We start from the raw sequence: 144,179 nt of genomic DNA, 5'->3' as shown, positions 1-144,179 counted from the left end.
CTATAAGTGATTTACATATAGTGACAATGGTGTTTCTTGTTATATTTCACATCAACAATAATAGAATTTGCCTCCAAAGAGCATAGCAAGAGTGGTAATGGCAAAATTTGCTTTTTTTTTTTGCAAGAGTGGTAATGGCAGTTTTTTTTTGAACATGCCCACTTGTAATATAAAGGTTGTTCAAACAAAAAAAGAGACCAGATTACAAATTCATTTTTGGTCAACTCAATAGAGCGGCAGACTGCTGCCCATGGCCTAAGCTCCACTCATTAAATTTATTTGTGGCCAACTCACTAGAGGGGCAGACTGCCCATGACCTAAGCTCCACTCATCAGGTAAAAAGGGACCTCATTTTGGGGCCCTGTAAGAAATCACTATTTTCTCATTTTTATTTGCTCTAAAATTTGCAAAAATGAATTGGCATTAAATGCTCCTATCATATTCTCTCTTTAAAGCGGGGTTTGCCTAGTCCTTGCCGACAGTAGATTTTCGTGTCAAAATCCCATAATTAATGTTTAAGAATTTTTCTATTTCAAATTTTAAAACCTCTGCATGAAAGATAAACATGGACTTATCACGGTAAATATGGACTTATGATTGTTGACTTATGTAGGCCACAAGATTCTGTGGTCAGAAGCTCATAACCAACCTTTAAGAATCTTTGTTTTTAAAATTTTTAAACATCCCCGTGAAAGATTAACATGGATTTATCATGCTAAGTCCATTGCTAACACATTGTTTTATAAAAAAAGATGAGGGTGTGAAGCAATGGAACAATGTTGCTTAAAAGAATGACAACATGCAACCACACGAGTGAAGAACAATCTAGCAAGAAGAGACTTTATGACCTCCATATTGATTTAGAAGAAGAGTATGCACCTGTGCAAAAACAACAGAAGGGTCCACAAGTAGGTGCAATGCAAAAGAGAGAACATGAGGATAGAAGGCTTACATCATATCGATTTATGGTGTGATGGAAGCATTTACCCAAAACGTCCAATTAGAAACTTTACTCCTCCATTTTCCAATCCGACAACTCTACTGAAGTTTGTGGGTGATGACAATAAGGGCCTACTTGGATATGTCAAAGCTCAATCTACAGCCATGGAAATGGACAAAGGCTTGTACCAACAAGAGATGGGAATGAAAGTGCAACAGATAGTAGAAAGCTCTAAATTGAAAGAGCAGCTATAGAAAAAGAAACTGAAGAACACATGATTACAAAGAAGATGTTGCAGAAAGCCAGAAGAAAAGCCACACCCTTAGGAGATAGAAATATAAAAATTCATAACCTTGTGAATTTGAAAGTTAATAGTGGAGGATGCAAGCGCAAAGTTCACAGGAAGCAAGGTAAGTCTTCTTTTGCTTTTGCGATTTTGAATGCAACACAAAGATAATGATTACTCGATGATAATAGCAATTGAGCTTAGAGCAACTCTTTTGTTTATGCTTGCTTGTAGGAAAATTTTTAAACCTCAAAAAGAAAATGTTGATCCTAATGCCCCTCCAGTAAAACAGATGAAAGGTTCACTGTTAACTACAATTGCAAAAAGTATGCTAGAGGAGAAAAAATTTAAAATGCCAATCAAAAGAAATGTTGTCCAATAGTTCGTAGACACAAACAAAGTTGTTGTGAACAAAATCCAAGGGGCATTCAACGAGAGAGGAGTGAGCAGGAAAGGTTACACTTCCATTTTCAATGCAATATCAACAACCTTGAAAGATTAAGGACCAAAGCCTGCGGAAGTGTGGAAGTTAAGAGGCCTACTCAACCAACAAGTAGATGATTATATTGGAAATAGTAGAGTGTACGAAAGTGACAAGGGGCCACTGTATATAACTTTTAACATTTTTGTCGATCTTCAACACGTGCAAAGAAGAATGCTTGAGTTTATGGTATGGCACTTGAAGAGTGCCAAGGGCTTCTGAAAAATATGAAATTATCAAGGAGAAAAATATTGAATGAGTGATTATCACTCTAATGTGAACAAAGCTCTTGATCCCTCAATTACAACAGCAGACTCAAAACACTGTTAAAAACTCACAATTGGTCCTATGCCATGGAAGAAAATAATCACATAGCACAAGCTCATTGTGCATATATACATGCTCAACTAGTATTTCCTTAATACCTTTCTTACCATCTATTATTTTGGAATCTTTGACCTTGCCTTTCCAAGAGGCCATAAATATATTATTCGACCATGTTTTTTTCCTTATTGTTGGTTGCATTAGCACCCAACTACCTTTCAACACAACCATCTTTTGCGAGCAACCATTTGCATTCACCCCATTGGCAAACTCTATAGATGATATGCATGTTGTAGGTCACCAAGAAATAACTCTCACCTCTATGTCAAGGTCTTTTGCATTCTGAGTTACATACCACTTCACATTGGGATGCCTTGGGTTTCCTGTTGCCATGGATGAATTGTGAAAGAGAACCAAACTTGCAAATGGGTGAAATGCAAGTGAGAGAACTAGGAGGACAAGTAGGAACACAAGAAACAAAGCCTACCGTTTAGGCTAGAAAGATTCCCTTGGGTTCCTATTGCCATGGATGGAAAATGCAAGGACTGACTAGGGGGAAAATCAGGCCCAATCCTAGACTCGAGAAAGCACATTTGAATCTTTGATCCATACAAGTAGAAAAACTAGTTTACGAGGGAAATCACATTTGAGTCTATGATCTTTTTTGAAAATGATTCCTTGTTAAGTTTATACAGTTGTACATCCATAAAGTTTTGTTTCTTTCTCTTATTATTTTGTATTTTCTCTATTTTCCCATCGTTACATTGGCCCTCTTGTGATTGATGGAGAGGGATTCGGTTGCGAGACTGAATCTAGCCAATGCAGGACAACAGATAGTACCAACTACGGATGAGATTCTCGCGTGGACAAAAAGAAATGCAGATACGCTGTGTTCTATTGTCTGCAGTGTAAGTGATTCTGTCATGGCGTTAATTCAACATGTCACCACAGCGGAGGCGGCATGGAGGGTCTTGAAAAATCAGTACAAGACCACGAATTAGACACGGATTTAGAATCTAGAGACTCAACTCGCGAATGAGAAACTGTCTGAGTCTGAAACAGCAAAGAAGTTCATCACCTAGGTGAAGAATCTGTGCGATCAGATGACTGCGATTGGCATCACCATCACCAGCGAGAATGTAGCACGAAGGTGCATACGAATTCTCCCACCAAAGTACAACGGTCTTGTTATGGCGCTGAATACACAGAACAAAAATCCACCCCTCAACTTTGAGGATTTTAAAGCAATGCTTCTGGAGGACGAGATGCATCAAAAGATGAGGACTGGAGAAGATTTGGCTTTCTCGGCTGGATCAAAGAGGTAAGGGTAAGGACTCTAGTAACCCATCTTCTTCTGATGATAAAAAGAGAAAGAAGAAGATCAAGTGCTTCTATTGCAATAAGGCAGGGCACAAGCATAATGAGTGCCGGAAGAAGATTGCAGATGAGAAGAACGGAGTAAAGAAAGAGTCCAGTAATAGCGCGTAGGCAGTACCAGTAGAGCTGTTCGTAGCAATTGAAGAGATTTGCATGGAGATAGTTCATGTACCTGGGGATTATTGACAATGGTGCATCGCACCACATGACCAGTTGGAAGGATTGGTATACATCTCTACATCCAATAGGGAATGACATCCTGGTAGTAGTCAGCAATGATGCAAAATGTCCAGCAAAAGGAAAAGGTACGATTGCTCTCAAGTCAGATGGAGTTGTAAAACAGTTGTCCAAGGTACGATTGCTCTCAAGTCAGATGGAGTTGTAAAACAGTTGTCCGATGTTCTTTATGTGCCAGATATCAAGAGGAACTTGTTGTCCATTTGTGCGATCACGGATCGAGACCTCAAAGTTCACTTTGATAAGAATGGTGCACAGATTTTGGATCTTCAAGGGAAGGTCATTGGTAAAGGTACATGGCGCAACAACATCTATGAATTCTCAGCTTTCAGTGCTCGAGCCGATGTGAGCAACACTAAGCTGTGGCATGAGAGGTTTGGTCATCTAAACCTTAGTTCTTTAAAGGAGATGCATAAAAGTGGAATGATTGTAGACCTACCATAAATTATAGATCTGCTCGATGTATGTGAAGCTTGCATGATGGGCAAGCAACATTGGCAACCCTTTCCTAAAGAGGCCAGTAGGGCAAATGCTCCTCTAGAGCTCGTTCACATGGACCTCTGTGGAAAGATGGAGACGGAAGCTTTGGGTGGTTCCTACTAATTCATGACACTGATCGACGACTACAGTAATATGGATATACTTCCTGAAGACTAAAGATGAGGCTTTTAGTAAGTTCAAAGAATGGCATGTAATGGTCGAGAAAGAAACAAGGCGGAAGGTGAAGAAGTTGAGATCAGACAGAGGTGGTGAGTGAATTTGAAAGTTACTGCAAAAGTCATGGGATCAAGAGGCAGAAACCCCCGCCACATACATCACAGCAAAATGGAGTAGCAGAGTACAAGATGCGCGTCATCTGCGAAATGGGCAGGAGCATGATGAAAGGGAAAGATTTGCCAAAGTCTTTCTAGGCTGAAGCATGTAACACGACAGTTTACATTCTGAATTGTAGCTACACGAAAGTTGTGAATGGGGTGACTCCACTATAGGCCTTTTCTCGTAAGAAACCTTCAGCTGCACATTTCAGAGTTTTGGATGTGACCGTTTTTTGCATGTCCCTGATGCTAACAGGACCAAATGGAAACCGAAGAGCGGGAAGTGTATTTTCTTGGGTTACAGTGAAGAGGTGAAGGGTTACCGTCTCTATAATCTTGTTACCAAGAAGACAATCGTAAGTCGTGATGTGGTCTTCTCAAAACAGCCGCATCAATTGGAGGAGGATGCTTCCTTCCCAGACAACCAGGACTAGGATATCCATCCAGTACAACCACCAACAGCAGACCAAACTCCCCCAACGGTGCTTGGGAGGATTCAAGCTAAAGAAGAGGAAGAAGAGCCTACAGAACCACAACGGCAATGGCCATTCTTGAAGTGGGTAAAGCAACTTTTAGACGGTAGAGAACCTCTAGCCATTGAGGAGGAACCATCCGAACACCGCCGGTCCAAGAGATTAGAGGAGCAAAGAAGGGCGCAGGAACACTTGGTCAACTAGGCTTTGTTGACAGAGGTGATCTGTGCTGAAGAACCCAAGTGTCTTGAAAAAGCACAGGGTGATGATAGGTGGATGGAGGCTATGTAGTCGAACTATGGCTCCATAATGAAGAACAACATGTGGGACCTTGTGGATCGACCACCAAAACGCAAGGTCATCGGCACCAAGTGGGTGTACAAGACTAAGTACAAGTTTGACGGCACGTTGGATAAGTACAAGGCTTGGCTCATGGAAAAAGGATTCACACAAGTACATGGTTTTGATTACCAGGATACTTTTTCTCCCACAGTTCGACTAACCACAATTCGTAGTGTTTTGGCTTTAGTAGCACAGGAAAGTTGGCCGATGTTTCAGATGGATGTAAAATCTGCCTTTCTGAATGGAGATCTCAAGGAGGAGGTATACGTGGAACAACCACCAAGTTTTGTGATCCTCGGTTTAGAAGGTAAAGTCTGTAAACTGAAGAAGGCACTTTACGGGCTAAAACAGGCCCCACGAGCATGGTACCAGCGGATTGATGCCTACTTTCTGCAAAACGGGTTCAGGAGGAGCCCATCTGATGCAAATTTGTATATCTATAGAGAAGGAGGCAGGTGTATGATCATGATCCCTTATGTGGATGACCTTGTCATAACAGGGAACCATGAAGAAAAGATCTTGCAGACAAAGCAGTTGCTAGGAAGAGAGTTTGAAATGATAGTGCATTTCTGTTTGGGGATTGAAGTTTGGCAAGAGCCAAAACAGATCTTCATTTCATAGCTGAAGTATGCTGGAGAGATACTGAAGGCATTTGGCATGGTTGAGTGCAAGACAGTTGGCACCCCTATGGAGGTTGACATGAAGCTCTCAAACGAGGATTCATCACCACTGGTGGACAAGCGAAGTACAGAAGGCTTGTGGGCAGTTTGATTTACTTGTGCAACACACGACCGAACATCAGTTTTGCGACTGGTGTACTAAGCAGGTTTTCCAATAAGCCCCGGGAGAACCATTGGAGGGCAAGGATGCGGGTGCTAAAATACATCAAAGGCACACTTTGATTATGGCATCACCTATACCAAGGGCAACACCTTGACCGGATTCTGTGACTCAGATTGGGCAGGAGACGTGGACAGCAGGAGATCAGTGACAGGTTACTGTTTCTCACTTGGATCTGGAGCTGTGTCATAGGTCAGCAAGAAGCAACCCACAGTTGCTCTTTCTTCTACCGAGGCTGAGTACAAATCAGTATGTTTTACCTCTTGTGAGGCAGTGTGGTTGAGGAGGATTTTAGGGGACATGGGTGTAGTGCAGAACAAGCCTACGTAGTTATTATGTGACAATCAGAGTTGCATGGCAATTGCAAAGAACCCTGTGTTCCACGCTCGCACAAAACACATTGAGATTCAATATCACTTTGTACGCAAGCTCATCATAAATGGAGAGGTCGACTTGGTGTACTGTCCAACTACAGAGAGAATGCTGCAAACATCTTCATGAAGGCTCTTGGAAGAGACTTGCTGGAGAGGCATCTTCATCGACTTGGCATTGGGCCAAAAAAGTAAGTTCGGGTGGACATTGAGGGGGAGTGTTAGATATCAATGCTCGACTCTCATGTAACTACGCGAGAACAAGCTAAATCTACTTGTAAGCCCCCCATATGAGGAGAAGGCATTTGAGTAGCTCGGTTATCTGGTAGGTCCTATTTGGACACCAAATGGGGCCCATGTGTGGCCTGATGGCTGGACGGCTTTAGATAGAGTTGGCACACTGCTAACTAGGCTACATGCAAGTGCGGGAAGGCATCTCATGACTTACCGCACTCAGGGTAGATGGAGCATTTCTCAGGGTAGCCCACTCTCGGGTTGCGGGGCCCGTTTGGAGCCCCAAATGATCCCGGATGCCGAACAGCCACCATAGGTGAGTTGCTCTATTTTGCACCACGGTTCTATCGTGTGGTTGGTGGCCTATTTCGAGACCAAGGCCATTTTGGGCAGATTGGGTCAGTATCCCAATTGGGTCTAACTAACTACAACTGGTGGCTATATAAGAGCAAGCCCATGAAGCCCATCATCATCACTGGCTACAGCAACCCTGATTCCTTAGCATCCAGCGTCCATCCTCTACTGTTTCCAGTATGCCATCGAAGCTTCTTACATAGGAGCATATGGCTAGGAGGCAGCGCCATCTATTGTATCAGCTTCACAGTAATCAAATTTTTGATTCTCCATACTATCTGCTTTTCTCTCTTGCATACGAGATCCTATTATCTGTTGAGCACAGACGTTGTATTGTTTTCTTACAGAACATTCAATGCAACTACTGTCATAAGTTTAGACATTATTAAAGAGAATGCTGCAAGAAGTAGCATGACCAAGGAGGTCAATCGAGTAGTAATAGAGGGAATTTCTGTGGAAGAGGAAATTATTGTGGTGGACATCCACAATGTATCTTGCAATTGAGGATATGCAAAAGACTGACATGGTGTACATTGACATTGATTGTTAATCCAAGGGGGAATACAGCTATCAAGTTGACCATACTAATCAGGATCCTTGGTACATAGATAGTGAAGCATCATCTCATATGACAAAGCATTAGGAGTGGTTTGCAAAAATGAAACCATTAGAAGGACTGAAGAATGTTATCTATATTATAGATAACACACCAAATCCAACTCAAGGGAACTATGAACAATTTCACTAGTATAAAAGGATTGGTGAAAGATGTACTCTATGTTCCAAAGCTCAGTAAGAACCTTTTTTCAGTTGGACAAATGATGGAACGTAAATATTGAGTCATCTTTGATGGAGATGAATGCACAATTAAGTAGTAAATCCAAAGGTATCATCTCATGGGAAAATCAGTCAAGGAAGGATGCTTGTTCAGGATGCTAGCTTCAGTACCAGACTTGCATGCCATGTTAGCTCAACAACATCCGATGCCACTTTCTATAATATGGCACAAGAGATATGCTCATGTCAATTTCAAAATCTTGATGCAGTTAAGAAATCAAAATATGCCACTTGGTATCCAAAACTTCAGTTTCTTGGAAAAGTTTGTGAACCATGTTGTTTTGGAAACGAAAGAGAACCAATTTTGGGAGAAGCACCTCTTGAGCAAGAGCTATCCATGATTTGATACATACAGTTATGCACAGACCCGTAGCTCAATGGTTTACTATTTACTACTTGACTTTCATCAATGACTATAGCAAGTGTGTTGGGTCTATTTTCTTAAAGAGAAATCTGAAGTCTTTTCCAAATTTCAAGAATTCAAAGCCATGGTAGAGAATCAAAAAAGAAAAAAGATCAACGTCATGAGATCAAAGACAGGATGTGAATGCATGTCTTCAATATTCATGAACTTTTGCAAAAGTAATGGCATTCGAAGGTAATTCATAAGTGGAAATACTCCTTAGTAGAATGTAATAGTTGAAAGGAAGGTTGGGTCTTTAGCAGACAGTGCTAGAGCAATCCTTAGTGAAAGAATCTTCCAAATCAGTATTGGATAGAAGCAATTCACACTACAAACTACTTGCTTAATCAGCTTTCGACCAAGCCAATTCAGGCTATGACATCTTATGAGGCATTCACTAGATATAAGCCATGCATTGGGGCATCTTTGCATATTTGGTTGCATAGCATATGCTCACATATATGATGATCATTGCAAAAATATGGATGTCAAGTCATGCAAAAGCATCATGATTGGCTATAGTGAAGAGGGTAAATCATAGAAGTTGTATCATCCCATCAATTGAAAGATCATCATCTCCAGAGATTTAATTTTTTATGAAGAATCAGAATGGAAATCATAGGAGATGGTCACACTGATTACTCAGTCATCTATACAGAAGGTTGATGAAGAAGAGCAAGAATTACAAGAGAATCTTGTAGAAGAGCAGCAACTTAGACGGTCTACCAGAGAAAGCCAACCACCAGCCAGGTTGACATATGCTCAAGATAGGAAAGCAATATAGATTGAAACCACCAGTTATGCTCTTATGACTACCATCATGGATACAGAAGAGCCAATGTACTTTAAGGATGCAATTGACAAGCCAAAATGGCAAAATGCCATGAATGAAGAGGTGGAAGGTTTGTACAAAAACAACACTAGGATTTATGCGACCTTCCACTAGGAAAGAAGGCTATTGAGAACAAATGGGTTTACAAAGTAAAGTACAATCAAGGTGGAAGCATTGAAAGATACAAAGCTAGACTAGTTGCAAAAGGTTTTGCACATTAATATGGTCAGGTTTATGATGAGAATCGATGCAATATTACACATGGTTTTTTGCAAATAGGTAAAGGTTCTAAGTTTGTAATGGAATTTTCCATTGCAATGTCTTTATGTTGCATGCTATAAGTAGAATGTAGCATATCTTTTATGATATGTAGGATATTGCAATGATAGTTTAATACATTTTCTTTGCATAGGAATGTCACTTTTGAAGTGATCTTTATTATAAGATTCTTATGATGCATTAAAAGGTGTACAGTTAGTGACAAAGATAATATAATGTTAGATAAACAACATTAGCTTACCTTAAGACATAACAAACTTAGGATCTACTAATATGAAAATTTTCATCAATCACAAGTAATTTGCATAATAGTAGCAGAATTGTGTAAGGCATGTGGTGATATATATGATATACCAATCTTCCTAGGCATTTATCAATTGCCAGTGAAGTGTCCTCTTAGTAACCTACCCTCAATTTTTGAAGAACTAACTACCAACCCTCTAGGAACAAGGATATCATTTCAACATTTGCATATGGATAGTATATGAATTATGATTTTCATGGAAAGGTTGATGCAGCTATGGTTTTGTTATAAAGGAAGGTACAAGAAAACATACAATTGGAAAATTGACACCATGTAGGAGAAAATTCTACAATGACAACTTTATGTTATTATAGAGTGATTTTCATAACATTGGGAGTCGATAGGACATGATATTTGGAGAGAGAGAGAGAGAGAGAGAGAGAGAGGCTATCATCAATTGTTGTAGATATGAAAGAAGGTGAGAAATGCAAGATAGGGCTTTATAATGGGGTTAGACGGTTGATCTTCACTAATACAAGGCACTTGACATTTGGAAGAATATAAAAGTAGAAAAATTTTGTCGATTATCATATGATTCATATTGTCAGTTGTTATTCTTAGTAATGATTATTAAAATCATGTTGGTGATGTGGTGCATTATAACTTCAATATATACTAAGTAGTCTTTAGTCCTTTAAAAAATCATAACTCATTGTTAATGCAATAGTTTGGAAAGTGATCTACTCCAATAGATATTAAAAATTTTATAGAAATTTGGGTACAATAAAATGTGAAATTGAAATTTTGCACTCATCGTTCATGCTATGAAGGAGGGAAGAGAGAGAGAGAGAGAGAGAGAGAGAGAGAGAGAGAGAGAGAGAAGGGGCGGGGGAAGGGTGTGGGGGTAGTAGTATGATGATGTTAAGGCCGATGCATTTACTATTTACTAGTTTAATACGTGTTACATTTTAAAAAGCAAACCTCCTCTCTCAAATGGGGGGTAGCGCCAATGCATTTAGTATCTACTAGTTTAAGAGGTGTAACAATTTAAAAAGCAAACCTCCTCTCTCAAATGTCCCTCATATGTCTCCCTTACTCAACATAAAGAGATTATCCCGTGTGGAATGTTCATTACTTCCCATTTCCAAAGTTTGGTATGGAAGGCGAAATGCGTACATGACTTTCAGTTAACTTAAAAATGACAACACGTCACATGCCATAGTTCTCAAGACTTTTTCTTTTCTTATTTTCCTCGGTGCTTTCGACCGGCTTCATTATAGATAGATGGCGTGGCATTGTCCATGCTAGATGGACGATCCCACTACGATAATAAGATTCCAAAGGAAAGTCATCACTCGGATAAGAGCTTGGCTAAGGCCGGCGGACAAGGACTCGTACCAGGATAGTGGAAAGTAGCTGATTCGTGAAGTGCCGGGCACGTAAATCGCAGCACACGCCAAATGCATACCTCTAATAATGTTAGCGGGCATCTCATGGGAGCTGATTGCATGGTAGCTGACATAATAAGGTTATGAACTGCGGGTCACTCGAGAAGCTTCTGGACGAGGTGATGGTCGAGGAAGGATTTTCAGGGGAATAAAAGAGTGTAGAGCTCGCCCGGCACCTTCGTCCAAAGATGAGCTTGTGCGGCCCGGCCCCTGGCGGAATCGTCGATGATCTTTTTGGCAACTTGTGTCGAGGCGACATATGTGATATTGTTTATTTGGCGCTCCTTTGCGACTTTCTGGTTCGTTCTACGGCTGTCACTCGTGACTCGTCTCTGGAGAACTGTGAAACATTGTCAATACGCCAACTTGAAAGATTCAAGCGCGTGGGATTCTTATATGGCATCTTCTTCAATCCGTGCCCATTCAAAAAGCGTGGCTGTTTCATGAGAGTTGATAATCTCAGCTTTGATTCCCCAATTCAAAGGCTGGAACATGCCGGCTTTCCAAATTGTCAAAAAGTCTCTCTAGGACAAATATCTCTTTCCAAAACAAAAAAAAAAGACAAAAATATCCAATGGGACAAGGAATCAAACCTTGTGATCTACCGTTTCAATATGACAATATGAAACAACAAATCTGAAATAAAATAAGGCTTGGAAAGTGACCACAAGATGGAACTAAATTCCTAAACGAAAGTACTTGAAGAGACATGAGGAATAGACATGGGTGATGAGACATGAGCGAATATTAAAAATAAATGAAACATACTATACAATTTCGATGGGGGGAGAAGAGAGAGAGAGAGAGAGAGAGAGAGAGAGAGAGAGATGCATGCAACTCTCCTAGGGTCATCATGGAAGCTCCTACATGTTTTGAGAAGGGAATCATAGCATCTATGGCACAAAGCTTAGTAGAGATTCAACTTGGCTTGCTTGCTCCAACCTAATAATTAAATAGGCAATGTTAGGGAGATTCTTTCTCATTAATATAGGACCCCCCCCCACGTTTTGGACATTACAAAATCCTTCTACACATACAGAGCACTCTTCAAAAAATCCATGCATGCATACAATCTTAGTATGATGTGCTAGATTATTGACAAAGATGTTTGGTGAAAGTAAAAGAAAATGGAATTGTAGATAGATTAGGCAAACAAAGCTTCAAATGACAAAAGACAAACCAATTAGGCCATCAGACCCCCTAATACATCTAATGCTGCGTATGCCTCAACAATCCCCACCTCATAGGTTGAACATTTTATGATGGGCCATAGGGGGGCCACAATGGTAACGTCAAAGCTTAGTGATCATGCCACCAATACTTAGTTGGCTAACATTGGCTATTAGAAATACTCAACATGCCATATCAATGAAAACAAGCAGGGTTGTCACTACTTGTCGAGCTTGGTTGGAGGTTAGTGAACTGAACTTCGGTGCATGCTTGCCAAACGCCATCCAAAATGGAGAGGGTGGTTTGAAATGACGATGAAGAAATGTTGCATGTTCTTCGAGAATATGAGCATCGAGAGTGGAAACTATGTAAGGTCCTCGAAAGGGGAGGAGAATGATGCAGTGCAGGTCCCCAAGAAGGAAGGTGATACGAGGGAGGCGACTGAAGCACTAGCCAAAAAGCTGTAGGGAGGCTTTCCCCCTCTACCTGATGACGAAGCGAAACGTATTGTGCGAGCGAAGGTTTCCAGGAAGTCCAGGGATGTTGCTAATAAGCCATGCCTAATTCAAGTCATAGGCACTCCTCAGTATGTGAGCTCCAAGTGGAGAATGTTAAAAAAAGGCTCCTCAAAGTATCATGAAGCCCTAGCCAAAAAGCTATAGGGAGGCTTTCCCCCTCCACTTAATGACGAAGTGAAACGTGTGTGAGCAAAGGTTTCCATGAAGTCCAAGGACGTTGGTAATAAGCCATCCCTGATTCAGGTCATAGGCACTCCTCAATATGTGAGCTCCAGGTGGAGAATGTTAAAAAAGGCTCCCTAAAGGTGGTCTATACCTATTTTTCACTAGTAGAATCTCAATGATGGAGGAACTGAATGTTCAATTTATGGCATATGAGGGGGACCTTCTGGCAAATAGCTAGTTGACACACTTCATTGACAAATGCTTCTAGAATCCTAGTGCCATGGATCTCTAAAGTAGTCCAAAATGAGCTGGTGGGTAGATCTTTTCTTGGGTGCATCAATACTGGTGGTTCCCTGGAGTCTTGTGTCTAGCATGGATGAATTCCTCTACCCCATTGTCCTATCTAGATTGAATTTTCGGACATGCCATCATGGCTTACTAAAAAGGTCAAGAGGTTGGCTTCAACATTGAGTAAGGTCCTTCTTATTCTGCAATCTACTCGCCCTTCTCCCATGCAAAAATGCACCTAGATCATTTGGGATTGAAGCAGGTTGTGCTAGATTTTATCAAAGCCAGGTTCTCAAATGGATTGTCCATCATGTAATAGGTCAAGAGTTTGGACCCTTCCCAGATGCTTTGCATGCAAAAAGGTGGGTCATTTTGTAAGGAAATATCCCCAAAAAGCTGTCAATACAAAGCGCACCCTGGGAGAGAAATTGAATGATTTGGGTGATCATTCAATATCGGCTCCAAATGTGGCACACAAGAAGTATCTACTCTGAAGACTGTTTTCGATGATTTATCTCTTGATAAGGCCTCAGACACTCAAGAGCCTGAGCAATTGTGAATGGTGGGCAAAGAAAGGCCAAGTGGTGTCTTGCAAGCATGATGATCAAAGGTCTCTCGGTCAAGTTGTCACTCTTGCTCAAGGACCTTTTCTCTCCCATGATGATCTTACGGCAACACTTCACATATCCCAGACGAAAGGTGTTAACCCACCAGTGGACCTGCTCGACGAGGAACAACCAAGTGCCAACCACCGAAAGTGGCAACTTGAAGTCAAGAAGAGGACCAATGGAGGCTACCAATAAGGTGGTCAACGCACCAAACCACCGCAACTTCTCTGAAAGGCTCAAAGATGTTGCGAGGGGTGCGAGTTCAGGTAAGGAAAACAGACTAGATTTCTTTAAGTATGCGTAGAAAGTCTTGTTTGAGTGAGAACAGTCCGAGTCGCAGATAAGGGGAGATTCAGTTGCTGATGCCTCTATGTTCTCATGGAACATTCATGGGTGTTGTAATAAATCTAAGTAAAGAGAGTGCTCATAAGAAGATCACATCCAACAGTGGTCTTAGTAAGATGTGTTTGTCAATCGTTCCCATAGAGGTCAAGGGGGTTTTGTGGTTCTAGTACTCAAGTACTCAAGTCTTTAAAGTCTTTGAAGTATTGTGGCTGGCTATGTTAGTGTTAGTTCCAAGGTCTTGAGGTGAGGTGCGTGAGTTTTCCACCTGATGTGGATGCATCCTTGGAGCCTTTAGATACGCTCCCTAGAGAGTGTGATGCTAGGAATAGTTCAAGCATACAGCCTCTGTTAAATACCAGAAGGGGGGGTGAGAGTGCTTCCTATTAGTCTACACTACTGTAACAATGCAAGTTATCCTCAAGTTGCTCTATGTTTCCAATCCATACAAAGGTATGGTGAGCATGCTTATGAAATATGGAATCAAGGCGAAGGTGCAAGTATAGATCCAAAGAAAGTTCTCTCATACCAATGTAAGGAAGAGGGTATATTTGGAGAATGGGTATAGTAGGAGGAGGGAAAAAGGATGGAGAGGGAGTGAGAGAAAGGGAAAAGAAGAGAGATAGGATAGAGTGCATGATTGCATGATTGCATGATTGAAGAGGAAGCAAGAGAGATGACTGTAGAAATTAGGATTGTAGGAGTCACATCAAAAAGTGAGTACAAAAGATGGGCAGTGGGATTATAGAGTCACATGAAAATGTGAGTACAAAAGATGGACGGTGGGATTATATAATCCCTAGCACATATATTTTTTAGCCTTATCTAACCTTGATAACTCCTAGCTAATTTAGCCATAACCTAACTAGCTTGGCACAATTTCCTTCTTAATTCTAACAACCCCTTGCATGTAAAGAAAGGGTTTTCTTATCATATACAATGGGGGTTTATTTTCAAGAATACCTATATGCATGCTATACTAAAAGGGTATACTTTTGAAATGGGAACCTCATATACAAGCAAGTTTTGTTGATGTCCAAACACACGTGATAGGGATACCTACGCTACAAGTGAATCCCTTGAGATGCATTTTATTATTTTTCTCGTCCGGCCTTAATAATCGAACAATTGGTGAATTTCCATATCTCTTGCAAAATAGAAAGTGGTTCCATTTTGTGTTTCTATGTGGCATGATTGGCATTGTCTAGGTTAGCTAGTGCTCCCATATTAGTGTTGTTTGACGATGACATGATTATTTTATCAATTGATCTATTGAATAGCTTAGTTAAACTTCCATATCAATCGTATTTAATGATGTTAGCATTATTTTATCAATTGATCTCCTGACTAGATTAGATCATATAGACATGATACTTTGAGTTGTCGATTGATCTCTTGACTAGCTCAGCTAAGCTTTCATATTAACATTGTCTAAAGTTTCCATGATTAGTTTATCAATTGATCTCTTGACTATGCTAGAGGGTGAAAACATGAGGCTTTGAGTAATATTTTTAAAGAAAGTTCCCAATGTCTTTACAAAAGTTGGTTTTATATATTATGGACCTCGTTGATCGAGACTGCACTAGGAACTTATGACAAATAGCCAAAATGTTTGAAATTGTATTGAAATTTGATAAGGCCAAGGGCAAAACTTGTTCAATATGAGATCCTAATATTTTTGGGTTCACATTTTTTAAGTCCTAACATAGATTAACTTGAGTAATATTTTTCGGAAATGTTAATGTTGTCTAAAAATGACTCTTGAAAGTTGGTCCAGATTTGATCAAAAATCTTTTTTTTTTCATGCATTGTATAGCATGCACTATGTTGTGTTGTACACAACAAGCTGCACTAACATGTGGATTTTGTATATGCAGATATTGTATGTGATTTGCAAACGTTTCCATAGTTTTCACTATGAGATGGAAGGTTATGCTGGCTCTTGGCACAACACTGTTGAGTTAACAAAGCCACAATGCAAGCTAGTTAACCAAGTGCTTTGAGAGCAATTGCTAGAGTAGATAAATTGCATTCATGAGAGAGAGATAAATTGCATTCATGATAGAGATGGAGGCAAAATTAGAGAGCATAGATCAGTTGCACAATTTGAACACCAAGGTTATAGAGAGCACAAAGAGGTTGTTAGATGTAGAAGCCTAAACTCGTGGGCTTGTCAACATTGTGAAATGAGAGTTTGATGGATTGCTTTCTGTTCAATCCTTGACTGGCAATGTCTACACACAGTTTGGGGATAGTGTGCTGCAAGATTGGAATTTTCCAAATTATGTACATGCATTGCAGATGGAATGATGAGGTGCAATATGGGCTTTACATAAGACTAAAGTCCTATGATTTGACAAGACAACCCTCTTGATTGCCAAGTTGGGAGAATAAGTTAGCATTAATGATTGTTAGGTAAAGGAGCATATTAAGCTTTAGGGAATGTACAATGTTGCACTAGAATTGCATGCTCACATTTGAGGGCATGCTCCACAACTTTTCCTAGTTTTTTTTGTAACTAGAAAGATTTGAAAATTTGGACTCACAATTATGGACCTACTACATGGTGATACTTTAAGCATTGATCGTTGGTGATATCTGTAGCTTGATTCACCCTATAGTAGATGTAGTAGAAATTATGCAATTAGTACATGTGCAATACTCTTTGAATAAACCTACCATTATTTGTCATTTTGCATCGCTTCCTTTCCCATGCACATAGGACATATCATAAAAGTCAGAAAATTTTCATAATCCAAAGCATCAAACTTGCTAGAGTGCCATTTTCCCCCTTTGATTTTTTCTAATATTTTAGGCTTCATACTAATTGTTTGGGGCTCACCAAGAAGACTAATTTGGTGACATGTAGGGCCAAAGGACAAAAATGATGACTATTGGTTTTATCAAAAACTTCATATCTCCCATGTTGGCTTTCAAAATTTCACATCTCTTGCCAAATATTTTATCAACCATGTCACTTCTTTTTTAAAGTCCTTCTTTCCTTCATTCTTCTGGTCTCTAGGCTTGTGCCACTTTCGCCTCTTGGCATGGACTTCAATTTGTTACTACTTTCCCCTTCATGCTCACGTGATTTGTCCTTCCCCATCCTAGTGTGCAATTTAATTTGGTATCCCTTCCTTCTTTGTGCTCCTATGACCTCTCCTTCACCTTCTCTGTAGTTCTATTGCTTCCCTCCCTAGCATGCATGATGATTTTGATTTGGTTTAGCCACAATTGAAGATCCAAGGAGGAGGTCAATAGGTAAGGAAAAGGAAGGAAATAGATGGTGCAATATCCAAATAGTAATGACACATTTGCAAAGTTTTTTAGTTGCATGAAACTAGTTTTGAATGAAATTACTTATTAGTATTTTAGTTTTCTAGTTGCAATTCCATTAGATCAAAGAACACAAGTTATGGTCCCAAAACTAGTGGGAGCATTCCATGCAATAACATCAAGTTGTTAAGTGACTAATAGGATAATGTCTTTCAAAATTTTACCCTACAACCAAGGATTCATTGAGTTACAACTCTATCAGCTTCTCCAAAGTTGCACACACAAGATACTATACCCTCTACTTGAAGCCTCTACTTGAAAGATATCCTAAGAAATGTGAAAGGGGTGGCATAGCTTAGATTAGCTACCTGCAAAAGCTATTTTTTTTCTCTAAATCAAACACAAAGTGGCTTGGGCACACAATGTTGAAGTTTAGTTAGAACTCCTAAATTTTATATTTACGTTGTGCCTAAAGGAAAGAGGAGGAACATGGTCTTTATAGCATAGGTAGACACTCACAAGAATGACTTGAGTATTTAGAAGCACAATAGCACCTAAGGTATCCTAAGATCTAGAAAGTCCAAGTGCTCTTAAAGTACAGGAGTAGATCATGAGGAGAGTTTGAGAGACTAAAAGGGCACATGTACAGTTATAGTATAAAATGTAGTGGAACTCCCGAGATGTAATTAACATAAGGCAAGCACTCTAGCAAGAATAGCATAAGTATTTGAGAGGTCCATGAAGGAGAAGAAAGCATATCAAAGTAAATGCATTACTCAGAGTCAACCAAACGGTGCTTACCTATTGCAAATATGTAAAATCAAGATGTATAAGTAGGTACAGTGCCTACTTATTACAAATAATTAAAATCAAGAGGCATATCCAAGCACACTATGGATTAAGGTCTTTAATCACTTAAATTGCCTAAATGTGGTCTCCCTAAAATCGTCAAACATGGTAGGAGGACTACCACAAGTATGATACACATGACCTTTTTTGACCCTTATGGTTAAGAACTACTAACTTCTTCAAATTGTTCAATTAAAGATTTAGGGATATGGTTCAAATAATTCAATCAAAGATTTAGGGACGTGCTTCGGCAAAATAAAAATGGATCATCCATACTCCATCAAGTTTATTTTTGAGTTTTCTAAAAAATCATGGATTTGGTTCTTGAAGGAGTGATGAGATGCATTAGACACAGTGAAAAGATGTGATTGATTAAAAGAAAACTAGTGGTACATCAAAATCTTCACATATGACAAGGGAGGACATAAGCCAATGAATTCAATTTGTGAATATCTTGGTGCTAAAATGCAATTCAATTATAAATATACACACCACAACAAAAAGGTATTGCAAAAATATATAATAGAGCTAATGAAAAAGCAACCAAGCACATGTTAGATGAGAAAATCCCCTATGCCCGACAAAGCATGTGCAGTCATAGTAAGGCTTAATGAGAGAAATGCCAATAACTATCTTTTAAAAAAACGATGAGAGCAAGAGATACATCAATAACTATCTTTTAAAAAAAGATGAGAGCAAGATATACATACATTATGAAGATAATATTTCCATAAAAAGCTTGATATGGCTTCTAGAGAAGCATTCTTGTATGGGAGGCTACAATTCAACAACTATCATGTAGAATAGAACAACAAAAAAGTATTCACATGTGTGAAGAAGCCAAGAGTTAGTCATCTAGGAGGATTTGGATGAGTAGCTTAGTGCTCATATGAGTCCAAGTTGTACCACCTATGGACCTCATCAAAAAAAGAATTCTTACTTTTAAGGATGTAGTTATATATGAAATAGCTTCACATTCTTTGAAACTCATAGTAGAATCAATTATAGTACCATCTTAATTAGAGAGTGTTTAGTCCACATTGACAACTAAATACAAAGGAAAATAGAAAAATATAGAAATTTGTGCACAACAACTGCTGTATAGATTAGCACAACAAAAGAATACATTGTGTTAATAGTTGCTTTACACGCTTCAATGGTCAATTTATTACAAAATTCAAAGTCCAATGCACATAAGGCATTGACATGATAAACATGGGAGTACTCATAGTTTCCAATCCAAAGAAATAATGTTAAAGAGACATGGGATTTATGGTTGCACTATGACAAGTCAATAGCTCAAGGTTTATGTGGATACATAAAATAGAATCATTTAGATTCATATTGGAAACCAACCCTAAACTGATGTTTGCAAGTTAAAACATTTCCTTTGTGAAAAGGGAGAAGGGAGAAAATGAAAGTTTGTCTTATATTGAATGTCAATTGTTTGGATGGAGGCAAAGAAGGGTCTTTACAAATCCAAATTTGAATTCTTTCATTTTTTAAAAGCATCACCAACTTATTGAATTGTTTGGTATAAAGTCTTACATGACTAGCAAGTGAGCATGCTTTTAATAGTGAGAAATGGCCTTTGATAATAGCTTCTACTTACGTAAAGTTGAGAATTCCATGTTTTGGTAAAACAAACTAGGTTGGAAAGGTTTGCAAAGATTAGGAGGGCACAAAGAGGAAAATGTGAATGTCTTAGAATTACCATTGCCAAAAACTTGCTAGAAGCAATAAAAGTGCCACCACAACTCAATAGAGGCAATAGAAGTCCCACCAAAGAAACTTGTTGTATGTTTATGACGGGTGTCTCTTTAATTTTGGCACATGTGACATTTGTTTTAAAGTAGTTGTACTTTTAAAGTTTTTTTACTTGCCCTTGAGTGTTTATTTGGCTAGCATTAGAGCGTTTTATGAAACTGTAAAATCCTACGAAGCCATGTGGCACATTCTAAGCCGATAGATAACTGACCTATTTTTGGCTATTTACAATAGCCCAGGTACTTAGGCTTCTAGCTCTAGTTTCTAGGAAAGACAAAAGCAAGGAAAAAACATTCTCTCTCTTAAAAGATAGGAGTTTTGACAATACGTTCTCTACTAACCTGGCACGTAATGAACAATGAATATAAAAGTCAATGAATTTAAAAGGGCATTTCCAAAATTTATCTCGGGACAATGGATGACGTAGAGCAAGGATTTGTCGGACGATTTTTTGAGACATGAAGGTACGTACTACCACCCAAGGCATGTCGTCTCCAACTCTTGATTGCGTTATTACCAATGCCCACTTCAAACTCAAGCGAGGCAAGCCGGATGTGCAGACCCAGCAACGTGGCGTAGCAGTACTTGCGCTTTCGTATCAATCACACTTTCCTTGCCGAACCCTCATGATTTCAGTGTGAAGCTGACTAGAGACCCGCGTCCGGACTCTGGAGTCCGTCGATTGTAATGACAACTGTTCCGTAGACGCTGCCTTCCGTTTGGGGACCCAGAATGCCTTTAAGAAAAGGCGTAGTGGGCAGGCTACCAGACTGGCCCAGATACTGTAGACGGCCGTCTAGGCGGGACTGTGGAGACGGGTACTACTACTACCTCTGATTTCAGGAGATAGCGAAAGAGAAGGACGAGGCCGGCAAGGCGCATGCGATTGAATGGGTACGAGAAACAGACAGGCTGGAGAAACCATCTGCAATCGTGTCGCCATCTGCAATCGTGTCGTTGAGTCGTGACAGGCAAACATCTCCAATTGATACAGCCTCTTACGTGGGGAACCGGTTCTCTCTCAAATTCTCAAAGGGAAGGTCCCATGGGATTGGGAATGCTTCGTTCGCCGCGGCTCGTCGGCTTACGTGGCCGTGGGAAACAAAAGCCGTGCTAAAAACTAGGGCTCTGGAAACCGGTGGCGGCTAAATTTGGCGCGGGATCTAGCTAAAGAAGGTGTACAGCGAGGCGACACGTGGAGGGTATAATAAATCGGTGTGAGAGGCATGCAAGGGGTGGTGAGCTGGCGCGAGCGAGTTTCGGGAAGCGGTGAAAAAGCAGGCCATGAAAGGAGGCGGTGCAAGTAATAATACGTGGATGGCACGCAACGAAGCTGCGGGCCGGCGTGGCGCCGACGTGGCGGAATTTGGTACAGCGGCCAAAAATATTTTTTTTGGGGGGGCGGGTTTTCGATAATTATGGGACAGGTCTACCTACCGACGTGCGGACGTGTCGCGTGGGAGGAGGGGGGGCCCACAAAGGATTGACAGGGAGAGGATCCGTATCGCCTAAACTTATAATGATTTCTACAAAAAGCTTTTTAATAAAAAAATCAAAGCTGGGGTGTCCATCATCGACCAAATCCAGCACTTTGGTCCAATCAGCAACGTCTCAACTTCCTGCGTCGCCTTGCATGTCTGCATCTGCCTTTGCCTTCCATACTTATATCCCCCCTTCCCCACCTGCTCTCTACCGGCTTTCCTCCACCTTCTTCCCTCTCATCGTTTTGCTTCTCAGCTTCTTCCCCATACTCGTTTTGCTTCACAGCTTCCTCCCCCTCTTCCTTTATGGGTTCCAGAAAACGCTCCCTTGACTCCCCCTCCCCCCCTCGTTCCCGCCCCTTCCTCCCCTCTTCTTCCCCTCACCTCTCCTTTCTTGAGGAGTTTTGTGACCTCGATACCCCCCTTGACTCCCCCCCCTTCGACCCTTCCACCCAGGAAGCGCTCGTCTCTGAGATGATGAAAAGCCTCCAGAAGGCTATCGGAGCCATCGATGACTCCCCCCCCTCGCCTCTTCCCTCCCCCAGCGGTACCTCCTCTCTCTTGCTTCGCTCTTCTCAGAGCGAGCTCACAGATGGGCAGGGTCTACCCTCCGCTTCGCCTAGCTGGGATGCCCGAGATTTTGGTCTCGAGAATGGGCTGGCCTCCACTAGCGGGTCAGACCTGGATGAGGCGAGCTACTTGCAGGCCGAGATTAGGCAGTTGCTTGATGTTTCGGATGATGAATTGGGGATTTCTGCAAGCCCAGAAGCTAAAGCAGAATCGTCGACGCTGGGTACTGGTGACGATTGGTCATTGGAAGATGGGCGATACACGGACCTGATGTCTAGTTTGGAATCGTCTCCCAGTTCGGTAGGTCTGTTCCAGCATGCTCTGCATGGTTGGCTAGACTGCAGTGTTGACCAGCCTGAAGATGCAATTTCCGACTTTATCCTAAGGGATCACTCTGAAATTATCAGTTTGAACCCTTATCTATGAGTGGCTTGTGTGATGTCACCGATTAGGTGGCGTCATTTTGTGAAACTTTGTGAATATGTTCCATCTCGGGGTAATCAGTGAAGAGCCCCTGAACTGAGCTGTATATTGCACATCTATACAAACCAGCAAAGTTTTGTTCAATGGCATAGTATACAGTGCAGTCTTTTAAAGTTCTCACTCGTCTCAATGTAACCTTGGTATTGACTTCAGGAATGTGCATGCGAATAACCAATCAATTAAAAAAAAAGTGTAACTTTTGTGAATTAACCTCACTTCGTCGGAAGGCAACAGACTCCATAGCACTTGCAAATTCAAATTATAAGTGAAAGGAGGGGCAAAGATTTTTCAGAGAAATTGCTTAAACGCCTTTTGGTTGCTCACGGAGGACTGCCTTTGGATGTGAGACAAATGGGCTCACTAATGTCGCCCGCGGGCAAGCGTAAGGATGGGCTGACTAATGTCGCCCGCGGGCAAGTGTAAGGAAAGCAGTAATAAATGCGTGAGATAGTTTGTGTCGATAAATTGTTTTAACCTCAGAAGCATTCTTGAATTATTCATTGTTTTAACCTCGGAAATATTCTTGAATCATTCTTACGTTGAGCTTTTGATTGCATATTGATGCAAAAGCTACTCTTGTGAAGAAAAAAAGCATTCTTTTGGAGAATTATTCAATATTCCAACGTTCAGCGTAAAATAACTTACAACCCGTTTTAATTAAAATCGCCTTGCATCCCTTTTGTTATAAAAGAATCTGCATGTTTACTTTTTTTTGGGGGATTTACTTAGGATAATAGGAATGTTATCTCCTATACTAAAGGTTAATTAGTATAGAAGAAAAAAGGGTTCAATCATACGTGTTTACACTCTACTCCTAATTTTGTTTAACGAACATGTTATTTACTTGTATCCCTTTTCTTATAAAGAAACTCCATGTACTTTTTTTGGGGATAGAAGGAAAAAGGGTTCAATCATAAGAAAAAAGGGTTCAATCATAAGTGTTGACACTCCACTCCTAATTTTGTTTAACGAACGTGTTATTTACTTGTATCCCTTTTCTTCTAAACGTATCCCTTTTCTTCTAAAAGTAATGCATGTACTTTTTTTTTTGGAGATTTTACTTAAGGATAATAAGAATGTTCAAAACAAACATCTCCTATACTAAAGGTTAATTAGTATAGAAGAAAAAAGGATTCAATCATAAGTGTTTGCACTCTACTCCTAATTTTGTTTAAAGAACGTGTCATTTACTAAAGGTTAATAATTAGTATAGAAGAAAAAAGGGTTCATTACACCCCACTCCTAATTTTGTTTAACGAACGAATGTTAACTAAATGCGTTTTGTTTCTTGAAACTTAAATCATTTATTTTTTAGGGTTAACTTGAGACTAGGTTTATATTTTAGAGGGTGAAGATTAAACTAAATTGAAACTATACTTGTTTCGAAGCCATCACAATCTTTTGGAAAACAAGATTCAAAACTTTTTGCGAAGACCATTTTATGCATAGCATAATTGGTATCCACGGAAATAGAAATTGATGTAATTGAAATAGTTCCATGCCCATTTTATGCATAGCATAATTGGTATCCATGGAAATAGAATTGATGTAATTTAAATAGTTCCATGCCGATGGTGGGAAAAAGGATGGTGGGAAAAAGCAAAGGATGGTGGGAAAAAGGACGTGAATCTACTTATCTCCAAAGGACGTGAATTGACTTAGCTCCATGGTTGGAAAAAGGGATTAGAAAAGGGAATCAATGATTCATGGAAACATTAGACTTAATAATGTAAAAGATCGATTGGAGGAAACATTAGACTTCATAATGTAAAAGATCGCATGGAGGAGAATTGGTTTATAGATGTTGAATATGAGGGGTTGTCATCTTTTGGTGGGAGTTTTCCATATGATTAATCATTTTGTAAATTGGTTGAGATCTCACTTTTGTTATCCTCCAACCTTTAGTTTCAAAGTTAATCATTTTGTAAAGTGGTTGAGATCTTACTTTTGTTATCCTCCAACCTTTAGTTTCAAAGTTAAATGTATGTAACTATGCATGCTAAAAGTATGTGGAGCATATGCGCGCATGTAGTTCTCGCCACTTGGCCTCATCTTCCATGGAAATATCTCTTTCATCTACCACATGAGCATGTTATATTGGGCCACTTGGCCTTAACCTTTTTCATTGGCTTAAAAATATGTTACATGGACATACTAAAGGCCCATCTACTAAAAGTATTTGCAAAAAGGAGAGGCAAGGAGACAACTTGAGGCAAGGACAATGAGTGTTAACTTTGCTAATGTATTTTGTTTTAACAAATGAGTATCACTAAATCCTATTTCGCTTACTAATGTATTTTGTTTAACAAATGAGTATATCACTTCATTTTATTTTGCCTATGCACCTACAAACCTACTAATTAATTAGATGGGACATGCCTAATTGTAGATTAACCTAAGCTACTAACTAATTAACCTATCTAGTCTACTCGAAATTAACCTATCTAATCTCTCCCTCCCCGCTCCCTCCACTTTCGCCTCCTGTTGCCTTCGCTTTTTGCTTCTGCCTTCCTCCCTCCCCTCCTCTTTTGCCTCCTCCACTTTTGCCTCTCGCTCCCTCCTTTCCTCCTCTTCCTTCCTCCCTCCTTTCCTCTTGCCTCCCGCTCCTTGCTTCCCTCCTATTCCTCCCGTTCCCTCCTTCCCCGCTCTTCTTCCTCCCAGCTCTTGCTTCACTGCTTCCCTCCTCTTCCTCCTGCTCTCTCCCTCCTTCCTTGCCTCTCCTTCTCCCTCCCTCCCTTCCCCTCTCTCCCTCTTCTTCTATTCCCCAGCTCTTCCTCCTTTTGTTGGAGAGGCCTCACAACCCCCCCTATCTCAACTGCTCCCCCTCTCCTCACTATATACCCAACTCATGAAGCTTATGGAGTCCGAGGCTTCTTGAAGAAGCCACGAAGCTTTTGAGTCCGAGGATTCTTGAAGAAGCCACTGCCAAGAAAGCTTACATACCTTAATCGCCTCTTCCCATCAGACATTTTTGCCCCCACCTCGTATCTAACATACCTTAATCGCCTACAGATTTCGCCCCACACAAATTAATTAATAGGGGTCCAAATTCAATTTGGGGGTCCTTAGCACTTAACTAATCCTTTACTAATGTATTTTGTTTAACAAATGAGTGTTACTTAACTAATCCTTTACTAATGTATTTTGTTTAACAAATGAGTGTTACTCAACTAATCCTTTATTTATTATTGAGTGTTACTTAACTAATCCTTTACTCATGTATTTTGTTTAACAAATGAGTGTTACTTAACTAATCCTTTATTTATTATTGACCCTCTACATTTTTATTTTGGAGGGTGAGGACTAAATTGAAACAATACTTGAAACTATACGATATGGATACTTCTTTGAAAGCCCTAGAAACACATGATCTTTTGAAAGACCACCTAATGCATAATGGATATCCATGGAAATAGAATTGTGTTAACTTTAATGTAATTGAAGTAGTTTCATGTAAGTAGGTGGGAAAATGACGGGTATTGACTTGAGATGCATGGTTGGAAAAAGGCATCAGACAAGCGAATTACAATATTTTTTTATTCATGGAAAGATTAGACTTGTTGCATAAATATAAAGATCAAATGGAGGAGAATTGGTTTGATAGATGGTGGATCTAAGGGATTGTCATCTTTCATTAGGAGTTTTCCATTTGGATAATCATTTTTTTTTAATTGTGCATATGAGGGGTTGTCATCTTTTATTAGGAGTTTTCCATATGGATAATCGTTTTGTATAGTGGGTGAGATATCACTTTTTTTATCCTCCAACCTTTAGTTTCAAAGTCAACGTATATAACTATGCATGCTAAAAGTATGTGTAGCATATGAGCATATAATTTTGGGCCACTTAGCCTCATCTTTTTCCTTGGAAATATCTTCCATCTACCACATGAGCATGTGATATTAGGTCATTTTGCCTTACCTTTTTTGTTGGCTTGAAACATGTTCCATTTACTAAAAGTCCCATCTACTAAAAGCAAGGAAAAAAAGGACATAGAGGCAAGGATACAACTGAGGCAAGAACACAACTTATGACTTACGTCACCTCAACCATAGCATGAGAGGTAGAATTATACAAAAAAATGCAATGAGCAATGTTAAAAGACTGAAAGAAACAAGCTACCCAAGACCAACACCATATAGGGGGGCAAAGAAGATTGAAAAGGACTATTGACTCTACTTCACCCTTATCTACACCTCTTGAGTATATAACCTCGACATTGAAAAAGGGAAAATTCCTATTTATTAGCTGTGGAGAAAAGAAGAGGGGTGAAAAGGAAGAGGACAAGCCCATGATTAAACTAAGGGGATAAAGGGGGAGGGAAGGAGTTTCAATTAAAAAATAATGGAGGGTAGGGGGCATTAAAGACGGAGAAATCTAAGATTGGAGAGCGCGGGAGAGACCACTTATGAAGGGGACATTAAAGAGGAAGGGACGTGCGAAAGGGGTAGGACCATTTATAATATTATGGTTATCATTAGAGACGTTTTAATATTCTATAACTTAGTGGTAGAGCTCACGTGTGGGAAATACAAGATTATAGGTTCTAACCTTTCTTGAACCTTTTGGGAAGAGCTATCTAGCCTCTCTTGAATTTGAAGTATAATGTGCACCCCTCTTAGAAAAAGGCTTAAAAGGTTAACCTATGCATAAAATAAATTGACCCATCGAGAAACATAGTTAATTAGCATCCATGGACCAAAACAAATAGAAGGAATAAAGTTGAGCCTTGACATTGAAAGTTGAGCGAGTCAGTAGCATCAAAGCACAAGAAAGCAAGGTCAAAATGTTTTTGGAAGGTAGTTTACCTTGGCCAACCACTTCTGGCATAAAACATGTTTACCCGTGCCCACTTCCTGCTTTTTAATAAAGAACCCTTGCAAACTCCTCTTTAGCACAAACAGACAAATCAATCTCCTTTCTAGAAAGAAAATCCAAGAAAACTTTAGGCTGATTTTCCCCCTTTCCCCTTAAAATCGAGAGAGGTTTGCTTCTAGAAGATTTGGGTCTCATTTACACTAGTGTACACTACTTGTAAATTTTTAAAATTGTAATGTCTAAGATAGCCATGCCTTTTTTTGGGCATAGGCTCCATGAGTAGTTGTGAGTGAGACTAATTGCAAGTTACCAAAGCAACATATAATTTTGGGCAATAAGCCCGATTGTAGATGCATAGGGATAGAAGTGTGTGAGGGCCATAGGCCTTATTTGAGTGCGAGGGCTATAGGCTTGTCACCTATACACTATTATGAAGCCCTTATATCTTAGGCCTATGGGATACTTTACATATCCTATAAGAGTTCTACATATGTTGGTTTTAAAAGTGTACCATTGTAAGCTCCATGAAAGCTACTCTCATTTTTGGGCCCTAGGCCTTAGAAGTACTATTCCTCTTATAGTCCTTTTTTAGGCCCTTTCATTTGCACATATGAGAAATTAAGGCTACCACTGGCAACAACGTCAAAAAACAGTCCTTTAACTAGCTAAAACATGGATTAAAAATCTTAACAAATCTATCAACGCTAAGAAAATTCCCTCCCTACTTTTGTTAGTTGAGAAAGAGTGCATGAAGAGTACCCATTGAGTAGAATTTCCCTTAAATAGAAGCTTCACCATCTATTCTTCTAGTCTCTTTCTTAAGGAAGAGTTACCATGTGGTGGGAGGAGTTGGAGTGGAGGGGGAACTAGGAGATGTGCCACATGGCAAGCCAAGAAAACCCTTTCTTGCACGCTCAAGTACTCCACGTGGTGCCTCTACTTGCATTACCTTGCCAAACAAGCAACAGCAAAGTTTCCTGCCTAATGCTTTTTTAAAAAGCCACCCACTCTCTCCATACCTTTTCTTTGTCTTGTAGTGCTCTCTTTGTTTTCGTGGCTTTCCTACTATTCGCCACAATCATAGCGGTTCTCCATAGCCACCTTCCTTCTCTGCCTTTTTCCTCATGCCCCCCCAATCTAAACCAATCCCCCCCACCCCGCCCCACCTACCCAACCCTCCCCTCCCTTTGTACAGAGAGCATAGCTCACATTCTGTGTTTTTTGTAATTCTAGAGAAATGTTGTAAATGCTGATGAACAAAATCTAAAAGAAGAGATGTTTGACAGATTTAAGAAGTTGATTTTCCAATTGTGGTGAACAATTTAAAAGAGGCTAGTGTAACAAATCAGAACGATTCGATGCTTTCTCTTGATAGTTGCATGGATGCAAGAGTGACAGTAGCTGATCTGTTGAATTGATGCTCCTATGTTGTTTGGCTAGCCGTTTGAATAGCCTTTGGTTCTTGGAGAAACCCCAATACTATATCTCCAATTAACCTTGTAAACTCCAACTCTATTGAGGCTACTTCCAATTCAATCTAGGAACTCACTCGTTTTGCAGCTTCAATAATAGCACTTCGGTCAATAGCACCCCTTTGCCCTTTGCTAAAACGAGTAGCTTGACCTGTCTACGACGAGTTAGAGACTTGCTTCGCTAGGTCTCAAGGTTGGGATCCTAGGGTTTTTTTAATTTCAAGGAATAAATGATTTTAAAGGGATTTTGAAATTGGGTACATTGCATCACTTTTATTTGGAGAAAATGTTTTCGATAGCATTGCATCTCTCTCTCTCTCTCTCTCTCTCTCTCTCTCTCCATGTGAAAGTTTACAAATCTCAACAAAGTTTTGGATCAAGTCCAATGAGGCTGTAATGATACCTTTGTTTGGAAAAAAGATATTTTATACCAATACTACCTCTCTCTCTCTCTATGTGTGTGTGTGTGTGTGTGTGTGTGGAAACCACCTACTATATGCATATGTATTCATGTTTATATGCACATATGCATTTGCATATCACACATGTGTACATGCTCAAGCGCATGTACATGTATGCTCATGTACATGTGTATGCCTATATGTCACATGCATATGTGTGTCTGCCTATGTGTGCACATAGGTCATGCTGTGTCTACACACTGTACATGTGTGTTGATTCTTTGGGCATGTTTGAGTGTGTACATCTCTATCTACGTGCCATAGGACACACATTCACAATATATGTGCGAAATGGTAGGAATGCACTTTGCAAAACCTTACTGAATGGGTGTCTTTGCAGTTTGCACATCTAGGTTGTATGGATGGCAAATTAAAAAAAATCAAGACATTTATCAAGCAAGCCTTATGTATTCAAGCTTCTTAAGGTTTGATATTTTATGGACTTCATAGTCAAGAAAGCTCACATATAAAAAGTGTAATATAATAGTACAAAGTGTAAAGCAAATGCAATGCTCCACAAATCGTATAGTGGTGCTACTTAGAAAATGGCATCATAAGACTTTTCTCTCCCCTAATTCTTCCTTTGGTGGGGCAATCACAAGCCTCACTCCTCCCTTCACCATGGAGTCTGACCCCTATGCTTATTAATTCCTCTCTACAGCCTCTCCTTGGCACCTCATCATCATGATCAATGGCCTCACTGGTAGATCTGTTCCCTCCCCCAATCTCTCCATTGCCTAGCCTTCTAAGTTCCCAAATTAACATGAGTATCAAAATTTTGAAGTAAATCTTTATTTATTAATAATGGAAAGGTTGGAATAGAAATGATCCATGACAATCTTTTCACAAAAGAAACCTAACTACTCTCCAAGGGTTCTTTCATCCATAGTAGCTAGATTGCTTCCCATTGTTAGATCCCAAAATGGATTGATGTTTCCTTGCCATCATCTGCTTCAAATTCTTCCCCTCCTCCCATATAAGGATAGTAATAGACTACTTGCTGTTGCATCGAACCTTGGCATAAAGGAATGGCCACCATTGCTCCTATGCCCCTTGCCCAAGCCTGCCTTAGAAGAAAAAGTCTTGAGTGCTACGACTAAGGCATGCAGAGAGGTGTCACATTTGCAATTTGTGTGTGTGCATGTGTCTTTTCACAATATTAGAACATCAATTATAAGAAGAAAAATAGTGTATGTCATGGATCCCCCTCATCCCCCCTTGCCACCCAGCCCCTCCCTCCAACAGTGTGAGTGTACCCCCTTCCCCCCTTTCGCACGATCTCTATTCCGACTCCTATAGTGGGAGTGTCTATGTGTCTTTTCTGTCTCGTATATTTGCGTGTGTGGACTCCTCTCTTTGCGTATACATCCCTCTTAGATCCCCCCACCAAAAGTAAACCTCTCTTCCCCTCAAGTAGTATGTGCATGTGCCCCCCCTCCCCCCTTTTCGCGCCCCCTCTTGTAGTTGGAGTGTGTTTGTCTTCCCTCTCTCTTATATACCCCCCCTCGTGTGTATTTGTGTGTGTGGGCCCCTGTCTATTCCTACACATGTGCTTCCCCCCCTAGATCCCCTAACTCTCATCTTTGTTTTATCTCTCTCTCTCTCCTCCCCCTACATAGAAAATAAAACACTAAATATTAAAATATAGAAAATATCAATCTTTGCTCTCTAAATATGAAATATTAAAATATATAATATAATGTATATATAACATATTATATTATATTGTGTGTGTGTGTGTTTTAGAGACCACTATGGATTGTACCTGGATGATAGCTGGAGTTGGCAGCTCCCCCAAGGTTACCTCATCCGGATCCCTGGGGAAGAGGATCGAGCTAGACCTTGCGAACAGCCTGATGGACTATCTCTCTTCAACTCCCTGAGCACGATGTGGCAAAAGGAACTAGAATCCATGGACCGACCCCATCGCCCCCACCATATGAAATGAAATATATACTATAGTGTGTATATAATATCAACTATATTATATTGTGTGTGTGTGTGTGTGTTATAGTATATGAAATTAAATATATACTATAATGTGTATATATAATATAACATATAATATATATTGTATAAATATCTTATATATGATCTCTCTCTCTCTCTCTCTCTCTCTCTCTCTCTCTCTCTCTCTCCGCATTGACTCTCTCTATCTGCATTTATGCTCTCTCTCACTGTGTTTGCACTCTACAGCTCTACGCATTTACTCTGGACTCTGCAGCTCTATCTCTGTAGCAACACGTGGTGCGATACGTATGCGATGCGCCAGTCAAACTAGCCACCCAGTGCCCTCGATCTGCCCCTCAACACAGTGCGTGGCATGTGTCAAAACTTGCTATGCAATTTCTAACCTTCAGCAATGTTAGCACTACGCCATGCCTCATTGTCACTATGCCTGCACTCACACTGCACCATGCCACATAAAGCCTTTATGTGAGCAGTCTCTATCCCCTATGCAAATCGCCACGTGTCTATCCCCTGTCGCTGTGTGGTTTGCTCTACGTCTCTTGCCCTCTATACCACAAATAGCACTGTGACATTTGTCTTGCGTTGGTGCCAAAGGTTTGGAAGGTCCACCGGCTCCACCGCCTACCCATTTAACCCACCGGCTACGTTTCAGACCGGCCTTTGATGCTTCTTGAAGCCACCGGCCCGCACCTGTGCTTTGCTTTTGCTAATAATAGTACGAGTGTGCTGTGCCCTCTGCTCCTGCGCCCTCTATAGATGCCTCTTCCTGAGCCACATGGCATAGCTCCGCACCCACCTTCCAATCCAATGTGGAGCTTCTCCTTGAGCCTCCCCGAACCTCCCGCGAATTTCCCTCCCTACTCTCTCCAAACCTCAAGAGGGCTCCACATGGTTCCTTTCCTTAAAGAATAGTATAGAAAATGAGACTATCAAGGCTTGCAATCTCAGATTCCAACTTTGCAAGAGAATATTTCAAGCCCACAGAGGTGAGATAAGCTTCAAGGCAACATGATCATCATTGAGATCGAGCTTCCTTTTGAATCAGCTGAGCAGCTCAGTCCCACTCGAGCTGGAATGCTAACTAATCTCCAAGAGTACCGGTAAATCCTACCAGTGCTACAACCATGTAGGACATCATGTGCAGAAAGGTTCAATGAACCTTTACCAATTATGTAGAAAGGAGCTCTCTCTCTCTCTCTCTCTCTCTCTCTCTCTCTCTCTCTCTCTCTCTCTCTCTCTCTCTCTCTTTCTCTCGTCTAGCATCTTGGGCCTTCACATCTCGCTCTCAACTCATCTTCCCCTTTTTTCTCACCTAAGTTATGGTCGTATCTTTTATTTTTCATTATCAGTGCTAGTTTGTGCGATCCATGTCTTTGATTGCTCTTTCTCAAATGCATTTGCAAAGGTATTGAGTATTTATGATCACAGCTATATAGAAATATCAATTGTGTAGTCTTCAATAGCAAGGATACCACAATGCATTTGCAAAGATATTAGACATTTAGGATGATGACTATATGGAAATAGAGGTGTGTAGTGCCTACATGAGTAGGACAACCTACAAAATAGTTTCATAGCAGCAAGGCTACCACAAGGCACAATAGCTAAAACAATAGAAACAGTAATGAATAGGACCATTTAGGCTAATATAAGCCTGTGGCAAAGGTAAAAAATAAAGGACAGATCAAAGGGAAACTAATCATGGTAGTTTGTTGAATTGTGTGAACCCACTAACATTTAGTAGTGGAGAAACAAAAAACAAAGCAAAATGTGACGAAAAACCATAGGTTGTACCACCTCACTTGATTCCTATACTATAAGTTGCCAAGATTACCTAAAGTTTGAAGCCCAAACATTTCCCTCACTTGCAGCTTTCAAGTACATAAGTAACTGGTAACAATTACTCCATAGAGCTGAAAAAAACCAACACAAGGAAGGACCCACGGAGTAGCAAAAAAGTAAAGCAAAAGGACTAGGAAGCATGCAAGACCGAGACAGATGCAAGGTATGTGGTGGCAAGAAGGCAATGTAGCAAGCAACAAGAATGTGCATGCCTAGATGTCAGTTTGAGGATGACATCTTTGGAGGCTAAATCATCAATGAGGTGGAGGCAAGCAATGAGGTCAACGTCATGGAACGCTCAAAGGATTCATCACTAAAAAGAGTAAGCACGTAGGGAAGATGCTCAAGGATGTGGCAAGGCTACCCAAACAAAATCCTCTACAAGCTATGGAAGTGGCAAAAAGAGGGGGACTCTGGTCTATGGTTTCTCTTGGTATGGGTCAAGGATGACATATTGGAGGCCAAACCGTTGATGAAGTTGAGGCAAGCAAGGAGGTCGAGTTGCTTTATTGGTATCCTTGGTACCATTGGGACTAGCCTGATGCAATAGTTTGTGGAGTTGCACGAAGGTCTTTAGACTCTTCCATCGAGTATGTATAGTGTGATGTCTTGAATAAAGCCAACTTCCAAGTTCGATTTAAGGATTCCACCCATGTTTTGTGGATAGTTTGGGTGAGTCGTAGTAGTGAAAATAGAATTGTTTGGATAACATCAACATGCTCCTACTGGATGCATCTAATACTTTTGAGTTTTGACAATTGCTTGCACACTAGTGGGAAACATTACATTGGTCCATCCAACGTAGTAGGGAAGGTACTACTTCTTAAGCACCCTTTTTGTGAGGACATGCCTCTCTTTCCATTCCCTGATTTCTACTACACATTGGATGAATCTTTTTCAATATGATGAAGGAAAAAGAGGATTTGACTTGGTCGATACATCAAACAATTTGGTTTCTTGCTTGAAGTTTAATGAATATTTTGGGTACTTTAGCATTATATCAACGATTTGTAAAGATGAGGGCACCATAAAAATCAAGTTGCGTGGAAATAACTAGGAGATGTATCTAATGTAGAGTTGATAGTTCTTTAAGAAATTTGTGCTTCAATTGATCCCACTGGCAACAATCAGGCCCTCAATCTTATTGATGGAGACATTTTCTATTTTAAGCAAGTATGGACTCTTTTTGTAGAGAAGCTTGGGTTGGAAGTTGCTCCTTATGATGGCCATAACAAATTAGTTTAAGCAACTAGATGAAGGGCAAGGAGCCTGTATGGGATGAGATTGTGGTAGAATCTCCACACAAAATTGCAAGAGGTAGGGGTCTGGTGATTTGTTGATGCAATGTTGAACTTACCAATTGTACCAGTATTTAGAATGATCAATATTAAGAAATTAGGGCTTTTAGGGTTTTGTAATACAGATGCAATTGTGTTGCAACAAATTGACAAGATGAGAGGGAAAAGCTAATCCTGTGTTTTTTTGAGGTCTTAAATGGAAAATGTAGTCCTTATCGACAACGATTGACACGAGTAACAAAAATATAGAACTTATACTCATTATGGATTTTTACAAGTGCCAATGGCCCTTACATCCAATAGGCTTCTATATATATTTCTATTCTATTTCTTAAGGAAGAGTTGTCATGTGGCACCCAATGGATGTGAGTGGAAAGCCTCTTGGAGAGTGAACTAAGCTGAGCCACATGGTAGTGCTTTGTTGGCTCCGAAGAGTGATTGCAGAGCGACGTTAAGGATGGAGCGTGAAGTAGGAGAGTTTCAGAGCTAGCGAATGGAGTGGTTTTGGAAGTTGGTGTCTTTTGTGAGAGCTCCTCTTGAGTGAAAGGGAAGGTTGTGCAATGTGACACCCTCTCCTTGCCCCTTATCTTGCTCCTCCCACATTCTCCCTCCTTGCATGCCTTGCCCAACAAGATTTCCCCCCACCCACTCAATCCATCCACATCCACATCCCCAACCCCTCCCCTTCTCTCTCTCTCTCTCTCTCTCTCTCTCTCTCTCTCTCTCTCTCCCCCTCTCCCTCTCCCTCTCCCTCTCCCTCTCCATCTATCTCTCTCTCTCTCTCTCTCTCTCTCTCTCTCTCTCTCTCTCTCTCTCTCTCTCTCTCTGTGTCTCTCTCTCTCCAATAGTGAAAGAGAGTTGGTCAAATATTTTGCATGTGTATACATGCGTAGAGGTATGGGTATGTGTGTGCATTCACAAACACATTTGTATGCATATAAAACATGTCTAATTCACATAATTTCATAAATTTTAATTATTTATATATTCAAACTAATACATGCCATAAACCAAGATTGACTTTGTTTCCATCTAGCACTACATTGGCACTGAATATACAAAACACATTAGGCACATAGTCTTGCATAAAACCACCAAAGCCATGTAGGATATCTAGGAGGTGGTTTTAGGAAAGCTAAGAGGTCCAATGGACAGACTATTTGTAAGAAACCAAAAAGGCTTTAGAAAACTTAGGCCTTCCAAGGAGATGTGACCTCCAAATATGAGAATTTTCAGCCAAGCATGTACAAGCACACACATGCGCATGCGTGAACACAAATATGCATGTGCATCAAACACACTGTTTTATAGCCATATTTCCCAGGGGGAATATAAGTTTGTTGGGTGTGATCTTGTTATGTTAGAATGTATGCAAAAATACAATACTTTCTATACTCAAATGACCCAAAGAAAGTATTCAGCTTTTTGAAAACTAGGGTTTGGATTGTTGGAATGTGCATGTATTGTTGGAATGTGCATATGGCAACTAGGGGGAAAACTAACACTTGGTTGAGTTAAATGGAGCCCATTGTGCCCTAAAGAAGTATAAATTTTAGAAACATTGCCAAGGAGTAGATCATCATTTAGTGGCTTGAGTCAATACTTGCCCTAAGTGGGTTTGGCTTTTCACTTGAAGGCATTACAACAAATCAGCCACAATACCAATGGAGGCTTTCAACTTAGAATTGCCCTTTTCTAAGGAGTAAGCCAACATTGATAGGCTAGGATAAATAACAAATGGTAAGGGAGTAAAAATACAAGATCCAAATAAAATTTATGGAAACACAGTATGTGAGATGATGAAGGCACATGCAATTGAGAAATGTACATTGCATGTGCAAGTGTGTGTGTGTGTGTGTGTGTGTGTGTGTGTGTGTGTGTGTGTGTTTTGGGGGTGGGTGGGGGGGAGTCTTCACCTTCTCCTCTTGGTGTAGTAATTGGGTGATAGTAGAGTGTGTATATATCTGTATCATCTTGGAGGACTATGTCCTCATGAAATTAGGCCATTGCTATTAGGGGATGTGCCTAATGCTTAGTGTGATGGAGTGTTTCTACATCATGTGTGGTGAGTGGATGATCAAATTGGTGTCATGGTGTAGTGTGGTGGCAAAGATGGTTAGGAAAAAATATTTGAAAGTGTCTTCAACTATCCACATGGTGAAACAAAGTGTGAAGGCACAAGTTGATGCTTCCAACAACTACTCATAGAGGTTTCCATGCTCCTGTTGTGGTGGAGTGGATGCCCTTGCTACTTGTAGAGCTGCCTATAGAGTCACTATATGATGTTGCCTTTACTGGATAACTACATGTAGCCATTCAATCAATTGCACCTATTGTGGTGGACCGGATGCCCTTGGTGCCTGCAGATCTTTCTATGGAGTCACTATATGATGTTGCCTTTATTGGATAACTGCATGTAGCCATTCAATCAACTATGCTTGTTGGGCCACTCTTGCCTCTAGGGCTTGCTTTTTTGCTTGTGTCCTGGCATAGTGCTCTTGGTCCATTGTGTCCTGGTGCTATAGAGCTTCATAGTTGGCTTAGAGGGTATCATTAAATGAGCGCTCTGTGTCCAAGGCTTCCTCGGTTTGTTAAAGCTCCATTTAGATTTTTTCACCAATTTCCATGGCCTTTAAACCCCTGGCCTTGATTATGAGTCTTCTTTCATTCTTCCTTTGTAAGGTTGCTTCTATAACCTGGAGCGTGTTGTTGGATCTAGCAGCTACCAAGTTTTGCTTGTGACAAAGGATGCCTGCCTCCTTGCTAGGACTTGTCTTATAGCTACTGTCATGGCCGTAATGGATTCCATAAATGCAAGCTCCTTTTGTGTGGCCTGACTATCTTTGTACTTTTTTTCTTTTGGGCAAAGAAATAGTTGATTATATTATAATTATATGATTTGTACAATGATGTCAAAAGTTGACAGAATATTCTCCTCTAGAGAGAAATTTCTATCTTGCATACAAGAAAACCACTGACTAAGAGTGAGAAATAGAAGATCTAGTAGCCAAAGAGGAGAGGAGCCTAAGCTTAGATTCATTGTTCTAATCAGTAAAGCTTTATCAAGTGTTGCTCTGTTTGTTGAAGGATGATTGTATCTTATATCCTGAAACTAGGATGCCTTCTTATCCATCCAAAAAAAGCAAGATCTGCTATAGTTGACCTTAGGCCCAAAAAACATACAGTTGGTTGATCTGAAAATAAAATTTGCTGCTATTGTCCTGCAAACCACCAAGGCTACAGGTAGTCCTAGTAGCAAAACTTGCTACAGTGGACCTATGAGCAGAGGAATAGTGTAGTAGAAAATGTAAGTGCCAGAGAAGGCTCTCTAGACAATGGGTTCTACTTTGACAGGGAATAGAGACAGAAGGAGTTGTGCTTGCATGTCAACCCCTAAATGGGAACATCTCCCTGCATCCTGGATGTGTTCTTCAAGCTCTGCCTGCAGTTGTGATACTTGATCATTATAATTATGAAATTCTTCGTCCAACAAGAACTTGGCCTGGACCACAACAAATAGTGATCAGTTAGTAGGAGAATAGGTTTCATACCAATTAAAAAAGATCTGATCAGCATGCATGACCTCTTCATTGAATTGAAAAGCATTTCTAGAAATCCAAATAAACCATAATGCATGTGCCCTGATGTGTACCCATGTAGCATATTGCTCTGGGGCAAGCTATAAACAAATGGAAGATGTTCTCCTTAATACCCACACAGTGTTTGCATGTACTACCATCTCCCTTACAAATTCTGAGGCTTTTGCAGTTAGTCTAAACAACCTTGTGTAGGATTAACCATAACAATGTGGACATTTTCTCTGGGATTCTTCTGTCCCAAATCATCTCAAATTTGAGACTCCATTTCCTTTCATTATCAGAACTGTAACATCTAGTATTAAGTTTAGTCACAATCTCTTCTATACCTTCAGATGGAGTGGGAATGGGTAAGAGGGTTGAGCTGCCTACCCAACCAAACTCTCTAGGGAAGTTGAGGATTTTGCCCCCTTTCCAAATGATGTCTCTCTCTCACAGCTGTATTCTGCTCATAATCAACTCTTAATCTGCATTGCTGAGTTTGAATTCTCTTCTTATCTCCAGCCATGTCTTCCACCTGAAATCGATCTTGTCCTGTACATCTCCCCAATAGGATAACCCTTTCTTTACCAATTGCCATGCCCTCAAGAAGTCATCATCACTTAGCTATTGTTTAGTGAATAAGATAGAAATCCATAAAGCTCCCCTTTCGAGAGAGGATAATATGGCTTTTTATCTATTCAAAGGCCCCCCATAGATTTTTCCAAAGCTGGCTCCCTTTGGTAGTGCAAGGTTCAAGATTCCCTATGGCTGAGAGAAGGGGATAGTCCTTCCATCTAGGAGCTCTGTGAGGCCTAACATACCTAAAGTTTCTGAGGAGGAGGTTAGCCCAATCACTTTTAGGAGTAGTGATGGCTTTTATTATCCAAGTTGTAGCTAATTTATAAGTTGCTAGCTATATATTTATAACACCCAAGCCTCCTTCCTTTCTAGGTTTGTTTCTATGATCTATTTTTGGACTTGGACAAGGAGGAAGGGTCAACTTTAAACCATGAATTTCCTTTCTTCCCACTCCCCAAATCAATACAAGCTTAAACAAGCTTGTGATCTGATAAGGTGAGAGAGGAAAAGGTTGATTGCTTGACTACTAGAGCCTAGTCAATCTGAGATTGGGCAATATACACTCTATCCAGTCTGGCTTCTCTCCTCAGATTGCCTACCTACCTATTGCTCCATGTGTAAATGCTGGGAAACCCAATGTCCACAACTTGCAAATTTTCCTTGAGATCTTCCCAGATTTGTTGTTCAGGACCCCTAATTATTCATCCCTTCTACATCCATCTGTCTTTAGAATTCTCGACCATATTGAAATACCCCATAATGACACAGTCGCTTCCCAAATTCAACATTGAATCCCATGTGGCTCTTCTTTCCATGGATCCTGTTGGGGCATATACTGACATAGCTGTGAAAGAAAACTTTTTCATTTTTCATTCTAGAGCAAGCCATCTATGATTTAAGTCCTGTATGCGGTTAATGACACAATTCTTGTAGTGTGAAGGTATCCCAATTGCAGTGCCTCCTCTACCTTCCTCATGATTTGTGAAGTACCATATTCTTCTATTGTCAACATTTTTTAGTCTATTTTCTAGAGTGTCATTAATTACTTTAACATCTTGTTAAATAAAGAAAGTAGGTGACAAAGAGCTATCCCTCATCCACTTGGCTAGTTCCTGACCCCTCCAAGGGTTAGTTAACCCACATACATTGAGTGTAAGAAAAGTGAATGGTTATTCACCATTCTTACTCTTCCCCTTTTTACCCTTGGGGGCTAGGCTTTTGGGTGGGGCACTCTAGCCCTTGACTTGAGAGATCCTTCTCTTGTTCAAAGTAGTGGCTTGAGGTTTGACAAGGGCTTTAGCAGTCTTATTCCGTTTTTGTGCCAGAGGGAATTCTTCCTCTTATTCTCCCACATCTGATTTTGTGCTAGAGGGAGTTCTTCCTCTGATTCTTCCACATCTAATTCACTCATGCTGGCATCTGCTTGATTAACATCCTCGTCAAACTCTCTGGACCAGCCAGGTTTGATTTTAGCTTCTTCCATTTGTGCATCCTGTATCCACTTCTCTATTTCCTAGTCAATGAGAGCCTCAAAAGCATTGTTGGTGGCTAGTGGAATTGTCAATCACTCCTTCTCTTGTTGAATATTAGGCTTCCTTTGATCATCTGCCTCCTTGATTGTACCCTTATCTACCCTTGTTTTGCATTTTTCCCCAAATCTTGGTTCTTTGGTCTACTTTTGACAGTCCACTTGGGCTTGGGAGGGAGACTGGCCTGTTGTTGGACTGGATCCTGAATTTGTTTGGAGCCATTCCTCTTTAGAGGGCAACTTTTAACTGTGTGAGATGATAACCCACACCGAAACATGAATTAGGAAGGTTTTTGTAAAGCAGAGGCTGCTCCATATAGACACTCCCATTTCTGTTGACTATCACAAGTGTCTCTGGATGCTCCTCAAACACATCTAGCCTAACACATACCTGGGGGTGACCTCTAAGATTGATGAATTGTTTCTTTTCTACATCTATAACTTGTCCTATGCTTCCGCATAGGTTAGGAGCTTGATTCACCAAAGAGAAGGGAAGGTCAGGGAGCTCTACCCAAACAGAGATAAAGGTGGATCTAGGCTTCTTAGAATTGAAGTCCTGAGACCAAAATTCTAAGTAGAGAGGTTGATGCCTTATGGTCCAGAGAGCATGGTGAAGAGCCTTCCAGGCCATATCCTTTGTCTCAAAAAGGAAAAAGAAGAACCTTTTTCTTAAGAATCTAACACTGGTGACCACCAGTCCTTTTCTTATCCAATTATTTCTAAGCCACCCCTCAAGAAAGGCAGCTGGAGTTCTAGGACCGGGAAGATAACCTATTAGAGCATGAGATTCCAACTAATCTATGGATTGCTCAATCCTATCCTCATCAACAAAAGTAGTCACTTTACCTTTAGGAGATGGCTTTTCCTCAGCTTTAGACTATTGATTCTCCAGTTGAATTTGTCGTGGGTTTTTTGATGCAAGACCTTCAGCTTCTCCTCTATAGTTTGGTGTCCTGATCCCTCTGCTTGTGTTTGTTGTTGTCTTGGGACCTTTGTTTGTGCAGTCATCGGATTGAGAATTGGGAGTGGAAATTCTGTTTCCTGCATCTCTGGCTGAGCTGTACCCATCTGTGAAACAGGGAGAGGGGCTCTTGGCTGGCGCCTGTACATCAGACGCCATCTACGACCTTGCAGGTTCCACCAGATTAACGAAGAACATGGCAATGATGCAGATAGTGAAAGGGAGAATGGCTAGTACCATGCCACATACAAAGCTTAGCCCGACGGGCCACGGCATATACAACATCGCTTCAAGGGAGCTGCCTCCAACAATAATTTCCACGAGTGGCAAAACGACATCATCAGCTCGCTTCAATCGAGCTCTTGATGTTCAACACCTCCAACGACTGACAGATGAGACTTTTGCACAAGAGCATTGACTTCTCCAACAAGCCAACCAACAAGCAACTCATCTACTTCAGCCCCAATGCCATTAGCTGCTGCAAGCTCTCCATCGGAGTCCCCGATGATAAGCTCCACGAATGCCTTCTTCTCCATACTCCGCCTACCTTCAATTCGACGGATCTGCAACCTCGCACGGCTTCAAATAACTAGTGAGATGCCATAGCCACAGCACGGTCGGTAGCTCAGCAGAACAGTGAAATGCTTATTATCTCTCCAATGCCAATGCTCATGACTCCTAACGATGGTCCACCTCAACTGCAAACGATGCGGCCGACTCAACTAGCTCCCATGCCCAGTGCTCCACAGCCCGCCAATGCTTCAACGAGAGGCTCCAATGACTGCCTCATCTGATTTCTCAAGAAACAACCGCCTCATCAGGCTCCAAGCTTCAACCCAACGTCTCCTACAAGAATAGCCAAAGCAACATCCACCTCCATAACGAACTGTCAACCCATGCAATAGCAGCGACACCCAGCAAAACGAGCGAGAGCTAGAGCCTACAGAGCCAGCTCCTCCAACGCACGCTCAACCTACTCAAAGCCCATGCCAACATCTTGCTTCCACAACACGTGACTCCAACTGGCACTTCAACCTTCGTCATCAACCGTCTCCTCCATAGTTGACCCATTCAAGCTCCTCTCTGCAATGATAACCAGAATGCCTAAGACTCCTCCTCATCCATGGTCTATAGGCCACTTCCTTCACGAGCACAACGAGGGCTCTGGATGACTCCAATAACCCGCCATCAACTGCAACAAGGAGCCTCATAGCTCCACGGCTCTCTCCAACAGCAGCCACCGTCATGACCCACGAGCAGACGATTGTACAAAGCAGCTCCATTGATCCCAGCTTCATCAAGGAACAGCTCCTACAACCTCATGGGACACGCAAGGAGACCCTTTAGTGAGGTGGCATGACTAGCAAAGCAGCTTCTATACGGCACATCCATCTAGCCTCTACGATCCCCACGCGGATGCTTCTCCACGATGAGAATCCAAAAGATTCTATCAAAATCTCGTATATTTTGACAAAACACGTGGCACCTTATCTCACAGCCAAGCTTGGTCAAGCATTTGACACGCGGTCACTCGTGTCTACCACATGGATCGCCTGCTACATTAGCAAGCTGGGCCCTCTGGCCATGTCACCTCAACTACTATGCCACATCAGCACGAACCCTAGGGATTGCCACATCATTTGGCTTATTTATCTCCCACATCACTCTACCATGTCATCATACATGTGGCAGTGCCATGTCATTGGCTACCTCAGCACTGACACACATCTTCATGTAGTGCCCAGTCAGCATCCACCTCAGCATGCCACATGTCATAACCTTTGCTAGGCACTATACCCTCTCCACAGGCACATAATGAATTTAGCATGTGACCTCAACCTACCACCTCACCACAGGCCACATCATCATTTTTAGGTCTTCTTGGGATCAAAGTTTGGTCTATTCTTTTGGGGGTCGTATCTTTTAATCTAGAAGGAACTTCGCAGCGCTCCAAAAAGAAAAATTGCTCGCCAGCTCACGCTCTACATAGCTGTCACCTCATATCTCACATCTAAGATTTCAACAAGTCAACATCATCAAAACCTCATCATCGGAACCACCTCCAAATCCATTGCAGTGTACCCAACACATAAAATGAATTCAAAATTATTTCATTGCATTTGGCACTTTAATCCATATTCTAACTCTAGACTAGCTTAGCTATGGAGGAGATCTAATTCTAGCAAGCCAAGGAAGCCATTGCCACATTACCCGATTAGTTCCCACTGGCGTCAAAATCCCATCAGTATACACACTCATACATCTGAGTAGCTCAGTCTTTTGGCATTCGGCAATTCATCACTCAATGTGACACTTGGTAGAGTTATCCCTCTATTTGATTCAGGACTGTTGCACATTTGCACACACATGCCACCCATGTATAATCGTTTTCATTGACTATTTTTGGCATTGGTCCCTGCACACATACATCGGCCTCGTACAACCTCTTGTTAACAGCCACAGCCATATAATGCATGGTAATGAGTGATTAGGCTTCATGATTTACTTTAACGATTGCATAGTCATGGAGCATAGTTATGGGCCGTATGGGTTTTGAGCCGTAAATGGCCCAAGATCGGACCTCACCATCTAGGTTTTGCTCCTCAAATGGCTTAGGACAAAGGCAGGTGCCAGAACCTTCCAAATTAGCGAGTTTAACACAAGCTCTATTTGGGAGCCTGGCAGGAGCACCACCTAATGCTAGGTTTATTCCAAACACCCTGGCAAGAGCACCTCCTAATACCAGGATTGTCCCAGATACTATTAATGGTTAACACAAGTGCTATTTTCAACACACGGAGAAGCATAAGAACAAGAGCTTTGTAGCCCCAATGCCAACACTGACAACTCAGTGAACCTTGCCACCAAGGCTAGGCTTGAGATCGTCCCTACGTCCCATTAGGCCCACAATGATGCCGACTTCAGTAGCTTCCCAAATGGTGCTATCAGATGAGGCGATGCGCATCTTGGTGAATGCACTAGGAAGGGGGGCAAGAGACAAAACTACAACTCCATCAGAGGTATCACACTCAGTAAGGTCTTCTAGTGTAGAGCCTACCAAGAAGGAGAACAACGAGCCCAAGGGCTTGGATATGAGCGAGTTGGTCTCAAACTAGCTAAATCATTTGGGCCAATAGTGGAAGTTGGGGACCTCCAAGGAGACATCGAGTAACCCCCATTTGTTTCCAAGGAGAGACAATGTGTGTGCGGGGTATGCAACGGCAATCATCCCTCCAATGAGTGCCTCCTACTTAGGGCAAGGCAAACACTCTAATGCGCACACTACTATAGATGGGGAAACCACGACACCTTGCAATGCCAATTCTCGAGGGTCCTTCCCCAACCTATTTATCAAGTGAGACCCCCATTAGCCTTGACGGACCCACCCAACCCTATGAATGCACAAGGTGCCCCTTTAGCCAATTCAAGATAGTATAGGGCACAATAGGCTCCCCTACTGCGCCATCCATACTGGGTCCATAACCTCCCCCACCTCATATAACCCAGTCAATCAAGTATTGGTGGAGGAACTACCCAATTATTGGGAGGAGCTGGAATAGGACCATAGTTACCCCGAATTTTACCCTTGCAAGGAGGGAAGTGGCACCATAAGTCACTACCTCCTACATGAGGATCAACATGTCCTAATGTTCCAGACAGCTCCTGTGGCCACACGGACAAGAGATATGAACTCCGTAATATGACATCCCCCGATCTAATGCTATACCTTCCAAGGTCCACACGTAAGGGCTCCGCAAACCCTCCAATGTCATGCTTTAAGTGCTAGGGGCCACTTTTTTTGAAGGACTACCCCTATAGGGATCTTACCTCGGCAGTTCCACCCTCACCAATTCCCACGCCCTTGTGTGCTGGTTGTAGAGTAGAGCACTTATTCAAGGATTTCCCCTTGAGAGGAACAGTAACTCTAGCCACCCCGCCCAAGAGCACTAGCATTAATTTGTTGAGTATTGAACAGGGTCAAGTATTGGTAGTACCCTTGAAGGTCATCATAGGGATGCAAGCCAGAGTGATAGGGAAGGAAATGAAGAAGCAGGTAAGGAATGACAAAGCACCCCTGCCACAAAACCCCGAGGGTGCCCCAACCCCTGCAGACTAGGTCCAAGAAGGCCACCTAGGTAGATGAAGGAGTGGACCAAAAGTGCTCATCCAAGACGATTTTGATGAGGAGACAGCCACCCTCGCCACCTCCTCTAGAGCCCTCTCCTAGGATGTCCTAAGTATGCCTCCATACCTAGATGTAAACAAGCCAGTGCGGACCTAAGGCCTCACATCCCCACCTCAGTATAAGGGAACCTATCTGGACCCATCCATGGAAAAACAGCACGTACTAAATGCTCAAACTTTGGTACGAGAATTCCAGGAGACGTTCGAGCATAGGCTCAAGGCTAACAAAGGGTCGGATACCATCCACCTATCCCATCTGACCACTCACGGAGGAGCAAAGGCACTTAGGGTGCCAGAAAGGGTGGAAGAAGAGGAACGATGCGGCTTTGATAAATCAGAGGCTCCAAACTTGTTGATGCAACGTATGTTTGAAGAGGACCTGGTGTTATAAAACCTATGAGAGGGAGACATTTATGGTCTCAAGGATCTACAATCAATAGATAGGGAGACCTCTCAGGAACCATGCAATAGCACTGGGCTAGTAGCCTTCTCTTCACCAAGGTTAAGATGCCAATCACATCCTTGTTAAGAGGGAATCCTACCCTCTGGCGAGACCTCTCAAACTAGATGAAGGGACAAATCCTACCCCCAGGACCTACAAACCCTGAAGTTGAACAATCATAGGAGGAAAGCTATAACCTACCCAAGGTCCCCATCAATAAGTTAGTCCAATACTTCAAAGGTGATGATACTAATGCAGCTATCCACATAACCTACCATAACCAAAAGGTTGACACCATCCTAGATCAGAGAACGGGTGTGAGGTTAGCTGATGGTAGAACTCCTGGACCCTTGGGAGTCCTCATAGGCATTAACATTAAGGTATTTGGCTTCACGTACCTAGTTAGATTTGTAGTCATGGGCTTTACCCAGTAGCCAAGATATGAAGCCATCCTAGGCAACAGGCCCTTCTTGCAAATGTTTGGACTTGTACATGATTGGCACACTGACAACATCTATTTATGGCATGAGGAGCAAATTTTACGAGTGGAACTACATACATGCATGACCCACCCACTATCAGGACAACTATTTGCCATGGAATCTGACGCAACATACAGATAAGCATCCCTAAAATTGTTCCAAACTTGTGGGAAGAAGAGGATGAGAGGGATGCAGATGAATTTTGGTATGCCCCTCTCCTCGAGCTAGAGTTCTCTCAGAATTGGATGCACATTCCAGCAAACATTGACATCCCAGAGGGAATAGAGTTCCAATTAATAGCCCCTGAGCATAAAGGGTTGAGCCCGGTGGTTCCCCTCAAAATGTTTAACATGCTCAAACCCCACGAGATGAGCAAGGGGACATTAAGGGTCAAATTGGACCTCCACTAGTGGCTGACATATGTGGGTGCCACTACTACTTACCATGAGTTCTCTAATTGGGGAGCACAGTTGAGCAAGGTTACCTCCCCGATCAGCTCCATAAGTGCCATGAAGGAGCCCCCCTCAGGTCTGAAGCTCCCAACCTCCAAAAGCTTGAAGGATCCAACTGGGGCCAAGGGGAATACCCCCCAAAGGGGAGAGGAGGAGGAGGACAAAGACAAGGAGGAACTTCAACACGTACCTACACAATCGAGGATCATAAGATCTTATACCAGCAGCAAGCCAAGAGAACTCAAGAAGAACAAGGATACGATGGCCAGCGATGCGACCCCTACCAGCACATTCAAATCCCACATAAAGTGGACATGATGCCCCTAATGGGAATATTAACTGATCAGCCCTTTGAGAAATGGGGCATAGATTTTATTAGGCCAATAAGCCCAGTAGCTAAAGGAACAAGGGCCAGATACATTATCTTGGCCACATATTATTTTACCAAATGGATGGAAGGGAAAACCACAAGAAAATCCAATGCGAGATCCACCACTAAGTCTTTATATGAGCAATTCATCGCACAGTTTAGGTGTCCCTTAGAATTGCTCAGTGATCAAGGGACTCATTTCCTCAACAAAACTATAACAATCCTAACTAGTGAATTCAGGTTATACATAGAAAGTTAATGCCATACTACCCCAGGCCAAATGGCTTAGCTGAGAGCTCGAATAAAACATGTTGTAAGATTATAATTTGTAGTATCGAAGCCAATCGTACTAACTGGGGGGCACAAGCTCATCGCAACCTTGTGGGCCTACTAAACATCTTATAAAATGTCCACGTACTACACCCCCTTCACCCTAGCCTTTAGGGTGGAAGCAATAATGCCAATGGAATATGTAGTGCCCAGCCTTCGCACTATAGTCAAGGAAAGGCTCATCAAAAATGCCTTGGTGGAGTGCTTAATCGATCTCGAAGGGCTAGATGAGACAAGATTGCATGCAGCCTACTGCCTTCGAGTGGAGAAGGCACAACACAAAAAATGGATTGATCGCAACCTCAAAAACAAGGACCCCAATGAAGGAGATCTTGCACTCCTCTATAGCTTCTGCAACACCAAACGTAAGCTTAAATAGGAAGGAATGGGTCCCTACCACATGATGGAGATTACTCCTCAAGGGCCATTCCAAATAGCTACCCTAGATGGAGTAGAAATGGATGGCTACCTCAACAGGAGTAAATTGAAAATATACTACAGTCCCCTAGAGACCCTCCATAGGAAAAAGGAGCTTAAGGCTGCGGTGGCCTAGATGAAACATCACGCCATCAAAGAAGCCAAGGCACATAATGCCAAGATCAAATAATGTAAGCAAATGACCTTACTTAAGGCAACACTCGACCATCTAGGACTCATTGATGAGCTACGGTAGAATCATTTAGGTTGAATGTCTAAATGCGGGTCCGAGCTTATGCATATAGGCACTCGTGGATCCAGGAGCAAGTGATAACTTCATCTTGCGCAAAGTATGGAAAAAGATGCATGTACCCCTAAACCTTATTGTGGCTTCAGTCCGCACCATCAATGATCAAGTCTTAAGCACACTAGGGTATGTGGACTTGAAACTAATGGTTGTTCATGCCAAGAAGTAGAGATTCATTTTTATGTTCTCCCCATAGAGGCGACCAACAAACAGATGATATTGGGAAGGACCTGGTGCTATGTCATCAACTATCAAATTGACTGGAGGACTAGAACAACATCTCTCACAAAAGGAGGGAGGACCACAGTAATTCTGCTTTGTGAACATCTCACTCCCCCCACAGTACCACCACCCGCCAGAGGTAAGGAAGTTTTAAATGCAGGCAACAATTCCAAGGCCCCAGCAACCTCCAACACTCATGGTCCTGACACTCAAAAGGAAGTCCAGACCCGAACAGTACAAAGTCCTAATCGCAATGATAGCAGAGTCATGCCACAAGCTACTCTGCCTACCACCCACCTAGAAATGCCTTGAACAATAGATGCAAGAAGCTATTCTCTATGCTCAATGCCACTTCAATAGTAGTCGATAGCCTGAAAGGATCAAAGTAGGGGAAGGGTCTCCATCTCTCCTTGGCCTACACTGACACGGGCAACCCCATCTAAGTGTGGGGGTTAAAGGTCACTGTGCCTTTACCCCGGTTATGTACAATACTCAAACACATATATAAATGAATGAAAAAGAAGATTAGGGTGGTTCTGCACCCAGCAAAACTTGTGTGGCTCTCTGTTTCTCTCTCTCCCTCTTCCGTTCTTGCTTTTGTAGAGAGCACTCTCAACTGGTATCAGAGCCCGAGTGATCTAGCTGAGCGTGTGTGAATGCTTGAAGCTTAGCAGCTCTGTGGGAGGAAGGAGAAGCTCTGTGGGAAGCTTTGTGGGTGAATTTACTTGCATCCGAGTGTGTAGACACCTTAGAGGAACCTTTGGAAAAGTCACTTTGGTTTTGTGAAGTGGTTTTGAGAGCCCGTCAAGTGTTTTCAAAGAAAAAGTCGGTTTTTTGAGCTTTTCCCTGTTCCGTTCGATGACAAAGACTCTGTATTGACTTGTAGAGGCAACTATTGCTAGCTTTTGGTATCCACTTCACTTTAGGAGCTTGGAAACACCTTCATTCTTGAATCTGGGATCATTTCATTGGATTTCTGACTCACTGTGTCAGTTTCTACGTTTTTCCGCCCGGGTGTTGGAACTCAAGTTTGGAGCAACCATTTGCAGATCTGTCAATTTTGGTGGACTCAGGAGGTCCTAAGACTTCTATGTTGCTCATCATTCGCACTCCGGTGGAGCTTACAAACAGCTCTATTTTCGAAAACGTTTTTCAGTCCGTTTGTTGGACCCAGTGATTGAGACCACGTTTTCCAAAACGTCTGCCCTATTAAGTTTTGGATGCCCAAAAACCCCTACCTATTAGTTCTTGCACGATTTGTTGGAGGATTTTCAGAGTTATAGATCTCTGTGTATTCAATTTCATCTCTCTATTATGCATTTTTCATTCTAAGGTTTTGAAGCCTTAGATTTATGCGACATGGCAGTGGATAAGTGTTGACTCCTATTTCTCACTCATCGGTTGGGATTTTGGAGTTCTGGCAGAAGAGAGATATTTGCAAATTTTCTTGTTGAGTCGGATTATGCAATGGTGCCCATGTTTTGAGGCATCTCAGGTTCTATTTTCAGTAGCGGTCATTACCGTAGGACTATGATTTCTTGAGCATACCTTATGCAGATCACTCTGGTTGCAGTTTGAGTAGTGTGCACTCATTCGTGGTGTGCATTGGGTTGTAGTGGATGATTTATAGGCCATTTGGATGCATTGTGGTCCTTATTGGATGCACTGATAGGCCCAAATTGCCTTGTGGGATGCTAATTTTATGGATGCTTTGCACATGGATGCTATTTTTTATGCTTGAGTCATTTGGCACTTATTGGCATTTTGGATTGCCATTGTAGTTGGCATTTTCTTTTGGGCCAAATTTGCTCATATGGATGCATAGTATATGCACATGAGTCAGATGCTTTGAGACATGAGTTTTGGTGATATTTCACTCTATTGTGGCATACACATTTGGGTGCACCCGGTATTTGGTGTGATTCTCTCTTGTAGGCACTAGCATTTGGGATTTTTGCTTCATTTGCATCATGGCATCCTCTTCCATGTCTGAAAAGGAGTTTTTTAGCATTAAAAAGTTTGATGGGACAAACTTTTCTTTGTGGAAAGAACAGATAAGGGATGTGCTTATTAAACACTACACCTCAGCATCCCAATCAACTGCCACATCATTACTACCATGTGGCATTGACCCCTACAGGCACATTCCCCTGCCAAGCACACTATGCACACAGCTGCCACCTTAGCACACTGCTTCACAGGCACACCTCTTGCTAGGCACAATGCCACATCATCACTACATGTGACCCACAATGACACATCATCATTGAGCACCATTTTGCACTCCTTTTGTCCCTCCACCTAGATCAAGTCGTATCTCTTGATCCAGGAAGAATTCGACGGTACTCCAAAAAGGAAAGTTGCTTGGTTTTTTGTGCTCTACACGCTCGTTACATCATGTGCACATTTCAATGCAAGTTACACTCACATTTCAGCCTCGTCGACAAAACCACTTCCTACGTGCACATCAGCCTCTACTTAAAAAGAACAAAAGAAAAGGAATTATTGGATGTTCTTTCATCACTAGACGGTTAGTATAGATCTAGATCAGAGTAGACTAGATCACCATAGAGGAGACACTTTGAATTTCCCCAAGTTGCCAATCTAAGCCATGCCCGAAATTCTCGTACCTACTCGAAGTTAGTCCATATGCTCACATACGGTTTCACATCATTACATTACCTGAAATCTGATGTTCATCAATTCAATGAGTAGACTTCAGAGTTCATAGGCATTGCAGATTGTTCAGTGGGCAGATAGCATTTGATTTCATACACACATGCCACCATTATAAAGCCTATACGACTATTTCACGGCATTGTGCACATCATTTTGACCTTGTAAAGCCTCTTGGCTATTCCCGACATCATTGCCACAAGCCTTGTAATACATATCAAATTTTATATATTGCAGTTCTCTCTTCACCGATGGTTTAGATATTTCACTTAGCACAGTCAGTGTATTTGCAGTTGATTCATACAGAGATTTTCACGACACTTTTGAGTACATTTCTTGCACCATGTCTACGACTAGCAACCTCAATCTAGAGGCATCTACTAAGCTAGACAACTTCAATTACGGTACATGGAAATACCGAATGGAGACCATTCTTGTACTTCAAGACAAATGGGAGTATGTTGATGGATTTACACCTACGGTTTCACATCATTACATTACCTGAAATCTGATGTTCATCAATTCAATGAGTAGACTTCAGAGTTCATAGGCATTGCAGATTGTTCAGTGGGCAGATAGCATTTGATTTCATACACACATGCCACCATTATAAAGCCTATACGACTATTTCACGGCATTGTGCACATCATTTTGACCTTGTAAAGCCTCTTGGCTATTCCCGACATCATTGCCACAAGCCTTGTAATACATATCAAATTTTATATATTGCAGTTCTCTCTTCACCGATGGTTTAGAGATTTCACTTAGCACAGTCAGTGTATTTGCAGTTGATTCATACAGAGATTTTCACGACACTTTTGAGTACATTTCTTGCACCATGTCTACGACTAGCAACCTCAATCTAGAGGCATCTACTAAGCTAGACAACTTCAATTACGGTACATGGAAATACCGAATGGAGACCATTCTTGTACTTCAAGACAAATGGGAGTATGTTGATGGATTTACACCTAGACCATTAGACGATCCAGCCAGTGGTAGCTCTACTCCACCTATTGTCACAACACCAGTGGCGGGGTCTACAATGGCATCTACAACTACACAAATAGTTTCCACACCTATAACAGATCCTGCCATTACCTGAGCTCAGGCAGAATGGGATAAGAAAGACAAGTATGCCTATTATCTGATCAAGCAGAATGTGCAAGATGTCATGCTAGGACAGATTAACACAGTCAAGACATCAAAAGAAGCATGGGATATGTTTGCAGCTCTCTACGAGTCAAAGAACACTTCTAGGATTCTCACACCGAGAAACCAAATCAACCAGAGTTTCCACAATAACAATGAAACTGGTCATGCTTATGTACTCTGGATAAAAGACTACAATAATCAACTTGCAGCAGTAGCCAGGAAGAGAGACTATGAACCCCATAGAAATGGTTTAGTCATCCTGAATGGACTAGGAGAGGGATATGAGAATCTAGTCTAGAGTATTACCATCCAATGACAAATTCCAACATTGGAAGAACTTCAGTCAGTCCTACTTGGCGAAGAACTCAGGACACAAGCCATTCAAGCATTAAAAGGTCATTCTAATGATCAGGCATTCAGAGCTTCAGACAGAAGCAGAGCAGAGGCAAAGGTAGAGGTAGATCATACCAGAGAAGTGGTCATCATCAGCAGTAAAATCAAAGTCAAAATTAGCATCAGCATCAGCATCATCATCAGCAACATCAGAATCAACAAAGAGAAAATCATTCCAATTGAGGAAGATTCCAAGGACGAGGGAATGCATCCACCAACATGTCAAACATCTAGTGCAACTATTGTCACAAGTTTGGACACTATGAAAGAGATTACCACAAGAAGTAGTACGACTAAGGCACTCAATCCAACAGTAATTGAGGGAATTTCTATGGCAGAGGAAATCATCGTGTTGGAAATTCTAGTCACAATCTTTTTGCAAATGAACATGGGAATATGTTTCTTGCAAGCAAGGAAATGCAGCAAACTGATACAGTGTACCTAGACACTCATTGTAATCCCAAAGAGGATTTCAGCTATCAAGTCGACCAAGTGGAACAGGATCCTCGGTATATCAATAGTGCTACATCATCTCACAAGACAAATCATCAGGAATGGTTCACACAGATGAAACCATTAGAAGGTCAAAAAAATTTCAGCTACACAGCAGACAATACACCGAATCTAGTTCAAGGGACAGGTGTTATCCCTATGAACAATTTCACTAGTATGAAAGGATTGGTGAAAGATGTGAAAGATGTTCTAAAGCTCAGCAAAATCCTTTTGTCAGTACGTCAAATGATGTAACACAATTATCGAGTCATCTTCGATGGAGATGAATGTACTATCAGAGACAAATCCAGAAGATGTCAGCTAGTAGCGAAAGGTGAAGGAAGGACACTTATATAGAATGCTAGCTACATTACCAAATAAGCATGCCATGTTAGCTCAACTGCAACAGATGCCACTATCTACAAAATGGCACAAGAGATATGGTCATGTCAACTTCAAGTACTTGTTAGATCTCAGGAATCAAAATATGGCAATTAGGATTCCAAAGCTACAGTTTCTTGGAAAAGTTTGCGAAGCATGCTGCTTCGGCAAACAAAAGCGAACCAACTTTGTCAAAAGTACCTCTCGTGCATGAGGTATTCTTGATTTGATACATACAGATGTATGGGGTTATGCCCAGACTCGCAGCATCAATGGTTCACTTTACTACTTGACTTTCATGGATGACTACATCAGATATTGTTGGGTCCACTTTCTAAAAGAGAAATCTGAAGTGTTTTCCAAATTTCAAGAATTCAAAGCCATGGTAGAAAACCAGACATATAGAAAGATCAAAGTCATGAGATCAGATAGAGGAGGTGAATATATGTCTTCAGCATTCATGAACTTTTGCAAAAATCATGGCATTTGAAGACAATTCATTTGTGCAAATACTCCTCAGCAGAATGCAAGAGCTGAAAGGAAGAATGGGACTTTAGTAGATAGTGCTAGAGCAATGCTTAGTGAGAAGCATCTTCTGAATCAATATTGGGCAAAAGCAATAGCTACAGTAAACTACTTGCTTAATCGGCTTCCTACCAAACTGATACAGGGTATGAATCCTTATGAAGCATTCACTAGACACAAGCCACACATTGGGCATGTTCGCATATTTGGTTGCATAGCATATGCCCACGTACATGATGATCATTGCAGGAAATTGGATGAGAAGTCATGCAAATGCATCATGGTTGGCTACAGTGAAGAAAGCAAAGCATACAAATTGTATGATCCCATCATCTCAAGGTCATTATCTCCAGAGATGTAATCTTTAATGAGGAGTCAGAATGGAAAACCTCACCTACACAGGAGATAGAAGCATTGACTTCATAGTCATCTATAGAATAGGTTGATGAAGAAGAGCAAGAATTGCCAGAAACACCCCAAGCAGAGCCACAGCAGCTCAGACGGTCTATTAAGGAAAGCAGACCTCCAGCCAAATTGACATATGAGAGTGCTCTCAACGAAAGCAAGAATGGAAGAAGGAGAGAGAGCGAGAGAGAGAGACAGAGAGCCACACAAGTTTTGGTGGGTGCAGAACCACCCTAATCTTCTTTTTCATTCATTTATATATGTGTTTGAGTATTGTACATAACTGGGGTTAAGGCACAGTGACCTTTAACCCCCACAACCTCCCACTTAAAGGACAATGTGCCTTTAAGGGAGAACAACCAGTGAGCATACTATCCAATGCCCATCAATACACGACAATACTCAAACTGCTGACTAGGTAGACTCTTCGTCAGCATATCTGCAGCGTTATCATCTGTATGAACCTTGACAAGCTCTATGCGCTTGTCCTCAAGTACCTCCCTGATGAAATGATACCTGACCTCAATGTGTTTGGTCTTTGCATGAAAGACCGGATTCCGTGCTAGTTGAATAGCACTCATGGAATCACTATGCAATGTCGGTACACCTGTATGAATCCCCAAATCTCCCACTAGCCGATCAAGCCATATAGCCTCCTTGCAACCCTCTGTGGCTGCAACATACTCAGCCTCTGTGGTAGACAAAGCAACGCACTTCTGTGCATGAGACATCCACGACACTGCACCACCTGCAAAGGTGAACACATAACCGGAAGTGGATCTCCTACTATCCACATGCCCTGCATAGTCTGAATCTGTGTACCCAAGTACACGCATGTCTCCTTTACCAAAGCAAATGCACATCTCCTTGGTACCCTTCATGTACCTCATGATGCACTTAACTGCCTCCCAATGCCTCTTTCCTGGATTAGCCATATACCGGCTAACAACTCCCACTGCAAATGCAATGTCTGGTCTAGTAGCTATCATAGCATACATAAGACTCCCAACTACTGATGCATAAGGAACCTTGGCCATCATGGCCCTCTCCTCATCTGATTTGGGACTATCTGTATGACTCAGTTTCACATATGGAGGCAATGGAGTAGTCACTGCCTTCCCCCCCTCCATATTGAAACGCTGTAATACTTTTGTAACATACTCTTTTTGTGAAAGCCAAAGGAGTTTCCTACTCCGATCACGCGTGATGCGCATACCAAGAATATGACCTGCAAATCCCAAATCCTTCATATCAAAGGCCTCATGCAACTTGGCCTTTAATGCATCTAGCTCATAAGTATTCTTGCTAGCCAATAGCATATCATCCACATATAGTGCCAGAATTATCAGGCTACTATCCTTAGCCCTTTTAGTGTAGAGGCAGTGATCAATTTCACTCCTTCTAAAACCCTGGGACCGAATGAAAGCATCAAACTTCTGATACCATTCTCTAGGTGCTTGCTTAAGACCATAGAGACTCTTTTTCAGCTTGCAAACTAAATGCTCTTTGCCCTTTTCTTCAAAGCCTTCCGGCTACACCATGTAGATGTCCTCATGCAAATCCCCATGCAAGAAAGCTGTCTTGACATCCATCTGCATAAGCTCCATATCCTCTACTGCCACTAGTCCAAGCATGCATCTAAGTGTGGTCATCTTCACAACCGGAGAGAATATCTCATCAAAGTCCACACCCTTCTCTTGCTTGAACCCTTTAGCAACCAAACGGGCCTTGTATCTAGGCACATCATCACCTGTGACCTTCATTTTGTAGACCCATTTACATGGCAATGCTTTCTTTCCATGTGGCAAAGAAACCAAGTCCCAAGTCTTATTCTTCATAAGTGAACTCATCTCTGATTGCATAGCATACTCCCACTTGCGTTGATCCTCACGCATCATAGCCTCTCTGTAGCAAGAAGGCTCCCCGCAATCAGTAAGCATCACATAGTCTACCCCTGGAACAAACCTATCAGGCGGTCTAGACACTCTAGATGATCTTCTCAAGGGCATTTCAGCTTGCTGTCCCACTTGCATATCAGCCACATTTGGCTCATCATTTCCACCAATAGATGATCCATCATCTACCCTTGATTGTATACCTGTGGGAGTACTTGGTTGTACCATTTCTTGCACATTTGGTGCATGGACAGCTTGCTGCCTATCAACATATGCAGGTGGATTCACATCCTGGAAAGTGATTCTCCTCATTTCCACATCCCTCATGGGTGCCTTATGCATCTTCTTCTCATTGAAGACCACATCATGGCTGCGTATGATCTTCTTTGCTTCTGGATCCCAGAGACGATAGCCCATCTCTCCACTTTCACCATAACCTAGAAAGATGCATTTCCTAGACTTAGGATCTAGCTTCTTTCGAAGCTCTTTTGGCACATGTGCATATGCCTCACACCCAAATATACGCAAATGAGAGTAAGAGGGCTTCTTGCCACTCCATGCCTCTTCAGGAATACCACCATCCAAACTCTTACTAGGTGATCTATTGATCACATGCACTGCAGTCTTCATTGCCTCAGCCCAAAAACCACCAGAAAGACTTGCATTGGAAAGCATGCATTGCAACCTTTCTTGAATGGTATGGTTCATATTTTCTGCAACTGGATTTTGCTCTGGAGTACGAGGGGATGTAAGCTCCCTCTTAATCCCACGAGTATCACAGAAATGCTGAAAGTCATGAGAGAGATACTCTCCACCATTGTCAGTCCGTAGGCATTTAAGCGTTCTACCTGACTGATTCTCAACCAAGGCCAGCCATTTCTGAAATACCTGGAACACATCACTCTTCCGAGCTATAGCATAAGCCCACACTTTCCTAGTTGCATCATCAATGAATGTCACATAGTATTCAGCCCCGCCTAATGACCGTGTAGGCATGGGACCACATACGTCTGAATGCACCAAATCAAGCATTTCAAACTCTTTCTTTCCCCTTCTTTTATGGGCTGATTTAGTCTGCTTCCCATAGAGACAATGCTCACAAAATTCAAAATCAGAGAAACTCAAATGCGGTACATAACCCAAACGGCATAAGAGTTTCATTCCATTCTGGCTCATGTGCCCCAACCTGCAATGCCACAAAGAAGTGCTTGGCTGCTCGGTTATTGCAACAACATGATCAAATACCCCTGATACATGTAAGGGATACAAAGTCCCACACTTGGCACCCCTGGCCAAAAGCATAGAGCCCTTCTGAATTTTCCAACTCTGAAAGCCAAAAGTGGTGTGAAAACCAGCATCATCTAGCTGACCCACTGAAATAAGACTCTTGGTCAGCTTAGGCACATGTCTCACATGTTTCAAAACAAATGCAGACCCATTTGCAAAAGAAAACTTTATGTCACCTGCTCCCACTATGTCACATGCATAGTCATTTCCAAGATGCACACAACCTGTCTTTCCACTATCATAAGTGGAGAACCATTCCCTATGGGGAGTAACATGGAATGAAGCACCAGAATCCAAAATCCAATCCTGGGAATATGCATCATCTGAAGTGGTAAGCAACTCTGCAGATAAACTAGACATGAAGAGAACATCATTGTCACTATCACGTGTGACTGCATTGATTTCCTCGATCTTCACTTTTCCTTTGTCCTCCCTTGGACTCTGTTCCTTTTGATTTGCACCCCAATTTGCATTCTTTTTCTTATCCTTTTGCTCTCTTTTCAGCTTGTAGCAATCCTTTTTCATATGGCCCTTCTTGCCACAATGGTAACACTCAATGTTCCGTGCCCTGGATTTGCTACGAGACTTCCCTCTTTCTTGGGACTTCCCCCTGAACTGTGATCTGCCCCTTTGCACATTTAAGGCTGCATCCTGCTTGTTGCCATCCATAGACTTCCGTCTAATCTCCTCGGCCAACAAGCTACCCACAACATCATCAAATTTCAGTACTCCACCAGGTGCAGAGTTACTGACAGCTGTACGGAAGGTATCCCATGAGGATGGCAATGAACATAAGAGAAATATTGCCTTAGTCTCCGCATCAAAATTCATTTTCTGAGCCTGAAGCTGCTGGCTGAAAATAATATTGAATTCATTCAAGTGAGAAGCAATGGAGACCCCTTCCTTCATCTGCAGCTCAAACAACCTCTTCATGAGGTAAACTTTATTAGAGGCAGTTTCCTTTTCATAAGTGGCACACAGTTTCTTCCACAAATCTTCCGTAGTCTGCTCATTTACTACTGTGAAATAAACTGACTCTGCAAGATGAAGTCTAATAGTAGACTTTGCTAATGCATCCAACTCATTCCAATCATCCTCAGACATATTTGTAGGCTTAGCTTCAATCCCTGCCAAGGGTTTAATCTGCTTCTTTTGAATAAGCACATCCCTTATCTGTTCTTTCCACAAAGAAAAGTTTGTCCCATCAAACTTTTTAATGCTGAAAAACTCCTTTTCAGGCATGGAAGAGGATGCCATGATGCAAATAAAGCAAAATCCCAAATGCTAGTGCCTGCAAGAGAGAATCACACCAAATACCAGGTGCACCAAATGTGTATGCCACAATAGACTGAAATATCACCAAAGCTCAAAGCTCAAAGCATCAAAAGATGCATCTGACTCATGTGCATATACTATGCATCCATATGAGCAAATCTGGCCCAAAAGAAAATGCCAATAAGTGCCAAATGACTCAAGCATAAACACTGTCCACTGGCATATGCATCAATAATGTCTCATCCAAGAGAGCATAGCACTATCAGTGCATCACCTGCAATGTTTCAAAGCTATCCCTCAGCATAAAATAGCATCCATGTGCAAAGCGTCCATAAAAAATAGCATCCCACAAGGCAATTTGGGCCTATCAGCGCATCCAACAAGGACCGCAATGCATCCAAATGGCCTATAAATCATCCACTGCAACCCAATGCATACCACGAATGAGCGCACACTGCTCAAACTGCAACCAGAGTGATCTGCATAAGGTATGCTCAAGAAATCATAGTCCCACGGTAATGAGCGCTACTGAAAATAGAACCTGAGATGCTTCAAAACATGGGCGCCATTGCATAATCGGACTTAGCAAGAAAATCTGCAAATATCTCTCTTCTGCCAGAACTCCAAAATCCCAACCGATGAGTGAGAAATGGGAGTCAACACTTATCCACTGCCATGTGGCATAAATCTAAGGTTTCAAAACCTTAGTATGAAAAATGCATAACAGAGAGACGAAATCGAATACACAGAGATTTATAACTCTGAAAATCCTCCACCGAATCACGCAAGAACTGATAGGTAGGGGTTTTTGGGCATCCGGAACGCAATGGGACAGACGGTTTTGGAAACCGTGGCCTCAATCACTGGGTCCAACACACGGACTGAAAAACGTTTTTGGAAACAGAGCTATCTGTAAACTCCACCGGAGTGCGAATATGATGAGCAACATAGAAGTTTTAGGACCTCCTGAGTCCACCGGAACTGACAGATCTGCAAATGGTTGCTCCAAACTTGAGTTCCAACACCCGGGCAAAAAACGCAGGAACTGGCACAGTGAATCAGAAATCCAATGAAATGATCCCAGATTCAGGAATGAAGGTGTTTCCAGGCTCCTGAAGTAATGTGGACACCAAAAGCAAGCAATAGTTGCCTCTACAAGTCAATACGGAGTCTCTGTCATCGAACGGAACAGGGAAAAGCTCAAAAAACGACTTTTTCTTTGAAAGCTCTTAACAGGCTCTCAAAACCACTTCGTAAAACCAAAGTGACTTTTCCAAAGGTTCCTCCAAGGTCTCTGCACACTCGGATGCAAGTAAAGTCACCCACAAAGCTTCCCACAGAGCTTCTCCTTCCTCCCACAGAGCTGCTGAGCTTCCAAGCATTCACGCACGCTCAGCTAGATCACCCGGGCTCTGATACCAGTTGAGAGTGCTCTCAACGGAAGCAAGAATGGAAGAAGGAGAGAAAGCGAGAGAGAGAGACAGAGAGCCACACAAGTTTTGGTGGGTGCAGAACCACCCTAATCTTCTTTTTCATTCATTTATATATGTGTTTGAGTATTGTACATAACTGGGGTTAAGGCACAGTGACCTTTAACCCCCACAACATATGCTCAGAAAGGCAAAGCAATTCAAGTGGAAACCACCAACTATGCTCTTATGACTACCAACATGGCTACAGAAGAGCCAGTGTACTTCAAAGATGCACTAGACAAGCAAGAATGGCAAACTACTATGAATGAAGAAATGGATGCTTTGTATAAGAATAATACTTGGGAATTATGTGACCTTCCACCAGGAAAGAAGGCCATAGCAAACAAAGTGAAGTACAATCCAAATGGATATACAAAGTGAAGTACAATCCAAATGGCAGTATTCAGAGATACAAAGCCAGATTAGTTGGAAAAGGATTTGCACAACAATATGGTCAAGATTATGATGAGACTTATGCTCCATTAGCAAAGATGGATTCCATATAGCTCTTGATATTAGTAGCGACACTCAGTAGATGGAATGTTATTAGCTCGATGTCAAGAATGCATTTCTCAATGGTTATCTAGATGAGGAAGTCTACATGCAACAACCAGCAGTTTATGTTGAACCAGGAAAGGAGAATAAGGTTTGCCATCTCAAGAAAAGTCTCTATGGCTTAAAGCAAGCACCCAGAAGTTGGTACAGTAGAATTGACAAGTATTTTGCTAATTTGGGATACATGAAGTCCAATGCAGATCATACTCTCTACTACAAATTTCAAGGGTAAGACATTACTATTGCACTTTTGTACGTAGATGATCTGATTGTGATAGGAAGCAAGGATAGCTTCATCAGAAATTGAAACAAGACTTATCTGAAGAGTTTGACATGAAAGATCTTGGACTTATGCACTATTGTCTTGGAATTGAGTTTTGGAGAGATTCAGATAGCACATTCATGAGTCAGCTCAAGTATGTTGACAGTTTCCTGAAGAAGTTTCATATGGTAGATTGCAAGATTATAGCCACTCCCATGGAACAAAGTTTGAAACTTACTAAAGATTCTAAAAAGCCTACAGTCAATGATAGATACTATAGGCAGCTCATCGGATCTCTTATATATCTGACTATCACTTGGCCAGATATTTGTGATGCAGTAAGCTCACTTGCATAGTTTATGGCAAATCCAAAACAGTCTTACTAGAATGCAACCAAAAGAGTCTTGAGATACATCAGAGGTACAAGATAGTTTGGGATAGAATACAGAGGAAGTCATCCACAGTTGCATGGATACTATGACAGTGATGCCGGAGATCATGAGACCAGGAGATCGACATAGGGATATGCATTTTTCCTTGGTCAAGGTTAGCGCTATATCATGGTTGTCAAACAAACAACCAATTGTTTCTTTGTCTTTGATTGAAGCAGAATATAGGGCACTCACTACAGGTACATGTGAAGCTATATGGCTCAGAAGACTTGTGTTAGAAACAGACTACTTTGATGAGTCAAAGCCAACAACAATATACTATGATAATCAATTGGCTCAAGCATTGGCCAAGAATCCAGTATATCACTCCAGGACAAAGCGCATTGATGTTAGAGAGCACTTCATCAGAGAAAGAGTGTTACTTGGTGACATCACACTGCAGCATTGTGATAGGAAAGACAATGTTACAGACATCTTTTCCAAACCACTCGGTAAAGAGCTATTCGAGAAACATGACTAGCTCTTGGTTTGATGCAGAGGAAGGACATTCCCATTAAAGGGGTGTGATGGAATGTAATGCTCAGTCCTTCGATTCCCCAGAATCATCATCTAGAGGGAAGGCCTACTTCATGATGTTGATCTTGAGGGAAGGTGTTGAGAGTTCATGCTCAACATCATGTGATCACATGTGCATAGCACCATCATGTGATCATATGTGCATAGAACTAACCTTATAGAGTGCTATAAAGGAAAGGGTTAGATCCCCTAACCCTAACCCTAAATGGGTTTGTATATATTCTATTTTTTCAACTAAATCTAGTATACAATTAGTCATTTGTGGTGTGCTCTCTAGCTATGCCCTCTCTCCTCATCTCCACTCTTCTCCTCTCCCCTCTTCATATTTTGTCAAATGGTAGTGGGAGAACATGGTACGACTGTGGCCGGTCATGTAGAGCCACATAATGTTGTAGCAACAACTTAGTAGAGAGTAGGGAGGGGGCATCGAGAGACAGAGAAAGTGAGAAGGGTGGGGAAGGTTGCAAGCGGAGAGAGTGTGTGAGAGGGGGGGATCACGAGGTGTAAGGAGAGAGAAAAGACAGAGTGAGATGGGGGGAAAATGAGAGGCCATGTAGGGAGGGAAGAGTGTGGGTAAGGGAGAGAGTAAAGGGGGGGGTAGAGAGAACAAGAAGAGAGAGGGGGAAGAGAGAGAGTAAGGGGGGTAAAGAGAGAGGTTCACAGGAAGAGAGAGAGAGAGGAGAGTGAGGAGAGAGGGGGGTGAAAGAGAGAGCATAAAAAGAGAGTGTGAGGAGAGAGAAGAGGGGGGGTAGGTAGTAAAGAGTAGAGAGGCAGAGTGAATAGAGAGAGGAGAGAGAAAATAAAAGTAAAAAAAGGAACACGATTGAGATAGGTGGGGAGAGAGGGGCAAGAGGGTGAAGTAAAGGTGGCAATAGGAAGAGGGCAATAGAGAGCGAGGAATGAGTTTTTTTTTTCAAGAGGATGAGGGTAAATGGACAAGGTTCACATGCACCAAAGAGGATGTTTCATCGGAGAGGTGGTCTTCCATACTCATAGCCATGGAGAAACGCATCCCAAGAGCCACACTCGGTTCTATCAATAAGAAAAGAAACCAACGTGATGCTCGATAGCCGTGGGGGAGTGGGAAGGAGAGGGAGAAAGCGATAGCATGGGAGGGGGATAGGAAAGAAGAGGGATGGAGATGAAGAAGGTGGCTATGGTACAAGAGGTAAGGGTGCATATTTTTAAGTGAAACTATGTTTACTTCCGATCCATTTTTGCCATATTTTTACATAGTTGGAAGCTTTTTTTTTCCTTTGCTCAGATGCTCGAAAGTTTTGCTCGGAAAATGCTCGTCCCCCATGATCATCAACCTTTGGAATGTTGCGAATGCCTTTGTGAGCCCGAAGAGCATCACTTTGGAAGCATAAACTCCTAATTCCATGGAAAACATAGTTTAATGTTGATCATGTGATATGATAGACACATGGTTGTATTCAAAAAACCCATCTAAAAAGCTATAGGCTTCCTTACCACCAACGACTCTTTTTAGGACATGCTCCATAAAGGGCAATGGTGGTAGGAAGCGGCCCTTACACATTGCAACATTGAATTTTTTGAGATCTACACATACTCTAATCTTGCCATTCTTCTTTATGACTATAATGATGGGGGATACCCAGTCTGTATGCTCAATATCATAGATGAACCATGCGTCAATTTGTTTCTGTATCTCTTCCTATACAATCATCGTGTACTTCAAATTCATCAGGTAGGGTCTCTGTTGCACCGGTCTTATGTCATCCATCATAGGATGGTGTGTTGTATGACCTCGGGTGGCACACCCTTCATATCCATATACTTGCAAGAAAAGCAATCTTGGAATTCATGCTGTCAAAAGCAAGTAGGTTCGAGGGTCAGGTCATTGGCTATATGGAGTGGTTTAGGGTCTTCGCCTTCATTGGCAAGGTCCACTACCTTGACCTTAGCTGAACCATCATAGCCATATTGGTTCCCTTGCTTTGCTGACTGCTTATCCTACTCAAGAAGTATCTTGTGGTCCTAAACCATGTAAGCTTTGAAGTGCTTGGGGACTTGGCATAAACCAAGTTCCTCTTCCTCATCGTCCTCCAAGGCTTTTTAGGTGGATTGCTTCTCCTTTGAAGAAATCTTAGCGTCTTTGGCCTTTGACGCCTTGCTTTTTTGTAGTGGCTTCATTTCTGAAGGGACCTTATTCTCTGTCGAAGGGGCTTCCTCTATTTTAAGGGGTCCTAGGGGGTCCTTAAGTCCTATCCAGTCTAGCTCCCCAATTGGATGAGAATTCATGGTGTACTATAACCGCACCCACGTATCTCAACCAACGGGCTCGATTTTACCCTTCCTATCCACTCTTGAGCAATGACTAATGTGCACCTAGCACATTCTTAAAAATTCATTAATTGTAAGAAACCACAAAGGTTGGACTATCAAAATTAGCAAAATTTCGATAGCTTTGATTGATGTGTCATCTATGCATTGGGAACTTCATTGCTTGGAGAATCTAATTAAATACTGTATTCTAGTGAAATGTCAATGACTCTTATTGGATTATTTGCATCGAAATTGGAATTCTCTTAAAAGTGAATCTAATTGCTTTGATTATAAGATTGATTGTATCTCATGAGTAATTTTGACTTGCAATGTGTGGGGTTAAAGGTCCCTATGCCTAACCCCGATTATGTATATGCAAACTATATATATATATATGGATATATTGAAGATTAAGTTGTTGAAGAACCCACCAAAACTTGTCTCTCGGGCTCCCTCTCTCTCTTAGCTTCCATTGTGTCCTCACAACTGGTATCAGAGTTGGAAGATAAGGCCATTGCCAATGCACAAGAGGAAGCTGCAAAAGACAATCTTTTTAGACTTGAGAGACTTGTGTTGAAGATATCCTTCTCTAGAAGTTGAATCTTGACCTAAGATGATAAAAAACAAAGTTGTAGAAGAGTTTCATTACTTTGTTTTTACATATCTATCATTTGAGTTTTTAGTGAAAAGTTATAGGTCTTGTAAAAAGTGATGAAATTTGTTCATGTGCAGATTCTGTGTGTTAAATCTCCATATCCAGACCACCATTTGCAGTTCGGACGTCTTAGTGGATCTAGAGCGGCCCAAAACTTCTACCTGTGAATCTGCTTTTGATTTCATGAACTTTTGAAGATGTGGTGAAGCTCTGTCTACTCCAACGTCTTCATTTCATCATTTCCTATGTGAGTAGGATCTCAACATCTGAGCCTCCATCTGCAGAGCTTCCTATGCCATTAGATTTGGAACTACCTGAAACATCTGTCTGCAAAGCTTCTTGCCATTCCATGAAGAATCGAGGGGGTTGTGATTCTCTATGTTTTTCTGTCATCTCTTTACAAGAAATTTCTCAAAGTTTCCAATATCTTCTCATTGATTGCCACATGGCAGATAAGGGTACCCCTTATGTTTTAATTTGCCTAAGGTTCATTTTTTGCAAGTAAATGCAAGTGTTGACTCGCTCTTAATCCATTCTTAGATGAGATTTCGAAGTTGAGACAAAAGAGAGATATTTACAGATTGTCTTAATGAGTCCAGATATGCAGTGATGTCCGTATTTTGAGGATCTTAGATATGCTTTGCAATATTGGCCATTGCCTTCGGGCCGTGATTTTTTTTGGGACATACCTTATCTAGATCACTCTGGTTGTAGTCTGAGCTGTGCATACTCATTTGTGGTTTGCATTGGGTTGTAGTGGATGCTTTATAAGCCATTTGGATGCGTTGTGATCCTTGTTGGATGCGTTGATAGGCCCAAATTGCCTTGTGGGATGCTTTATTAATGGATGTTTAGCACACATATGCTATTTTATGATGAGGGATAGCTTTGACACATTACAATTGATGCAATGATTGTGCTATGTTTTCTTGGATGAGACATTGATGATGCTTATGCCCATGGATGGTGTTTATGCTTGAGGCATTCGGCTCTTATTGGCATTGGGTTTTCCATTATTTTGTCATTGCAGGTTGACATTTTATTTTGGGCCAGATTTGCTCATATGGATTCATAGTATATGCACATGAGTCAGTTGCATTTTGATGCTTTGAGCCTTTGAGGTTTGGTGATATTACCTTCCATTGTGGCATACACATTTTGGGTGCACCTAGTATTTGGTGTGATTCTTTCTTGTAGGAACTAGCATTTGGGATTTTGCTTTATTTGCATCATGGCATCCTCGTCCATTTCTAAAAAAAAGTTTTTCAACATTAAAAAGGTTGATGGGACAAACTTTTCTTTGTGGAAAGAACACATAAGGGATGTGCTTATTTAAAAGAAGCAGATTAAATCTTTGGACGGGTTGTAGCTATCTCTGAGAATGATTGGAATGAGTTGGATGCATTAGCAAAGTCTACTATTAAACTTCATCTTGTAAATTCAATTTATTTCACATTAGTAAATGAGTAGACTACAAAAGCTTTGTGGAAGAAATTATGTGCCACTTATGAGAAGGAAACTGCCCCTAATAAAGTTTACCTCATGAAGAGGTTGTTTGAAGGAAGGGGTCTCCATTCCTTCTCACTTGAATTAATTCAATATTATTTTCAGCAAGCTTCAGAATCAGAAGATGAATTTTGATGTAAAGACTAAGGCAATATTCCTCGTGTGTTCATTGCCATCTTCATGGGATACCTTCCGTACAGTTTTTAATAACTCTACACCTAGTGGGGTAGTGAAGTTTGATGATGTTGTGGGTAGCTTGTTTGCCGAGGAGATTAGACAAAAATCTATGGATGGCAACAAGCAAGATGCAGCCTTAAATGTGCAAAGGGGTGGATCACAATTTAGGGGGAAGTCCCAAGAAAGAGGGAAGTTTCGTAGTAAATCCAAGGCATGGAACATTGAGTGTTACAATTGTGGGCCATGGTGGCAAGAAGGGCCACATGAAAAAGGATTACTACAACCTAAAAAAGAGCAAAAGGATTAGAAAAAGGATGCAAATTGGGTTGCAAATAAGAAGGAAGAGAGTCCAAGGGAGGACTAAGGAAAAGTGAAGATCGAGGAGATTAATGCAGTCACTAATAATAGTGGCAATGACATTCTCTTCATGTCTAGTCTACCTGCAAAGTTGCTTACCACTTCAAATGATGCATATTCCCAGGATTGGATTTTGGACTCTGGTGCTTCATTCCATGTTACTCCCCATAGGGAATGATTCTCCACTTATGACAATGGATGGAAAGATAGGTTGTGTGCACCTTGCAAATAACTATGCATGTGACATAGTGGGAGCATGTGACATAAAGTTTTCTTTTGCAAATGGGTCTACATTTGTTTTGAAAATTGTGAGACATGTGCCTAATCTAACCAAGAGTCTCATTTCAATGGGTCAGCTATATGATGCTGGTTTTCAAACCACCTTTGGCTTTCAGAGTTGGAAATGTCAGAAGGGCTCTATGGTTTTGGCAAGAGGTGCCAAGTGTGGGAAATTGTATCCCTCACATGTATCAAGGGTGTCTGATCATGTTGTTGCAATAACTGACCGACCAAGTACTTCTTTGTGGCATTGCCAGTATGGCAAATGAACCAAAATAGAATGAAACTCTTATGCCATTTGGGTTATGAACTGCATTTGAGTTTTTTTTATTTTGAATTTTGTGAGCATTGTCTCTATAGGAAGCAGACTAAATCATCTCATAAAATAAGGAGAAAGAAAGAGCTTGAAAGGCTTGATTTGGTGCATTCAGACGTGTGTGGTCCCATGCCTACATGGCCATTAGGCAGGGCTAAATACTATGTGACATTCATTGATGAGGCAAATAGGAAAGTATGGACTTATTCTATAGCTCAGAAGAGCAATGTGTTCCAGGTATTTCAGAAGTGGTTGGCTTTGATTGAAAATTAGTCAAGCAGAACTCTTAAATGCCTATGAGTTGACAATGGTGGAAAGTATATCTCTCATGACTTTCAACATTTTTGTGATATACGTGGGATTAAGAGGGAGCTCACATCCCCTTGTACTCCAGAGAAAAATCTAGTAGAACAAATGAACCGCACCATTCAGGAAAAGTTGCAATGTATGTTTTTCAATGCAAGACTTTCTGGTGGTTTTTGGGCTGATGCAATGAAGACTGCAATGCATGTGATCAATAGATCAACTAGTAAGTGGTATTTCTGAATAGGCATGGAGTAGCAAGAAGCCCTCTTACTCTCATTTGCATATATTTGGGTGTGAAGCATATGCACATGTGCCAAAAGAGATTTGGAAGAAGCTAGATCGTAAGTCTAGGAAATGCATCTTTCTAGGTTATGGTGAAAGTGGAGAGATGGGCAATTGTCTCTGGGATCCAGAAGCAAAGAAGATCATATGAAGCCATGATGTAATGAGAAGAAGATGCATAAGACACCCATGATGAGGGATGTGGAAATGAAGAGAATCACTTTTCAGGATGTGAATCCACCTGCATATGCTGATTAAAAGCAAGTTGTCCATGCACTGAATGTGCAGGAAATGGTGCCACTGTGTATCTCCACAAGTACACAATTAAGGGCAGATGATGGATTATCTATTGGTGGAAATGATGATCCAAATGTGATTGATATGCATGCGGGATAGCAAGCTGAAATGCCCTTGAGAAGATTAGCTAGAGTGTCTAGACCACCTAATAGGTTTGTTCTAGGGGCAAACTATGTGATGCTTACTAATTACAAGGAGCCTTCTTACTACAAAGAGGCTATGATGTGTAAGGATCAGTGCAGGCGGGAGTATGCTATGCAATCAGAGAAGATGAGTTCACTCATGAAGGATGAGACTTGGGACTTGGTTTCTTTGCCACGTGGAAAGAAAGCATTGCCAAGTAAATGAAGTATAAGGCCCGTTTTGTTGCTAAAGGGTTTGAGCAAGAGAAGGGTGTGGACTTTGATGAGATCTTCTCTTTGGTTGTGAAGATGACCACACTTAGAAGCATACTTGGACTTGTGGCAACAGAGGATATGGAGGCTTATGCAGATGGATGTCATGACAGCATTCTTGCGTGGGGATCTGCATGAGGAAAATTACATGTTACAGCCGAAAGTCTTTGAATAAAAGGGCAAAGAGCATTTGGTTTGCAAGATGAAAAAGAGTCTCTATGGCCTTAAGCAAGTGCCTAAAGAATGGTATCAGAAGTTTGATGCTTTCACTTGATTTCAAGGGTTCAAAAGCAAGAACACTTATGAGATGGATGCACAGAAGGCCAAGATGTGTGAGGCCTTTGACATGAAGGATTTGGGACCTGCATGGCATATTCTTGGTATGCACATCATGCAGGCCAAATACATTGAGGTCAGGTACCATTTGATCAAGGAGATACTTGAGGACAAGCGCATAGAGCTTGTCAAGGTTCATGAAGATGATAACCCTACACATATGTTGACGAAGAGTCTACCTAGTCAACGGTTTGAGTATTGCCGTGTATTGATGGGGCATTGGATTGTATGCTCACTACTTATTCTCCCTCAAATGCACCCTCCCTCAAATGCACATTGGCCTTGAAGTGGGAGGTTGTGGGGTTATAGTCTCATGTGTCTAGCCCCGATTATGTATACTCAATCTATATATATAAATATATGGGTGTTGAAGCACCCACCAAAACTTGTGTCTCTCAGGCTCCCTCTCTCTCTTAGCTTCTGTTGTGTCCTCACACAATGAAATTTGGTTCTTTGCACAAATATTTAACATAATTTGGAAAGTCTCATAAAATTTGTTGCATATGTGGATCTACAAGAATTATTGTTGATACATAACAAGTGTTAGATTTTGAGAGATTTCCATATGTTGTCAAATATCGATTCTTTAGTTGTTTCATGTATGATTACACTCTAGAATTTCTTTTGACATTTGTTGTCGATGTGGATCTCCAAACTTATTGTTGACACATAACAAGCACTCGATTCTAAGAAATTTGCCAAACACCTTTGCATAAATCTTGATAGTACCTTTTGAAATTTGTTGTGTATTTGAATCTACAAGAATTATTATTGACACATAATAAGTGTTGGATTTTGAGATATCTTCCCTTATGTTGTCAACTAATTTGTGATCAAACCTAGACACACTACTTGTTCCATGTTTAACTTTGTTGATGGTATTGGCTATAGCATGTCAAGGTTACCTAGCTTTTGAATTGGAGTATCATCTATCCATGATTCCCGAGTCTACTACAATGCTCTTTGCAAGAGTCTTACATGACATAAAGGCGCATCTTTTTGAAAGCCTATCTATACTATTATTAATAATGGTGGTCATTTTTAGAGGATTACCCATTTCATTATTAGAGGTTCTCACCTAGAGGCATAAATATGAATATGAAGATACATTGTGCTTACATAGTCTCATGTGTTCTAAACTTTTTGGAAAATACCACATTCAATTTTGATATGATATGACCAAGTTGTAAACATTTTGTTGCAAAATGTACCTATATGATGACCTTGGCATGAACCCCAAAGATACATTTAGTAAGCTAGAAAATATCTTAAACATTTTGTTGCAAAATGCACCTATATGATGACCTTGGCATGAACCCCAAAGATACATTTAGTAAGCTAGAAAATATCTTAAACATTTGTTTTTAGTATGTGAAGGCTACTTGTAAAAAACTTACTAAAATCTAGTCCAAAATGACCAACATGTGATTTAAAATTGCCTTGAAAAATAGTGTCCAAAATTTGTGCATGAGTTACACTTTTCAAAAAGATGCCAAAAATAGCTAAAATTATTTTACATGGTGAAATTTTGTTTGATGAACATTTTGGTGAAGATGGCACTCAATTTTGACAAAAATAGCCAATATATGGCCAAAATGGCTTCATGATTGACGCACTAATTGTCATGAACAATGACTGGCATCATTTTTTTAGTACATTACATAGGATGTACTTTCAATATGTGAAACCATGGTTCAAACTTGGCTCAATTGGGATGAAAATGGATGAATTACAATGCCTAATGCGAATAAAAAATGATGATATGGAAAATACATGCATATGCAATGTGTGAGAGTGCAAAATTGTGCCTAGCAAGCATAGGATAATGTGGTAGTGCAGTTCAAACATAGGTATCCAGCAAGTAATGTGGTAATGCAATTCATATGTGGGCATGATCAGTTTGATGTGATAGCACTGTCACGATGTGGCACTTTATACCACATAATACACTATATGCCATGTAATATGTTGAGGTGTCGATGTTGCTAAGGTGGCATGTTGAGGTGGACAATTGAGGTGGAAGGATGAGATGATAGAGCTAAGGTCATTGTTGATTATGTGGAACTATTGATTGGATTACCCATGGTGTGGATAATGGAGACATGGTAGTTGGTTGCCATATGTCAACTATTGGGGTGGCCTTATTTGACCACATGTCACATTTGCCACATCACCACACACATGTTGACATGTTAGGTTTTCTTAGAGAGGCTGTAAAGGAGATTTGAGAACTAGTGAATGTTGATTATGAAACTATCGAATGTTGATTGAAGATGAGTGTTGCGTGTGAGTAAATGTGCTTAGCATAATTGGTGAATATAGCCAAAAGAGATCATTGGATTGGGGGAATCTTGAAATTGAGACAAATCTAAAGCAAATGGGATGGTGGTGATAAGGAAATCAAGGTCAAGGCTGGCCCTAATAGGTGGAGAACAAGAAGATTCAAGAGTGCTATAGAATCAAGGGGAGAGAGTATGAAATTTACAAGGATCTAAAACACCCAAATGTCTTGAATGCTCTAGATGCTCAAGTAAAATGAGCTAAAGTCTATAATGGGATGGTATGTACATCAAATGTAGCTAAATCTATTGGAAACTTGTTAAGGAGCTAACTATAAGAAGACCTAATAGCCATGATAGCAAATAAAATACATGAGATGCCCTAGAAGCATGTGAGTTGCCCAATGCTGATACATCTAAACTAGCGATTGGGAATGATACTGTAAATCTACATCAAGTATGGACTATTTTACATAGTCTTGAGTGAATGTTGGAACACTTTCATTCCTTAATTTTCTCTAGGTCAAACATGGATAATATCAATTATGCTCTGGCAAGATTGAAGTGATGCTAAAATGTCCTCATGCTGAGGAATGATCGGTTGGCTTAAAGTGGTAGTAAAAATTGAATCCAAGTACGTTGCATTGTCCTCATACTTACACATGATCTATTGATCAAAACTGGTGGTGACAATTGAATCCAATTATGATGCATTGTCCTCATACTTACAAATGATATATTGATCGAAATTGGTGGTGAGAATTGAATCCAATTATGATGCATTGTGGCACAATTCAACCAAAGCTAAGATGTCCTGAGAATTGATTTGTTGACTACAAGTAGTGAAAATTGAGTCAATAAGCAATGCATTGTGGCATAAATCTCCAAATGTTGATGCATATAGAAAGGCCTTATTCTAAGGGCTTATCTTCATATCTACATAATTAAAAATTAAAGTCTAATCCATGCAATCATGTGATGTATATTGACTCAATTAGTGATTAGCCTTGGGCTAGGCTAATTATGGTTACGTTACAACCATGAATAAGGTGACATGTGGCTTAGGCTAATTAAATTAAAATCATGGATAAGGCAACATGTGGCTAGATTACTTTTACCCATGTGTGAAATATCTAAGGTTAGTTGATTCCCACTCTTTCAATAAAGTAGTTCTCTATCCCCATGGCATCAAGATAGTATGTGAGGTAACTTGGCATGATGATGTGGTAGTTAGCTTGTGAGATAGAGACATGGAAATAGGATGGAATTGATGATGTGGCAAGGTAAAATCTCTTCCTTCAAGCTACCAAGTTGGATAATCAAGGCAAGATCTATGCAAGATTTAAATGTCAGGCCAACTTTAGGATTCTATTAATGGTATCGTGTTTATGGCCCTCCCCCCACTAATCCACTTGAAGGTTGGCTCCTTTGCTTCCTCGAGTTGCTTCACAAGCCATGGTTGATGGTTATGAAAAGGAAGCTTCCTCCATCCACAACCTAGCCGAATCATAGCAAATCTAATAAAGAATGCATTTTTAAATACACCTAGTAGATTTGATGTATGGTATGTACTAGTTTTGGTGTACTATTTGTTGGGCTCCATGTAAGGCCCACACAAGAAGTACATTTACTTTAAGGTTGAGTGCCTCATTTTTAGGAGACCTCTCTATAAAGAAATAATCTCAATTTAATTGCTTAAAATAACATATTTGTCTATTTTGTAAGAAATATTAGTAACATGTTTGGGTGTGACTCACTGATTTGGGTGTGGCCTATTAATTCGTTTGCCTTGATTCACCTTGCTCTACAATTGCATATGGAATGGGATGCAATTTGAATGTTCACTATGGAAGACATGATCATATCCAAACACACACATCTTATATTAGCCAAAAAATCTATGAATGGAACAAAGAGACCCCAAACCTACCTAAATATTGGCTCTTTGAGCTCTTATATGCCATCAATTTTAGAATTCTTGGTCATGATGTCTTCAAGGAAAAGATTTTGTCCTAGCAAGACTCTTGACAACATGGAGAAAACTTTTAGTTTATAGGATCATACATTTTTTATGCTTTTCTTTCATCACTATAGCCAACCATGATGCATTTTTGTGACCTTTCTGTGATGGTCACCATGTATACAAGGATAAGCTACGCATCCACCAAAAATGAGTAAATTCCTAATACTTGGCTTGTTTCCAATGAATGCCTCATAAGGTTTCATACCTAGAATATGTTGAGTCAAAGCCAACTAAATAAGTAATTAGTAGTGTGGATTGCTTTTGCCCAATATTGATTTGGAAGATGCTTCTCACTGAGCACTACTCTAATACTGCCTGCTAGAGTCATGTTCTTCCTTTTATCTATTGCATTCTATTGAGTAGTATCTACACATGTGAATTGCCTTTGGATTCTATTACTTTTTCAAAGCTTCATGAATGTGGAAGAAGTATATTCATCTCCTTGATTTGATCAAATAACTATGATCTTTTTTCTTGTTTGGTTGTCTACCACCATGACTTCAAACTTTTGCAACCTATCAAAACTTCAGATTCCTTTTTGAGAAAATAGACCCAACAATATCTTCTAGAGTCATTGATGAAATATAGTACATTGAAAATTTTAGTTTTGTGCATAATCTTAAACATCTGTACGAATCAAATCAAGAGGACGTCTTGCTTTAGAGGTGCTTCTTCCAATGTTGGCTCTTGATTGCTTGTTGAAGCAGCATGTTGATTATCAAAATACCAATTCTCATTTTTCGAATGTCACTTTTACCATATTCTAAATTCTCAACAACATTAAACTCTAAAATTGATATGGCCATATCTCTTGCACCAAATTGTATAAAGTGGCATAGGTTGAAGTTCAATTGACATGGCATGGAAGTTTGGTACTGAAACTAGCATTTTGAATAAGCATCCTTCTTTTACTACTTCTCTAACTAGCTTACCTACTCTACATTTGTCTCAAATTTGTATGTTCATCTCCATCAAAGGTGACTTGGTAGTTATGTTCTGTCATTTTTTTTACTAATAAAAGACTCTTGTTGAGATTAGAAACAGAGAATACACCATTCCCTAATCCTTTCTTTCTAGTACGATTCTTCATAGGGACTATGCCTTTGAATAGCATTTGGTGTGTTATCCATAGTGTAGGTAACATTATTGGATCCTTCTAATGGTTTTATCTTGATGACCTATCACATGAGATGATGCCCAACTGTTCATTTTTGGAATCAGTATCAATCTGTATAACCTCAATCACAAGATGCATTGTGTCAGGTTGATTGGAATAATGAGTATGAATTGTTGTCTCTTGATGATTTTCTCTTCCATAGAAATTTCATCTATTGTTGCAAGATTGATCTCCTTGGTCATATTGCTTCTTGCAGCAATCTCTCACATAATGTCCAAACTAATGATAGCAATTGCACTATATGTTTGGCATGTTACTAGAAACATTTCCTCGTCCTTGAAATTTTTATCTATTTGAATGGTATCCTCTTGGATATTGATGTTGATAATTGCATGATTATGTTGTTGGTGTTGAATCTTGATACTATTGTTGATACTAATGTCCACTTGTTTAAGGTGATGATGTACCTCTACCTCTACATTTGTTTGAGGATACAATTTTTTGCTCATTCCAAGATTGAACTTTCCTTATGTGAATGGATTGTGTTCTAAGTTCCTCATTGTGCAAAACTAGTTGTACTTCTTCAAGTGATGGAATTTGCTTTTATATGGTAATACTTGACTAAGTTCTCATATCTTCCACCAAGTCAAGATCAATATCTAACCTCTCCCCAAAAAAAAAAGGTTGTGCTGGTAGTAGTGACAAATTGGCTACACCTCATGGGCTTGCAAGTTTTCCATGAGCTCTCATGGAGACTTGTCTTTGACAAGAAGTGGCACTAGAAGCAATTGACACCTTTGATTTAATGAGATGTAAAGACCTTCCGACTAAAGGGAAATAAAATTAGATGAGGAAAGTTGCCTTGACCTTTAGGTTGTTGTCATAGGATGACAAATCCTAGAAGCCTTCCATATCCAAAAAGAGGAAATTAAATAGCCAAAGCATGCAAGTCAATGAAGGAAGCATCGAGCCAAATCCACAATGACTAACATGGAAACTGTCAAAAAGAGAATGCTATACTCAAGGCCTAAGTCCAAATCTTGGAAGACCAAGTTGACTTAGCCTCAGACAAGTACCAAAGTCTAGGAAAAGCTCTCTAGAAAAGGATCAACAATATTTTAGGGATGAATTACAAGAGAAGGTTGAAGAATGACTTCAACTCTCATGAAACTAATGAATTCCATGGAACACAAAGCCCCAAAGAGACAAAGATGCCAAATCAAGAATGAGAGGGGAATCCAGCGCAACAACCCCAATGATTTCCACGATCAGGTATACCCTCTAAAAATCAAGGAGCTGAGAGAACACAAACAAAGCCAAGTCACTGGCCTCACTAACATCAAGCCCAAAGAATTTGACCTACCCCTCTGCCCATTGCTTGTAGTGCACCACTCTATATTTTCAACTAAATCTAGTGTACAGTTAGTGCACTCTGAAGTGCAAATGAGGGAATTGGTATCACTAATCTCACTTAACATCCTCTAAATACCAATCAAGCATGGAGGAGAGTGATATGGGTATAAATTTCAAAGGAACTTAAGATTTGATAGGTGGTGCCAATCGAAATACATTGATGGGCATGATAGAGAAGATCCCAAATCCCTACACTTAGCACAATAACATCATCTATCTTGAAATTATGAAGGATCAATATTATAAGATACACTACATCTTGTAAGTTGAAGCAACACAAATCTACGACTTGCTTTGTGAGTGCATAAAAACTTGAGTGCCAAGATGGGATACAAACACAAAGCAAAGATATATGGCATAACAATGGGAGATTCAAGGTGTGAGGACATGAATTGAGTGACAATTGGGGTTGATGTTGAACCCCCTACATGAAGCAATGATGTTTCAATATAAAGAGAAAAGGAAGAGGCCAATGAACAAATGAAGCCAGAGCTAAGGATTGAATTGCACCAACAACAAAGTGCAAAATGAAGGAAAGGATCAAGAAACGTGAGGGGTGATCCATTCTCGAAAATCAACATCGTCTTCATTGAGTCGAGATGACCTTTGCTCCAGCATGCCAAGCCAAGAGGCTAGGGGCCAATTGTATTAGATCATTTTGATGCTAGACTTGATGGCACCTAGCCCTTTAATGGGTAGGTATAGATGAATGTAAATGCGAGAGAGTTGTACTCGCTAGACCCTACTAGAGGGGGATGTAAATAAGTGAGTGAATGAGAGGTAGCCAGGGTCACTCTAATAGCTAACACAAATATTGGGTGTGTAGTGTTTGATCAGAGAGCCAATTGTACTTCCATTGTTAGAGCTATCTAAATCCATAGAAACATTTTATCATTCACCTCTTGAATAATTTCATTCCATTCGTTTCTCACCTTCCATTTGTTTCCTAGCAATGTGTTTACTTGCTTTTCATTTGATGCTTTTTCCATTCTTTGTAACACACATAGAGCTTGTTCCTATTGTTGTGCTTTACCTATCCATCTAGAAATGGCAAACTGCATTTGCAACACCCATAATGAATACAAAATGCAATAGCATGCCCAAATAAATGAATAAATTGACATGTGAAATGAGAATTTAATGAGAACTTGGTATTTCCAAGACAATGAGTATTTTTATTGCTAACAAGCAATCTAGTTTCACATATCCTTGGCAAGGATTCTCATTCACATGGATTATGCAATTCCACATCTCCTTCGAAATGAGGTAAGTCTTACTTTGGACTATTTGGTATATGTAGTTTATGTACTCATAACTGGCTATTTTCTCTCTCAATGTATGGATTTCAAAAGTGTTTTCATGGTGGGCAATGCTCAATACATTAGCATGAGGCACTTGATAGAGAAATTTTACTTGCCAATATGTGCGAGACATTTGGTGTATGGATTTGACATTGAGTGTTGATTAATGGAGAATATAATCCATTTCTCACCATGAGGATAGCTTAGGGAAATTTTGAGTGTGATTAATGGAGAATATCATCCATTTCTCACCTTGAGGTTAGCTTAGGGCAATTCTACATCACTATATGTCAACATCTAGGGCAATGCTAAGTATTACCATATTACATCTAGGGCAATGCTAACTATAATAGCATGAAGGAAAGTGATAGAGATAAGAACTAGTTTGGCCATACATGATTGACATTGGTCCATGGACTTGACATTGAGTGGGGTTAATGGAGAATACCATCCATTTCTCACATAATGGATAGCTTTATGCAATTTTGAGTCATTATATGGACACAAATTTAACATTACATTTTGAAGGACATTCCATGCATCACGGTAAATCATGCTTGCATATATGACACTCAGAGCAATGAATTATGATTGAAGCCCATCAAAGATTCCTTAATATTGAAGACCCATTAAAGGCCATTATCCAGCATTTTGTACCTTTAAGTTACTTTCATTATGCTTATCTTACATCAAGTTACTTTCATTATGCTTATCTTACATCACATTACGTACTCAAAAATATATACACCAACAAAGCAAGAGGTAAAAGTATTGAAAGGGGAATTTATGCATTAGTTCTCCTTGAATATCCATCCACATTTGTTTATTAAATTATATACTTTGAATGCCCAAGGAAAAACTATAAAGAGAGAAAATCTGATGTAAAAACTTTCCCTCAACCTCTATTCACACTAGTTGATTCAATTATGTCTTTTTAATGGGACTAATGAATCCAACAAAATGTATTTTTTGGCTTTCATGCATACATTAGAAGTAATTTCCTTATGAATACATCCATCTATCAAGCATTACTCCAATAGTGGGAGCTTCATAAGATAAGAACTAGACGTTGCATGTGCAAGCACATATACTCATCACATACTTAGTCCATCAATCTATTCATCTATGCCATATAGTAGTTCATGTGAAGGTGCTCACATAAACTACTATGTGATTTGAGATAACGAGCTTACATTAGTTCATGTGATTCTAGATAACGGGCTTACATTAGTTCATGTGATTCGACATAAATTACTATTCATGTATGCCATGTAATGGTTCATGTAAAGGTGCTCACATAAACTACTATGTGATTCGAGATAATGAGCTTACATTAGTTCATGTGAAGTTACTGACATAAACTACTCTATATTATAGTCTAATGTACTCACATTAGTTCATCTAATTTCAAGGGTCAACCTCCTATGAGTCATTTAACCATGTGCTCAAATGAAAGAGGCTACATAGAGACACAATATTAGATATAGTTCCGAGGCAAGTATCTAGATAGTATCTTAAATTAATCATAATGGTCTAGGAATGGTCTGCATAGAAGGGTAACTACTCTCCCCCATTGGGCACTCAGAGAGAGAGAGAGAGAGAGAGAGAGAGAGAGAGAGAGAGAGAGAGAAAGAAAATTTATTAAGTCCTCGAAAGATCAATAGATATATTGAGTCTAAAAGAAGCTTGATATAATGAGCTAAAAGGATGGATCCTCTAATCGCGCATCATCACCCATGATGAATACAACAGAAATCATATCATATTAGATCTAATGTATAAGAGAAAGCTAGGCCCGTGGCCAGGGTGGAAGCTCAAGGGGAGCTTTGGGATCGATGAGGTTGTGATGACATGAAACTCGATTTGTGTGTGTGACCCACTGTGGTCTATGTGTGATCGGATGTGGTCCCCTAGCATTGGCTTTGCATCTAACAAGGGCCACTATAACGCCCATTGGTCATGCCCCTGATCTAGTGAACATGGAGGTGAGATCTCCAAGCAGAATTGCATCAACCCACTTTCGAGTTCTATGGCTAGCTTTGGATCTTGGCCTTGTTGACTGCCTTTGACCTATTGGTGTGTATGATCTACATAGAAAAACTCTGTCATCATGCTCTGAGTAGAGTCCAACCTTGTGTTCTAATCTCGCCTCTATATCCTATGCAAGTGCTCTCTGTGTGGCCTCATGGATGAAGGCAGCTAGGCATCTTTGATCTGGGTAAGAAAGTAAGCCAGAGAGGGGTTTGAAACCATCTCTGAGGAGACGGTGACAATAACCTCAAATCTCATAATACATAGGGCACCTAAAAGTGAAATGCTTCCTTGGCTCAATCTCTTGCCCATTGCATGAGGTACAGATGCGGCTCTCCCTCCTCAGCCCACCATCCACTCTCAATATAGAGTTGATGAGATGAGACACAAAACTATGCGATCAATATCCTCAACAAATGTGGGAGGTGGATCTTGGTATAGCAATGGTCTCTAAAGAATCCAAGCTTCATTTGAAGCTTGCTCAATGCCAACCAAGTCTTGAATATATGTAAGTGTAGAAGGTCCTCAAGAATAACCTAGTTGACCTCATGATATGTGAGCTAGACGGAAGGAGCCTCAATGCCATACTTGAAAGTTGGAAATCTATACATGTGGAGCCCTGAACTCTCAAACCACCTCCATGTATGTGCATACAAGCATCTCCAATCACCAAGCTGCTAAGGTTATGGAGGAAGATAGGGCCAACCCATGGTATTCTATGCCAGGATGAGAGTGTCACTCGGTAAAGGTTTGGATGACCTAAAATTCAACAACAAGCTGAAGTCAAGATGCACCGAACTCAACTAGAACAATGTGATGTGGGACCCATGGCTCATTGCAAATCATTTGTGACAGCGCGAGAGAGAGAGAGAGGAGGGGGGGGGGATGTCTTTTTTCAACTAAGGATTAAAGCACATTTTTTCTTTAGTAAAAGAACTTTTAAACATTACCCCCATAAATTCAAGAAAGCTTACTCATCTCTCCACCCTTTCTTTCCCCTCCCTTTTCATTCAATTATGTCATTTTGTATTGGAAGTGTCATGGTTACTTATTTGCAACATCAAATTTTGAGAGAAACTAAAATCTATATGAATTCAAGAGAGAAGGTTTAATGGGGAAAATAAATAGGAAACACAAATGCTCTCGAAATTAAACCAAAAAGCTAACAAGGGATAGGGGTTGAGAGGCTTGAGGGGAGTGAGTTATAATGTACTTTTATTTTTTCATATTTGAACCCTTCTTCTTGTGGGTGGGGTCATCTAGATGTGACCAAAATTCCTAGCTTCTATGACAAAGTCCCAAATACTATAGGACGTTATGTGAGAGGATAACATTAAAATATAATGTGGAACTTCTTGAACCAATCCGTAACTCAAATATACGCACTCAAGTGTTCGAATGACATGGGATTAAATGCAATGAATATATTATTTCATGAAGAAAAATCAAAGTGTCAAACTTTTCAGTTTATGTGTTTCAATACTAATAGGGCATACTCTAGTGACCATAAATTGAAAATGCATTCCACTCTCTCTCTCTCTCTCTCACACACACACACACACACACACACACACACACACGCGCACGCGCGCATGCACGTACCTCTAGCAATATATGAATTTTATAATCCTTCGAATAAATATCTACTCTCCCCCACTGGGCACTATCATATCTTGCAATATTTTGATTTTATAAGCCTTTGAATGAATATCTACTCTCCCCCATTGGGCACTCTCATATCTTACAATATTTTGATTTTATAAGCCATTGAATGAATATCTGCTCTCCCCCACTGGGCACTCTAAGAGAGAGAGAGAGAGAGAGAGAGAGAGAGAGAGAGAGAGATTTTATTACAAGTCTTTGAAAGACGAAAGGGTATATGAGTATGAAAGAAGCTTGATACAATGAGCTAAAAGGGTGGAGCCTCTAGTTGTACATCATCACCCATGATGAATACAACAAAATCAATCATATCAAATCTAATATATAAGAGAAATCTGGGCTCGTGCCAAGGTGGAAGCTCAATGCCCAAGGATCAATGAGGTTGTGATGACATGAAACGCGAAATTTGTGTGTGACCCGCTATGGTTTATATGTGACCCAATGTGCTCTCCTAGTGGCAGTGGCTCTATGTTTAATGACAGCCACTGTAACCCGGTTGGTCATGCCCCCAATCTAGTAAACATGGAGGTGAGATCTCCAAGTGTGATCTGTGGATCAACCCACTCTCGAGTTCGTTGTGTTGCTCGCTTTGGACCTCTACCTTGTCGACCGCCTGTGATCTACTGGTCTATATGATCTAGCTGGAAACTTTTCGCTTGAATTTTTTTTGTGTTTCACATACCCTAATGACCATAAATTGAACATGCATTCCTCTCTCTCTCTCTCTCTCTCATATCTAGCAATATTTCAATTTTATAAGCCTTCGAATTGAATATCTAGACTTGAAAAGACATAAAAACGAAGGTCATGTAGGTTGTTAGAAAAGACAAACCCAAAAAGAAAAAGGAAGCAAGTAATGTATGATTGTCATCACCCATCTCTCAAATTTCTCCACAAACAAATTACTGGATTAAATATTTTTGCAAGAGTGGAGAGACATATTAAAATCAATTAGTGTAGATGATTAGCTCATCTAGTCACTAAATATCCCATTTAAATATATACCATCAAACGCTTAATGCATATCTAGTCTTGAAAAGACATGAAAACCAAAGTCATGTAAGTTTGTTAAAAAAGGAAGGCAGGCAACTAATGTATGATGTCATTATCCATCATCTCTCGAAGTCTTCCACAAACAAATTAATGGATTGGATAGACATATTAAAATCAGTTAGTGTAGATGGATAGGTCATGGAGTCATTGTATATGTTTACAAAATATATATCATCCAATGCTTACATTTGATCCGTTTGTGACCGTCGTGATGTAGCAAGGGCACAGAATATGTGCTTTATAGACTAAGTCATGGGTAAGATCCACACCCACGTGGGATTCATTGAAAAAGAGTGATTTGGAAGAGGGCTATTCCTAAAATTCCTAAGAAGATGAATTTTGTTTCATACATGTGAGGCAACTCGATAGTTAAGGGGTCAATTACGTGCTAGGGTAGAATGGGTCAATTACGTGTACAAAAGGGTAAGCGGATCATGTGGGGTTGGCAAATGATACAGGTGTTGGCGTGAGGGGTTGCCACATCATACAGTGATTACGTTGATGTGGAGGTGCATTGCATTTGGTCCGAAATATGAAGCATAAAAGATGGGAACAGTGGGCGGGCGTGGGTCGTAGTCATCCATGTACGTGGGCAAATCCAACTCTTGTCCCTTGAGCCCTCCTCGATTTCTTTGCAAGATTTCTTCTAAACATGGACGTTCATCCCCATCGAATTTGGAATTCGGAATTTTGCCTCGCACCCGCAATCAACCATGGGCGGCAGCCTTAGCTTCGACAAACTAGGATTCCCTTCGACTTTGTCTGAACCCCTCCATCGCCAAAGCTCTCCTACAGTGAGTTCATTCTGCTGGGTTTGTTTCTGTCACCCTTATCAAGCTGATGCGATGAAAGATATTATTAACTTCACCCAAAAAGCTGGGACGAATAGAGGTTGGTGAGTCAACTCCGGCGCGGTGTGGTGCCTGGTATCTGTTGGAGCGCTGGTTTTTAGTATTTGTGCACAGGAGGCCCTTCTTTAAATTTCGTCGCAGATTCGCAGACTCTACAAAGCCCAATCATATATGCACGCTATCGTCGCTGAGCTCGCATCTAAATTTAGTCCTCGAAATTATCGATCGTCTGCCACTACGTATTGTTGTGTAATAATAAGAGCAATCTCACCATACGGGAAGCGAATTCCACAAACAAGGCGTGACCGCCTATCAGCGAAGTCACTGGTTTGGTAAATGCAATAGTACCTGTAACTTTTGTGTATCTGTGTTGACATTCAAGGAAAGGTGGAGCTACTAGCTGTTTTGTTACATAATGCATAGTGGAAGGCAGGGCAAGGAACGTTGGGGATCGAAATCCTGTAAAACGTTTTGTGGCGACTAGTTGATACACTCTGCCATGCGTTACCTTAACCTAACCAACGCTGGTCAGATAGCGTTGTCCCAACTCAAGTCACATTTAACTTGACCTAGGCGGCAACCTATGGGAGCCTGTTAGGTCTAAATTTGTAGGCTATAGCAGCGGGGGTTGGATTGATAAAGCAACAAGGGGAGTGAATTGAGGAAAGCAACGTGGGGGGTTGACTTGCTTTGTTTTTTTTTCTTTTCCTTTTTTTGCGGGAGGAAGGAACTTGTGTGCTGAATTGACCACGCAATATATGAATTGCACAAGAACGGAGGATCTCCATGATCATGAGATAATCTTGAACCATGCCGATCTAGGAAAATGCATAAACCTTCAGCTAAGTATTGCTCGAAGATGAGCAGGGACACAAAAGGGCTCATTGCCATCCTTTTAAATTGACCCCTATCTAGTGATACCCGCATGTTTGCACCACCAAGTATGGACATAGTCCTGCAAATGCATCCGGGCAATGACCCTACCCTTGTCAAACTCATGCAGTGTGAACTTGTCTTTTAGGACTTTAGAAGGTTAACTTCTCCCCCATGGCCACGTGCATCCTCGCATTATAATGATGGAAAGGCATCTCGTGTCTTACATTCTCGATGCGGGCATGATATGATCTAGCCATATTCGATAATGCATCATCCATTGGCGTTTGCCCATGTGTGACACTACTCTATTAAGGCAACATGTCAACCATATGAGGGTATCTAGCTTGCTTGAAGGTGGGATGGATTCCAACAATGAATTCACATGGGTAAAAAGTGTATCGATCGAGCTAAAGGGATGTCATGAATGCATCACTGCTCGTAAAGTGTGTATTGGGTGGTTGTCATGATACTTCCTAGCCTAAAAACCAAGTCTGACCCAACAACATGGCCAATGGGGGCAACCACTCACTGAATGCTCAGAACATAGTCATAAAAATCCTAAGGATGGAAGGCCCTACACAGTAAAACCTAGAATATCCTGGCAATGGGAAATGAAAAGGAGTGTATGAGGCATCCATTAATGATCACTGTGCCCTTTGCATTATCATGGCTTAGAGTGCTTCTCATACTCAGTTATAGGTGGCTTCCCTTTGTCTTGGATGGCTGAGATAACCTCCTGTCTAAAGCTCACGGATGTCCTACTAATTCGTTGTCCAGTCTACGTGAAAGAATGTCCCTGGGCGTGGGCCTTGTTCTAAAACACTGGGAGAATGCATCCAGAGGCTGTACGTAGATTCCTCAAGCATCAATAATATAGGAAAGGTCTACATACCCATGCCAATAATAGGCAATTCCATATGGGGTGGGTAATGGTTCAGGCTCAGTTGCCTCCACAAGATCCTCACTCATAGGTATAAGATCATCTTGCACTCATTCCCCTCATTTTGGTGCCATGGTGTCTTATTTAAGGCAAGGCAATGAGCAATAGCACGAAGAGCTCAAGTGGGACCTCAAGTCACTAGTGGTGTTGGCCAAGCCCAAGATGTGGGGTCATGATGTGATGATGCAACTCCACAATGGTGGTAGAATGAAGGTGAACTCAATGAGGGGGGTCACAATGGGATACTTTGTTGCGATTGGGGGTCACGATGGGATAGTGTAAGCCCACAGTAGTGGTCAATGAAGATGAACTTGATGGGGGCAAAGGTGTTGACACTTTGTAGAAGGTGGGGTTATTGACTATTTTCTTGAAGGGACCACAATAAAAGGTGGGGCAAGGAGCCTTTTGTCCAGAATCCTTTAAAAAATAAAAATAAAATTGTGGTAGTGCTATGTATGCACTTGTGTTTGAGACAACAATAGTAGGTAAATTGCTGGTCTCGAACTACCAACAAAAACGTTGAGTGTTGATTAGATAGCTCAAAGGCTTGTACCTCAACGAAAACATTTCCATTTCCAACGGGTAGCTCGTAGTCAAAAATAGGACAAGCTCCCTGAATCTAGAGGTGGAAATGGGTAGGTGGAAAAAGACATCCCGAGGGAATATGCAAATAGCCAAGAAGGGAACATAGAGGATGAGCACTTTGCAATGTCGTCGTGCTTACCAACACATAAAAAAGAAATACACTATACAAGATCTAACACCTCGAAATATGCAATGCCTTTTCGAGCAACCAGCCAAGCAACTACGTGCATACATCAAAGAAATCTTATTACACCACAAAAAGTGCACATGCTAGCAAAAGAGGAATTCTGAGCAAATCTACAAACAGCAAGAGCATATAGTTGACAGCTATGTATTGAGCTGTAACTTGTAAATTGATGATATGACATTTCCTTATCCTATAGATCATGTTGGGTCTTTAAGAGATTAATCGTATCATACCATGTCATATCATCTTCATGGATGATCCATAGTGAGCCTTTGGTCCCACATTAGATAGTCCTAGCTGAGTCCCCACTACAGTTTGATGCAGCATTCCAGGTTCTCACATACCTCTACCACATTAAGGACTATGGCTCTTGCACTACGGGGTGATGTAGGCTACCGTGGTTGGCCTTGTCTTCATCCATGGCTTGGCAGTTGAGGGTGACTAGAGGTGTTGGTATGCATGTACATGCAGATGGTTTGAGAGTCTGGGGCTCTACATAGAAAGATTACCCCCCTTCTAGGACAGCATTGAGGCCCCCTGCATCCCGCTCACGTATCATGAGATGAACCGGGTTATCCGAGAGGATCTCTTATAGCTACACACATTGAAGATCTAGTTGGCACCTCGCGAGCTTTTATGGAGACCATTGCTTGTGGATTTCCGCACAGGTCTTCATTGATAAACCAGGATACACATGGATCCATCTCCCCCTCTCATTGAGAGTATCAATTGGGCCGTTTCATGTTTCATCACACTGACTCGAGTGGACGGGCTGAGGGCATACCCAGAGAGGGCCGCGTCTACACTTTTTTTAATCAACAAGAGATTGAGTTGGAGGAGCAATTTGCTTTCATATGCCGTGTATACTATTAGATCTGATGTTGCTATCATTGTCCCTTTAGGGACGGTTCTAGACTCCTATTGAGTTTCTTTTCCTACCCAGATTAGAGATGCCTGGTGACTTTCATCCATGAGGCGGTCTAACATAGGGCTTTGGGAACGAGGATCTGAGGACTAGAGTGAGAGACACATCAGACTCGCCAATGGTTTGAGACACATATCAGACGAGGGGACCTTCCCTCCATGCTCACCAGATCAGAGGCACGGCTGACATGAGTCACAGTGGTACTTGCTTGCCGCCGCCCGCAGGGCATAGCTAGGAGACCACAGCGGACCACATATACTGACAGCCGTTGGCACTCTATCATAGGCTTTATGCCACCACAATCTCATACATCGCGGACCCCCTCTTAGGCTTAACCTCTCTGCCAACTTCTAGATGAACATCATAGTGCTGTAGCCCCCATCTTTTCCATGAGGTCAAAGATTTCTCTTTGTGTATTGGTGTCTTTATGATTATGGCTTTTGTGTATTCGTCATGGGTATTGATGTACGCCTAGAGGCTCCACTCTTTCAGCTCATTGTATCAGTCTCTTTCAGTCTCATAGATCCTTCGGTCTTTTGAAGACTTTTAATAAACTTCTTCCTTTCTTTCTTTCTCTTGAGATGGATTCGGACCTCCTCGTCCATCTGGATCAAAGGCGGGTAGTGGTCTCCCTTGATATCATAAAGATCAGCTACTCAAGATACAGGGACGAGACCGTGAGGCCCGGTTGGAGTCCAGCTAGCCAGATGGTTTTTTCCAATCAGATAGCATGGACCAGTAGTCCTCAAGGAGATGACACAGCTGAGATTGGCAGATCTAGCCGCGGGTATGAGGCTCAAAGATCTTCCCTCCATGTTTGTTGCTAATTTTGCTTTCTAGTAACTTAACAGACCCTTTCATGAAAAGCACGGAATTTTGATTGTACTCTCTTAAAGAGTCTTGCCTTTTAAAAGCTGTTGATAAGGGAATCTCAAAGTTTGTGGAGATGCGGAGACACAATACAAAAGGAGTTGTGACGTCCCACCAAACCGTGGTCCTCTGCTCTTACCAAAATGTCCTCCTGTTTGCCTGGCACCTCTAGATCCCTGAGCCTGCGTGCTCCTCTGAGCTTATGTAGACTCTCTATCCAGTGATCCCTTCCACCTTGCTGTTCAGATAGCCAGCCTAGGTGGGCAGCTCTTGCTCAAATCGTGCCAAATCTGCTGCGTAGGAGCTGCGATTGGCTGACAAGGTAGCCAGTTGTAACTGCCACCTAGGCTTGACCCTGGTGCATGTGACACAAGGGCTTCTCCAAGTGATGAGGTAACAGGCTCCAAATGGCCCCTTTAATAGGGGCTGAACCCCCTGCATTGCCACGACAAAAATGGCGAATTGGATAGCCGGCTGCCCCTTTCCTAGTATAAAACAGCCTGGTTGGCTGGCTTAGACCAGCCCAACCAGGCCACCCTTCTATCATGCTTTGGGCTATATCCAGCCCTAATATTGGGCCCCAAACCAGGCCCATGTGCTCCCCAATCAGCCGCCGTTTGCTGCGCATCTTCTTCCTGCTCATCCCGCCACAGATCTGGCCTTGTACTCTCTATCCTGCTTCCGCACAGCAGCCTGTAATAACAGTCCGTACACTTGTGCCAGGCATTGTACTGCTGATGTCATCTGCATCTGTCCATGCAGCCTTGCTTGCTGGTTTCCTGAGCAATCCTTCCCTTCCTCAGTGTGGACTGCCTCTAGAAATTGCCGTCTCAGATCTCCCATATACAATTATTATCAGATACGCTTGGAACATATCACAGCCTACTTAGGGACGTGAGATGGGAGATGCCTTATCAGTTTGAAAGGCTAATGGTGACCACGTTTGTGTCCCTACTCTTCTAGTACTTGACTGATTTACATGGGCATCATCCAAGAGTATACACAACAGTTTTGGAGACCCTTCCACTTAGTGCAAAATAAAGGGGACTCACTGTATTTTGCTTGTGATCTTGTGGCTATATAGTCTTAAATAGGTAACATTGTCTATTTTTGAGTGAGTGAATTGTTCTCTAGACAGTTAATTTATTGAGAACTCTTACGAGTGTCTTTTTTCGATTACAACATATAACGACAATTCTATTCTTTCAGGATTCCACTTTCCTAACTGGTATTAATATAGTTGCCCATTCTTTATATTCTCAATATTATGGGGTACATCAGAATTGCTATACACACAGTTGTTATTAATACTCGATGTGCTTTTCAACCACAGATTTGTTATCAATATAGTACTTAAGGTGGTTTTTCATCACGGGTCCTTGCTTGTGATCTTGTAGTGTTAAGAACATAACTTTGTCTATTTTTCTGTCAGTGCCTTTTTTTGTTCTTGGCAATTCTTCTGTAGCATGGACTGATTTTCAAGCACATATCAGAGGGTATTTGTCCACGTGACCTTATCAGATGTATTAGCTTGTGCCTAGCTTAGGGATGTTTCAATTTAAGCTTTTTGCAGGTTTTCCTGAGCATCCAGCCTATATCAAATTTGTTGGTTTTGTTTCCAGGTTGATAAGACAGGTGTAGAGATGGACGATGCACAATTGAGTCATGGCTTGGTGAGTGATGGTTCTGTAGACAGGAGGGGAAGAACGGCTGTGAAAGCTAAGACAGGTGGATGGAGAGCTGCACCTCTTATTTTTGGTAAGCTCTCACAAAACGAGTCTTAACTGCACAATGTACTCTAAATGAATTTTGATATATAATATCAAGCATTCACACAATTGCAAGTTTCGCAGCAGTGACAAATTTTCAATGGTTTTGATTGGATAGGATGAGAGCATTGTGGGTGCTAAAGGTCTGTTTTGTTGCAATTATACTGTCTTTTTCATCCGTAAAGTCAGTGAGGGATATGCGTTCACTGTTTTGATTTGAGGAGCGTGTTAATATTGACCAGTAACTTTTTGTTACATCTTAGTTCTAGAGATCTTTCGAGTGGAGTAAGCCATATTCTTTCGCCTTTCTCTTTAGCATCTTGAATGCAGCCATACATTTTTCCAACAAAAAGAAACCTCTAATTATGCTATGAAAATCGATATAAGATCAGTTATTCGAGAGGGTGCTGACAACAAAGAGAGACCAGCTGCTTGCAGCCTGCATCTCATGTTCTAACTGATATCTAAGGTAACCCTGGAGCAGGTGCAACAGGTACAACAAATTCCGCCATCTATGTGAATATAAAAAGTATGTTTAAGAACAGTTCGTTATGCTTTGAGGCCAACACATAAATAATAAAGAAAGCATGATGCAGCCCAGATATGCCATGCTGTATTGTTGTCCATTCGTATCAGCTATCTTTTCTAAGCATCTTTGCTAAGAATTACTTGTTTGGGAGAGACTAAAATGAAAAACTATAATCTTCATAAGCGGGTGCAGCTTGAATCAAGAGAATGTGAACTATTGCTGACAGAAACTTAGTATGAAGACTTTTGTATAAATGAATGCTAAAGTACGCAGGTGTGTGGATATGTATGTGTGAGAGCATTTGTTCATTCTATGTTGTATACCCGGTTGGGATGCTGTAGTAGCTAGTCCCTACTATGCATGTTGGAGTTTATGGTTTTCAACCTTGTGACTGACTGTCATGAGATTACAACAATATTTGTTGTGTTTCAAAGGGTGAGTTTGGGCTTGTTCTTGTTTTCATCTATCTATCTATCTATCCATATCCATACATACATACATACGTGTGTGTGTGTGTGTGTTTGTGTGTGTGTAGTTTCCAAGACATCATCAAGGTTCAATCCTTTGCCATCTTTCTTCCCTGGTCGGCCTGAGGCATGGGGCCAGGTTGTTTGTCTGCGATTGAGGTGCCGGTTGCCTCTCTAGTCATAGTTGTGGTGTTGGCCAAGGCGTCTCTAGTGGCAGTAGAGATGCTGACTACCTCTAGTTGGGGCCCTTCATCCTTTCGGTGTCCTCTCGAGCTGGCGACTCCTCGAACAAGTAGTCCAAGAGGCTCAATGGCTTTGATGGGGGTGGGATCATTTCAAAATTATTGCCACTCCATGCCAGCAAGCTCAAATGTTCCCCGAATCATGCTGATTTTTGTTCCCTCCTGTGCACCTAGTTTGTCATTGAATGTTAAGCTGCATTGTGAGTAGCCTTGCCTAGTTGACTTTGTTCACCTCTTGATCCTACATCCTACTCCTCTTAAGCATGATAACGAGTTGTTTCTCTTTAGGCAGCTTTGCCAATTTGTTCAGTATTATCTAGGGAGCGGGCGGGGCCACTTTCAACTAGGCCCAATTGACTTTGTAGCTCCTAGAATGATGCCCTTCGAGACCTTGACCAAATGGATGGTTGTTGCTCTATCTCCTTCCCGCACAGTGAGTTGCTTTGAGTAAGACGTTGTGAAGGTTCTTCCAAACTCTCACCACCATGAAGGATCTCTTCCTTGTCAAGGGAGCCCCAAAAAAATCCATCCGCGGAGGTGCTCCCGGTTGTCATTCTTGGCTTGACAATGTGCTTGCTTTGAGAGGATGGCAACTAATTGCCTCAAGTTGCACTACTTTGAATAGCCTTTTCCATCCACTGCGCCTATACGTAGAATGGTCTACTGTCTAGAAGTTTAAAGAAAAATGAGACTGCCCTGCAACCAGGTGAACTCCACCGCCCACTGACGATCACTACCTCTAATGGAAAGGATGAACACTAACCTCTCATAGACCCTTCTGTCTTTCCAAGACTATAATAAGCTTTTTTCTTTCTTTCTTGAGGAGCAATATTTGAGAATGAAGTGCTCCTAAGCTTGTCTTTTGCAATCTCTAGATTGTTCAAATCACCTGAACTACCAAAAGTCTACTGCAAGCAAACAACTTAGAGCTTGCATGAGAAAGGACCCCTTAGTTGTCTCTAGGCCAGAGCATACACATTTAGTATCCCAATCCTGAGATCTCCAACTCCCAAATTCACCCTAATGTGACATGTGCCACCGATGAGCTCGCACAAATCGAAAAGTTAGAGATAGCCTAATTGAGATGCAAACTCCCAAGCTTTGTCACCTTGTTGGAGATTGAATCTGTGGGCCATACCTTGGGAGAAGGCATCAATATCTGCGAATATCAACTTGCGAAAAACATATGTTCTTGAAGTATAAGTACATCCACCAGGCTGCCAACCATGGCGTGTTGCAACTCTGTGCATAAACTGTGCACATTTCACCTTACCATTGTCTAGATCATGGGCAGGCATGGGGGAAGTTGAACAATGCTTTCTTGCAATTCAAGACCTGTGTGTGCACTTTAGATTGGATGTTAACACACTCATGCCTTATAGGAAACATGACACACGTCTTAAGACACATTTGAGTATACCTTTATTTTAATTTTTTTAAATTCCAAAATAATTTATTTTGTGAAAGAAAGAAAGTTTATTAAAGTCTTCGGAAGACCGATGGGTCTATGAGACTGTGAAAATCCTGATACAACAAGCTGTGGTAGTGGAGCTACTAAACGAGCATCCATACCAATGCAAAATGCAAAAATGCAGAATGGCAGTACTAAGTCCTAAGTACAACATAGTCATGTCCATGGTTGACTATATATCAATCTCAGCATCATCATCTTCAGTGGCAGCAAGATATTAGGATGGATGAGGCAATGGAGGCATGAAGTCGGCAATAGAGTGCTGTCGGCCACTCAGAGGTGCGGTCTTGGCACGTCTCCTGGTCGTAGCTTTGCGTCTGACTAGGGCTACTGTGACCCCTGTCAGTCGGGCTTCGACTCGAAACAAGGAGGGGATGTCCCCAAGTGTGATCTGTGTGTCGACCCTCTGTCTGAGCTGTCGGGTCACAGGCTCCGGGTCACGGTCATGTCGAGGCCTCGTCTCTTAGAGGAGATCAAACTTCACAAAGCCAATTGAGTGAACTCACCTAGCTAGTTTGTATTGGAGTCAGTCCCTTAGGTCACATGTGATTTTACACTCATTACATATCCTGAACCTAAACACCTATAGGGAAATAAGTAGAGTTTGAGATATTGGCATTATATGAGTGGGACAAGTTACACACTATTTGTTTACACTCTAAATGGCTTCATTGTAAAGCCTTGTATTCTAGCATGTGTACACACTTTTCAGCCTTGGAATGACTTTTAGGCTATTCTTAGCATCGGTGGATAATAATAGATGGTAGCATGTCATACCTATTATGCCACGTTCCAAAGTGATGTATAGTACATTTACTAATATGGAGCGTATGGAGGATGATCATGGCCATGGAGGTGATGATGACTGTGATACGAGAGAGGAGGATGATCATGAGATAGGAGATACAGATATTGAGGCCATTACTCATGAGGACGAGCCTACCATTGGTGATGCTGATTTCGATGAGCACATGAGTAGCACAAGTAGTAGTGGGTTGAATGTATTTGTAGATCTAAACACTTGTTTGGATTTTGAAGTAGATAGTTTGGCAAGGGTTGATCTCATTGAGGATGAGATTGAACTGTAGCCCGTCATTGATATTGGCAAAACTATTTTACATATTGTCTCATGACCTGAAATGCAGCATCTAGCTGTAAAGGGGGTGACCCAAACTCAGCCTGAATGATCTGATGAGGAACGGATGGCTTACCACGAATCATCTGTGATAACATGAGAACCTGTAGCTGCTCCACATGGGCCCACTCTGTATGCGACAAGTCTAACCCCCAACAGAGTCAAAAAGCAAACCCTTGGTGCGTGGATCCTGAAAGTGCGAGCAGAAGCACTGCCTCTCTAGTCTGGCCAATGAAGCATACCCTCTGCTGAAGCGTGCCTACATCGCGGGTCTCATAGTGAAGCTGGGTCCGGACAAGATAACCCGAAGATAAGTGTATGATGAAACTATCTCAACAGGTGACCCCTCAAATGTGAATTGCTCCTGACGCATGATGGCTCGAGATGTATTGAAGATCATGACCTTGGTTTTATCCAGGTTGACCTTCAAATCATGAGACTCACAAAAGGACTGTACTGCGCCTAGGTGTCTCTGGAGCCCCTCTTCCGAGGAAGACAAGAGAGCCACGTCATCTGCGTAGAGCAATATCTGGATCAGCATCTCCGCAAGAGAGCAACCTGCACCCCCTTGTGTCTACATCACTGTCTCAAGCTCGTCAATGTAGAGGCCAAACAAGGTAGGCACATGAGAGACTGAGGTGGTCTTCCAGTGTCATTAAGGCAAGAGAATTGCAAGAGCACATGAGAGACTGAGGTGGTCTTCCAGTGTCATTAAGGCAAGCATGAAGACAGAAGTACAAAAATTGGGAGAGTATGAGATTGAATGAGAGTTGACTGAATCATACAACAGGCAAAGTTAGCTTTGCTAGTATGAGGTTGGGTGAGATTTGATGGAACCATCTAACTGGAGTGTTTGAGAGCTCAATTACCTTATGAGGATCTTGATTTCAGAAATGCAAGGGTATCCTATGGGAGCTAAGAAGACATGATAAAGCTGCAAGAGCTGAAGAACCACACCAAAGTTGAGAGTTTAGGGTTTCAACCTTATGAGTGACTATCATGAGATTGAACCTGCACTATGTTGTGTTTTTAGAGGCTGAGTTTGGGCACGCTCCTGGATTCATCTAGGTATACACTAAAGTTGAGAGTATACAAGGTGTAAGGTTGAGACAGTTTAATTGAGAGTCTATCATGAGAGCACACTCCATGCAAGAGTTGGACCTACCAGTCAACATGGCAGTCGCAAGTAGGTTGACATGAAAGTGACAAGTGTGGGTCCATGTAACACAAAGACGTGGTAGGACACATCATCCATACACAGCATCAATTGTGATATGTGTCATTTGATGCCACCTTAGTATCCATGTGATCTTAATCACCACACTATCAGGCTTCTCAGCAAGTGATGTTTGTAAGCTCTCAGCAAGCGGGAGGCCAGCACACATCAGCACATGTGACATCCTAGCAAGTGTAACATGTGAGCACATGTGACACATCATGAACAACCACATGTCACCAAGGTCTTGGGTGAATCCTGGAGACCCAAATGTTATGTAGCAATGAGGCATCATTTGAATAGTTTAGCCAAATTATATGATTTTGAAGCTCATTAAAAATCATAGTTTGGACTGAAGACTTTGAAATTCAAGGCTGATTGAAGTATAACTTTGCAGTCCAATGAAGGACTCTTGGAATTCAAAAAATCAAGATGTAATTGTGGGCCTTTTCAAGAAATTTTGGGATTTGAGCAATCCATCTTTGGAGATAAGCTCGAGGATCAGTTTGTAGCACAATTTTCTCTTGTTTGAAGTTGTTTGAGTATTTTTTTATAGCATGTCTTGGACATTTCAAAGATAACAACTTTAGGATTTTTTCTAAAGATTCCCACTTTTTTAAAAGTATGACATTAGAGCATCAGGAAGATTGTCACAGAGCAAGCTGACATTAGAACATCGGGCAGACTGTCACAGAGCAAAATCTCAATGGTCTTCAAGCATCAGGTCAATGACCTGAATCATGCATATCAACCCGTTCATCTGTAGAAAATGTCCTGGATGGCAAATGCATGCAACTCAAGATAAAAGGATGCCAGTCAAAAGTACATGACAAGTGCTGGTGAAAAGATTTCGACACTGAGATCTGCAATCGGTGCACCATAAGGAGGGATAGAGATGGGGAATATCAGTAAAGTCTGATAGCAAATAAAGGTGGCACATAACAGGAAGAGATGAATTTCACTAGAAGATGAGAGCGAGCAAGGTCTTAATCAGATTTTGTTGATGTAAGACTTGGAATAGGGAAGCAATGTCACCACAATGTAAATATCCTAAGTCAAAGTACAGTTGACCATTTATTTGATCATAATTAAAGAGTTTTATATGTGTTAATTACGGTCAAAGAGTTATTTTAATGGTCGAAGTATTGACTATGGTCAAAGATACTTGACTTCAGTCAAGTAAATCTGACTGCGGTCAGAGAGTGTTGTCTTTGGTCAACAAGACTTGGCATGCGCCAAGAGGGTTAACCCCGGTTAACCAAGATGTGCCAACTTCGGTTGGAGAGACCTGGCTATAATTAAGGCGCCTTGACCTTTGGTCAAAGCTCTTTAATTATAATCAAGAGTGTTGACTCCGGTCAACCAGAGAAAAAATATATATTTATATATATATATATATATATATTTGTTTAGATGTGCACATGTGTTCAGTGGGGACGCCCACCGCGACTAGGATTAGTCCACAGTGTGTTATTTGCATGCAAAGCGCTAACAATTAATGGGTACCATGGTGGTGCGCTTTAATTAATTGTTGCAGGTACTAGGAAGGATTATTTCTCCTAAGCGAAATGGGAGCCTGACAAGCAGTTAGGAGGCGGTTCGTGTGACCGAGAGCTTTGAAGACTCCAGAATGGCCCTTAGTGGCTTGTAATAGGATTTAGTCTCCTCCTTGGATGTTTTGTCAGAACATTTATGTGAAATTAGGCCCTTGCTGCTGTATAACACTCCTTGGAGCTGTTAGATTTTAGACAAGTGGCATGTTGCCAATTTGAATGGAGCTTGAAGCTCTTGTAAAAGTGGATTTTTCACGTTTTTGAAAAGAGAGATTTACGAGACAGCTCTAAGCTGAACTTCTGTAACAGATTTTCTGCAATTAATAAAGACATTCGGGGGGGTCCAGCCCGACAATTTGTCCTGGGCCCTAGTGTATGTTCAGAGAGAGGGAGTGAGGGAGAGCTTTGGAGAATAAAATTCCGTCGTTGACGTGAAGCCATAGCTGTCTTTCACCGGTCAGTTCGGTTTTATTGGTATCAGAGCGTAGGTTCATGGCCTTCTTAGGTTGTGACGATGCAGCAAGAGAGCAGAAGGAATCAACGTTGATTCACCAAGGGATAATCGTCATAGCGTAAATGCTGTGTGAGAAGCTCTCATCGCAAAGAGTGATGAAGCCACTGACGAAGGTGTGGACCCGAGAGGTGCTAGTTGGTAGGTCGGTGGAGCGCTGCTTGTTAGCTGCGACAGAAGGGAATTGACGTGGAACGAGTTTGACGGGATTCGAATGATCATCACGGACGAAGAGATGTCACGGGGATGCCTGCGCCACCCATCTGTTTTCACAGAGATACGAAAGTTAAACCGGAAGGCGTGAGCTTCACGTGATCTGCGAAAGGGGATTTTCTGACGGGATTTGTAGGTTTTTTCGTCGATCCCCTGCACGGGCGTAGGTGCTGCAAAGGTGATCAGGATGCAGGCGCGACGCGCAATGACCACTGCATAGCCAAGGTTCGAAACCCTTGGCTGTTGCTGACGTGGCCAGGGTGCCACCTAGGCAGACACGAGGCACACAGGTGACGTGGCGTCCGCACGTGCAGGCGCTGACGTGGCGGATGGAGCGATGGGTTGATGACGTGGCATTGACACGTGGCAGACAGCTCAGCAGCTGACGTGGCAGTACACGTGGCAGACCGCGCAATTGCTGACGTGGCGCCTAGCCAGGTGGCAGATGATGTGGCAGGTCAGCAGATGACGTGGTGCACACACGTGAGGTGCTGACGTGGTAGTACATGTGGCAGCCAGCTCAGATGCTGACATAGCACTGACACGTGGCAGACAGGTGGCAAAAACCGTGGTTAGTGTAACTCTGGTTAGCTGGACTTTGATCAGAGGTCCAGTTAGCTGGCCCAACCAAACCAGACCAGAGCAGAACCAGTCTGGTCAGTTTGACCAGACAGTAACTATCCAGTCACAGACTAACCAGACCAGAACCAGTTAGTCTGGTTAGAGTAACCAGTAGTTACCCATCTGGTCATTGTTCAAAAAAAAAAAGAGAAAAAGAAAAAAAAAGTTGCAGAGACTGTTTCTGCTAGTAATTTTCACCTGCTTGTCAGACTTTTACTGTGAGAAAAGCAGCAGAAAAACAGAGAAAGCAGAGAAAACAGAGAAAGTAGATCTCTACTGTCAGAAAACAGCAGAAAAACAGAGGAATCAGAGATTTGCAGAAAAAGAGTATGCATGCCTTTGAGCAGTAAAAAGAGGGAAAAACAGATGCCTTTTGAAGCCATCTGCAGCAGCCAGAATAGGGCAATATAGTTGTTGATGCTTTGGCAACTGTGTGGGTATATGCCTTGAACTGATAGCCAGTACTGGCATAGATTGTGAATGCAAAACACCTCTTGTTGAGGTACTTTTTCTGTTGGAAAAGTAAAGGTAGTGTGCATCAGTTACCCGCACTGTGTGAGAAATCTGCAGATCTCAGAATATGGATCAATCACCTATCCAATGGGATTCACAAGATAGGGATGTACATCCAGGACAGAGAAATGTGCCGCAAACTCAACAAGAATTTGAACAGATGGTACGCACTCGTATACAAGAGCTGGAAAATCTCAAAAGGGATCCCAGGGCTCAGTATTTGTTTCCAGCAGAAGCTATGCCTAATCCAGTATATGACGTGCCAATGCCAGAGGCACACTCTCGTGTACAGTCTGAGAGAGAGAGATCTCATAGATCTCATAGGAGACGATCCCATAGTAAAAAGAGATCGAGGCATCATCACCGATCTCCTAGTCCATCACCATCTACCTCGAGTTCGACTTCTGTGTCTTCTTCTTCCTTATCAGATAAACCATCCAGGAAAAGAAGGAAACACGAGAAGTCTGGGAAGAGAAAGTCTTCCAAAGCGACCAGGGAATTTAAAGAGGGAGGAAAATCTGTCAAGTTTATGACCTACAATGGACAGTATGGTCATACAGACAAAGCATTGCAGTTTATCAGACAGTTTGATGCTGCATTCGGTACAGAGAAATTGTCAGAATCCTCCAAGTTAAGAATGGTCAGTCTACACTTAACAGCAACGGCTAGTGCATGGTGGAGTGCACTGACCACAGATGGGTCAGCCCCAAGAAAGTGGAAGGGCTTCAAGAAAGCCTTCTACCAGCAGTTCATGCCTAAACAGTTTAGAGACCATGTTCTTCAAGATTGGGACAGCTTGCACATGGATGCAGGAGATACAGTGGATGGGTACAACCAAAAGTTCTGGGATGCTTATTTGCAGGTTGCACTGTTCAAAAAGATCTCCAAAGGCACCCAGATGAGGAAGTACAGAGCAGGTCTCACTCCAAGAATTCAGGCAGTAGTGAATGCTTTGGGGGCAAAGAATATTCAAGATCTTATGCATTCAGCTTCAGTAGCGAGTCTTGTGCCGCTACAAGATCCATCTACAGTGCCATCCTTGCATGCAGGATGTGCTGATAAAAAGAAAACTGATTTTACAAAATCAGAAAAGAAAGAGTACCCCAAGGCTGAAAAGAAAGGGTTTCAGCCTCAGAAGCCGAGGGGTACTCAGTTCTCAAAGACTTATAAGGGCAAATCTCTATTCACCCCTGAACAGATAGCGGAATTCCGTAGAGATGGAAAATGCTTCAGGTGTGGTAAAGAGGGGCATGTGGCTGCCCAGTGCCCAGAAAAGCCTTCAACATCGAAGGGAAAAGAGGCAGAGAAGCCACGAGGACCGCAAAAGCCAATGGCAGGGGGAATTCCTGATATACTGGGTCATGCTTTGAACCCAGAAGAACGAGAATTACTGCTATCATGGGGCAAAGTTAGAGACCAGCAAGCGCTAATTTTATTTGATCCAGGGGCTACTGATAATTTTATATCAGAGGATCTAGCCCTGAGGCTGGGAATAAAGACGGAAGAGTTAGGCAGGGCTTTGGATGCCGATCAAATGTTTTGTGGGAATCCTGTGCCAGTTACTCCCCTGATAGGGAAGCTCCGTCTTCATGTTCAGAGCTATGTGGATCAGGAAGACTTCTTCATTTCTCCACTGAAACATTATGATGTAGTTTTGGGGATGCCTTGGTTTCACCGCAAGGCAGTGAAGTTGACTCTTCCTGAAAGAGTGCTGGAGTTTGTGCATAGGGGGAAAAATCAGTGTTTAATTGCCAGGAATAAAGGGGACACTATCCCCATTGTATCTGATGTTTCATGCAGTAAAGCAATAAAGTCTGCAATTTCTGCGTACATGGTTTTTGTAAAAGAAAAAGAGAATGATATGCATGCTGAAATGAATGATGCAGACAAAGATAAGTTTCAGTTTCTTGTAAACTTTAAAGATTGCTTTTCTGATGTTTTGCCAGGGGAGTTACCCCCAGAGAGACCAGAAGATCATCAGATAGAGTTAATGCCTGGTAGTGAGCCACCAAACAGACCCCCTTATAGAGTCAGTGCGACTCAGAGAGAGGAGATTATGGCTCAGGTACAGGACTTGCTGTCCAAAGGGTTGATTCAGCCCAGCTCGTCTCCTTTTTGTTCCCTGTACTGCTAGTACAGAAGAAAGATGGTTCATTCCGTATGTGCGTCGATTATCGCGCACTGAACAAAATGACCATCAAGAATAGATTCCCTATTCCGCGCATTGATGATGTCCTGGATCAGTTAAATGGAGCTTCAGTTTTCAGCAGGATAGACTTAAAGAGTGGCTACCACTAAGTGAGGATACAGCCTCAGGATGTGCACAAGACAGCATTCCGCACTACATTCGGGTTGTATGAATACTTAGTGATGCCTTTTGGGTTGACAAATGCTCCAGCCACATTCAATAGAATGATGGATCGCATCTTCCGGAAGTACAGGCATTTTACGGATACTTTCTTTGATGATATCTTAGTTTTTTCTAAGACAGAGGAAGAGCACAGAGAACATCTTGCTATGTGTTTCAAGAGCTGAGAAATCATCAGCTCTATGTAAACAGCAAGAAAAGTGAATTCTTCCTGGAAGAAATCCACTATCTGGGGCATATAATATCCAAGAATGGAATACAAATGGATCCAGCGAAGATCCGTGCCATTCAGGAATGGCCAGAGCTGAAAACTGTGCATGAAGTTCGAAGCTTTTTAGGCTTGTGTTCTTACTACAGAAGGTTTATCAGACATTTTGCTGATATCGCAGCTCCATTACATGACCTTACTAAGAAAAATGCAGCCTTCACATGGGGATTATCACAGAAGAAAGCATTCAATACACTCAAGGAAAAATTGACTACAGAGCCTATTCTGGTAGTTCCGGATCTGTATCAGTCTTTTGATGTGGATTGCGATGCTTGTGGAGAATGTGTTGGAGCTGCATTGCATCAGAATGGTCATGTAGTAGCCTATGAAAGCAGACGACTTCGGGATGCGGAAAGATATTTAGGAATCTATGAGAAAGAGTTATTGGCTGTAATTCATGCCATCCATACATGGAAACATTATCTTTTGGGTGCAGATTTTACTGTCAAAACAGATCACCAAAGTCTGAAATACTTTTTGACTCAGACCAAGCTTTCAGAGAAGCATATGAAATGGGCAAACATGCTGTCAATGTATCATTTTCAGATTGTCCATACTCTAGGAATTCGGAACAGAGTGGCAGATGCCTTGTCCCGAAGACCCCAGGTCAATAATGTAACTATTGCTTATCATCAGGACCTGGAAGGCATGAGGGAACAATATGCTCATGATTCTGATTTTGGTCAAATTTTACAGCAGATGCAAGAAGGGCAATCCACCAGTCACTATTCCCTGAAAGATGTGTATTTAATGAAAGATGATTGCCTATGCATCACCCAGGAGATGAGGAAAAAGATTTTGGGGGAATGCCATGCACCTCCCTACGCTGGACATAGAGGAATTACAGCAACAACTCTAGCCCTAGAGAGGTATTTCTTTTGGCCAGGAATGCGGAAAGATATACATCAGTTTGTTACTGAATGCCTTACGTGTCAGAAAATAAAGTACGATAGACGGAAGGCACCTGGCCTACTTATGCCTCTTCCCGTGCCTCAGGCACCATGGGAAAGCATTACAATGGATTTTATTTTTGATTTGCCGAGATCAAAGTCAGGGAATGACGGGATTTGGACTATCATTGATAGATTCAGCAAGCAAGCTCATTTCCTTCCGGTTGGCAAAACCATAAAGGCAGATCATATGGCTAAGCTGTTCATGGCACAAATCTTTAAACATCATGGTATGCCTAAGTCCATTGTTAGTGATCGAGATCCCAGAATGACCAGTCTATTCTGGAGAGCTTTATTTGATAACATGGGGACGAATTTGAATTCTTCTTCTTTCCATCCCCAAACAGATGGTCAAAGTGAAGTAGCAAATTCTACAATTTTGGATATGCTGAAATGCTACGTGGGTGACCAAAGTTCAGACTGGGAAAAGTACCTACCGTTAGTAGAGTTTGCTTACAATAATACAGTACATAGCTCTACAGGGAAAGCCCCTTTTGAAGTCATATATGGGAAGGTGATTTTGCCACCTATATTAAAGACTAAAGATGAAATGTTTGCAGCTGATCAGTTTGTCAGAGACCTCCAGACAGCTTACAGCCAAGTCCGGACAGCAATTGAAAGGTCTCAAGAGAAACATAAAAGAGCTGCAGATAAGCATAGGAGACAGTTAGATCTCAAGGAAGGGGACTGGGTACTTCTAAGGTTTGAAAAAGCTAGGCTCCGTAAGTTTAAAGGCAAACAGAAAGTGTATGCAAAATTATCTCCCAGATACTATGGCCCTTTCAGGATTACAGAAAGAATAAATGAGGTTGCATACAGATTAGCATTGCCAGAGCATTGGAGGATTCACAATGCATTCCATGTGAGTCTTCTAAAGAAATTTCAAGGACCAGAGCCTACAGAACCAGTATCAGAAGATCCACCAGAAGTGGATGAGCTGGAGGAAGTCCTTCAGCCAGAGCAAATTGTGTACCATACTGTACGTAAAGGCCCTCAGGGTAAGGAATTTTACAGGTATCTTGTAAAATTCAAGAATTATACGGCATTAGATGCCAAGTGGATGGACGAAGACATGTTATCCGATCATCCACAGCTTTTGGGTGTTTACAAGGAAGCTTTTCAGTTGAGGTCAACTGAATAGAAGCCGAGGGGATGTCACCAAAATGTAAATATCCTAAGTCAAAGTACAGTTGACCATTTATTTGATCATAATTAAAGAGTTTTATATGTGTTAATTACGGTCAAAGAGTTATTTTAATGGTCGAAGTATTGACTATGGTCAAAGATACTTGACTTCAGTCAAGTAAATCTGACTGCGGTCAGAGAGTGTTGACTTCGGTCAACAAGACTTGGCATGCGCCAAGAGGGTTAACCCCGGTTAACCAAGATGTGCCAACTTCGGTTGGAGAGACCTGGCTATAATTAAGGCGCCTTGACCTTTGGTCAAAGCTCTTTAATTATAATCAAGAGTGTTGACTCCGGTCAACCAAAGAATATATATATATTTGTTTAGATGTGCACATGTGTTCAGTGGGGACGCCCACCGCGACTAGGATTAGTCCACAGTGTGTTATTTGCATGCAAAGCGCTAACAATTAATGGGTACCATGGTGGTGCGCTTTAATTAATTGTTGCAGGTACTAGGAAGGATTATTTCTCCTAAGCGAAATGGGAGCCTGACAAGCAGTTAGGAGGCGGTTCGTGTGACCGAGAGCTTTGAAGACTCCAGAATGGCCCTTAGTGGCTTGTAATAGGATTTAGTCTAGATTTTAGACAAGTGGCATGTTGCCAATTTGAATGGAGCTTGAAGCTCTTGTAAAAGTGGATTTTTCACGTTTTTGAAAAGAGAGATTTACGAGACGGCTCTAAGCTGAACTTCTGTAACAGATTTTCTGCAATTAATAAAGACCTTCGGGGGGGTCCAGCCCGACAATTTGTCCTGGGCCCTAGTGTATGTTCAGAGAGAGGGAGTGAGGGAGAGCTTTGGAGAATAAAATTCCGTCGTTGACGTGAAGCCATAGCTGTCTTTCACCGGTCAGTTCGGTTTTAAGCAATCACTACGATATTCTATTGATCAGGTATGTCTCATCAACAAGCGCTGGAATACTACAAGTGAAGAGCAGGAACACGTGTGAAGAGTTGTTGGATGGGTAAAGCGCCAAAAAAGGTTGGTAAGAGTGGCACAAGAGCACCACCAACAGAGCTGGCTAGATGACGTGACAATTCTAGTGCTAGTGTGATGAAAGGGAGCGCAAGTACTTGATCTACCTTTCTTAACTAAGAAGAAATCAGTGAAGTAAGAACTAACAACAAAAATTGCTTTTGGAAGGACGTGCTGTAGAGAGTATTTTAACCAAAACGTGACAATAAAGGTGAAGTCGCAACATTGAACTCCAAAGAAATTTGAATGCATATTTTTCTGAAAATTATAGATATGAATATGGAACAATGTCTAACCAAGAACTGAAAAAGGTTAGAATTGATTCTGCATAAACTTGAGAATGATGTGTGACCCTAGTTATGATAAACTCTTTGACAATATGACTCAAGGGCATTGAAGTGAAGTACTCATTTAATTCCGGAGATCTTCACTAACTTTAAACTGTATGGTTGGATTTATCCAAGCTATATTTCCCTTTCAGAGGTCAGATAACGGAGCAGTAGAACAATACCAAAGTTTTAAAGGAAGCAATGATACGGAACAAGAAGCAAAGCTCAAAAGTGGAGATGCAAAGAAGGATTTGGTGCAAACTACACAAGAGGCACACAATGGTACAGAGAATACCAGCCATGGTGTTGAGAATACGGATGGTGCAAATGTTAGAGTCGTGCTTACTCGGAAGCAGTCAAATAACTTAATAAACTTATAATTTTTAAAACTTTTTTAATACCGCAACTTAAAATGCATTTGCACCATATTCATCCACATATCAACAGAAAATAAGAGATGGAGACAAGTGCACAGACACCTGACTGGGTGAGAATGACGCTGCTCCCCCCAACTGGGTAAACCTAGTTGTATTTTATATTTCAATGATGCTTAGCCTCACCACAATGGTAATACGGATCTTAGGCAAAACCCACTCTGGTAATCCCAGAATTCCAGACCAAGACTCAGGTATAAGACTTCTACAAAGATGCTTCTGCCAAGGATAGAGCTCAAATATACGTATGACCCAGCCTAATCCAAGAAAGCAACCACTGGCAGTCCCTGGAAAGTTCCATGTGAAGATAGCCACATGAACAGATTCAGCCTTCTGCTTTATCCTTGGAACACAAGCAAAACATATATTACCCATTAGGGTTAGGATGAATAAGCCAAAACCCTAAATAACGTAAGCTGAGTTAACTGGCAGCCCTCTAAAACAGCTAGGTGGTCAAAAAACGAGATACATACAGTAGGCTGATTGTAACATGCAACGGTAATCTGATCGTGCAATTCACAGCAAGAACTTCTTTAAACCTTTAGCAAGGAATGAGCATTGTTTACCATAGAGAGAGAAAGGAGATGAGGGTAGAGAGAGTAGAGTCGGCAACTGATTGGGTCCCTGTACCCACTGAGGGCCCCCTCCCCCAATCAGGGGAGAATTCGCTTTTTACTTGGAGAACTGAGAAATACAAAGAACACTCTTCAAGAGAGCACGGAACGCGCTTTTGAAGAGCTCACTGTGCACACATATAGCAGACCCAAAGACCTGAGAGGCAACGTCGACCAGTACTGAGACCTTGATGCTGTCCACACTGACGATGTAGGACACTAGTAAGGCAAGGAAGAGGCTTGTGCTGTCTACCGGAATGTAGGGTTACTGCGTGAGTGAGAGAGTGAAAACTAGAAGTGATAGACCCTATGAGAGAACTGAGAGATGACTGAAATATAGAGCTGAGAGTGAGCTGTGTAAACTGTAAAAGAGAGCTGAGAAAGCTGAGGAAACAGTGTCCAAACCTCTCTCCGTTTGCTGGTCCAAACCTCCGACTGTTGTGCTGCGTGGACACCTTCAGATCAGGCTGAACTGATGGCCAAGGGACTGAGGCTAGAGCAGGGCCAGAACTGAGGATCTCAGGGCTGCACAAGGAGGCTGGAGTGGAGCTTGTAGGAGAGCTGAAGGTTGGAGCACTGAATGAGAAAACAGGGCAGCCAAGGGGCCCTTTTATAGGGCTGGACTGAGCCAACCCAGTCTGTAAACAGCCGACTGAATTGGTCTGTTTTACAGACTGGTTGGCCTACAATCAGCCTATAAAAAGCCCTCCTTGGCTCATTTGCAGGCTGGCTTCCCTGCTTACCTGCCCAGCCTTTGGGGACCCTAAAGGGACTCCTAACCTAGGCTAAGACCTAAACTATAAGATGGAAACACTTAACCTACTGTTCTCTAGTGGGTACTAGTGAACAAGAACTGACTTACTGACTTGACCTAAGGCTGAGAGACTGACCTACATAGCTTGTGCCTGACTGTCCCTGGACAAGGGCTCACAAAGGGATCACAACATACGACAAAAACTCCTATCTGGGAACTATAATGCACTTGTCGATGTAGCGAGTGTGTCACCTTGCACCCAAGTGCAGGGGTGCATGTGACATTCCCTCCTCCTTAACTTGGCGGTAGGTTTATTGCTTCCAAGTAGTCCGCCAATTTCTAGGGAAACTCTTGGAAAAAATCTTCGTCCAACCACACTGCTTCATGGGTACCTCGATCACGGAACTTGGTGTAAAACTCCTGGATCCTGCGTCCCGACCCATGCTTGAATTTATGAAGAAGGATCTGTTCTGGCTGCAAAACTTCGGCTTCATCAAGAACTTCAGGTTGTTGCTCGTCGGAAATCTCTGAAAGAGGAGGTCCAAAATATGGCTTCAACCAAGCTACATGGAACACGTTGTGCATAGTCCAATTGTCTGGTAGGCGTAACTTCATTGAGACATCGTTGATCTTTTGAATAATAGGGAATGGTCCGAAGCTCTTGAAGGACAGCTTAGGGCATCGCTTGCCTACCTGCTTCAATCGTTGCTTGATAATGCGTAAATACACCCATTGACCCTCTTTATACTAGACATCTGGTCTGGATTTATTAGCTTGGCGTGTATACGATGCTTGAGCTTTGGCGATGCGGCTTTTCACGGACTCCGTAATCTCTGCCATGGATTCGGTGGTTTTGTTGGCTTCAAGAGATGGAGACACCATCCGGGTGAGGAGTGAGGTAAATCGCCGTCCAAACGCTGCTTCATAAGGTGTGTGACCAATACTCGAAGAATAGGTATCGTTCAGAATGGCCTGCACAAGCGGAAGAAACTGCTCCCACTTTTCTTGAGCATCATGACAATATGATTTCAAAATATCAAATGCCATACCATTATACTTTTTCATCTTGCCGTTCGATTGTGGATGGAAAGCGCTGGACATCTGCAGCTTAGTACCAAAATTATCAAACAAGGCTCGCCAAAAGTTAGACGTAAATTTGGAGTCCCTGTCGGATGTTATGGTCTTTGGCAACCCTCCAATGGGATACCAATACTTGATAAACAAACGAGCTACATCTTCAGCGCTGGCCGTTTGTTTGCAGGGAATGAGCATACAATATTTACTAAAGCGACAAACAATAGTAAGACATTGTGTATTACGCGTACCTGCGGATGCTGGAAGTGGTCCCACAAAATCCATACCTATGTCCTGGAAAGGACCGTCGGGGATTGGCAATGGCATAAGTAAGCCTGCCACTTTCTTGTGGGAAGCCTTGACCTTTTGGCATATTTGACAATACTGCACATAGCCGTATACGTCCTTCCGCATCTTTGGCCAATAGAAATAGCACTCCAACTTCTCCAAAGTCCCGTTGATACTACCCAAGAGGCAATCTTCATAACTGGTGTTGTTGTGGCCAACTGTTGCAAGTCATGGAAGTCCTGCAAAGCTTTGCCTGTGACTTGAACTTTTTGTCTGCGTGTCTTTACCCCCTTAAGTAAATCTGTAAGAGGGGCTGTGTATGTTGAGAAACCCTCCATGTGTGAGATGTATGCTTGACACAAACCCACAAAGGATTGGATCTCCTGGGCCGTCGTGGGGACAGTCCAACTTGTGATAGCTTGGATCTTCTCAGGGTCCAATCGAATCCCTTGAGCACTAATGATGTAGCCCAAATACCGAATTTCCAGCAATCCGAATTCACTTTTCTTTGCGTTGAGATATAGCTGATTATCACATAATAATTGTAGGGCACATCGCACATCCTTAATATGCTGCTCGGTTGTTGCTGAAAAGATAAGGATATCATCGAGAAAGATGAACAAGCACTTCCCAATATACTCTGCGGATACCCAGGACATCATCTTGTTGAATGTTGGTGGTGCATTCTTCAGACCAAAGGGCACGACGACGAACTTGTAATGAGCTCGCTCAGTTCGGAAAGCTGTCTTTGGGATGTCAGCTTCAAAAATCCGGACTTGATGGTAGCCACTCTTTAGGTCAATATTTGAAAAAAATCTTGCACCATTGAGTCTTTCCAAGATGTACTCGATGCGGGGCATAGGAAACTTGTTGCTTACCATAAGCTTGTTGAGTGCTCTGTAGTCGACAGATAGTCGTGCGGACTTATTCTTCTTTGCCACAAATAGAATGGGTGTAGCAAAAGGCGAAGAAGAAGGTCTAATAAACTCTGCGCGCAGCAATTGAGACAATTGCTGCTCTAACTCCCCCTCCATAGACTTTGAAAGTCGATAAGGCAACTTACTTGGAGGTGTCGAGTCCGGAAGTAGATCGATGCGATGGTCTTCCGGTCGGTTGGGAGGTAGTTGGGGTGGCAGATCGTCCCGGAACATGATGTCTTTGAACTCTTGGAGTAGATCCACCATTGCTTGCCCCATCAGAGGAGCGGCTTGAACTGTAGTGATCTGGCACTGGACATATACAAGCGCACACATGGCACCCTTGCGGGCGGCGCGACCTGCTTGAATATGAGAAATTAATGGAATCCCTGGTATGCTCCAATCACCGCGTATCATGGCGGGCTCAGGTAAACCTTCCACAATCGTGAAGGTGTCCTGCCGCCAATCAGGCGTCGGAACATGCTCACGGAACCACTGAATCCTGAGGATCATGTCGCACCCCATCAAAGGAGTCAATATAAAATCCCGCGTAAACATGGCCTTCTGAACTGAAAAAGTGAACTGGATGGCCTTATGTGTGATGTGTGTGCGCAAGCCGGGCGTGAACCCGTCCACTGCAAGCTCGTGAGGCACCAAGGTGCACCCCACTGTCTTGGCAAGCTGAGGGGAGATGGCATTCTGAACTCCCCATATCGAAAAGACAATAAACTGATGCCCGTTAGCTGTGCCGTACGCTTGAATGAGCACCTTCTTTTGATCTGAGAAGTCGCTCCCCTTCTTACCTTGAAAGACCACCGTGGGAACGGCGTTCAAAGCAGGGAAGACAACATTCGTAGTTGAGGATGGAGGCAGGGCTAGAAGAGCCAATACATTGGCAACGGACGAAGTAGGTGCTTTCACAGCTTTTTTGGCAAGCCACTTCGGACAATCCTTCTTGCCATGCCCAGCGATGTGGTGGCAATGAAAGCAGCGATGTTCTTGGTGGTACCGCTTTTGCTCGTCGGGCTATAGATAGCCTTCCGTAATACCTGCTTTAGCCTTCTCATCCGGAGCCATCTTTGGCTTGGACTTCTTTTGACCAAAAGCCTGGCCGTCTTTCTTTTGGAACTGGTTGTCCTTCTTCTGATCCTTACCCGCTGTGTTGTTTGACTGCTGCAGGGCTTTGGAATCTTTCTGGACCTGCTTGGGCTTTCCCCCGTTCAGCATCATCTCCTGATTTTGTGCGAGAGTCAGCGCCCGCTCGTAATCCGATGGGGTCAAAGTTCCGAATGGTAAAACGTATGTTCGTGTCCAATCCTCGAATGAATTGCTTCATCTTGGCGCTCTCTGTCGCGCCCAACTGTTGTGCGAGTGTGATGACCTTGTTATTGTATGTCAACACAGGGAAACCATTCTGGGAGAGACGAGCGAACTCATCCTCCAGGTTAAGCAAATATTGGGGTGGGAGAAAATGGGCTTTGAGGTCGGCCACAAACGTTGCCCAAACGAAATTTGTCTTAAACGTGTATGGGTCAGTATGCTTACTAGCCCAATGCTGCCACCAAGTCACCGCCTCACTTGTAAGATGAGGGGCTGCAAGGTGGACTTTATCTTGCTCATCTTGAATCCGTGCTAACGGAAAATGAGCTACAAACTAATGAATAAATTGTAAAATTGTTATTACCATAGACAGAGAAAGGAGATGAGGGTAGAGAGAGTAGAGTCGGCAACTGATTGGGTCCCTGTACCCACTGAGAGCCCCCTCCCCCAATCAGGGGAGCATTTGCTTTATACTTGGAGAACTGAGAAATACAAAGAACACTCTTCAAGAGAGCACGGAAGGCGCTTCTGAAGACCTCACTGTGCACACATATAGCAGACCCAAAGACCTGAGAGGCAACATCGACTAGTACTGAGACCTTGATGCTGTCCACACTGACGATGTAGGATGCTAGTAAGGCAAGGGAGAGGCTTGTCCTGTCTACCGGAATGCAGGGTTACTGCGTGAGTGAGAGAGTGAAAACTAGAAGTGATAGACCCTTTGAGAGAACTGAGAGATGACTGAAATATAGAGCTGAGAGCGAGCTGAGTAAACTGTAAAAGAGAGCTGAGAAAGATGAGGAAACAGTGTCCAAACCTCTCTCCGTTTGTTGGTCCAAACCTCCGACTGTTGTGCTGCGTGGACACCTTAAGACCAAGGGACTGAGGCTAGAGCAGGGCCAGAACTGAGGATCTCAGGGCTGCACAAGGAGGCTGGAGTGGAGCTTGTAGGAGAGCTGAAGGTTGGAGCACTGAATGAGAAAATAGGGCAGCCAAGGGGCCCTTTTATAGGGCTGGACTGAGCCAACCCAGTCTGTAAACAGCCGACTGAGTCAGTCTGTTTTACAGACTGGTTGGCCTACAACCAGCCTATAAAAAGCCCTCCCTGGCTAATTTGCCAGGGGAATTTTTGGGCAGCCTTTGCAGGCTGCCTTCCCTGCTTACCTGTCCAGCCTTTGGGGACCCTAAAGGGACTCCTAACCTAGGCTAAGACCTAAACTATAAGATGGAAACACTTAACCTACTGTTCTCCAGTGGGTACTAGTGAAGAAGAACTGACTTACTGACTTGACCTAAGGCTGAGAGATTGACCTACGTAGCTTGTGCCTGACTGTCCCTGGACAAGGGCTCACAAAGGGGTCACAGTATACGACAAAAACTCCTGATTGTACAAATAGTCAAGACGATGAGAGAGAAAAACTGGTCGATCCCTCAACCTCAGCTTGGCAAATGAAAGGAACAACAAGATCGCCTAGAAAGGATGTAGAGCAGCAAGAAGATAGGCTGGAGCAGCACCGAGCTAGGTGGATGAAGAGTAGAAAGGCTAGGAGCTAGGTGTGCAAGAGAGCAATCAATAGCAAAGCCAGAAGGGTAGGCAGGGAAAGTACTAGGGCAGCACTTCTTGGAAGAGCCCTCGTGGCATGCTGGGATGAGGTACACAGCAAGAGAGAGAGAAGATGGCAGCGAATTGGAGCAGTAGCAGCAGCAGCAGCTTGGAAGGCTATGGTGGCAAGGTGGAAGCTGTTGCGTAGCAAGCGGAAGAGGAGATGGCCTTGCTGAGGAGGATTCACTCAATCTGAGTGGGCAGGCTAGGCCATTATTTTATAGGAGAGCTAGGACTAAAAATAGAGTAGCTTTTTCAAAAGTAAGAATGCTAAAAGTAAAAAAAACGAAACTATCTTTTTGAAAAAGCCAAAAGCAGAAAAGCTAGAGTATTATTACTATTAATATTTTACCCATTCACCAAGGTTAATTAATCTAGAGGCCTAGGACTCAATTAACCCTAGAACCTAGACAACTTGTATCTAACTCTAGACAACTCAGAATTCTACCAAACTGAAACCATCTTTTAGCACTCTCGAAAGGCTCTCGAAACTAGATACTCAAGGATTGGGTTTTGAGATTGCTCCCAACTCACTAAGCTATGCGATCTAGATCCGTCCTCATTGACTAAGCATCATAGCCCAACACACCAATGCTCACCCCCAAGGCCGTTGAAAGTGTTAGGGAGGAATGGTCGGGTATGGAGAACCCTTGTGGATGTGCAAAGTGTCATCAGTTTCATACGGCATGTTGGTAAATTAATACTAGGTGGAGGGTGATCTGGTAAGGTAGTCAATCTACTCGTAACTTCACTAGTGTGAAGTCCATCCCATGCACTAGCTTCTGACATCTTGTCATTGAATGTGACTGATGGATACTGAAGATCCATGGCCATGCTGAAGATGGCAGAGAAACGGTGCATCACACTGAAGGTGATTGGTCGTGCTGAAGGCAACAGATCGCACTGAAGGCGGTAAGAGCTCTGAAATCCGGAAAAGGGTCACACTGAAGGTGACAAGTGCTATACTTAAGATAGCATGCATGGTGATCAGCCATGAAAAGAGAGTACTCTAAGCTGCAAGAGAGTATGTGCACATGGTAGCAGAAGATGCCCAGCCGGGATGTTAATTCTGCAATCAAAACTCACATAGAAGAATATCAATAAGATGAGATCTCAATAATGGAAAATAAAAATGTGTCTAGAAGAAAGAACCGTGGTTACAGTATATTGCTTGCTATTATAGAAGAGATGTGGACATGTGTTGAAGTAATTGGTACACTGCGAACTGCAAGACACTACCAGATATAAAGCCTAAATTCCAGACATCTTCACTAACTGTAAACAGTATGGTTGGATTATTGAAGCTGTATTTTCCTTGCAGAGGTCAGATAACATAAGAACAATACCAAAGTTTGAAAGGAAGCAATGATACGGAACATGAAGCAAAGTTTGAAAATGGAGATGCAAAGAAAGATATGGTGCAAACCTACGTAAGAGGCACACAATGCAGAGAATACCAGCCATGGAGTTGAGAATACGGATGGTGTAAATTGCTCGCTATTGTAGAAGAGATGTGGACACGTGTTGAAGTAAGTGGTACAATGCTATTCACAGAAATGGAGAAGTGCAAGACACAACCAGATATGAAGCCTAAATTTTCACTTTTTGATGTACAACTTGGAACAATACTTGATGACAATCATTCTTTTATGTGCATGAATAAACTTCTGGCACTACAACTGAAAGCTACTGTGCTTGATCAGAACGAATCTTTTTCATTTCAACTTCCACCCATTATGATGACTATGGTGATGAGTTTTGGGATAGTCATATGTTGGATTAGGGCTTGTCACCTCCCCACCTGTGAGCCCCCAAATGAGGAGTGCATCGCGGGGGGGGGGGGGGGGGGGGGGGGGGGGAAGCGATATGGGGCTGCCACATAGCTGTTCTCTGTAGTAATTGTTAGGGTCTCGTTGCTGGTCATAACGTGTGAATCTAATTATTTGTGGTCAGCCAAAAAACTATAGTGGCCAAGCAAGATTAGACAATTGTTGTCAGATGAAGAAGTACCATATTTCCATGAAGATAGATACCATAATGATCTGAAATATGACAACTGCAACCATGGCAACAACAATGAACAAAAAGCTACTGGCCTGACAATAATGGAAGTGAAGGTGTCAAAACAAAAGAAAAGAATAAGGATCAACTCACATGGTATTTCATAATGAGACTCTGGAAAGAGATAAAAAGGTAAGAAAAAGAAAGGTACAAAAAGTTTCCCAAAGACAGTTCAAAATTGAACATGAATTGCCTGAAAAAATGATCCAATGAGTGTGGAAAATGATCGTAAGAGGCAGATTGATTTTCACTGGGTGTGCAGAATGAGAGAAGATGGTGAATGACTTTCAAAAAGGTAACAAGGCAAGAATTGACAGCACAAACTCTTCATTAGACCTTGAAGATCATTGAAAGAACCCATAGATTCAGATCATGTGAGATGAAGACACTTGTCTTATGCAAAGCTTGATATATCACACAAAAAGGTAAATCAGTGCATCTGCTCATGTTTGGAAACATTTGTATGTTCATGAAAGCAGCAAGGTTTGAAGAGTGCACGTAGATGTTCTACAAAGTCATTCATGAAATTTATAAGACATGCAGTGATTCAAAACTACAAATCTATTTATGTTTGGACACAACAGAGATATCTTTTATATAGGAGGACAACAACATCTGTGCAAGACAAAATCATATTACAAAAGAGCAACAAAGCTCCAACAGCAAATGATGATGTATCTCATCATCCATATGCATTCAGGTTTTGAGAAAGTCCAGAACCTCTGTCATCCAGGTGTACTAGAAAGACTTAAAATAGACGAAACAGGGGTCCGAGCCCCCCACCTCTTGTGCGAGCTATTAGTATACTGGGATGAATAGTACTGAACCCCAATGTGTTCAATTTGAGCTTGAAACACCAGTAGCTTTTGGCGCAATGCAACTTGGTTGTCACAAAGGATCATATCCATGTTGTAGCCTCAAGAGGGGTGACACGTCAACCACCGAAGGCACTGGGTTTAGGAGTCCCACACCCTACCCCATAGCCATGCTAGAGCCCACTAAGCACACAAAAGTCTTGAGGGATGCTCAATGGGTTCAACTTCCTTTCTTGTATATAAGGCCTCTATGGCCACATTATTGTATATGGGGCTGATTTCCCTTTGTCACTTGTCACAAGCGCCTAGGGCCTAGACTCATAGTTACCAAGTAACTGGAATGTTTCGGGAAGGGGGAACCGGAACCTGAATGCCACGTCATACACAACGCGTCATCATATGACATAAAACTATGTTAGAAAATGAAAGAAACTAACATTTTACAGCTTTAAACTATCTATATAAGCTCTAAAGTACCCATTTGAAACTTTCAAAGAGCCTTTTTTTGGGGGGGGACGTTTCGGGGCCGTTCCGGTTCCGGCCTGCTTTTTGGAAAGGTTCCAGACGTTCAGGATGTCGGAACGCCGTTCCCTGGTAAGCCTAGACTAGTCCTTTGCTAGAAGCCTAAGGATGAAAACAGAGGTAATCGGAGCAGTATTGATCTCCAAACTGAATTTTTAGTCATGTGAATAAAGAGTGGTTAAGATAACCTTAGTCCACAATTTCAACATACTGATGTGTCATGTTGACATGGTAGTCTGACATGGCATGCTGATATGGAAGTCTGATGTGGCATGGGACACATGGCAGCCCATGAGGGGTCACAGGGCGCATGACGGCTTGTGGGGACATGTGGAGGGCCATGCATCAACCATACCACTTGTCTTTGCAGGAACTCCAGCCCCTATGCAGCAAGTTTTCTCTCCCCCTAACTCTTTTGCAGCACATTTTGCGCCCTTTTGCTGCATTTTTTTGCAGAGCTCTATGCCTCTTTCTTCCTCTCTTTCAATGGCTTCTCCACGTGGCATTGAGACAGATAACAAGTCTCCTTGGTAGTTGGAGGTTGACCCCTTGCCAAGTACGACAAAGAGAAAGGAGGAGAGTACAAGTGGAATTGTCACTCTATAAAGCAAAAAGTGGAGCTATAGACTGAATGCGGGTTCATTTAGTGGGAGTGAGGATGCAACACATCCCCCCTTGCCCTTTAGTTAGACCCCATACATTTGAAGGCACTTGCAAAGAGGTTGGACAGTATTGCGTTACGATCCATGATTCTTGATCTGAACAACTCACCAAACAAAGAATTTGCTAGCACACGAAGGGACCACCAAACAAAATATGTTTGAGCCTAAAAGACAATGTATCTGCAGTTATCTTCACTCGCTGGAGCCGCATCACAGTGACACCCTCCACAGCTCAGAATGCCCAGGCTTCATCCTCTTCTTCAGTTGCAGCAAACACAACCTTGTCTCCAGAATTCGATTCCACTATCACATGTGCTTTGTCCTGAGACTGTTCATCACATCGCTTTTTCCAACAGTGTTTCTCTATGTGGCCAGGTTTTCCACAATATTCACATCCTTTTTTGTTGTTCTTAGAATCCTCCACGCCATATGTGGGTTCACCAACTAGTTGAAGGCTTTCTTCCAGCCGTTCTTCACTTACCAACCTTGACACGGCATCTAGAAAATCGAGATCATCATCTAGCCTAAGTATCTTTATTGTTGCTGCATACCTGGGGGGCAAACTTGCGAGTAGGATAGCTTTCGTATCATTGTCATCCACCTTTGAACGGAGATCACTCAACTGTTTGAGAAGAGACTGAAATCGATTTAGAAATAGCCCAAGGCTCTCTCCTTCTCTCATGGATATCCCGCACGATTCTTGCTTCAATGAAGCTTTGGAATGCTTCATTTTTACTCCAAAAAGATCGCCCAATTGTCTGCAGCTGTTTTAGTAACATTGAGATAATGAAAAAAACTATCTCCCAAATTATGATCCGTCATACCTATGGCTTTCTCGTTCTTGCTTTCCCACAAGGCAACCTTGTCTGCATCCTCTTGATTCTTGGCTTCTGTTCTGTCCCTGCAAAACAACACCACCCCTGCATGAAATATAGATGCATTGCTAGTTGCCACGAGGGAAAATTACACCCATTGAACTTTGTGATGGAGCCCTCGGCTGATTTATCCTTCTTCTGGATGTCCATGACCTCTAGGGATGCTCTTTTGCTTCGACCAAAGTACTAGCTTCCTTGCAAGATGACGTTCAGTCCTCAGCAAGGATCTTGAAAAGCTACAGCTTTGAGATCAGGCACACAGGTTCAAAGACCTCAAGCATCACCAGGACATCACCAAAAGCTTTCTACTCAGTAAATCCCGCAGTCAGATGAACCTCAAACCTCACAAACCTCTAGAGAAACATCGACAATAGGTTAAAGCACACAAACTATGCCCACACAAATCCTTAACCTCATGACTTGCGCTCAGAATCTTGATCAGCGCTGCTCTGATACCACTTGTCGGAATTGGTGTTCCAAATTATGCATTATCTAACTAAGAGTATGCAAGAAGAGAGCGACCTTTCACATAAAATATAAAATGCAGTAAGTTGAACACGACCACACAGTAGCTGAAACCGTAAAGAGAGATTGTGACTCAAGGCCAACTTTATTCATGAGAACTCTGATTCCAAGATCTGACCAGGACATGCGACTACCTGCTCATGCTATCCCGCATTGATGCAGGTTTACAAAGACACGACTCTCTACCACAGACTCCTAACCGACTCTCTACCACAGACTCTCTAACCGACTCTCATCGACCCGTCACAGGCTCGCAATGGACAAAAGGACAGATCTCAGTGTAGCCGACCAGTTTTGTAGAAGGCAAGCGACTTGGAGGTCATGACACCGCCTCAACCTCACCATGCATGGACACGTGCAGCCCATGCACCTGACCTAGTGAGTAGCCACCGTTACCAGCCAATTGCCTCGTAATCCTGCACGAGCCTACGTCGTTCCAGTCAATCATATGGCATTGCATGGGCCAATGGGGTACCAGCCATCAACCACCGTTTGGCCTGATGTACCCAACACCAACAGTCACCAGAGGCTTCTTTCCAACAGTTTTGCTATTAATTCTTGATTGCAGATTTGAAATACTGACAGAACTGATGTGGGAAGTGATTGTGACATGCCTTCATGTAAGATTGGTCTTTTGGATAAGTTTTGGCATCATCTGGGGGCACCTACTCCTTAGCTTCCCCAGGACAGTTTTGGCACAATTTTATTGTTGTATTTCATTGTAATCTTATCCTATTGTATAAAAGAGTGATAGTAGACAAGATTTCTCTAGGGTCCTATAATCTGTTTTGGTTCTATCCTAAGTTCTGAATACTATTGTATTAGAAACTGAGCATGTGAGAGAATGGAGAGTGAGAGAGAGCAAGAGAGTGAGAGCTGGAGAGCTGAAAGCTGAAAGCTGAGTTGCAATAGAAGAGTGTAAAAAGTACAACACAATGAGTGAGAGAGAAGGTTTTGTCCTAGTGACAAAACCTTAGTTGTCACTAACCATAGTTAGTGAACTAACTGCGGTTAGGGGGAAAAACCTCTTAAAGAGGGAAAAGTGACCCTAACTAGCTTATTAAATTACATTGGTCACTGCTGAATTATATCTATAATTCTAACACCCCCCTGCAGTGCCAATGTCATGTACAAGGCTGATCAATCACCAAACGGATATAAGTTCAGGGCACTGCGAAATGCCTCAAACTTTTCACGTGGTAGTGCTTTGGTGAAAATATCTGCAATGTTGTCGTGTGGACACAAAGATCATACTGATCTCTCCTGCATGCAACTTCTCTCTGACGTAGTGATAGTGAACCTCAATGTGCTTCGTGCGAGCATGAAACACTGGATTCTTTGCCACTGCAATGGCACTCTGACTATCAGTGGAGAATTGGAGAAGGACCCTCCAAAGACAGATGAAGATCAGCAAATAGACGTCGCAGCCAGACACATTCAACTGTTGCTGTGAAAGCTGCCCTGTACTCAGCTTCACATGATGAGGTAGCCACTGTAGATTGTTTCTTGCTCAGCCAGGAAATGCAAGATTTACCCAAAAAGAAACAATTGCCACTAGTGGACTGCCTAGTGTCATAATCACCAGCCCAATCTGAATCACTGTAGGCATGCATCTGCAAGTCACCCCCCCTGGGAAATAGCAAGCCAAAAGACTTCGTGCCTTGCAAATAACGGAAGATGCGCTTAACTGCCTGCCAATGCATAGTTTTTGGGCTGTGCATGTACCTACTCACCTGAGATACTGCAAACTGAATATCAGGTCTAGTGTTGCAGAGATATATGAGGCATCCAACAACTTGACTGTAAAGTGTGGCATCAACTAATTCTCCTGCATCATGCATTGTGAGTTTCAGCCCCGGCTCCATGGGAGTGGCTATGGGCTTACAATCATGCATGTTAAATTTGTCCAAGAGTTTCTGAACATACTTGGACTGAGACATAACAGTGCCACGTCTCTCATGAGAGAACTGGATCCCCAAATAAAAGTGAAGCAGCCCCAAATCTGACATGTCAAAGTTGGTCTGCAAATCAGCTTTGAAATCTGCAATTTTGTCTTCATTGGACCCTGTGAGTAGTAAGTCATCGACATAAAGAAGGATGACTAAAATTTCCCCCTGGATCCCCAAATAAAAGTGAAGCAGCCCCAAATCTGACATGTCAAAGTTGGTCTGCAAATCAGCTTTGAAATCTGCAATTTTGTCTTCATTGGACCCTGTGAGCAGTAAGTCATCGACATAAAGAAGGATGACTAAAATTTCCCCCCCATCCATCTTGATGTAGAGGGTGCTCTCAGTACGACTATTGTGCAGCCCCTTGCTGGTCAAAAAGGCATGGATCTTGGCATACCATGCACGAGGGGCCTGTTTCAGCCCATATAAAGCTTTGTTGAGCTTGCATACTTGAAGTGCATTTGCTGTAATTTCAAAGCCCGGAGGTTGTTTGACATACACCTCTTCCAGCAAGTTCCCATTTAAGAAGGCTGTTTTTATGTCCAACTGATGAACATTCCACTCAAAATGTGCAGCCATTGCAATAACTGATCGGATGGTGGTCATCCGGGATGTAGGAGCGAATGTCTCCTCATAATCTATGTCCTTTTTCTGAGCATAGCCTTTAGCAACCAGCCTTGCCTTATATCTGTCAATGGAGCCATCTGGCTTCCGTTTGACCTTGAAAACCCATCGTGTGCCAATGGCATGTTTACCCGGTGGCAAGTCTACAACATCCCAAGTCTGATTTTTTGCAATGGACTGCAACTCCATCGTGTATGGCATTCATCCAATGCACATTGTCCTTTGCCTCTTCGAATGTGGCAGGCTCCTCCTCATCAAGAAGAGTACCTGCATATGCTGATTCCACTGAATTAGCACCTTCCATGTGCCTTGCTGCACTGCGAGTCCTGCCAGGTAACGGAGCATCAATTTTACTCTCCTTGAGAGTCTGTAACAGCCAATTTGGGACTGTTTTTGCTGCATGTATGTCTGCAATTTCTTGCTGCACCACCTGTTCCACTGCCTGTGGAGGGGGCAAGACATCCTGTGGCGGAACTAAAGCATTTGGAGGTGGCTGTAAATTCTGATTTGCATCAGAAAAATCAGCAGGGGAACCCAAGGCAATGGGTAGCAACCCCTCAAAGACATCCTTTGAAGAAGAAGGCATTTGAAATTCAGCCTGAGTGTGAGCTGAATTTTCAGCAAATATCACATCTCTACTTACTATGATCTTGCGTGTAGCAGGATTGTAGAGACGGTAACCCTTGCTTTCTGCACTGTACCCAACAAATATGCACTTAATGGCTTTATCTGACAACTTGTGCCTAAATTCAACTGGCACATGAGCATAAGCAAGGCATCCAAAGACTCGGAAGTGATCCACTGAAGGCTTTCTATCATTCCAGACCTCATAAGGAGTTTTTGTTTTTAAAGCTTTAGTGGGAGCCCGATTCAAAATGTAATTGGCACACATCAAACCCTCAAGCCAGAATTTGTGAGGCATGTGTTTGCTTTTCAGCATACATATGTCCATCTCCATGAGAGTTCTATTTTTCCTCTTAGCTTTGCCATTTTGCTGAGGGGTCAGCCTGACTGTGAGCTGATGCACAATACCTTTGCCTTTCAGAAAAGCATCAAATTCTGTAGACAAGTATTCCCCACCTCTATCTGTGCGCAATGTCTGTATCTTGAGTCCGGTTTCATTTTCAACCATGGCTGAAAAGTGTTTAAACACTGTGAACACTTCTGATTTGCGTTTCAGCCCAAAAACCCAAGTGAAATTGGAGTAATCATCAATAAATGTAACGAAGTAGAGATGACCACCCAACGATGGAGTCCTCATGGGACCACAGACATCACTGTGTATAAGCTATAATTTGCGGACAGCTTTAACTGAACCATCCTTCTTGAAGGGGAATCTATGCATCTTGCCTAAAATGCATCCTTCACAGGCATGTGGAGGAGGTATCTCAAGAGGTGGCAATGCATCAACCATGGAATACTTTTGAAGTGTCATCAAGCTATTGTAATGCATGTGGCCATATCGGGCATGCCATAATTCTGCATTCTGCATGGCAGCTGTAGGGGTAGAGACTGCAAGAGCATGGGCTGCTCTTTTGTCAAATAGATCAAGCTGAAAAAGCCCACGCAGCAGAGTACCAGATAACCTTAAGACATAGTCATTTTCCCTGTCTTGGACATCACATTTGTCATCCTCAAAGATGACCTGAAATCCAGCTCTGTTAGGAGTGGACACACTGAAAGAAGATTTTTGGTTATACCAGGCACATATAAGACATCTGAAAGTCTGAAAATTGAGCCATCAATGGCAGTGAGCTCAACATCTCCTGTGCCACGTACTGAATATGATGAGTTGTTGGCACAGGTGACTTTCTTACCAATGGGAGGTGGATGCAAGGAAGTAAAAAGACACTTCTTAGAGGTGACGTGCTTGGATGCACCGTTGTCAAAATACCAAGTGTTCAGTGTTTCATTGACACTGAAAGCAGATGCATCCGTAGAAGAGTCATAACTGCAAGTCAAAAATGCATATGTATCATCACTGTAAGTGGCTGTACTATCCCGAGCGTCTGGAACAGCCAGCCTAGAATCTGAAATGCAAGATAAAAAGGCATAATCCTGTCCAACAAAGTTGGCTGCAGCATCCCCACTGTCAGATGCATGAGGAGCTGAATCTGAAACAGCCATACCGGAGCTGTTTTTCTTCTCTTTTGCAAGCCTTTTCCTGCATTCTGCAATGTGATGACCTGGCTTTTTGCAGTAGTGACAAAAACCCTTCTTTTTGGGCTTACTTGCATCATTTTTAGCCTTTTGTGAAGGCTGTCCTGACCCACTGGAAGGCTGATTTACTGATGTCTTTGCCTGTCCCTTTGTTTTTGATTTAAACTTTGAGAGCATGGCTTGTTCACCTACACGTGAAGCCAAGTTTTTCCTGGTCTGCTCTTCCTGAAGCAGAAGTCCTATCAACTCATGAAAAGTGAGAGGATTTGCACCCCCCCTCAATGATAAGTTCAGCGAGGTATGAAAGCTGAGATAAGACTCAGGAAGAGAATTCAGAGTGGTTGTAATCATCTCTGAATCAGGAATAATTTCATCTATGTTTAACAATTGCTCTCTGAGATCCTGTAGCTTTGTGAGGTGGACTGACATGGAGTCACCCTCTTCCATATGTGTATTACTTAATTCTCTTTTCAAGAAGGATACCCTTGCATCATTCCGGGCTGCATACATGCTTTCTAAACGCTGCCTTGGAGGTCTTACACGACCGGATATGCGGAATGATAAATCTTTTCACTGAAAGAGAGATACATGACAAAGCTAAGGCATCTCGTGAATCCCATCTCTTCTGATCTGGAGTAGTGGCTATAGCTGCACCACCAACTTGTTCTGCAGCTGCCCCCTGTGCACGACCTCTTCCACCTTCTTGCTGAGGAGGGGTATTAGGTGCCATACTTGCTGGTCGGATCTCACCCCCATTCACATAATCCCATAAATTGCGAGAAATCAGAATATTGCGTACCATAAAACTCCAGAGGGAGTAGTTGGTACCATCCAACTTGTCTTCCTGTGAAAGACCACCGAACTGGAAGTCATTCTGATTTTGCTGGGCCATATCTGAGAAAGAGATTTAAGCAGATACAAAACTGAATTCCCTTACTGGGAATGAAATGCACAACTCCCAAAAAACACAGCCAAGCACTGGCTGTAAATGCATCTCAGATTTCTGTACTTGCACTGTCAGAAATCTGTCCAAGCATCAAAAACTCTCCAGAATCTGCCAAAAGTACTGCAAAACACTCCAAGAAAGGCAGTATGAACTGAAAACTCCAGAAATTGCTCTCCCAACACAAAAGCCCCAAAATAGGCCTGAAATTGCAACCGGAAAGGTGCAAATAGATCAAAAGCCCCAAATGTTGCAAGAATTGCGCTCTGTCTGCAAAAGCCCCAAATTTCACTGCGAGATTGCAGTGTAATTACAAAATGCCCAAATTTCTTCAAGAAATTTACTGCAGAACTGAAAGCCCCAAATTTCGAGCTTGAAATTGCAACCAGAAAGGGGCAGAAGTACAGAAAGCCCCAAATTTTGCAATTTCAGCAGAAAGCCCCAAATTTCAGACCAAATCTGCAATGTTTGCTCCAAGTGTAGCTCCGAAACTACAAAATGACTGCAATGTCTGCAACAAACAAAATGCCCCAAATGTACTCCCAAAAAACTGAGCCAAACAATGGCTGTCTGCAAAATGTGCCTGTCGAGGATCACCTGCGAGTTTCTCCTGTACAAAATCAAAGGACTACCCGCTGTACGGAAGCAGGACCAGTACGGAAGTACTGTACGGAGGTACTGATGACAGTACGGATCACGTACGTGCTGGTACGGACGATGATAGCGAGCCGTACGGCTGGTGGCGGCGAGCTGTACGGCTGGTACGGAACTGTACGACGAACCGTACAGTTCTGACGGCGAGCTGTACGGACACAATGTACGGACGAACACGGCGAGCTGTACGGACGCGACGTACGACGCAGATCTGCAACGCAAGTACGGAACGGTACGGCAGGTAAGGTACGACACGTACAAAATGCCCAAATTTCTTCAAGAAATTTACTGCAGAACTGAAAGCCCCAAATTTCGAGCTTGAAATTGCAACCAGAAAGGGGCAGAAGTACAGAAAGCCCCAAATTTTGCAATTTCAGCAGAAAGCCCCAAATTTCAGACCAAATCTGCAATGTTTGCTCCAAGTGTAGCTCCGAAACTACAAAATGATTGCAATGTCTGCAACAAACAAAATGCCCCAAATGTACTCCCAAAAAACTGAGCCAAACAATGGTTGTCTGCAAAATGTGCCTGTCGAGGATCACCTGCGAGTTTCTCCTGTACAAAATCAAAGGACTACCCGCTGTACGGAAGCAGGACCAGTACGGAAGTACTGTACGGAGGTACTGATGACAGTACGGATCACGTACGTGCTGGTACGGACGATGATAGCGAGCCGTACGGTTGGTGGCGGCGAGCTGTACGGCTGGTACGGAACTGTACGACGAACCGTACAGTTCTGACGGCGAGCTGTACGGACACGATGTACGGACGACCACGGCGAGCTGTACGGACGCGACGTACGACGCAGATCTGCAACGCAAGTACGGAACGGTACGGCAGGTAAGGTACGACACGTACAATACGGATTCCGTACAGTCGTACGGACTGTACGGACGAGGTGCAGCAGCGAAGCGTGGGTTGTAGTTGGAGCTCAACGGGGAAGAAGTAGGGAGCTGGATCAAATGCTCTGATACCAAATGTGAGAGAATGGAGAGTGAGAGAGAGCAAGAGAGTGAGAGCTGGAGAGTTGAAAGCTGAAAGCTGAGTTGCAATAGAAGAGTGTAAAAAGTACAACACATGAGTGAGAGATAAGTTTTTGTCCTAGTGACAAAACCTTAGTAGTCACTAACCATAGTTAGTGAACTAACTGCGGTTAGGGGAAAAAACCTCTTAAGGAGGGAAAAGTGCCCCTAACTAGCTTATTAAATTACATTGGTCACTGCTGAATTATATCTATAATTCTAACAGAGCATGGCTGGAATAGATAAATATGCTGAGTACGGCAGGAGTTGATCCTCGTTCTTATCCCACATAGCCTTGCGATTTCTGTGTTCCTTATCTCTTTTGTTTGAAGTTTTAAACTGTGACTGAATCATGGATGTTATAGTGGCTCAAATCTTTCAGTTTAAGGTTATTAATTTCTTGTTTTAATTGAATAAATCATTGGAAATGTGCCTCCTCCATGACTTTGAATGTTTAGCTTTTTGTTTGACCAATGGATGCACCTAAGCGTACACTCTTTGCAGGTCTTGAAGTTGACGATGCAAATTATGTAGGACCTTTTGTCCCTTTCAGATCTTTACTGCAGGATCTCCTTTTCTCTGATCAATGTCACCTTGTCCAGATCTTCTTCCACAGCTCAGATTCCTTATTAGGTCTTCACTCTTCATGCCGTTTGCAGGCTTGCTGATTTCTCTGGTTCAGCCCCATCTTGTGCATGAGCCTATGCTTTACAGGTTTATGAGGGACCTGTGAATGGAATCTTATACCGCTGCTCAGTTGTGTGCTGCATGCTAAACTACTGCTGGAATGTCGGGATTTCTCAGGTCTAGGCCTGTCACCTATTACCGTGAAAGAAATCAGAGGGGGCTTTGTAGACTGCAGTGCCCTCCCATAAACAGAGTTTGTAAAATCTGAAATGCACAGACTGAATGCTGCAAACTGAAAATGCCAATGGCTAGCTACAAGCTCTCCTAAGACGATGCACACACATGAAAATATATAGCAACTAGCTGCAAAACACAATGAATCCACAATGCACAGCAAACTTGAGGAGGCTAGGAGGTGTGAAGGTGAAGCCACCCTTTGATGTTTCTGAAGGGTTAGGGTAAAAGCTCCTATACGGCATTTACATAGCGCAATACACTAACACATATGTACGCTTAGGTTACTAACATTGATTAGTTGCCCTAGAGTGTGTGAGGTGGTTAGTGGTTGCCTGTGTGACATGTGCATTCGACAACTCTACAACTTGTTACCACTTGGCCTATACATTACCATTACCACGACTGCCCCATATGTAAGACAATCATACCTCCAAAAGCGTGAGCGTTGCTATATATGATTGCATTTCGTACGTGTGGATCCAAACACGCAAACAATATGATGCAAAACAATGAAATACAGCAGAATGGCCAAGCATGAATGAGAACTGAAAGACCTTGAATAAGCACACAGAAAATATATGGAATTGGGATTCATATTGAAAGTTGTTATTTCTTTTATAAAGGGTAGTTTCCTACTGTGGTGCCTTCAACAAGCGTGTGTTAGAACAATGAGTGATGAACTAAAGATGTACTTTATTAATCACCCTTGGGGTGATTTGGGGTTAGGATTATTTAAAAAAAAGGGTAGTAGTTAGACCTTAGATCCTAAGCAAACACCCATGATTGTCGCATTGGTAGGTGGTTATAGATTTTAAAGGGGGCAAATGAGGTGGCATACCCCTACCATGAATGGAGGGATGGATGCCACATGACACCATTTCATTGTTGCTTTGCTATTATTACATGTTTCAATTTTTTGGTTGGAACAGGTTTGTTTATCTCTTTTTGGTCTGGATAGATTGGATAAATGGAAAGGGTTTTAAAGTTCCAAAGCAAGATTTATAAAAGAGTGCCAAGCAACATTCAAAGTATAGTATAAACATATGTGGTTGTTTTTTTAGTCATTTAGTTCTGGAAGATTGGTCTGGATGCGAACTTATATTGGATTGGTTTCAGGTACAGAGATATGTGAGAGAATGGCATCTTTAGGGCTTCAACGCAATCTAGTGACCTACTTTGTGAAAAAGATGAACTTGAGCAAACCAACTGCTGCTAATATGGTTTCAAATTTTGTGGGCACGTTGTATCTTACACCATTTCTTGGTGGGTTTATGGCTGATGCTTACATGGGTCGATTTTGGGCCATCTCTTTGTTTGCCATGATACAAGTGTTGGTAAGTTTTCTGTGTCTAGTGTTTGTTGCACTCTCTTTTTCAAGTTTAGACTTAAAATTTTGTAACAGAAGGGAGAAAAAAGCTATATGAATAGTTCAAGTAACTCTTTTGGAGTCCAGTCACCCTTTGTGATTGGACTCTCACTTCACAATCCAGTCACCTTTGTATTTGGTATTGGTTCTCCTTGTTTAGCTTGGGAAAATTCATGAATGACAACTCTACTATGCAAAGCAATGAAGAGATGCATGCCAAATTGAGAGAAAACATGTTGCTTGAGAGATGCTCACAATCAATTGGAATTTGGTCTTAGATATTTCCATCTCTTGCCTAGTTGTTCAAAGGCTTCCAATGCCAACTAGTATGGAAAGTTTGTAATGGATATATTTTCTTGTTTTCTCTCTAGGAGTTATCATAGGTCTCAATAGTTGATATGATCTTGACATATTAGTCTTTTGAGTTTTAAAGAAAATTCTCTACAAGATACATGTACGTGGAGTGGTAGAAGCTCTACCTATGACCCACAATTCTTCAGGTGCTAGAAATCGACCAACAGAGGGTACGCACAGCAGAAGACTGATAGACTAGCCCAGGAGCTCACACAGTGCAGTGTGGGGTGTGGAATCACATACTTCTTAACTTCATGTGCATAGAATAGATGTGCAGACTCATCAATAGACAATTAACCAGCCTGATATAGAAGACACCAAATATTTCTGTCCAAAGCTATGGACACAATACAAAAGAGAGAGATCCAGAGTAGAGTCCCACCAATCGTGTGGTCCTCTAATCTTACCACAAGGTCCTTCTCCTATCTACCGGCTATCTCTAGACTCGAGCCCATGTGCTCCACCTAGAGCGTCTGTAGACTTTCCGTCCAGAATGGTTCTCTCGACCTTACTGCCTGTAGATCAGCCTAGGTAGGCAGCACCTTGAGCTAGGTCTGCAGCTTCCTCAGCCTTCTTGGTCCTCTAGGATAGGCTCCAAGTGCTGGTCTTTTGCTGCTCCTGCTTGCTGCTCCAGAGAATGTGGAATGAGGGCCTGCAGGCCCTCTTTTTATAGCCCCCAAGGGCTGCTGACAAAAATCGACCAGCCTTGCTGATTCTGGCCAACTAGACTGGCCGACCAGTCATTGGCTGGTCCAGCCCTTGAAGGGCTCTCAAACCTGGGCCCTTTGGCCCACTCTTATAGGGCCTTGGCCCTCCAACCAAGGCAAGGGCCCAACCCTATATAAGTCATGTCCTTGCCTACTAGCAGCCTCCTTTGCTGCCCCACCAGGCCTCCATATGGCCGACCTGATCTGCTGGTCTGCCCTGCTCTTCTTCGTTATCTGCCCTGCCAGACAGCCGGCCATGCAGGCGCCTCTAGTCTGCCCTTGCCGCCATGTGTGCGCCTCTCTTGCAGGCCCGTGGATCCTGCTTTGACAGCTGTGCCTTTTGGCCTGCCATGCTGTTCCTCTATCAGCCTTTTGTGTGCTGCCCACATGGCAGCCTGTTTGCTGCCCATGTGGCAGCCCCTTTTGCTGTCCTGACCTCGTGAGGTGCTGCCCATGTGGCAGCCCCCTCTCTTTTCTTTTGGCTCATGCCCTAGGTCTCCCTCCCCCACGCTCTCATATGGGGGCTTACAGACGGGGAGTTGACCTTTCCAACATTGGGTTCATAGATATAGCAATCCATGGTCTTCCATGTAACGGATTCGGATTGACTAAGTTATCTCCTCAGACAAGATAGTGGATGTGAAGGAAGAAGAGGTTGAGCCACCACATTTTCAGGAGCCTTTATAGCGGAGACCTCGAAGCTTTCCTAATGGTACATGAGACTATGGGGAATTGTAGTACAGCCGAAGCTCCTGATTTCATCATAAAGTAAGAACACGAAGCCAACTTTGTGGCTTATATCTTTACATTGTATTGACTAGAGTTACCCGAGACTTGGAAGATTCACAATGCTTTTCATGTGAGTCTTCTCAAGAAGTATCAAGGATGAGAGCCCACAACAAATTCAAGAAGAGCCACCAGAGGTGGAAGACATGGAGGAGATCCTCAAAACCGGAACAAATTGTTTATCACACAGAAACGAAAGGACCCAGAGGCAAGGTTCTGCGCAGATACCTTATCAATTTTAAGAACTATTCGGTACTTGATGCCAAGTGGGTAGATGAGGAGTTCTTTATAGAATACCCTCAAGGCTTATAGTTAAATTAAGAAGCTTTTTAGTTGAGGGAAACTCGTTAGAAGCCGATGGGATGTCACGATTTGGTACTTCTCCCAAGAAATAAAGAACCTTTATTAGATTGAATCCGGTCAAAGAATGTTGATTTTGGTTAACTAGAATAAGCTTTATTTTACTTTTGCTTTGCATTGGTAAAAGAGAACTGTGGGGACACCCACAAGGGACTAGGATTAGTCCAAGAACTAGAAATGCATGCATTTGGCTAACCTTTAATGGTTAAAGTGTTGGTGCTTGTTTAATCAATGTGTAGGACTTAGAAGAGTGCAAAAGGCTCATAATTGGTGCCAAAAAGCAGTCCCACAAGGGAAAAGCACCAAGAGCTCCTGGAAGATGGCACCATTAATGAGGGCCCCTTGGGTTCGCACCATTAATGAGTGCCCCTTGGGTTCTTTTAAAAAGGCCGTTAAAGCTGCCCTAAAGTGAGCAAAAGTAGAAAAGCTAATATTTTCATAAAAAGTAGCCTTAGAAAGCAGGTCTAGCTTTTTGCTAGGCCAACTCTATAAAAGAAGAGCCTCAAAGCTCCAAGATCTAAAAAAAGAGTTGTACTTAGCTTCATGGCTCTTCTCGGAGCTAGTTGTACAAAGTTATTTCTATTGTAATACAGACCTTCGGGGGGGGAGGGAGCCCTTCTTTCTAGTCCCTAGTGTTGTGCATTGTTTTTTATCCTCTTCTCCCAGCTCTCCTTCCTTGCTGCAAATTTCTCCTACTGCCCTTGCAAGTTCCCAGACTATTGTATGGCTAATTCCAGCACCAGATCCCCTTTTCCCTTTGCACGTGCGAGCTTCTAGAGAGGATTTTTGCTGCCAATTGTATTCCAGCTACCATGGGCGACCTACTTGCTGCGATTTGGATTTCCAGCCCTTGAAAGTGGAATTGTTCCAGGAGGAGTCTTCCCTACTGGCGATCTGCCCAATAGCCCCCTCGAAGCTGCGAACTTATTGCAAGCATGGTTTCTGAAGCCTCTGTAACTGTTTTCAGTCTCAGCCTCTTGGTTTTGAAGTCCAAGGGTTTGAAAATAAGATATGGTTTGAAGCAGGCACCCTGGGCTTGGTACGGTTTGAAGCCAGCACCTCGGGCTTGGTATGCCAAGATTCATTATTCATATGACTTCATTTATGAACTCGCTAAACCGGAAGGGCTCATAAAAGAAAGAAAGAAAGAAAGTTTATTAAAGTCTTCGGAAGACCCATGGGTCTATGAGACTGTGAAAATCCTGATACAACGAGCTGTGGTAGTGGAGCTACTAAACGAGCATCCGCACCAATGCAAAATGCAAAAAATGCAGAAAGGCAGTACTAAGTCCTAAGTACAGCATAGTCATGTCGATGGTCGACTATATATCAATCTCAGCATCATCATCAACATCATCATCATCAGCAGCAGCAGGACATCAGGATGGATGAGGCAGCGGAGGCATAAAGTCGGCAATAGAGTGTTGTCGGCCACTCAAAGGTGTAGTCCTGGTACGTCTCCTAGTCGTAGCTCTACGTCTAACTAGGGCTACTGTGACCCCCTTCGGTCGGGCTCCGACTCCAAACAAGGAGGGGATGTCCCCACGTGTGTCTGTGTGTCAACCCTCTTCTTGAGTTGTCGGGTCACAGGCTCCGGGTCACGGCCATGTCGAGGCCTCGCCTCATGGGGGTCCATGTGATCTGGCTGAAAGAACTCCGTGATAGAGCTCTGAGAGGGAACAGCCGAGGAAGAAGTCTGCTCCTGTCTCCATGCTCCGCTTGTGCTGTCTAAGTACCTCATGAATGAAACCTGCCAAACACTGTTGGTCTAGGTAGGAGAGGAAACGGGCCAAAATCCCATAGCTATCCCTGAAGAGGCAGTAGAAACGCCCTCGGATCTCATAGTAAACAGGACATCTGAAGATGAGATGCTCCTCTGTCTCAACCTCGTGCATGTCACACAGTGTGCATATGTGCCTCTCCCTAGGTAGTCGCTCTGCTATGCCGCTCTCGATACAAGGTCTGTGTGAAGAGACCCGAAACTGCCCAAGAGAGATCCTCAGCGAGTGGGGTAGGTGAATCGGCATGTATCTTGGTGGGTCAATGAAGCCCTCCACTGTGATATGTAAGAAGTGATCTCTGTAGAAGCTAAGCTTCACTGGGAGTTCACTCGGTCCCAACTAGGTCCGAAATGTGTGTAGCTGTAATAGATCCTCACGCATAACTTAGTTGACCTCGTGTCATAGGAGGGGAGAAAACGGAGCATCTATGTTGTACTAGAAGGGAGTTAGTCTATCCATGTGGAGTCCCAGTCCCTCAAACCATCTCTCTATACGTGCATACTAGTACCTCTGGTCCCCTCCTACTGCAAGTGCCATAGAAGAGGATAGAGCTAACCATGGTAGCCTGCTACGCCCAGAGGTGTAATCCCCATATTCCCTGACTCGGTACAGATACATGATGACCTGAAATGCAGCATCTTGCTGTAAAGGGGGTGACCCAAACTCAGCTTGAATAATCTGGTGAGGAACATATTGCTTGCCACGAATCATCTGTGATAACATGAGAACCTGTATTCGCTCCACACGGGCCCATGTATCCGACAAGTCTGGCCCCCAACATGGACTGCCGTACATCCCCGCTGGGCGAACCAAGGAGTCAAAAAGCAAACCCTTGGTATGTGGATCCTGAAAGTGCGAGCGGAAGCATTGCCTCTCTAGTTTGGCCAATGAAGCATATCCTCTGCTCAAGCGTGGCTGCATCGCGGGTCTCAGAGTGAAGTTGGGTCCGGAAAAGATAACCCCAAGATAAGTGTATGATGAAACTATCTCAACAGGTGACCCATCAAATGTGAATTGCTCTTGGCGCATGATGGCTCGAGATGTATTGAAGATCATGACCTTGGTTTTACCCAGGTTGACCTTTAAATCATGAGACTCACAAAAGGACTATAGTGCGTCTAGGTGTCTCTGGAGCCCCTCTGCTGAGGAAGACAAGAGAGCCACGTCATCTTCGTAGAGCAATATCCGGATCAACGTGCCCGCAAGAGAGCAACCTATCCCCCAGTGTCTGCATCACTGTCTCAAGCTCGTCAATGTAGAGGCCAAACAAGGTAGGCGATAAAGGACACCCTTGTTTGACCTCAATAGTGCTCATGATCTCGTCTGTCCACCCGGATCTTGCTCGGACTCTGCGTAAAACTCTCTCGTAAAGGGTCATGACAGCCCAATTGATCTCCTAGCCATAACCCAAGTCTTGTAGGCGCCGTATGAGGCGGGCTCTCGGAATTGTGTCAAATGCCTTGCGGAAATCCACAAAGCAACAATAAACCCTCTGCTTCCATGCCCTCTCCTCCTCGAGGATACATTTGAGTGTGAGAATGTGGTCCATGGTTTCATGATCACACCAGAATCCGGCTTGTCCTGCTGCTCTAAGTCCTTGACACTCTGTAAATATGCTAACCTCAGAATCAAGTACTGATGCATAAACCTTGGACATGACATGTGCAATCATAATGGTCTTGTAGTTCTTCGGGCTCATGGGATCCCTTGCCTTGTGGATGGGTGAGATACTGTTAATGGCCCAGGTGCATGGAAACCCCAAACAAACAGCTTCATTAAAGAGTTTTGCTAAGATCGGGGCTAAGAGGTTAATCCCATATGCAATGAACTCAGTGCATAGCCCCTCATGATCCTTCGCTCGGCCATTATGAATTTTCATTACGGCATCCTTTACCCCTCCTCTAGTGAAGAGGGTGCAGGATGTGGGACGAGGCATGTGTGAGAGGTTAGGGACTAGCTGATTTGGGATAACATAAAATGTGCGTGCATAATCAAACCAGATATGAGTGTCAGTGAGTGGTGAGGAGGACCGTCCTCCTAGAAATCTCCGCCAGAAGCCCTTAGAGTTGTTACTAAACAAAATGTTCAGTAGCTCCTCCTCGACGAACGAAGTCTAGTTTCTTCCTCCGTACCAGTCTGCGGTACTCGCGTAGCATATTTGGTGCGCTCGGAAGACTGTTTTTGGTTTCGAATCTGAGTTGACGGCGTAGAGCCTTACACTCATCATCGTACCAGCTATTACAAGGTACGGTCCCAGGGGGTGGTGGATAGGTGGAGCGGGTGGTGTGGGGGAAAGCCTGAAGGGCAGCCTCGTGTAGCGAGTGGGTGACAAGGGCAGCACGATCCTCTAAAAGGGATATGAAGTCAATATAAGCGAGAAGTATGTACAGACGGCCAGAGTAAGTAGGTGAGTGATCCCGGTCAAAGCGTATATCGTGGTAGGTGGAGTAAGAACTCAGTGGGGTGGAAGGTGCTTTGTGAAGGGGGGTGGAGATGCTAAAGAAAAGATATGTATGATCAACCCCTGGAGGGAGAGGTGCTACAGTGAAGTCAGTGATGCGAGATGTGAAGGCAGGGGATTCCATGATGTAATCAACAACGCTGGAGCCTCCCCCATGTGGAAAGCACGTAAAACCACATGAAGTGGGCCATCTGTCAAGACCATTATAGATAATGAGATCATGTATCCTGTCGAGGTGTAATAGGGCCTGCCCATAAGATGTAAATGGACCTCGTCTGTCAACCAAAACCCGTAGCATACCTGCCTCCTCAAGGTCAATGTCTGGCAGTAGAGTGGAATCATCTCTAAAGTCGAGGAGTGGTCCCTGACAGGCGCCTGTCCTCGCGTTGAAGTCCCCCACTAGGAGGACTTATCCGCGGCTAGAGAAGTCAACGATGGATTGATAAAGAGCAGCAAATAAGGATGTCTCATCCTCACCTTGGATATCTCTGGCAAAGTGGGAGGTCTCAGGGGGGAAGAAGCAAATTGCAACAAACAGATCTCGACTGTCCATGTGCCGAATCCGGATCCAAAGAAACCTAGAATGTGCATCTCTTTGCTCTACTGAAATGGTCCCCAAAAGTGTGGATCTGAAAGGGACTGCAACTCCACTTGAACCTCGAACTCCCTCTACATCCCTCGTCTCATCTTTGTAGGCAGACTCCCATGTATATCCGCTGACCACTGCTCTGGACTCTGATGTGTCTCTGTATAAAAGACTATGTCGTGACCTGTATAGGATTCCGAGAAGTTCCTTGGTTCTGACCATAAGGTACCATTACGGCTCCAAATGGTGCAGGATAGGATCTCGGATAGCTGAGTCTCATAGACCCCGCTTCCCTATGTAGGGGAGGGGGCAGGTGTCTTGTAAGAAGTCGTCTCTCTTGTACCACGGCCCACTTTTCCTTATTTTCGAGCCTGATCCCACTGCTGCAGCAAAGAGCGTCTCTCCTCAACGTGTAGAGGTGTGAGGTCCTCATCCATGGAGATCGTTGGCTGATCTCGAAGGACTGACTTGCGTCGTAGAGCTGAAGTCGTGCCTGAGTGTCATGGAATCGTATGATCAAGGGTTGCTCTCGGTTGGGGTCTCTCCCCACCCGCCATGCCCTCTCTATCTTATGCTCAGCCACACCTAGAGTAGCGGCACGAAAGCAATCGCATCTGCCATCGGTGTAGCCTCAGTGCGCGGGATCCCGCGTACTCTGATGTTAAGAGCCTTACTGGCTCTCTACTGCTGCTCCATGAGGGTAGCCGAAATGGTTACCCTTGCGGGTTCTCGTTTGGCCACGTTGATAGGACAAAATCTGTATCAAGTTTTTGAGCACTGTAAATAACTGTGGGTAGGCAGATAGCTGTACACATCTAGGGTAGGTGTGGGCTTTTGGCATTTGTGGATTTTTCTTTCCCAAGCATGATGGACTGATGTATAGTTTTTTGAGATAATAAAGTATGTTTTGCAGGGACTTCATGGGAAATGATGAAATGCAATGTGGTTGTACCAGTCTTCCAGAGCAAGGGTGTCTAGTGTGTGATCAAGCGAAATGTTTTTGGGGTCATGTAAAGTCAAGTCATGAAGGGTTTTTTAATATTTTCCTGAGTCAATGTGCACTTGCATGTTACAGGAATTTGATATGTTATGGTGTCCATGTCAAAGGGCTTTTCAGAGTGTGACGGGGTTTTGTTGTGGGATGACATACGCCTTTCATGGTTGTCCCGAGTCCTTTCTGTATGAAGGCATGAGATTGTTTTGTCATGGTTGTCTTGTAAATCCATTGTGTCAGGATGGTGTTCACCATATGTGGTAGTATGGGCAATATGGCACTAAATGTTGGTGGCATGCATTTGTGTGCACATAGTCAATGATTTGAGCATTAAGGGCCTTGGTATAAAGTTTGAAGGAAGGGTGGAAGAGTGGTGGAAAATAAGGTGATGACGTGGCTATAATAAAAAAGGCATGCATGAATTGTGGCTACGTGAAGTTGAAGGAGAAACTTCTGAAGGCGAGGTGGCGGCTGGGAGCTGGGGAACGTGATGGTTGCTGAAAGGGGAGGTCCATGGTTGTTTCTGGAGGGAAGAGGATTCGATGCAACTCGATAAGAGGGGCAAGAGGCTCCTGGGCGAGGGGGGGGTCGCCACTATACGAGCTGAAGGACCACAGGAAGGAGCTCTCTGAACAAAGAAGAAGGATTGCGCAGGGATAAGGAGACGGGGGGGACTCTTCTTGATAGAGCAGGGAGGCTCGTAGTGGAGGGGAAGGGAACCGTGACGACCAGAGATCCACGAGTGCTCCATGAGCAAGAGAGAGGTAGGTACTGGGAGCTTCCGGGAAGGCGTCGCTACTACACAGGCTGAAGGACCTTGAAGAGGCGTGAGCTCCATGAGCTCTATGAGCATGAGAGAAGTCGTGAAGGTGGAGATGAGTGACGAGCTGTAGCAGACTAGCGTGGAGAGCACTGGCTATTGCTCTTATTGGGAGCTGCTGGATTTGAGGAGGATGACTATGCGGGCAGTTTGCTTTGGAAGGAGCTATATGGCTGTAGCGTCATTTCTGCTGGCTGGAGGTCCTTGGACGGAGGTTGTGTGTGAGTAAGAGGGTGCTGCAATGTGCGCACGGGTTGGCTAGTTGTGGTGTGAGCACTCAGTTGCTTCAAAGCTGGAAATAGTGAGGCCTTTGGCCACAGGTGGGTGCCGGGTGATGCTGAGGAGACCTTGGCGCTGAAGATCTCTAGAGATAGCGATCTGTTCGTAGTTGGCTGAGCAAGGCTACCTTACAGGTAGGACCATCGTCGTTTGCACGTGAACTGATACGAGGAATGTATGGGCTGGTTTAAATCATCATCTGGACTGTTAGCGACGTGAAGTATGAGCGTGGAGTACTCTATGGGCAGGAGAAGAATACATACGCTGGAAGTGGATTTGTAATGCAGAGATAGTTGATGCGACCTGATTTGCCAGTCCCTTTCACTCTTGGGTCGTTGACTGCAGCTTTGCAGGAATTATGAGCTGTTGTTCTTGATGGAAGCTTAGGAGTGTCGGCTGTGGGTTCATAGTATTCTGAGGCTGACTGTTTTCTGAGTTTTGGGGGGAAGTTCAGTTCTAAGTTTATCTGTTTCGGGCTGTGTAGTCTTTTGGCTCTCTTTGAGTCTGTGTGATCCATGTTCAGTCAGTTTTTGTGGGGGGGTTGTCTCGGTGCCTAATACAAAGACACCTACTCTTGAACCTGGTTTATAAGCTCATCATCTACGAGCCCACATTGCAGCTGATCTCTATGAAGTCTCAGCTATCTGACGTGGTGAAGTACATAATTCCTGGTTGTCTTTCTTTTTTTTCTTATCAACGTCAACCCATCTGGATGTCTCCTCAATAGCAGATTGGATGCTCGCAATCTGTGCCTCGACCACTGGTGTACTCCTTGGGACTGTGAATGGCTGTGACCTCCTGTTGGAGCTATAGGATATCCTGTCTTAGTCCTTGAATGAGACCAGTCTGCTCCCGAATGGCCCGAGCCTGCTCCTGTATGATGCGGCTCTGCTCCTGGTTGAAGCGGACCCGCTCCCATGCGAAGCGAGTCAGCTCCATCTCGCGCTCACGGAAACTATGTATCTCCATGAGCAAGGTCTCCGAGGCCTCTGGTGTATTAGCCCACCCGTGTCCAAGCTGAAACTGTGATGGTTGTGGCATGAAAGTGTGGGACTGAGTCCGGAAGCTGGACGGTGGCTGGGTGAGGTACGGAGATGACAGTGGAATGGATGAGGCAGTTTCAATAAGATGTGGGAGCATGGGCTGACTGAGAGGGAGATGGGAGAGTGAAGCATAATGCGGAACAGTGTATGACACCGCCAAAGTAGGTGTCATAAGTGGTGCGAGAGCTGTAACAGGAGAGGAAGGAAAGGGAACAACCGGCGCCATGGGCATGGGTATGTCACTGATAGTGGTTGTAGCTGTAGCTGGGGATGTGGGGTTTGTAGCTGAAACTAGTGCTGAAGTGTAAGCCGAAGTCGAAAGTGGGGATGCAGAGGGAGCTGAGACTGGAACTTGGGGGTTGAGGTCGAAGTAGAAATAGAGGGAGCTAAGGCTGGAACTGAAACTGAAACTGTAGCAGGGCTGAGGTCGAGGTAGAGATAGAGGTTGAAGTTGAGGCTGAGGTGGGTCCTGCCTTTGCTTTGCTGTCTACCCCGAGTCCACTTCGGTTGTAACGTGTGTTCACATCCTCAAGTTTCAGTTGTGTCGTTTTCTTTTTTTTGTTGTTGTCGTCTTTCTTGGCTTCGTCCCCCATTTCTCTTGGACTGATTTTTGTCTTCTTTGGTGGCGAGGCAGTTGGAAGGTGGCGAGAGGCAGTCGGAAGTGGAGAGGCTGAGGTGGCGTAAGGGGGGGAGGCTGAGACGGAGAAGGGCGGAGGGCCTAGGCCTAGGCAAGGAGCCTAGCCTAGGAGCCTAGGTGGAGGGAGGCTGCCAGCGGGGGGGCCAACACGCAGCCATAGCAGTGCAACGGCAGCAGTGGGGGAGGTGCAGCAGGGGTGGCGGCGGGATCAGCAGCAGCGCTCGGGGAGGAGCTGTGGAGCGGGAGGAGCAATGCCAGCGGGAGGGGCAGAGCGGGGTGGGCAAATAGGCTGAGCGGAGAAGAAGGTGGGCTGAGCGGGGGGGGGGGAGAGAGAGAGAGAGAGAGAGAGAGAGCGGGGTGGGCAGATAGGCTGAGCGGAGGGGAGGGTGGGCTGAGCAGAGAGAGAGAGAGAGAGAGAGAGAGAGAGAGAGAGAGAGAGAGAGAACTTCGGGTATAGTTTTCTTTTCCCTTCATCAGTCTGAGGCTTTCATTTTAAACTTAAGTAATACCCAGTCTCCTTGGAGATTCGTCTCTCATGTGCTTATCTGCATCCTTCTTTTGTTTTTGTTGAGATATTTCAATTGCCTTCTGAACTTGGAAAAAGGCCGTATCCAAGTCTCGAACACACTGATCAACTGCAAATATCTCGTCTTTTGTTCTGAGGACTGTGAATAGTGTTATTGTATCCAAATTCCATGAAGGAAAGGTACTTTTTCTATTCGGCTTTCTGTTTAGACACACAGCAATTTAGAAGATCTAATAATGTGGAATTGGCATTCTTGCTTGTCCGTCCATTTGGGGTGAAGTGAAGATGAAAATTCCAACTTCGTACCCATGCTATGAAACAAAGCGAGAACAAACTAGTCATCTTGGAGTCTCGATAATATTCTTGCTTGTCTTTGCTGAATATTTCTCCAAAATCTGGATCCTATAAGTTAAGCTCTTTCATGGCCTCTAGGTCCCTGTGATGAGCTATGGTAGCATTGTTCACACGGGACCTTCTTGATAAAGCATCTGTTACCGTGTTCAGGGCTCCTAGAGTATAGACAATCTAAAAATGAAACATGGACAAGAAATTTGCCCATTTCATCTACTTTTGGGATATTTTTGTCTAGGTCAAGGAATACCTAAGGCTCTGGTGGTCAGTCTTAACTGTAAAGTCAGCTCCAAGTAGGTAATGCTTCCAAATGGTTAAAGCATGAATGACAGCCAAGTTGCCAACATATCTTTTTCGTAGATACCCATGTATCTCTCTGTGTCATGTAGTCTCTGGCTCTCGTAGGTTATCACTCGACCATCTTGGTGAAGGGCAGCTCCTACACACTCTCCACATGCATCACAGTCCACATCAAACTATTTGTGTAGATCTGAAATGATGAGGATCAGCTTTGCTGTTAAATTGCTTTGAGAGTATTAAAAGCTATCCTTTGGCGTTCTCCCCATTCGAAGGCTACAGATTTCTTGGTCAAATCATGTAATGGGGCTGCTATATCATCAATGAATAGGAGCAAAGCCTGAGGTGAGTTCTGGCGTATAGCTCTTATCTTGGCGGTATTCATCCAAATCCCTTCTTTAGAGATGATGTGTCAAAGATAGTTAATCTCATCAAGGAAAAATTCACTCTTCTTCGCATTAATAAAAAAAGCTTCTTGTTTCCAAGTTCTTGGTCAAGTGCTCCTTATGTTCTTCTTCCATCTTTGAAAAGACCAATATCACATTAAAGAAGGTACTTGTGAAGTGCTTGTAGGGTCTGAAAATTCAGTCCATCATCTAGCCTGGGGCAACACTATGTTAAAGGAGTTAGCCTAGCACTAGCCTACAAGGCCATATGAGGGGCTAACCTACCAATAGATTGAGGTTTCTTGGAGGATACCCTTCTATGCTTTGTTTTTCATATGCTTGGGTCTCCTCATAGCTTGGTGCTTGTTATAGTGGTTACAGGAGAGAGATTTTACATTTCCAGATCGGTCTAACAATGGTTCCCTCTTGCACCTTCGTCTACTTATTTGAGATTGAAGCCATGAGCATGATTTTGAGATCTTAGGCTGACATTACTAGGGCTGAGAGTTCCCTTGAGGCAGGATGAGGAGATTTTGGGACAGTGAGTTTTCTGATGACACTGCTGTTTTCTTTAAATGCCACTTCATAGATTCTCACATCTTTCAAGATATCCGTGCATTTATTTTGTTCTATGGCAGGTGCACATAACAATTGGAATAAATCCAATGGCTTATGGATTACTGACGAGACACCCCAGATTAGGGCGCTGATTTTGGTCTCACTTGGATTCAAAGAGGTGTCTGTGTGAGATATTTGGGTTGCCAGGTCAATGTGGATATTTCTCCATCACAATAGTTTGCTCGTGTGTTGGGGAGTATAAGGTGAAAATTCCTTTTTTGAGGTGGTCAGCTAGACTTAACCTCGCCTCCAGACTGGTGGTTGTTAACTAGGTACTATTGGCCACGGCCGGTTTAGTTGTTCTTGTCAGTGCAACTTTGGGGAATACATCACCCAACTCAAAAGAGTAATAAGGAAGTTCTTGTTAGATATGCTCAATGCCCCACCCTCCTGGTAACCACTAGTGGTCCAAGGTGCTCAAGTTGTAAGGCCCCCATATGAGGAGAAGCCATGTGTGAGCCCGGGACACTGGATGGATCCTGACTTGCATGTCAGATGAGGTCTATCAATGAGACCGTTGATGGTAGAAAGGTGATTGTGTGGGAGCCCCTTGCTCTTGCTGGGGTCTAGGGGCCAGCTGGACCCCAGCTGGGGGGTCCCAAGGGGGCCAGTGCCTCCCCTGGTGGGGGTTCGGGGTGAGAGCCCCCGAGGCAACGGTATTGGGAATATTTCTTGAATATTCCATGGACAACTAGTCGGTTCCACCAACTAGGTTGACTGGTCGGCTCCACCGACTACGTTGATCCGACTACCACCCTCATAGCTATAAAAAGGCGACCTTCCTAGTCCATTGTACCAGATCAGATCTTCGTTCTTGTCAATTGGACTCGATGGTTCTGCAGATACGAGAACCAAGGTGGCTTGGGAGACCTTGATTCTTCCCACATAGGAAGGGGCCTGATTTGGATTTACAAGTTTGTGGCCAGGGTGCTTTTGCCAGGTTGGGAGCCTTGGAAAGATTTCTTTATTCATTGCATATAGTTCTACTCCCCCTTTTCGGGTGGTGATTGGATGGACTGTACCAAATCGATCTTTACCTCGGTGCACCTTTGGATTCCTTCCTCCCCTTGTATGACTGCCATCTTGCAAGCTTGAGACAGTTAAGGATTAACCTTTGGAGAATCCCTCCCTCTTCACAAGAAGAGATTGATAGGCAGCCTGTCATGTGGAATGCCTTCTATATCTAGTATATCACACTTCTTTAAGTAGCTTTATATGGTTTTGTGAAATTCTAAGGCCTAACTATCATTGTATTTATAAGAGCTTGGCTCAATATAATTACTTTGATTTGAAATCTCTTTAGGTGTAACTTGATGGTGTATTCCTTCCCCTTGATCACTTATTTTGTGGGTGAGCTGGAGTCTGGGCCTTGCCTTTTGCTCCTTAGTCTCTTCATCAGTCAAATCTTCATCAAGTAAAACTATGCTTTATTTTTATCAGTCTTGAGATATATAGATAAAAAGGGATTCAAAGCTATCTCATAGGAAGCCTAGTACTCCCTTGTTAATGATAGAAAACATATAACCACACACGTGCTGCTACCAAGGTCGAAGTAATTTTGTAGCTATCTCATACGTAGCCCGGTGCTCCCTAACTAATGATAGAAAAGATAACTACCATGGGCTGCGCCAATGTCGAAGTAGTTTCTCCCTTATGTCCGTGTTTACGTTGATTCCCACCTTCAACTGCAATTAGTGAAGCCTTAACACCAAGGGCTATCCTAGGATCTCCTAAGCCAATTTAGAGCAAACTAGCCAATTTGTTAGGCGTCCAACCTACGTAATCTTCGAATTCATCATCATAGATTTCATTTCATAGTCTCCTTACATATTGAGATTCAGTTTAAGGTGGGTTAACACCTTTTCTTAGCAATTAGCCAAGAATTTGTGCAATATAGGCCAAAGGGGGAGGTGGACGGTTATTTTCATGGATTTTTCTTGCATGAACAATAGGACATATTTAATCATATTATTAGTAGACATGCCCAAGAGACTCGGCGGGTCTTTAGAAACCCAGTATAGCTGCTTATGCTTGGGCATTGATGACGACATAAGTGTTGCTTTGCTTGCTAAGTATGTCTTCCTCTTGTTTTTCATAAAAGTTTTTGTTTACCTCTTTTTTCTCCTCTTTCATTTTCTTTGTAGATTTTTGGTCTTTAGAACAATAAAAAATCTAAATTTGACATATTCTAGTCTTACAAAGGTATATTATTAGTAGATAGGCCTATAGCATCACGATTACTTTTTTTTCTACCAAAGAAAAAGCACTGCTTCCCTATCATTCTAATAGTAGATAACCTGATAGGACCACATACAATTTTTTCCCAGCATGAATATTATTGTATGAAATATGTGTATTTGAATTTAAAAATCAAACTAAGGAAATAACCTTTATCCTATTATTGAAGCATTTTCAGGGAAAAATATTGAGACGAGCCAAAACCAAAGAGACCCTAAAGCTAGACCATTCAAGATAATAAACATCAAATATGTCCAAGAAAATGCTTCCAGTTACGTTTTTTGTTTGGTCCTTCTCACAGTTGTCTTTGTGTCAAAAGGGTCAGTTAAGACAATAGATGTGTTCATTTCTTGATGAGTGAAACGCTCAGGATTTCCTTTTCATTATAGAGATCTTTCTTTGTGTAAAAGCACATACATAACAAATAGTCATTCTACTTCATTTTGGAGAATGTCCATAGATTTGTTTTTTACCTCAGTTCTTTACTTCGCCGTTTTTTTTTTATTTGGGGGGGAGGGGGGGGGGGGGCGGGGGGCATTAATGTCAGCATGCCAAGGAAGCTTTGAAGTACGGATCTGCAAGAAAATGGGGTCTTTTTGTTCCAAGTTAAACATTTTATAATTCCTGTTTGTGTGGCAACTGATTATCAAGTGTTATGCAGGATCATGATGGTCTTTGTAGCTAACAGATTGATTGTTAGTCATATTATGAGTATAAGAGCTTATTAGGCCAAACTTAATTTGGCTGGTGATGGTGTATCAGGGTATGGCTATCTTGACGCTCTCGGCTGCACTGCCTTCCTTGCAGCCTCCTCAGTGTTCTTCCTCATCTTCAAATTGCATTGCTGCACACGGTTTGCAGCTGGCTGTTTTATTCATTGGTCTATACCTCATTGCCCTAGGAAATGGTGGCATCAAGCCTAATGTCTCATCTTTTGGAGCAGATCAGTTTGATGAGCAGGACACAAAAGAATGGAAATACATGCCTTCCTTTTTTAACTGGTTTTACTTCATCATCTCCATTGGTTCCCTTGTTTCTGTGACCGTATTTGTGTATATCCAGGATAATGTAGGCTTTGCATGGGGGTTTGGCATCCCAGCAGCCCTGATGGCCATAGCTATCATTGTCTTCTTTGCAGGGTCGTCCCTGTATAGGTATAGACTGCCCACTGGAAGTCCTCTCACTCGTATTGCACAGGTAATAGTGGCTGCTACAAGGAAATGGAACCTACCTCTTCCTTTGGACAGGAGCTCTCTTTATGAAGAGGGGAAAAATGCGGGAGAAAATATACGGACGAAGCAGCTTCCTCATAGCAACCAATTTCTGTATCTATTTATCCTTTCTCCTTTATTTTATTGATCTATTCCTGTCTCTTTACTTTGAAGTTAAGAATTATGTTTTTGTCTGGAGTCAAACTATCATGTGGAAAAACCATACCACCTTTCCATGATGGAGAGGTGACTATTTGCTTTGCTTTCACACAGACTAGATACTATTCGTCTTTTCAGCGCCTGTGTGAGTGCGTGTGTGTAAGTGAGAATGAGTGAGATTGATTTATGTGGCAATATGAGCCACCTGATTGTGTGTGGTGACTTTCAGATGCCTTGATAGGGCTGCTCTTGTGATCCCTGAGCATGCAAACGCCAGCAGGTGGTTTCTCTGCACCGTTACTCAAGTTGAGGAGGTGAAAATGCTATTGAGGATGCTACCCATATGGGCCACCACTGCAATTGTCTGGACTGCTTTGACTCAGATGGAAACTTTTTCAGTGCTGGAGGGGGCAACTTTGGATGGGTATATTACCAAAAATTTCAGCTTCCCGCCTGCATCTTTATCAGTCTTTGAGCTTGTGAACGTGTTACTCATTCTTCCTCTTTATGATCGCTACTTTGTCCCTACTGTGCGGAGGTTCACGGGTCATGAGCAAGGGATCACTACTCTTCAACGCATAGGTATAGGCATAGTATTTTCTATCCTCGCTATGGTGGTTGCTGGTTTTGTGGAGTTAAAGCGCATCCGTATTGCAAGAGACCATGGACTGCTGGATCTTCCAGATGTGACGGTACCAATGAGCATTTTCTGGCTTGTACCTCAGTACTTTCTGCGTGGTAGCACAGAAATTTTCACTCAAATTGGCCAGCTTGAATTCTTTTACAATGAGGCACCAGATAATATGCGGAGTTTGGGAACGGCATTGTATCTTAGCACGATTGCTGTGGGTCATTTTTTAAGTAGTGTGCTCGTAACTGTAATCAACCGAGCAACAGGGCATGGTGGAAATGAGAAGTGGCTATCAAATAATCTTAACCGAAGCAAGTTGTATTATTTTTACTGGCTTCTCGCGGGCCTTAGCTTTATCAACTTCTTTATATATCTTGTTTGTGCACATTGGTATCGGTACAAGCCATCCGCCAAGAAAGTCAACGATATTGAGGATGAGCGGGGGCTGTAAGATCATTAAAGGAAGGTGAATTTATGGTGCAGTGGGATTTCTTACCTCACGACCACAATTTTAACAGCTCGATTGTACCTTGTTTGCAATTGACAGGCCATTGCCTGAATACAGACAGCAGTGCTTTAACAAATCTTTCTTTATACTTCATTAGTGAATCATAGATATTATTTGAATTCCAGTTATCCAGAAGGAATTTTTTCTTCTGTTCGTGATATGTGAGAGGAAAACAGCGCATGCACAAGTAGCCGCTTGTTGGTCTTTAAAGGTCCAATTGCTGCTGCGCACATAGAATGAAGATATGAGGCCTTTGATAATGCAGTGCTGCTATCGTTGGGGGCTTTATAATGATGAGCAACAAAGGAATGATTTGGTTGAGCATCATTCACGGACTTTGTAATAAAAGTGCTGAGCCTTTTATGTACAGATATTAAGTCATCTTATTCGCCAGTTCAAGAGTTTGGCATTTCATATGCAACATCAACACAAATCTTGACCACATGTATGCTTTAGGCTAATTAGATCGTGACTCGTATGCTTTAGGCTAATTAGATCGTGGCTGTATACCTCACAAGTGTCAACCGGCGCAAGTATGAAGATGAATTGATAATGACACAACTTAAATGGAACAAGTAGCTTGACCCGTCTTCGACAGGTAAAGATTTCTTACCACCCTTTGGTTTTTTCACCCACCTAAGCTATGGACTCATACATAATCTTTGGTTCCTCACATGCATGCTAAA

The 144,179-nt window shown here is 42.5% G+C and overlaps 1 protein-coding gene across 1 annotated transcript; it reads left to right on the top strand.

The window, feature by feature from the left end:
* The first annotated feature begins 82,761 nt into the window (after positions 1–82,761).
* LOC147901385 (protein NRT1/ PTR FAMILY 8.2-like) lies at positions 82,762–143,832 on the top strand. The gene is made up of 5 exons (XM_087375857.1): positions 82,762–82,958; positions 89,021–89,156; positions 125,511–125,728; positions 141,747–142,309; positions 142,584–143,832. Exons 1-5 carry the CDS (start codon positions 82,878–82,880, stop codon positions 143,434–143,436), a joined length of 1,851 nt encoding a protein of 616 aa, XP_087231983.1. The 5' UTR covers positions 82,762–82,877; the 3' UTR covers positions 143,437–143,832.
* The last annotated feature ends 347 nt before the right edge of the window (positions 143,833–144,179 follow it).

The sequence above is a fragment of the Dipteris shenzhenensis genome, chromosome 6, assembly GCF_047967505.1.
Source record: "Dipteris shenzhenensis isolate YYH24624 ecotype China chromosome 6, Dip_SZ_1.0, whole genome shotgun sequence".
NCBI classification, from domain to species: Eukaryota; Viridiplantae; Streptophyta; class Polypodiopsida; order Gleicheniales; family Dipteridaceae; genus Dipteris; species Dipteris shenzhenensis.
The sequence above is the reverse complement of the archived record's forward strand: the minus strand, read 5'-3'. Positions and strand labels throughout refer to the sequence as shown.

Coding starts and splice junctions, on each gene's coding strand:
- LOC147901385 (XM_087375857.1), top strand. CDS start 82,878: ATGGGCGGCAGCCTTAGCTTCGACAAACTAGGATTCCCTTCGACTTTG. Junction 82,959..89,020: donor ATCGCCAAAGCTCTCCTACA/GTGAGTTCATTC, acceptor TTTTGTTTCCAG/GTTGATAAGACAGGTGTAGA. Junction 125,729..141,746: donor TTGCCATGATACAAGTGTTG/GTAAGTTTTCTG, acceptor ATGGTGTATCAG/GGTATGGCTATCTTGACGCT.